The sequence below is a fragment of the Cetorhinus maximus genome, chromosome 4 (assembly GCF_964194155.1).
Source record: "Cetorhinus maximus chromosome 4, sCetMax3.hap1.1, whole genome shotgun sequence".
Taxonomy (NCBI): domain Eukaryota; kingdom Metazoa; phylum Chordata; class Chondrichthyes; order Lamniformes; family Cetorhinidae; genus Cetorhinus; species Cetorhinus maximus.
This window is the reverse complement of record NC_135882.1, coordinates 91,044,602-91,166,497: the sequence shown is the minus strand read 5'-3', so window position 1 is coordinate 91,166,497 and position 121,896 is coordinate 91,044,602. Positions and strand designations below refer to the sequence as shown.

At 42.7% G+C, this 121,896-nt stretch overlaps 1 protein-coding gene across 3 annotated transcripts; it reads left to right on the top strand.

Moving 5' to 3' along the window:
* Window positions 1-2,420: 2,420 nt before the first annotated feature.
* lyn (LYN proto-oncogene, Src family tyrosine kinase) lies at window positions 2,421-107,037 on the top strand. 3 transcript variants are annotated; one of them, XM_078540491.1, is made up of 14 exons: window positions 2,421-2,829; window positions 26,289-26,372; window positions 40,368-40,491; window positions 43,530-43,584; window positions 43,674-43,773; window positions 49,791-49,889; window positions 49,981-50,084; window positions 54,670-54,819; window positions 58,136-58,288; window positions 78,823-79,005; window positions 80,843-80,919; window positions 101,884-102,037; window positions 105,052-105,183; window positions 105,940-107,037. In XM_078540491.1, the coding sequence occupies exons 3-14, from the start codon at window positions 40,372-40,374 to the stop codon at window positions 106,140-106,142; spliced, it is 1,530 nt and encodes a 509-aa protein (XP_078396617.1). In that variant the 5' UTR covers window positions 2,421-2,829; window positions 26,289-26,372; window positions 40,368-40,371; the 3' UTR covers window positions 106,143-107,037. The 3 variants fall into 3 exon arrangements, with proteins under 3 accessions (XP_078396617.1, XP_078396618.1, XP_078396616.1); XM_078540492.1 differs by lacking the exon at window positions 26,289-26,372 and having other exon boundaries at window positions 40,367-40,431; XM_078540490.1 differs by lacking the exon at window positions 26,289-26,372 and having other exon boundaries at window positions 2,423-2,829; window positions 40,367-40,491.
* Window positions 107,038-121,896: the final 14,859 nt, after the last annotated feature.

Sequence of the window (121,896 nt, the reverse complement as noted above, 5' to 3'; positions counted from 1 at the left end):
GTTCCCATTGAGTCTCAGGCCTTTTTCACATGGCACCAGATGGGAAATGGCTGCACCTGTGCAATTTGGGGTTTTCACGCCTTCAGGCTGGGGACCGGCCCCAAGCACCTGCGCAGAAGAAAAGTAAACATGGCATGAAATGCTGGTCAGGTGACCTGAACCGAAGCGCCATTACAGAGAAGGTGTCCCAAGGAGCATGACATAGGAAGGGGACAGGAAGAGGTCCCATAAGAAAGTCCCAGGCAGGGTCAAAGACAGGGATCAGGAAAAGGTCTCAGAAGTCAAGTTGAAACAAAGGAGCAGAGCAATAGGCAATGTGTTAAAGAGAGAGCTGCAAAGAGCAGACAGGCTTGATAGAAGCCCTGAAGATCTGGTGATGCAGCCAAAGGTTGTTGACTCCTTACTGCGGGCCTTTTGGAGCGGTGGTGTTCTGCTTGGCACAGCCAAGGATCTGAAATTCTGCTTGGAAGGTGATGTTTGAGTGTACTTGGAGGTTCAGGGAAAGGAGTCTCGGAAAGCAAGATCGAAACCCTGCGAGGTGGGCCATTGTTGCAACCATTCAAGTCGGAGCAACATTTGGAGAGAATTCCAAGGCGAGATCTTCAAATGTGGAGATTGTCTTTCTCATGAAGGTTTCCAAAGTTTCAGTGAGACTGGTTGGCTCACAATGTGACAAACATCTGAGTGGGTTGTTGAGAAATCCAAGGAATCTGCTTTGGCTGCCTCTGTCATTTACTTTGGAATGTGGTGTGTCTGACCACAGTTTGCCTATTAATTCACATGGTATCTAGTACTTGCCCTGAATATTGGATACATTTTGTAAATTGTTTTATCTTTCTGAATTTGTATGTTTCTGTAAGTATATTGCTGGGGTAAAGGAATAGTGAATATTTGAATCATCTCCTTGTGTTTGTATTGAGATCTCGCTAACCTTTTTGTTTGGTGTAATGTAGTTCATTTTTTTTCTTGTGCAATAAATGTTTTATTCTTTGTGGTAAAAGTTCATCAGCAGACTCCTGTGAATTTGTCCAGTAACTTTCCTCCATGGTTTCTAAAAAGTCAGGTTTCACTCTGGGATCTGACTTGTCCAGTATTGTCCATCAGCTGGGATTGTAACAATACTGAAGCTGGGAGCCTCACATTTAATCCGTTTTACAGCTTTGAACTTGGCAGGCTGGATTTCTCAGGCCTCAGGAAAGATGGCAGCTCAAGGAAGGTGACAGGACCTTGACAAAAATGTGCCCTTCCAGCACTGTTAAAAGGTGAGGAGGAACAGGTGTGCTTGACCTGGATTCCCAGCCCATCATTTTACCTGTCATTGGAGCTTTCCACCCAATCCAAAGACACTGATCGGGATTTATCTGGCTCCACCCCCATGCTCATGGTAATGCAGCAGCCTTCACCTGCTCCAGAATCTGCGGCCTCCTCCAGAGCATTCCCCACCCAGACAGGGAGCCAACCCTGTCAATCGGGCCCCTGTTCGAATCATCATGTTTCTGCTAAATGAGCCTGTTTGAAGATCTTCCAGGAGGCTCTTGAAATGGAGTATTTTATGCATTAAAAGCTTTTAAATATATATTTAATATGGTGTTAAGACTTACTACTGTATAGCAAAAATAATTAAAGTCTCCTGTATTTTTAAGTCCTTGTTAGTTAAAGTCGGATTGTTCACAGGTGGTGATCAAGAATACTTGTATTTTTGTCATAAATCCATTTTTAGGCTAAATTAATACACTTTAAAATATATCAAGTTTTTTTTTCAAAAGCAAGAGGGGGTGGAATTACATTTTGAAACGCTGCTTGATTGCACTGGTTCATGGAAGATTTTACACTTAGTGACATGCAAATAAGTTTGAGCAGAAACTGGATCAAAAAGTTGTACTTATTAAAAGTAGCTCAATTTTAAGAAAAAATTACGCCCGAATTGCTAATTGCACTCAAAGCGGAAACTGCCCAAAAGTATTTTAAGAATACTGTAAACTTGCTTTTCCTGCTTTTGTCACTGTTTCCATGGTGGTAATGTTGTCCAAACGAGTACTGAGCATTTTGCATATTTACAGAACATATAGAATTCTATTGTACCCCTTAGAAGGATACAATTTTTAGCAGTTTTGAGATTTAGAAAGACATGATCAAAAGTATCAATGTGGAGCCTTTCACATGCTTAAATAATCCTCGAAGGGCATGGGTTTTTTTTAATTGTCCTATTGAGTTTAATTTAGAGAAGCATGGGTAACTTCTATCTTTTTTGATTTGAAATCACATGGGAGTGAATCTTCAGCTTTATTTCCAGATATAAAGTTTGGCATTTGAACCATGTGATGGGTTACTGTTAACAATTGCCCTTTTGAGTCTGTGTTGGAAGTTCACTTGTGCCAAGAAGATACGCTTTAAATTGAACTCTCTCACTCTCAACTGCTTTATTAGTTTCTCAGCCAAGTAACAATTAGATTACAATCCTTTTATTGCATCTCAGCCAATACTGTCAGTGTTTGTATCACAGTAAATAGTGGGTTTGGAAATTATTGTACGAATATGCAAATTGCGTGCTTGTTTGGGCTGGGAAGTCATTTGATTTAGATAAACACCAGGAAGTAAACGTAGAAAAAAAAACTCGCTAGTTGGTTCCTCAATTTTATTTGTGCTGCAGGGAGTGGATACGGCAGCTGTAAATTTTCTCTGAACTGCTTTCTATTCAATGTGCAAAAACTTCGGTGTGTGTTTTAAACGTTCAGGAATCCACATGTAGAATATTTCCCTTGGATTGATAAAACCTCAGTACAACTAAAAGACCAATTCTATCCGATTCCCATTTGGTCACTGCGAGAGGTAAGTAATTTTCAGTCCCTGTGCTGCTTTTGAGTGAATGAAATAGACGTGGTGTGGAACTTTAATCTTTTTTGCAAGCTGTTCCGTGCTTTTATCTTAAGGAATTAATAGCTGTTTTAACATAGTACAAAAGCAGTTCGGAATGTGTTTACCAGCACACTACCAGAGGCAATAAAATCCCTTGGTATTTGACTTGGTGCTTGTTGATATGGATAAGTCGTCTTGGATACAAAAACCTTCAAGGTTACAAAGTGTTTCCCCTGCCAGTGACCAAATTATTTTTTAATTAATGGATTTTCCTTTAAAATGTGGATCACTATGTAAATATTTGCCAGCATGTAGCACTCGGAACTTTGAGGGAGAGAAAAGATACAGAAGCTAAAATTGGGCTTTCAGCAAGAAATGCGAAGCTTTATTGAACTAAAAGGGTTTGTGGAACTGCAAATTGAATTCCATTTTCTATGTTAAAGAATGAAGATGGGATCAATTTTCCAAATGTATACCTAGTTTTATCTAATTTAATGTAATTTATATCTTATGTTACAGTAAAGTGCATTGGGACATTTTGCCATGTTAACAATGCTATTTAAATGCAGAGTTACATGGGATTTCCTTTGGTAATGACCAGGTGCTGCATTTTTTGTAAATCAGTGGACTTCACTTCACGATGAAAATGCAACTGTGTAACTGTTGATTTTGCTTTTCCTATTTACTCTCTTCTAGGTTCATCTTTTGTTTCTTGTCCTATTATCATCTCCCTTTGCTTTGCACCATCATTCCTTTGGTCATTTAATCTTTCCTGCTTTTCACCCTAAAGACCTTCCTTTTTGTCCTTCCCTCTTTCCTCGCTTCTATACTTGCTTAAAACCTGTTACATCTCTAACTTTTTCCAGTTCTGGTAAAGGGTCATCAACCTGAAATATTAACTCTGTTCCTCTCTCAAATGCTGCCAGACCTGCTCAGAAGTTCTAGCATTTTCTATTTTTATTTTAGATTTCCAACATATGTACAATTTTGCTTTTTTATTACTTGTACATGGGATGTGGGCATTGTTGGCTGAGCTAGCATTTATTACCCAGCCCTAATTGCCCTTGAGAAGGTGGTGGTGAGCTGTCTTCTTGAACCGCTGCAATCCACTTAGTGTTGGTACACCCACGGTGCTATTAGAAAGGGAGTTCCAGAATTTTGACCCAGTGATGTTGAAAGAACGACGATATATTTCCAAGTAAGGATGGTATGTGCTTGGAGGGCAACTTGCAGGTGGTGGTGTTCTCACGCATCTGCTGCCCTTTTCCTTCTACATGGTAGAGATTGCAGGTTTGGAAGGTGCTGTTGAAGGAACCTTGCTGAGTTGCTGGAGGGCATCATGTAGATGGTACACACTGCTGGCACAGTGTGTTGGAGGTGGAGGGAGCGAATGTTTAAGGTGGCATATGGGGTGCTAATCCAGTGGGCTGTTTTGTCCTGGATGCTGTCAAACTTCTTGAGTGTTGTTGGAGCTACACTCGTCCAGGCAATTGGAGAGTATTACATCACTTTCCTGACTTGTGCCTTGTAGGTGGTGAACAGGCTTTGGGGAGTCAGGAGGTGAGTTATCATCCGCAGAATTTCCAGCCTCTGCCCTGCTCTAGCAGCCACAGCATTTATATGGATGGTCCATTCAGTTTCTGGTTAATAGTAATCCCCAGGATGTTATTAGTGGGGGATTCAGCAATGTGATGCCATTGAATGTTAAGGGGAGATGGTCAGATTCTATCTTGTTGGAGATGATCATTGCCTGGCATGAATGTTACTTGCCACTTATCAGCCCAAGCCTGAATATTGTCTAGGTCTTGCTGCATATGGACACGGATGGATGCAGTATCTGAGGAGTTGCGAGTGGTGCTGAACATTGTCCGCTGATGATTGCACATCCCCACTTCTGACCATATGATGGAGGGAAGGTCATTGATGAAGCAGCTGAAGCTGATTGGGTCCAGGACACTACCCTGAGGAAATCTTTCGGTGATGTCCCAGGACTGAAATAATTGACCTTCAACAAACATAACCATCTTCCTTTGTACTAAGTATGACTCCAACCAGTGGAGTGCTTTTCCCCCAATTCCAATTGCCTTCAATTTTGCTAGGTCTCCTTAATGCCACATTTGGCCAAATGTTTTCTATATAAATGCAAGTTGTTCCTCGTACAGATCAGGTTAATTAATCATGAAACACTTGCTCTGTGTTAACTTTCAAACATTTGAATTGCCCCTCTTAAAGCTGTTATCGGTGAGATTGTCCAAATGCAGTAACTTTAAAATTTGGGATTAAAGTGAAGGTAGCACACCATTTAGTTTTACTGTTATCTTAAATCAACATTTTCAACACTCCCATCTTGAACTAGCAACTGTGAAAATGCCCGCTTTCATTTAAATTTAAATTAGGGATTAAAGTGAAGGCAGGACACCATTTAGTTTTACTGTTATCTTAAAACAACATTTTCAATACTATGCTATCTTGAATGTTCATTTAAATTATTTTATTTCCCGAATTAACAGTAAACCATATTGATCTGTATCCTTGGTTGGGGAGGGATGAATATGTCAGCTCCAGATATGGCCATGGATGCCTTCAATGCTGTTCTTGGGTGGCACAGGAAGGAATCTCTTGACTAGCATTCCAACCCTTGATGGGCAGTTCGAGATTGGCAAATATTTTCTCAAGAGAAACATGTGAAAAGCTGTCAATTGAAGCTGGATTTTTGCATTGAATGTGTAAGGCTGCCTTTAAGATTTGAGACTGCTAAAATGTGAGGAGGCTGAAGAAAGCAAAATAGAGGTAGTCTGCTCAGAATTACAGATTATTTTGAATTGAAGTTAAGCAACAACAAAAACATCTCAATTTTTATTTGTTAAAATTGCTTAATATGACATTTCATTTGTGGGAAGTGTTTGAATAATGATTTAAAATCAATAGGAATAAACAATATTTTAGTCTTGATAGCAAAAGAATAAATTATTACATCCATGAAAAGCTGTTGCTATAACTAATAGTAATCTTTTGTTATGATATCACAGAACTGATCTCACAGTGGGTCTAATAAGTTTCTAACACTTGTATTCGGTCTTGACCCAAAGAAACTGTTAAATATTGGTGTGCATAACTATTTGGATGTCTTTGTGCATGAAACGAAAAGTTAACATGCAGGTAAAAGAGTGCGAGAGGAGGACCCATAGACAGGCAGCAGCAGCACCGAAGGGAGTTATCCAGTCCAGTCCAGTCTGCTGCTCCAGAGCAGACTGATCACGTTCTGAGAAAAATAAAAGTGTAATGTCACAGGAAAACAGGTAGTTGATTGGTGAGTATTTTTTCTTTCAAAACTCCGGTAACTTTAGTACTTGTAAGGTTTTATTAGTTGTAGTATTGTTTACTAATAGTAAAGCTTATTAGATTGGCTGGTGAGTATTTCCTATTTACCTGAACTAGGGAATTTCAAAAATGGGATAAGTAGAACATTTATTGAAATAATTAAAATATAAGCACAAGCAGGCTAGAGACAGTAATTAAAATGTAATTAAACACTATAAAGATGGTAGGGTGGGTGATATGTGACAGCAGCAGAATATGGGCGCTCCACCTGTGACATCCAAGGCAAACATGTTTACAGTAAGTGTCTGTGGTTGGGTGAACTGCTGAGGCCGAGCTGCAGACACTGTGACACATCAGGGAGGGGGAAAGTTACCTGGACACTTTGTTCCAGGAGGTAGTCACACCCCTTAGGATAGGGTTGTCTGATTTGGCTCAGGTACAGGACACTGTGACTGCAAGTGAGGCGTGTATGGGGATCTCGGCGTGGAGGAGCCTCAGCCTTTGCAATTGGTGAACAAGTTTGAGGTTCTTGCAGCTTGTATGGAGGAAAGTGGGGGCTACAAGGTGCATGAGCAAACTGATCATGGCATCATGATACAGGAAGCCATCCAAACTGAAGGGAGATCATAGGAATGTAGTGGTAGTAGGGGACATTATAGCCAGGGGGATTAACACAGTTCTGCACAATTGAGAGCGAGGGTCCAGAAGGCTGAGTTGCCTAGGACAGAGGTTCTGCTTGGAGAGTGTGAGCAGCTAGGGTCTAAATTAAAAAGCAGAATCTCAAAGGTCGTAATCTCGGGATTATTGCCTGAGCTGCAAGCATGTTGGCACGGTGTAAATAAGATTAGAGAGACAAATGTATGGCTCAAAGACTGATGTGGGAGAAGTGGGATTTCGATTCATGGGGCACTGACACCTGTACTGGGGAAAGTGGGAGCTGTACCATTGGAGTAGTCTTCACCTGAACTGTGCTGGGACCAGTGTTTTGGCAAGTTGTATCACTGGGGCGGTAGAGACGACTTTAAATTAAATAGTACGGGCTGGGGATCAAGTGAGCGAAGACATGACAAAGAGGGAACACAAAAGCAAGGTCGCAATAAGGGTAATGATAATCACTATGTGGCAGGAAGGGACAGAATGTACAAATGTGAGTCAGCTGATAAGGCTAGAGAGGTTGTTAAGATAATAAAAAGACAGAATTAAAGGCACTCTGAATGCACACATTCTCAACAAAGTAGATGAATTGACAGCACAGATAAAAGTAAATAGGTGTGGTCAATTGCCATTACAGAGATGTGGCTGCAGGGTGACCAAGGCTGGAAACTGAATGTCCAGGGGTATTCGACATATAGGAAGGATAGGCAAAAAGGGGTAGCTGTTAATAGACAATGAGAGCAGTACGTTAGTGAGAGAGGATCTTAGATTGAAAGATCAAGATGTAGAATCAGTTTGGGTAGAGCTAAGAAACAGAAAGGGGCAACAAACATTGGTAGGAGTCATTTATAGGCCACCAAACAGTATTAGTAATGTAGGGCATGGTATAAATCAAGAAATTAGAGGTGCATGTAACAAGGGTAATGCAGTAATCATAGGGGTTTTCAATCTTTATATAGATCGAATAAACCTAATTAGCACTAATGCTGTGGAGCTCAAAGTCCTGGACTTTGTACAAGATGGTTTTCTTGAACAGTATGTTGAGTAATTAACTAGAGAATGGGCTATTTTAGATTTAGTATTCATACTAAATGTATGGCTAATTAATCTTATGAAAAGGAGCCTTTAGGGAAGAGCGGACTATAAAATGATAGAATTTTACATTAAGTTTGAAAGTGATGTCGTTCAATCTGAAACTAGGGTCTTAACTTCATAGTTTCCTTTTAGATTTATCAGGGGTCAGTTAGCTGTGGTAGATTGGGAAACAACATTATAAGGTATGATAATAGCCAGACAATGACTAGCATTCAAAGAATTAACACAGTTTACAACAAATTTACATCCCTTTTAGGCACTAAAACCCAGCAGGAAAAGTGATTCAACCATCTCTAACAAGAGAACTTAGATTGTATTAGATCAAAGGAAAAGGCCTATAAAGTTGCCAGAAAAGCAGTAAACCAGAGGATTGGGAGCATTTTAGAATCCAGCAAAGGAGGACCAAGAAACTGAAGGAGGAAGAGAAAATAGAATATGCAAGTAAACAGACAAGAAACATAAAAATGGACTGTAAAAGCTTCTCTAGTTGCGTAAAATGGAAACGATTAGCAAAGACAAATGTAGGCCCATTACACAGATACAGAGGAATCTATAGTGGGGAAATAAGGAAACGGCAGACAAACTAAACAAATATTTTGTCTGTATTCATGGAGGAAGATACAAAAAACCTCCTAGAAATACTAAAGAACCAAGGAACCAGTGAGAATGCGGGAAAGAAATCAGAGTGAAAGTTAATAAATCCCCTGGATCTGATGATCTCTATCCCAGAATGTTGAAAGAGGTGGCTGGTTGCAAATGGTTAATGGACAGAAAACTGAGAGTATGAATAAACGGGTCATTCTCAGATTGGCAAGCTGTGATTAGTGGGGTACCACAAGGATCATTGTTTGGGTCCCAACTATTCACAATCTATATCAATGATTTGGATGTGGGGACAAAATGTAATATTTCTAAGTTTCCTGGTGACACAAAACTAGGTGAGAATGTGAGTTGTGAGGAGGTTGCAAAGAGCTCCAAGGGGATTTAGACAGACTTAGTGAGTGGGCAAGAACGTGGCAGATGGATCATAATGTGGAAAAAATGTGAAGTTATTGCCTTTGGTAGGAAAAACAGAAATGCGGAGTATTTCTTAGCTGGTAAGAGATTGGGAAGTGTTGCGTCTGTGAATCTTTAAAAGGTGTTTTCCCAAAGTCGCCCGTGAACAATGTCTTTGTATATATGTTTGTGCGCCTGCATGTGTGTACATTTTCTTACCCGTGGAGTGGGAAATTCAATTTAAAATAGCAGCAAAGCCTTTTTACTGAAAAGGAAAGGGTTAGTTTATCTCACTCTATTACTCTGGAAGTTACCTAAGAAAAAATAAAGTTACTAACACATAAACACAAAGATTAGTTACAGAAGAAGATAAAAACAATACTTGCAAAAATTGGATCAGTTTGGTGTGCTTGAAGTCGAGATGTTGCGTTCTCTGAAGTGAAGGTCTTGCGGTTACAGAATTGTCTCTGCAACTGCGATGGCTTTTCCGCTCGAATTTCTAGAGGTTGCTTTAATAGGTACCTTAGTAGATGGAATCGGATTTACAGGGAGGAGAGGTTCTGTTCTGCAGGCACGGCACTTTTAAATGCCTAGTTACTTTACAGTGGATCAGTAGCTGTTTTGGATGCCTTTCTTTATCTGTCCCTGGGTTGAAGTGTTTTCCAGGATCTGCATTTTTCCTACTCTTTTTGATGCTTTTTGCAGGTAAGGCAAAGTGGTCATCATTATCGTGTGACCTTTACAACAATGCCGAGTCACTTTCCAACCAAGTAATGTGATGGTAAAGTCACAGAATCCAAGGCCTGAATTTTTACGGGGACAGAGAGGGTCTCTGGCTTAGCCAAAATGGTATCAGAGCCCTGATTCTGGAAGTCCCAACCCGACAGCCACCATTTCCACGAATGGAGGGGGGAAACGGGGCAGGTTGTAGTTTGCACATTCATGGTTCATGGAGACTGCTGCACATATAAAAGTGCAGCTGCCTTCAAAAAGTCCAATTTTTGTTTGTGTGATGTCCAAAACATGACTTGTGGGCTTTACATTTCTCAGGAAAAGATCTAAACTTGCTGGAGTTCTTAGGAGAGGTAAGATGCCCTTTTGGAGAGGTAAGGGATCCTGTTGGATGGGCCCAGGGTCACTTTGGACAGGTCAAGTGCCCTTTGGGATTGTTAACAGTAGACATGGGATTGTGTAAAAGGTGGTAATCCCATTGGAGCTGTCAAAGCATCTAAATCTCCTGTCCTTTACGTTTTAAAAAGTTGACAGTTTTTTTTTTAAATCAGTACTTGCTATTCCACTCTCTGACATAAACTTGATGGTTATCCTTATAGGATTTGTGCTGCATGACTGATTTTAGGACCTATCATTATCACAGTAGAGTGCCCGACTGTTCACGTTTTGATTAAAAGCTCCAAATGGTTATAGCCTTTGTAGAGCTATGAATACAAATGTTTGTTTTTATAAGGGATTAAGTAATTTCAAGGTACTGAATGAGTTTTTATCAGTTTTTTAAAAAGTGAAGTCATCAATAGACACTTAGAAATTTATTTCATCTCGGCATGGCTCTTGAGGTCTGCTCATGGTGGATGCTTGGTGAGTTGGCATGGAGGGTGTAAGGGCAAAAGGTGAGTGGGGGGCATGGGTTACCATGAGTTGGCACTAGGTTGGCATGGGGCTATAAAGGGCCATGGGTGGGTAGAGGGGCATAGATTGACATGGAGAGTATGAGGGCCCATAGGGGTTGGGTGGGAGACATTAGGTGGCATGAGGTTAGCATGGATGGAGAATGGGGTGTGTGTAGGGATTGAGGGCTGTTTTTTGTTTTCTTTTGCTTGAAAATCCCAGAGCATCAAGGCCAGCCTTTTTTTACACAGCCTGCCTCTGCACCTGTCAGTCCCTGCCTCCTTTGGCTGCCTCCAAACTGTTTCTGGGGGCAGTGGACCCGACTCCTGTTAACACCCTGGCCCTTAGAAAGAAAGCTAGAACATCCAGGGCACTTTCTCCCAAGTCGTCAATTTTTCCAACTCTGGAGCAAAAATCCAGGCCCAAACGTCAGTTTGAGAAACTGAAGATGATGAAAAGGCAATAGTAGATATCTCAGATGAAAAGCCTCTAATACAGTCAGTCAAGTTTAGAGGCACTTTGGCAGTGCTAATATGCCAATGTTTACATGTCAGCAATGTACAAAAAGCTTGATAATCTTTAACCAATTTGTATTTTGAATTTCCCCTAAAACAAAATGTGGCACTTACAGTGAAATTTTTAAGTCTGTATACTTCAAATGTTAGCTTGGCTCCACGGTCATCTCTGACTCTGAAAATTGTAGGTTCGTGTGTAATACTGAAAATGTGATACATTGTCAGATATGGTGTATTTTGGAAGAGATGCTAAAGAAGTGCTCATGTACCTGATAAAATATCCCATCTTACTTGCAAAGGGACATCTTCTGCTATCCTGCCAGTAGCCATTCTTCCAACATGCAGCACCACATAACAGGTTATCTTGCCTTCATCGCATTGTTATTTGTGGGATCTTGTGCTGTACAAATTGGCTGTTTTCCTACAAACAATTCATAATATCATAGGATGATGCAGCTCAGAAGGTGGTCACTTGGCCCATTGCATCTCTGCTGGATCTTCGGTAGAGCCAGCCAGCTAATCCCTGCCTTCTGCCTCTCAAAATCCTTCCTAAAGTATGGCGCCTGAATTGAACACAATACTCTAGTTCAAGCTTAACCCGTTTTTTAATAGAGGTTGAATATCACTTCCTTGCTTCTGTATCCAATGCCTCTATTAATATAACGAAGGATCTTATACTTATCCTGCCACATTCGAGAATTATCTGCATATAACCCCAGGTCTTTTTATTCCTGCACCTTGTTTAGAATTGAGCCTTTAGTTTTTATGGCCTTTCCTCATAATTCCTACCCAAATCCATCATATCACAACTTCTATCAAGTTCAATCTGCCATGTTTCTGACCATTTCACCAATCTATCTATGCACTTGGAGGTCTATTACTATCCTCATTGTTTACTCAGTTTTTTTGTCATCTGCAATCTTTGAAATTGTCCTGTAAACCCAAGTCCAGATAAATAATATACATCAAAAAGAGGAGTGATTGTGGGGAATAGCACTGTATATATACTTCTCTCCAATTTGGAAAACAACCATTCATCACTACTCTCCGCTTTCTATCCCTAAACCAAATTTGTACCCATTGTGCTGCTGTTCCTTTACTCCAAAGGGCTCTAATTGTGTGAACAAGTTTATTACGTGATACTCTATCAATTGCCTTTTGAAAGTTCATATACACAACATCAAGCAGTGTTCCCTCATCAACACTGTCTGTGACTTCATCATACAACATCATGTTACTCAGACAGAACTTACGGGGAGAAGGCGGGAGAATGGGGTTGAGAAACTTATCAGCCATGATTGAATGGCGGAGCAGACTCGATGGGCCAAATGGCCTAATTTCTGCTCCTATGTCTTATTATGGTCTTAACTTGCCTTTAACAAATCTATGCTGACATTCCTAACCCATACGTTTTCAAGTTTCAGTTTTGTCCAGGACTATTATCAATAAAAGTTTCTCCAATGCCTGTAATTGCCAAGTTTACTCCTCCCTATTTTTTTGTAACATTTGCATTGCTCCAGTCCACTGGCACTACCCCCATATCTAAAGCGGAAGTTCTGACCACTACTTTCTAATCCTCAATTTCCACCCTTGTCCCTGTAACCTAGAATGTAGGATGACTTTTCTACTGCAAGCACCGACAGCCTTTGAATTACAACCTATTTGCCGTGGGAGGAAAGTCTGTGACAGGCTGGAAGGCTTGTTTTCAGTCAATTTATTTCTCCATTCTCGCTCTGACCTCTGCCCTCAGCTTCCTGCACTATTCCAATGAAAAACAACCTAAGTTTGAGGAACAGCACTTCATCTTTTGATTAGGCACTTTACAGCCTTCTGAACTCAACATTGATTCAATGGTTTCTGTTAACAAGCACTTCAATTCTATGGGCATGTTTTTGTCAATAAAGCTTTTCCCATTTATGCCTTCTCATAACATATTTTCTTTACTGGTTACATTACCATCCCCTTTTGCCTTGCACCATCATCCATTGTATTATTTAATCTTTCCTGTCTTTCACTTTTCAAATTCCTTTCTTCATGTTCACCCCCTGCCTTTCTTTGTCACTGTACTTGCTTAAAACCTTGTAACCACCTCTAGCTGTTTCAAGTTCTGATGAAAGGTGATCAACTTGAGGCATTGACCAGAAATTGATACTCACCGCGCACCCCCCCACCATTCCCACATCTCCCCGGGGCAAGTTGGGTTGGCAGGCAGGGGGATGATATAAAATTGGGCACCAGGGCAGCAGTACCGTGCTGACTGTCTATCTCCCCGCCCCCCCCACCTCCCAAAACGGGTATTTTACCTGTGGAGACATCGGGTGGACTGCTTACCCATGTGCCAATTGAAGCACTTAAGAGGCCACTTAAGGGACACCTCATGCTAGTATCTTACCCAAGATGGCGGAGGCTGTCGCCAAGTGTCCAGGCTGCCCAGTGTTGTGGCTAGGCTGGCAGGGGGAGGGGGTGCCTTCTGGTTGGGCATACTGTGCACATTGGAACCCTCCTCCCCCACACTGTTGATCTTGGTCTCCCACCACTCATTGGGGCCTACCAGCTTGGCCCAGGAGAAACCCTGAACTTGCCTGTAATTCTGGGGTGGTGGGGGAGGGGAGGGGGGGCAGGCACCCCATAAAATTCAGTCCGTTAATTCTGTTTCACACACTCAGATGCTGTCTAACTTGTTGAGTATTTCCAACAGTTTCTGTTTTTATTTCCGATTTCCAGCATCTATAGTCTTTTGCTTCTCCATCTTAATCTTTAGTTATTTCTAAAACTCATTTGCTTTGTCTTATTTAACATTGTCTTTGTTACACAATGATACAGATGTTTTCCAAACTTGTAGGTTGTTTGAGTACGTCTGTCAATTGATATCTTGCTGTGCAAAATTTTGTGTTGCCAGTTAGTGCCTACTATTGGGCGAAACTGATTGGGAGAAAGGATTGAGAATGAGACGGTACAGATTTAAAGTAATTTTCAAAATAAGCGAAAACAATATGAGGAAGAACTTTTTCATACAGCGAGTGGTTGGAATGCTTGGCCTGAGTGTGTGGTGGAGGCAGGATCAATCAAGGCAATCAAAAAGGAATTAGATGGTTATTTGAATAGGAAAAATGTTCAGGGTTACAGGGAGAAGACAGCAGAATGGCAGTAAGCCAATTGTTCATTTGGAGAGCCAGTGCAGACACAATGGGCCAAATGGCCTCCTGCACTACGACTATTTTGTGAGTGTGTTTAAAACTACCCAAGCGTATTTTGCACAGGATCTATCATAGCCAGGTGAGAGTGTTCAACATCTGCCTGTGCTGGATTCCGTAGAGAAAGAGATTAGTTTTGCTTGGAAATAGACTTTCTTATTTGAGACTTAACTTTGGATTTCTGCAGGGATCATCATAGATGAGAACAACTGGACTAAGCTGATCTGTTGGTTTGCTTAACCGAAAGAAGGATCTCTATTTTAGGTGGGACCCAATGAGAGATCCCTGTGATGTGAGAACGCTTCGTTTCCGCTTAGACTTTCATTTCTCCATTTTAGCGCTATTTAAAGATCGAATGCTCTGTACACTGCTTCTCTGGAGATTAAATTGTATCATCTATTTGGCATCCTTTTAATTTGCTTGATAAAACAAATGGCCTGTTCACTTGGATTTGAATTTTCTTAACAGTAGATCAACACTGTATATTTAAATTGTATTACATTTCTGCTTTTCTAATATGATTCATTGTTTATATTGAATCACTAGTGGCTCTTTTTCTAAAAATTCTCCTTTTTCCCTTTTTTTAAAAGAAAAAAGGCTTTCTTTCAGTGCCATACAGGTGGTTTTGGCTGAGGAGGTAGGAGGCAAGCTGCTCTCATGACTTTGAGGCGGGTCGTGGTGTCTGCTCTTTCACCCACCTCCCCCATGTGGCTCTGCTAAATAATGTGAAAGACCAACAAGGATCTAATTGACCACTTCTCTTTTTGTGTTTCTTCTTGTCATGCAAGGAGCTGTAATAGCTTCCTATCACTCTGGGAAAAGCACCCCTTAATAGCTGAGTGGTTTGTCAGTTTCCCAACTGATCCAGTTCAGCAAGTGCGTTTTCATTTTTAAATAAACACACACAGGCCAGGAATTTCCTCAGAGCTACTCCTCCTTCATCATGGTACTTTTATTGACTAATTTATGGCAGTAGAGTAGAAATAGTTCTGAGCCATACAGTCCTGATAAAATTTGGATGAAGAAAGCCCTTCAGACCATTTGATCTCTATTCTACCAATACCAATCTTCCTGCCTTCCTATTGTAGTATTCAGCTCTTTCTTAAATAGGTCGCAAGTCTGGTCAAAACCATAAGTTATACTTGTTGATGTTTATCCTCTATTAACTCTTTACACCCCCTTGTCCTCATCCTGTTTTGATTAACTATACTTTTACTTTTTATATGTTAGAGAAAAGCGAGTTGCTCAGGGATGGAGATAATGCAGAGTTATTAAACAAATATTTTGTATTGTTCCTTTTAGAGATGGTGGAAGAAAGAATGTAGATATACTTCAGGAGAATATAGAATCTTTGTTAGCAATACCATCAAAACATTTTTTAAAAACTGTCTTAAAACAAAGCAGCACACACCTTGGGGTGTTAGAACAAAATTAGAGAGATGGGAGAGGCTCTGGCCACAATTTTCAATTTGCCATAAATATGCAAATTACGCAGTGGGAGGAGAACAGCCATTTTAAGTCAAATGCTCTAGGAGAGAGAAGAATAAACAGACTAACTACAAACCAGTTAATGTAATATCAGTTATAGGCCAACTCTGAAGGAGCAATTTTTAAGCTGAACTACAAAAATCGAATTAGAAAACTGCTATGATCCCACCATTCATTATTTTAACTGCTGAACAGGGAAATGTCCAAATTGGCTAGGGTCCTTCTTTACGTATGCATGTTGGATCCTGTTTATGTCATCAAGACTCCGCAACAATTTGAATTGTGGCCTTGGTGAGGAAACCATTGACCTTTCCTTCAAGGTGCAGATTTTGGGAAGATGGTCTAGACCACAAGAGCACCAAGTAGGTACATTTGTTTTTCTTTTAATTTTTTGTCCTTGTGGGGTCTGGAGGATCACTGCTCCACTTCTGGACCACAAAGGGAAAACTTAGTCTTTTGCTGCCCCATCTTCCCAAATGTGAGATTTCCATGATTTAGACCAGGAAAACAATCCAGCCACCTACCTGTCAGTGGGTGGCTTCAGTACCATATGGTTTTTTAGATGCTTTCCACCCATTACTGGATGGAAGCCAGCTGATGGGATTTAAATGAAGCCAGGGAGTTAAAATAGCCCAGGCCACATCTCTGGAGCAGTGGATGAATTCCCAACTTTTCTTGCTATGCACCTACATAAGAGTTAAAATCCAGAGCCTTGGGGGGGATGAATTTTACACATTCCTCCCTGCCGCCAGCAAATTTGCAGAGTGGGAGTGGGGGGGAAGTGGGGGCAAGTAAAATAAAACGGGTGGCTAGCACCTCATCTTCCCACCCAGACCTGAGCTGTCCCCCATATTATGATGGGCGGGTAATATGTCAGCCCACCTGCCCTTAGGCTTACTGAGGCCCTTAAGTTGCCAATTAAAGGTTACTTAGGGGTTTTGTTTCATTGCTGCTGTCATCACATGGTGAGTGGGAGAAGGCAGAAGGAAAGTGACCAGCCTGCTACTTTAGCAACTCTGGGTAAAAGCTAGGAACCTTCTCTGGGGTTTCTGCTGTGCCAGTCGGGGGGGCATTCTGCCCTGGGGACACAGCCTCCAGAACTGGAAAGTCTCTTTCCACCCCCACCCCCTTGCTAGGGGCCTCAAAACCTCCCTGACCAAAAACCCTGCAATTAACTTGAAGTCCAGCATCCATGATCATCTTCTAGAGACTCCCTTGCAGTCCCAACACTGCCGCTACTGCATTCTGGTGCTGCTGGGACTAAACTACCAACCAGATTGGCTGGCAGCTCTCGAAGGCAGGACTTACTATCCCTGAAGGGCGGAAGCCCCACTCTCACCTTGTTAAGGCTGTCCCCCGTGTATTGTTGTTGTGGGGCAGCCTTTTTTAAAGTTGTCAAGCTGCTGAATGGAGCCCACCCTGGAAAACTCACCCCTTACAATCCATAATTTGAATGGCCTTGCTATTTGTTGGCAAGATAGGTAGTATGAATGAAAAGTTTGTGTGCTGAGGCCTGGAAAGATTTTGACTCCTGAACATTGTTTGCATATTTAGGCTCCTGCTCCCACCCAAACCTGGCAGGGATCACTGCCTGGCCAGTGGGCTGGAACTAAAATTCGGACAGCAGAAGGCCATGGCCTGACTACTGTAGGAAATGTCCCTACCGGATGGGAAATGGTTGGGCGAAGGAAGGACATCCAGAGGCGATCACAATCTGAGGGAAGTGTTGCCAGGGTGAAGGTGGCCCAAGGTTTGTGGGGCCCAAAGGCACACTGCTGCTCTTCCTGGCCTATAAGGAAACTCAAACAGACTTAAAATGTACAATGCTGGGCCTGTTCCAGCACTTGACCCAGAAGTGCAGAAGCCACCACTGGTCCTTGCTCAGGCCTCAGATTAAAACAGCAGATTAGGACTTCATGACATTACCGAAACCCAACCTGCATATTTAAAGAGATGCCCATTGACTTGAGGTGACAGTCTTTGCCATCTGGAAAGTAGCGAGTAACTCTTTCGTTTCATTTTAACAGGTTTCTGCTTTTCATAGGGAGTTACAATCAAAACCAATAAGTGAATATTTAGAAATACATCAGCTAATAGGGACCACAAGCATGGATTTATTGAGAGCAAGCGGTTACTATCTGGATACATAAAAGTTATCTATCATGTGGTGGATTTTTCAGAAGGAATTCAATAAAATGTCTTGAGTTTTGTTAGAAAAATTTGAGTGTATGATAGACAAGGATATGTAACAGTCCAGATCAGAAGATGGTTGTTAAACAGGATATGGAGAGTTAGTGTAAATGATTATTCCTTGATGATTTGGGCTTGGATGTGGTGGGACATGTGTTTAAAATTTGGTGATGAAACAAAAGGATTCAGTAAAATTAAGACTATAAAAGTCTTCCGGAAAACCTAAGGAACTTTTAGTGTTTCTGAAACAAGCAGAGAATACTAAAGTAATTAAGTAATGATGAATCTGTAGAAAGCATTGGTTAAGCTACGATTGCACTGTGTGCAGATTTGACTGCTCCATTATGAAAAGGCCATTAAAGACTTAGGGCAGCACTTAACCTGAAAAGGGGAAACAGATTCAGGTACTATATGAGCAGAGGATTAAAGTAGCACCTTGTCAGAACCCAACATGGTCCCTCCCACTTCTGAGTTGAACCCAGATGGGTTTGCAGGCAAGAGGAGAACCCCTGCGGAGCTGTTGGATAAGTAATTAAAATATTCAAAGAAGCAATTAACTGAGTATTTAACCCAGGATTTTTGCCTTTGAAAGCCCATGCACTGTTTGTTAAAGCTGTGTGGAATTCACCAGGTGAGAGCACAGCAGGGAGTGCTTCTTCAGTGAAACTGACAAGCTGGAAAGCCTTCAATTAGTGAAACTAAACAGTTGCAGCCATGCCTAGGTGAAAGGTTGGTACTCTTCTCCTGAAAGTGTGTTCTTACTGCTTGGCTGGTTCTTTGCAAATTCCTGTTCACTTGTTTTGGAGTTCTGTAATGTCGTGCTGTGCTTCCCTGATACCAGCCTTCAATGCAGCATGAGAGTGGCTAATGCAGGTCTACCTTGGACATCTGATGTGGAACAAGAGAAGCAGCAAGAAGAACAGCTGCCTCCTCCTTGACCATTTGCTGCTCACAGGACAAAGGAGTTGGACATGGAGAGAGACGTGACACTCGACATGGGGTTTATAGCAGAGGATCAGCTTCCTTGACCTGTGTGAACACCAATACCTCAGGAGGCTCGAGTTCGATAACAAGTCGCTACTAACATCTGCAGCCTTCTGGAAACAATCCTCCTTGCCAGTCGACCAGGTGGGGCATGCATTGCAGGTAGCCGTCAAGGTGGCTATCACTAGAGGCCCTGGTTCACTGTCTTGCTCACTCTTCTGTAAGGAGAGAAACAGAGTTGTGAGAAAGGGATTGTGCAGAAGGAAGGGTGCATGTGTGTGTTGGCTGTCCAGATGGCCATGTGAGGTGCCTGGCAAGAGAGGAATGAGCAGAGATGGTGTGTTCTGTGGAGTGCTGTGCAGGAGAATGCTGGGAATATCAGAGACCCTAGAAAGTGTTTTGTCATTAACCTTTCCTGCACTCTGAGTTCCTTAAAGCTCTTTGGGCATTGGCTCTTGGCTAGAGGGACCACACTCCTGCTCATTATCTCAGCCACTTCCGTCCACACCTGATTGGTTGGAGAGGCTGGTTTCTTCTCCCATCCTTGGCAAACAACACCTCATTCCGCTCTCCTGGATCCCACAGCAAGACCACCAAGTAAGAGTCAGAGCCTCCTCGGGGGGCGCTTATTCCTGTGGTTGCTGAAGCCACAAGAATCAATGGATCAGTAAGCCATTCTGAACCCCGCTGGGGTCCCTTTGAAATCCTTCCAGGGCATTATTCTTTCCACTCTCTCTGGCCGAGAAACCCGGAAGCAGGATGCTAATGCTGTGGCTGAGTTAACAAGCCATGACAAAGCCCACTGCCAAAACAGATGGGTTCCTGATCCGCCACCAGCCTTCTCACTGCATGCAAGTCTGTCAAGATAAGATTTTGCCCACAGAGAGCATAACAAGAATGAACAACAGAAGTTAAGAGCGAAGACTCAAGATTTTGGGACTATTTTTTTGAGGATTAAATTTAATAGAGGAGTTTTTTGTCCCAATTGAGTTCTGTTAGTGAATAGGGAAAGGCTATTTCCTCTGGTTGAGATGTGAGTGATAATGGGTCATCAATTTACAATTGACCCCCAGTGCAAGGCTGGTTGAACTCTCATTTAAAATCTTATTTATGTTCTCCATCTTCAATGCACTTCCTCCATTCTCTCAGAACGCTTGGTGCCATTTGGGAATTTCTGTGTTAATTCAAGTTAAAATCAAAGTAATTTATGCATATCAGGAAAAAGAAATTTCTGGATCACCCCACCAAAATCCTTTCCCTCCTTTTCTCTTGCATAGATGTTAGGACAGGAAAGGTCCCATATGACCTTGCTCCCCTGTCAGACCTTGTCCTACTGTTTCCTTTCCCCTAGCTATTTATTAAACTGTATTAGTGTGTTGATTTCCACAGGCCTTAATTTGTAACTGAGTCTTTCATATAGTCTTTTCAGAAGCCTTTTGAATATACTATCTTGTCATAAGCCTTCACTAGGCCTAATTGGGACATTGTTTCCTCAAAAAAATAAATCCATGATTGGTCAGACGAGCTGAAGATTTTTTTTACACCAATGTTATTAGAATATAGATAACATTACCAAAATGCCATTGAGACAGATTATGGCTGGAATTTTTCAAAACGGTAAGTAGTCCTACTGCAAGCAAAAACAGGTCCCTACTCACCCCCACAGGTGGGTGGGGGGACCCTGTGTGTCGCAATTTATGGGTGGCAGCCATTTGAGGCAGCTGCCAGGACAGCCGTCCAGTTGAGGACAACCGCCCATCTCCTGAAGCTGCCAGTCCAATCAGTGATGAGCAGTTCAATTGCATGACCAATATAGGTTGCCACTGCAGGAAGAAGAGGGGTCTCCATGCTGAGGTGTCCTCAAAGGCAAGGTGAGTTTTTTTTCATAATGTGTTGGGGTGGGAGCTGTGCACCTTCCAATGGCAGGAGCATAGCTGTAGGAGGCAACAGTGCCATCCAGGTGGGTCATGAAGTGGCCAGAAAGAAGGGCCTGTCCTTCAGGAGTCAGCTTGGAGGCTTCCAGGGTTTACCTAATGGTCTCTATGTGGCAGTGGCCCTTCCTGATGCTAGTAAAATGCTGGTGGGGGCAGGAAATGGCTTTTAATTGGCCACTTAATTGGTCTTCCACCTCCAGTCAGCAGGTAGCCACCTAGCTGAGGTTCCCACCCTTGAGAATGTCCAAGGTGACAGGAAGATGTCTGGCTCCCCTCCAGAAACCTTCCCCCACTGTTTTGAGGCCTCCTGGTCTCCCAAACCATCTCTAGATGGCTGGTAAAATCCAGCTCGATAACTTCATTTAAAATGTATCTGGTTTATTAATTGGAAAGGAAGAAGACACAGGATAGAAGGAAAGGGAATGGCTATAAAATGACTGTCTTATTAGAACTATACAAGGTGCTAGTTAGACCACGCCAAGGATACTGTGAACAGTTTTAGTCCCCTAATCTAGGGAAAGATATACTGGCATTGGAGGCAGCCCAGAGAAGGTTCACTAGGTTGATCCTGGGTATGAAGGGATTTTCTTATGAGGAGAAGTTGAGTAGGCTGGGCCTGTATTCATTGGAGTTTAGAAGAATGAGAGGTGACATTATTGAAACACATAAGAATCTTAGGGGACTTGACAGGGTACATACTGAGAGGTTAGTTCCCCTTGTGGGAGAGTCTAGGACCAGAAGACATAATCTCAGAGTAAGGGGTTGCCCATTTAAGACAGAGATGAGGAGGAATTTCTTCTGAGGGTAGTGAATCCGTGGAATTCTTTACCACAGAGGATTGCAGTGGTTGGGTCCTTAAGTATATTCAAGGCTGAGTATACTATCGGCTTCATGGCAGATTTTTAATCAGTAAGGGAATCAGGGTTATGGGGAAAAGGCAGGAAAGTGGAGTTGAGGATTATCAGATCAGCCATGATCTCATTGAATGGCAGAGCAGACTCAATGGGCTGAACGGCCTACTTCTGCTCCTATGTCTTATGGTCTTAACGGGCTTATTTGTGTCATTGGTACAAGTGCAACTGGTTGTATGGTTTTAGTCTTGCGATTCCTGGTGGCCTTCATGTTTTATTGGTCCAGAGGTTCTAAATCTAAATTGGCTCTGCATATTCTGAAGCCAGTCTGTTTTTCATCAAATGATTGATAGAAAGATGCAAAGTGTCTGCCTTAAGTCTCTCCATTCTTCCTTTACATCTTTGTTACAGATCTAGTCAGTTGCAACTTAAAATGATTTGGCACTATCGGCTTCATGATAACAATTTGCATTTTATATAGCATCTGGCAGGGGGATGGGAACTTGAGCGGGGAGACACAAGAGGGAAACAAGAATGAAAGGCAAAAGTGGAAGGCAGAAGAAATGAGGACTAGCAGCAAATAGGGCCATTGTGCAAAAACAATGTTTAAAAGCTAAGTCTAAAGGCACCGTATTTGAATGCACGGAACATTCGCAATAAGTTAGATGAATTAACAGCGCAAATAAATGTAAACTGGTACGATCTGATTGCGATTACAGAGACATGGCTGCAGAGTACCAAGGCTGGGAACTGAATATCAAAGGTACTTGATATTTAGGAAGGACGGGCAAAAAGGAAAAGAAGGTGGGATGGCGTTGTTAGTTAAGGATGAAATCAACATGAAGTGAGAGAGGATATTGGCTCAGAAAATCTAGGCATAGAATCAGTCTGGGTGGAGCTAAGAAGCAACAAGGGGCAGAACACATTAGTTATCTATAGGCCACTAAACAGTAGTGATAAGGTAAGGGATGGCATTAAACAGGAAATGAGATGCATGTAACAAGGGTGCTACAGCAACCATGAGTAACTTTAATCTACCTATAGACAGGGAAAACCAAACTAGCAATAATACTGTGGCAGATGAATTCCTGGAATGCATACGAGATGGTATTTTAGACCAGTATGTTAAGGAACCGACTAGGGAACAGCCTAACCTAGATTTGGCATTGTGCAATGAGAAGGGGTTAATTACTAATCTTGTTGTGTGAGGTTCTTTAGGGAACAGTGACCATAACATGATAGAATCCTCCATTAGGATGGAAAGCGAAGTAGTCCATCTGAAATTAGGATCTTAAATCTAAACAAAGGAATATATGAAGGTATGAGGCATGAGTTGGCTAAGATATACTGGGGGACTTCATTAAAAGGCATGACAGTAGATAGGCAATGGATAATATTTAAGGAATGAATGTAGGCATTGTAACAGTTATACGTTCCTTTCTGGCACAAAAATACAACAGGAAAAGCGGCCCAGCCATGTCTAACAGAAGAAATTAAGGATAGTATTAGATCCAAAGAGGAGCCATATAAAGTTGCTAGAAAAAGTAGCAAACCTGAGAATTGGGAACATTTGGAATTCAGCAAAGGAAGGCCAAGAGATTGATTTAAGAGGGGAAAAATAGAGTATGAGAGTAAACTTGCAAGGAGTATAAAAGTAAAAGCTCCTATAAGTATGTAAAAAGAAAAGATTTGGTGAAGACAAATGTTGGTCCCTTACAGTCTGAAGCAGGAGAATTTATAATAGAGAGGAAGCAAATGGTAGAGCAATTAAACAATTATTTTAGTTCTGTCTTCACAAAGGAAGACACAAATAACTTCCCAGAAATGCTAGGGAATCAATGATCTAGTGAGAAGGAGGAATTGAAGGAAATTAGTATTACTAAAACAATAGTGCTGGAGAAATTAATGGGACTGAAAGCCGATAAATCCCCAGGGCCTGAATCTACATCCCAGGGTACTAAAGGAAGTGACCATCGAAATAACGGATGCGTTGGCTGTCATCTTCCAAAAATTCTGTAGATTCTGTAACAGTACCGGCAAATGTAACCCCATTATTTCTTTTTTAAAAAAGACGGAGAAAACCAGGAATTATAGACTGGTTAGCCTCACATCAGTAGTAGGGAAAATGCTGCAGTCTATTATAAAGGATGTGATAACAGGACACTTAGAAAATATCAACACGATTAGACAAAGTCAACATAGATTTATGAAAGGGAAATCATGTTTGAAAAACTTACTGGAATTTTTGAGGACCTGACTGGCAGAATAGATAAGGGAGAAGCTTTGGATGTGGTGTATTTGGATTTTCAAAGCTTTTGATAAAGTCCCACATAAGAGGCTAGTGTGTAAAATGAAAGCACATGGGATTGGGGGTAATATATTGGCATGGATTGAGAATTGGTTAGTAGGAGACAGGAAACAGAAGGAATAAATGAGTCTTTTTCAAAGTGGCAGGCAGTGACTAGTGGAGTCAGGGATCAGTGCTTACTCACTTATTCACAATATATATCAATGATTTGGATGAGGGAACCAAATGTAATATTTCCAAGTTTGCTGATGAGGCTAAACTTGGTGGGAAAGTGAACAGCGAGGAGGATGTTAAGAGGCTTCAAGGCGATTTAGACAAGTTGAGTGGGCAAATACATGGCATATACAGTATAACATGAATAAGCGTGAGGTAGAAAAACAAAATGGCAGAGTATTATTTTAACTGGTGATAGACTGGGAAATGCTAATGTACAAAGAGACCTGGGAGCCCTTCTATATCACTGAAAGCAAGCATGCAGATGCAGCAAGCAGTTAAGAAGGCAAAAGGTGTGTTGGCCTTCATTGCGAGAGGACTTGAGTACAGGAGCAAGAATGTTTTATCACAGCTGTACAGGGCCTTGGTGAGACCACACCTGGAGCATTGCATGCAGTTTTGGACTCGTTACCAAAGAAAGGATATACTTGCCATAGAAAGAGTACAGCGAAGGTTCACCAGACTGATTCTTGGGATGACAGGATTGTTTTTTGAGGAGAGATTGGGCCGACTAGGCCTGTATTCACTGGAGTTTAGAAGAATGAGAGGAGATCTCATTGAAACATATAAAATTCTGACTGGGATTGACAGACTGGATGCAGGAGTGATGTTTCCTCTGGCTGAGGGAGTCTAGAACAGGGTTTCACAGTCTCAGGATACGGGGTAGACCATTTAAGACTGAGGTGAGGAGAAACTTCTTCACCCAGGGTGGTAAGCCTATGGAATTCTCTACCACAAAAGGCTGTGGAGGCCAAGTCACTAAATATATTTAAGAAGAAAGTAGATTTCTAGACTCAAGGCATCAAGGGTATAGGGAGAGAGTGAGAGTATGGCTTTTGAGATAGAGGATCAGCCATAATCATATTGAATAGTGGAGCAGGCTCAAAGGACTAAATGACCTACTCCTGCTCCTATTTTCTATGTTTCTATGTAACATAACTTCCCAGGACAGGAATATTATCAGACGAAGTTTGACACTGAGCCACATAAGGAAGTATTAGAAAAGGTGACCAGCAGCTTGGCCAAATATGTAGGTTTTGAACAGGATGTTAAAGGATCAGAGTAGTTTCAATGTGGAGAGGTTTTAGGGAGTGAATTCCAACACCTAGGGCCTAGACAACTGAAGACTTGGCCACTTATGCCGCGGTGAAATAAGTTGGTGACACCACAAACCAGAATTAGTGGAATGTAGAGTTGTCAGAGGATTGAGTGCAGGAGGTTAGAGATAAGGGGGCTGGATTTTCATGAATGGGACAAGCATTGGGAAAGTTTCAGACTACAAATCCATCTCCATTAAGGAGGCCCCCACCCACCATTTTTTCATTCCAGGGAGGTGGGGATGGGATGGAGTCAGACCCGCCACCTCCGGAGGATGGCCCAAAGTAGCAATGGAGGCAAGCAGATGGCGAGGCTGGCAGACTGTTTACTGGGACATTGGCCCGGTTGTAATAAATGCTAGGCATTTATAAACCCTCACTGCCCGCCCAATGAACCCTTCTGCTCTCTTATCCCCTATGCCCCATTAGGCATGGGAAACAAATGTTGGCTTAGCCAGAGATGCCCACATCCTGTTAAAGGATAAATAAAGTAAATGCTTCCTCCATGCATGCTCCATACTCACTCCCCCAGCATTCACTATGTACAGAACTAATGGGCCATTGACAAGTCTTTGAAATTTTGTTAGTCTTTGGGAATCACTTTCCCAGGGAGCAGTGGAGGCTGGGTCATTGAATATGTTCAAGGATGAGTTACATTTTTGATCAACAAGGGTTATGGGGGGCAGGCAGGAAAGTGGAGTTGATGCCACAATCAGGTTAGACATGATCTTAGCGAATGGCAAAGCAGGCTCAAGGGGCCAAATGGCCCACTCGTGCTCCTAATTCTTGTGTTCTTGTGGACTGATCCTGAAACACACAATAAGCAGAGGCTTTGCGGGAGGAGAAATAATGTCCCAGCTGTAGAGAGGAGGGGTGTTTTGTTTGACATCTCTATTAACCTTGTAATAAGCTGCAGTGTCTTTGAAGAGTTTTTTAAAAAAAATTTTCACTGCTTGTGTGTTTATTCAGACAAGACTAAGAGGTCTGATGTAGATAAAAGCTTCTGAGATTAAGTATGAATGGCTGTGGTTGATGAACAGCCTTATGTGAAGAGTCTTATGTGAAGGTAAGAGGCCCAATGTATTTCAATGGGAATGTGGAATGGCTGTGTTATTTGGTTACCCCACTGGGGGCTAGGGGCCCCCTGTGGTTCACAACTCCTCTGAGAGACTGTGAACCATATCTATGTATGGAAGAGCTTGACTCTATATTAATATTGTGGGGGCCTTTGAACAGCTCGCCCCCACAATGGAGCGGCAAGGGCAGGATTGTGTGTGGGCTCATTCCCCAAATCCTTATACCCCGCTGGTGAAAATTAGAAAAGGGAATGAGGGTGGGAATCCGGAATCGGGTCTCACCTGCCATTTTTAAATGACTCCTGAGTTGGCCCGACTCAGCAAAAATTTGGGCCAGGGAGTGGTGAGGCTATGGAGGGGTTTGTGCGTAAGCATGATAATTTTAAATATGGAGCATTGCTGGTTCAGCATCCAGTAAGTACTGGAGAGCAGAGTTTAGTGCATGGTTGGATACTGGTAATGGATTTTGGATGTCTAACGATTGTGGAGGGTTACAGATGGAAGGTCAACCAGGATTGTGAAGGTAGAAGTAGGACACCTTGGCGACAGAGAGGATAGGGGCTCGGCTCAGGGCCAAATGGAAAACCAAGGTTGTTAAAAGTCTGGCTCAAGAATGTTTACGCAGATGTGGACTTCTCTGGCTTTGAAGCTTTAATTTCTAATTAAGTTCTCACTACATGTTTAACTTAAATGTGATATACAAAATGTTTTCAAACTTCCTTTCCTATGAAGATTAGATGGCTGTTTGCTTGGTGCATATTCATTCAGTACAAATAAACTGATGAAACCAAAATAATTTGGGAGGCACAGTTGTGTACTGTGATTTTACAATTACTGGACTAGTAATCCAGAGGCCAAGGCTAATGTCCTGGGGGTAAGTGTTCAAATCCCACCACGGCAGCTGATGGAATTTGAATTCCAGGAATAATCTGGAATTGAACAGCTGGTCTCTGTAATGATCATGAAACCATTGTTGATTTTTCATTAAAAACCCATCTGGTTCACTAATGCTCTTTTAGGGAAGGAAATCTGCTATACTTACCTGATCTTGTCTACATGTGACTCCAGACCCACAGCAATGTGGTTGACTGCTCTCTGAAATGGTGTGGCAAGCCACTCAGTTCAACGACAATTGGAGATGGGAGGCAATTGGGGATGGGCAACAAATGCTGGCCTTGCCAGTGACATGCATACCCCATGAAATAATAAATAAAGTTTGAAAAATTGCCAGTAAATGTATAGGTTGTCAAAGTAGATGTTCAGATATCCAATTCTTAAAAAGCAAATGCCTGAATCGGCTGGTTCAAACACCATTCCTAGACTTGAGCATATAATGAGTTTAGTGGTGAGATGATGGTGTAATGGTAATGTCACTGGACTAGTAATCCAGATGCCCAGGCAAATGCACTGAGGTCAGGGGTTCAAATCCCACCATGGTAGCTAACGGAATTTAAATTAAATTAATAAAAATAATCTGGAATGTGAAGCTAGTCTCGGTGACGGTGACCATGAAACCACCATCAATTGTTGTAAAAGCCATTTAGTTCCCTAATGTCCTTTAGGGAAGGAAATCTGCCACCTTTACCTGGTGGTGACTTCAGACCCACAGCAATGTGGTTGGCAAGCCACTCAGTTCTAGGGAAATTAGAGATGAGTAACAAGTGCTGGCCTTGCCAGTGATGACCACATCCCATGAAAGAATTTTTAAAAAGACGTTCTGTCATTTGGATGAAAATGTAAAAACCAGGCCTTTTTTTCAATGGTTCAAAGTGAATCCTGTACCATTTGAAGAAGACTAGCCAATTCTCCTAATGACCTGGACCCTATTCTTTAATCTTAGAAGGCTCCTTAAATGAAGCCATGTGGGTAGAACTAAAAAATAAAAAAGGAGCAATCACGTTGCTGGGTGTGTTCTATAGGCCCCCAAACAGTCAGAGAAATAGAAGAGCAGATACATAGGCAAATTTCAGAGAAATGTAAAAATAATAGGGTAGTAATAGTGGGGGATTTCAACTTCCCTAACATTAACTGGGTTAGTCATAGTGCGATTGGTTTAGAGGGAGCTGAATTCTTAAAATGCATTCAGGAGAGCTTTTTAAGCCAGTAGGTAGAAGGTCCAACAAGAAAGGGGGGCAGTCCTGGACTTAATTTTAGGGATTGAAGCCGGGCAAATGGTAGAGGTATCAGTGGGGGAGCATTTTGCAGATAGTGATCATAACTCCATTAAATTCAAGGGTGTTGTGGAAAAGGACAAGGATGAGTCAGAAATCAGAGTTCTAAATTGGGGGAAGACCGATTTTTAATAAGATCAGATATGATTTGGCTAGAGTGGACTGGGAGCAACTCCTTTTAAGTAAATCTGTGTCGAAGCAGTGGGACTCATTCAAGAAGGAAATAGGTAGAGTACAACATATTCCAGTAAAGACAAAGGGTGGGACTAACAAATCCGAGGAACCCTGGATGTCGAGGGATATACAGGATTGGATAAAGAGAAAAAGGGAGGCTTATGGCAGATACCGAGGGCTCAAAACAGCGGAAGCCCTAGAAGAGTATAGAATGTGTAGGGGGGAAACTTAAAAAGGAAATTAGGAGAGCAAAAAGGGGGCGTGAAAAAACATTGGCAGGTAAAATAAAGGAAAATCCAAAGTTATTTTACAAATACATTAAGAGTAAGGGATAACTAAGGAAAGAGTAGGGCCCATTAAGGACCGTAGCAATCATTTGTGTGTGGAGCCGGAAGACGTAGGCAGGGTTCTAAATGAATACTTTGTGTCAGTGTTCACAAGTGAGAGGGACGACGTGGGTATGGAAACTGGGCAGAAGGACTGTGATATAATTAAAGAAATTAACATAGAAAGGGAGGAGGTTCTAAGCGGCCTGGCAGGCTTAAAAATAGATAAATGTCTAGGCCCAGGTGAAATGTATCCCAGGCTGAGTTGAGTGAGACCAGGGAGGAGATAGTGGGGGCACTGGCAATAATTTTCAATACCTCTCTGGCCACAGGAGATTTTCCAGAAGACTAGGGGACAGCCAATGTGGTACCATTATTCAAGAAGGGAGGAAGGGATAAACCAGGGAACTACAAGCCAGTCAGTCTAACCTCAGTGGCGGGGAAACTATTGGAAGCAATTCCATGGGACAGAGTTAACCTACACTTGGAGAGGCAGGGATTAATCAAGGACAATCAGCATATTCTTGTTAAGGGGAAGTCATGTCTGAACAATTTGATTGAATTTTTTGAAGAGGTGACCGGGTGTGTAGATGAGGGCAATGCATTTGACGTAGTCTACTTGGACTTCAGCAAGGGTTTTGATAAGGTCCCACATGGGAGACTGATAACGAAGGTAAGAGTCCATGGGATCCAAGGCAATTTGGCAATTTGGATCCAGAATTGGCTGAGTGGCAGGAAGCAGAGGGTGATGATTGAGGGGTGTTTTGTGACTGGATGCCTGTGCCCACTGGGGTTCCACAGGAATCAGTGTTGGGTCCCTTGCCGTTTGTGGTATATATAAACGATTTAGATTTGAATGTATGGGAGTTGACAGTAAGTTAGTGGAATACACGAAAATTGGTGGGGTGGTGAATAGTGAGGAGGATAGCCTTGGATTACAGGAGGATATAGATGGGCTGATCAGTGGTAAATGGAATTTAATCCGGATAAGTGTGAGGTGATGCACTTGGGCAGGACAAAAGGCACGGGAATACACGATGAATGGTCGGACCCTGGGAAGTACAGAGGATCAGAGGGACCTTTGTGTGCATGTCCACTGGTCCCTTAAGGTAGCAGGACAAGGAGATAAGGTGTTAAGAAGGCATATGGGATACTTGCCTTTATTAGCCAAGGCATAGGATATAAGAGCAGGGAGATTATGCTGGAACTGTTTAAAACACTGGTTCGGACACAGCTAGAGTATTGTGTGCAGCTCTGGAATCTGCATTTTAGGGAGGATGTGCAGAGAGAGAGTGCAGAAGAGATTTACCAGGATGTTGCCTGGGCTGGAGAGTTTCAGCTATGAAGAGAGATTGAATAGACTGGGACTATTTTTCCTGGAGCAGAGGAAATTGAGGGGGGACATGATTGAGGTGTATAAAATTATGAGGGGCATAGATAGGGTAGACAGGAAGGAACTTTTCCCCTTAGTGGAGGGATCAATAACCAGGGGGCATAGATTTAAGGTAAGGGGCAGGAGGGTTAGAGGGGATGGGAGGAAGAATTTTTTTCAGCCAGAGGGTGGTGGGAATCTGGAACTCTCTGCCTGAAAGGGTGGTAGAGGCAGAAACCCTCATAGCATTTAAGATGTATTTGGATGTGCATTCGCGATGCCATGCCATACGAGGCTATGGGCCTAGTGCTGGAAAATGGGATTAGAATAGTTAGGCACTTGTTTGACCGATGCAGACTGGATGGGCCTTTTTCTGTGCTTTAGACCTCTGACTCTATGACTCTTTCATTGACCAACCCCATTGATTAACTGGTCACTCCTTTCTCTACAGTTTATGGGATCTTGTGTGCAAAATATCTGGTGTTGTCCATCATAAATTTGGCTAAGAAGGGAACTGAGAAAATATTCCTTTGCCCAGTCAGGAAAGGTAAATTGAAGTTCTCTTGACAATTTGGGGAAGCATTTTTGCTTGCTAGTCCACTCCCTCAAAAGTGCAGAAATCCAAGGGAAGTGACCTTGGGTGGAATTTTATGTTGGTGATAGGGGTCTCGCCTGTTGACTGGAGAACCAGCAGGAGCCCCGCATTGTCTGCATTGGAGAAGGCCCACCAGAATGAAGTGCCCATGAGGCACTTAACTGGCCAGGATTTAGGACAGCTCTCCATTGTCCCAGAGCCACCAGGAGTGGTGGCTGCTGCCAGTAAGCACACTCACCAAAGCCCTCATATCAATGAGGGACCCAGGCCACAGGTGAGTGAGGGCGTTGAGAGGGGTCGCTGGCTAAGGAGTGAGAGGCGGTCAGAAGAAAGGGACAGGAGGTGGCTCTCTGTGCTTCCCCACTGCACCACCCCCCCCCCCCCTCCCCCCCCCCTGCCCCCCGCACCCCCACCCCAACCAAAAAACCTCCTTCCTAATGCTGGGCCCCTTGATCAGGCTCTGCCTAACAGAGGCACAGCACTACTCCCCACCACAGAAGCCCACAAGCAAACCCAACAGGGTTTGTTTTTTGGGCTTTCTGCGTGGTAATTCCCTTGCCTGCTTCTGGTTGAATATCAGCAGCAGCAGGAAAAGGCCCTTAAGTAGAAATTAATTGCCCACTGAAGAGCCTTATTTAGCATCAGGGCAAAAATCACAGAATTACAAAACTGTTACAGCAAATTCCAACAATTTACCATCCTCTGAGTGAAGAAATCTCCCTTCATCTCAGTCCTAAATGGCCTACCTCTTATTCTGAGACACTGTCCCCTGGTGCTAGACACCTCCTCGCTCCCCCCACCCAGCCAGGGGAGAAATCCTTGCTGCATCTCCCCTGTCAAGCCCTGTAAGAGCTCTGTATGCTTCAATGAGATTGCCTCTCATTCTTCCAAACTCTAGAGAATACAGGCCCAGTCTCATCAACCTCTCCTCATACAGTCCTGTCATCTCAGGAGTCAGTCTGGTGAACCTTTGTTGCACTCCCTCTACGGCAAATATAACCTTCCTAGGATAAGGAGATGCAAAACTACACACTATTCCAAGTGAGGTCTCACCAAGGCTCTATACAATTGCAGCACGACTTCTGTACTCAAATCATTTTGCAATAAAGGCCAACATACCATTAGCCTCCCCAATTGTCTGCTGCACCTGCATGCTAGCTTTCAATGACTCATGAACAAGGAAATACTCTTTTTTCTTATCAAAGTGGATAACTTCATATTTTTCCACATTATATTCCATCTGCTATGCCCTTGACCACTCACTTAGCTTGCCTAAGTCCCCTTGCAGCGTCTTTGCATCCTCCTCACAACTCACATTCCCACTTAGTTTTTTGTCATCAGCAAACTTGAAAATATTACATTTGGTCCCCACTTCAAAATCATTGATATCAATAGTCAATAGTTGAGGCCCAATCACTGATCCTTCGTTATCCCATTAGTCACAGTTTGCCAATCTAAGAATGACTCTTTTATTCATAATCTCTGTTTTCTGTCCGTTAACCAATTCTCAATCCATGCCAGTATATTACCCCAATCACATGCACTCTAATTTTGTTTACTAATCTCTTGTGTAGGACCTTATCGAAAGCCTTCTGAAAATCCAAATACACTACATGCACTAGTTCCCCCTTATCTATTCTGTGAATTACACCCTCAAGAAACCCCAACAGGCTTGTCAAACATGATTTCCCATTCATAAATCCATGTTCACTCTGCCCAATCCTACGATTATTTTCTAAGTGCCCAACTATCACATTCTTTATTATAGACTCCAGCATTTTCCCTACTACCGTTGTCAGGCCATTAGGTCTATAGTTCCTCGTTTTCTCTCTCCACCTTTCTTAAATGGTGGGGTTATATTTGTGAACTTCCAATCTATAGGAGCCATTCCGGAATCTGTAGAATTTTGAAAGATTATCGCCAGTGCATCCACTATCTCTCAAACCACCTCTTTCAACACTCTAGGATGTAGATCATCAGGTCCAGGGACTTATTAACTTTCAGTTCCATTAATTTATCCAGTGCTATTTTTTTCACTAATGCCAATTTCTTTCAGTTCCTCATTCTTGCTAGCCCTTGGTTCTTTAGTATTGCTGGGAGTTTTTTTGTACCTTCCTCCATGAAGATCAACATAAAATATTTTAGTTTCTCTGCCATTTCCTTATTTCCCCATCATAAATTCTCCTCTGTATGTAATGTGCCCATATTTGTCTTTACTAATCTTTTCCATTTTACATACCTTAAGAAACTTTTGCAGTCCATTCATGCGTTTCTTGCTAGTTTACATTCCTATTCTATTCTCTCTTCCTTGTTAAGTTTCATGATCCTCCTTTGCTGAATTCTAAAATGCTCCCAATTCTCAGGCTTACTACTTTTTTGGCAACTTTATAAGCCTCTTCCTTTGATCTAATATAATTTTTAACATCTCTCGTTAGCCATGGTTGGATCACCTTTCCTGCTGGGATTTGTACCTCCAGAGGAATGTAAATTTGTTGTAAACCATGTATTAATTCTTTACATGCTTGCCATTGTCTGTTTAAAGTCATACCTTTTACAGTTGTTTCCCAATCTACCGCAGCCAACTTGCCCCTCATACCTTCATAGTTTCCTTTGTTTATATTTAAGACCCTAGTTTTGGATTGAACTGCATCACTTTCAAACGTAATGTAAAATTCTATCATCATCTTATGATCATTCTTCCCTATAGGCTCCTTTACAGCAAGATTATTAATTTGTCCTTTCTCATTGCACAATACTAAATCTAAAAGTGCTAATTAGGTTTATCCAATCTATATGGAGGTTACTGCAATGATTACTGCATTACCTCTTGTTACATGCACCTTGATTTATACCATGCCCTACATTACTACTACTACTACTGTTTGGTGGCCTATAAATGACTCCTACCAATGGTTGCTGTCCTTGCTGTTTCTTAGCTCCACCCAAACTGATTCTACATCTTGATCTTTCGATCTAAGATCCCCTCACTCAATGTACTGATGTCATCCTTTATTACAGCACTACCTCAGCTTCTTTTCCTTTTTACCTATCCTTCCTATATGTCGAATACCCTTGGACATTCAGTTTCCAGCCTTGGTTACCCTGCAGCCACATCTCCGTAATGGCAATTGATCATACCTATTTACTTCTGTTTGTGCTGTCAATTCATTTACCTTGTTGCAAATGCTGTGTGCGTTCAAGAGTGGCTTTAATTCTGTCTTTTTATTATTTTCACAGCCTCTCTAGCCATCAACTGTTTGTACGCTCTGCCCCTTCCTGCCACACACTAATTATCATACCCTTATTGCTACCTTGCTTTGTGTTCTCTTTATCACATCTTCCCTCACTTGATCCCTAGTCCCCTCTACCACCCCAGTTATACCACTCAACAGAACACTGTCCCAGCACAGTTCAGATGAAGATTGGCACCAGTACTGGGGAAAGTGGGAGCAGTACTGTTGGGACAGTATCCCATGAATAGAAACCCATTTCTCCCACACCAATCTTTGAACCATGCATTTATCTTATTTATCCTACATCAATTTGCTCGTATCACAGCTAATAGTCCACAGATTATTACCTTTTAAGGTTCTGCTTTTTAATTTTTCCCCTAGCTGCTCATACCCTCCCAAGCGGAACCTCTTTCCTAGTCCTGTTCATGTCTTTGGTACCTACATGGATGATGACAACTGGATCCTTCCCTCCTCCCAGTGCAAGTTCCCCTCAGCCCAGAGCGGATGTCCCAAACCTTGGCACTAGCCAGACAACTTGGCTTTCTGGACTTGTGCTCCCTGCTGCAGAGAGCTGTGTTTATCTAACCCCTCCCCCTCTATCCCATCTATACTTTCCCCAACTGCCACTACATTCCTATTAACTGCCCCTGCTTGAATGGCTTCCTGTATCAAGGTGCCACGGTCAAGTTTGCTCATCCACCCTGCAGTCCCCACTTTCGTTCACACAAGCTGCAAGAACCTCGAAACTGTAGGACAATTGCAAAGGCTGAGGCTCCACCACTTCTACCTTCTCGAACCCCATACCTGCCTCACTTGCAGTCCCTGACCAAACTCTGTCGAGGGGGCATTAAATTCAGCCCTTTGTACCTTGAGGAAAAAATCCTGATATAATTCAGGGCTCTCTACAATAAGGCTCTTCAAACTGTTGCTAGATGACTCAAATCTTTGACGAATAACTGTATTTCATTGGCGGATAATGTGCAGTCTGCATACGCTCAGTGAATTCCTTTTGCTGTTCTTGTGGTGCCACAAGGCACCCATTGCACTTTCCTGCCTGCAGGTAAGGATCTGAGGACCTTCAGGCAAAGTTTTTTGGACACTCACATGGAAAATATTTTTGGGATATCTCTTTAGGATCCATTTTTTAAACATTCCTTTCTCCATGCAACTTTAAACTAAATCAAAAAATGCAAAGCCACTTTCCATTTGAAGGAAAAAATACTTATACCTAAGTCTAAGTGATCTAGAACTGAAGCGAGGAGAACTGAAGGAAGGACTTGTCAATTCTCCTTGCCCTCCTGATGCATGTTTAAAATATATTTTAAAAATAATATAGCCAATGAGATGGAAAGATAAACGGATTTTGTATTTTGAAAGTAAGGAAGGTTCTGCACAAAGATATTTTTGCTCAAAGGGCCTTTTTTGGAATTTGGTGAGAGTATTACTGAATAGCGCTTTTAAAAAAAAACTATTCCATTCACCCAAACCAAAGGTCAGAATGTATTCGCTGAAGAATTGAGGTCCTGAGACTGACATTTTTAGCTATTGAGACAATGAGTTTATCTGCAATCTCTACCATTTCAGTGTCCAACAGACCAACTCAAGTCATTAAGAATTGTATATAGATTATGTTAAACTGGAGCAAGGAGCATTTAGGTGAGATTTTGTCAATGATTTCAAGATTTTAATAGCCATTGATAAATTGAACTTTCGTAAATGGTTTGATATAGCTTGAGGTTACAGAGTTCATGGTTCAGAAAAGGGGTGAACAGGTCAATTATATTTAACTTCATACAGAGGTTGATATTCGTATCATGAAGACTGGAGGTAAATACTGTTGGCAAATTCAAGTGATTGATTTTTTTGTGAAAAAAAACAATTGAGTTACATTAGTCAATTGTTAGATGGGCTGCAATTGGTAAGTATATTTATTTCACTAAACTGGCCTGGATGATTGTTGGAGTATGGAATGAATTGAACAAATTTGCTTAGATAATTATTGGCAGCATAGCTCCCTGCAGTTCAATGCATACTGAAACAGTGGTAGTGTAGCAGTTTGTGGTCACATCTGCAAATAAATTGTTCTCATAAGGGACTCCAGTCTAAGTGTCTGAAGGAGTTGTTATTTTTGAACATATCTGGTTGTGGCACCAGTCACTTCTCCCCTGCCTTTCCTCTCTCTCACACCCAACAAAAGCATAGCAAAGTAAATTTTCATTTTGACACTTTGATCACTGAACCACTTGTCTCCCCTCAAGCTCACTCAATAATCAAACATATTTTGTATTGCAACCCAGGCACAGTCCCCTGACAAAGCAGGAAGTCTGAGTCTTGCAGGGAGTTTAACTTTCTACTTCCCCCTTCCACCAAACGTGAAAGATGCCTTGTCCTGCCAAAAAAACTTCTGACAAGCTGCCTTCATCAACTTAACTCCCAACCCCAACCCTGCCCCACTGAGTCACCATTTTCTAGTATGCCATATTTATAGAATTCAGATGTACGCAAGGCTCACTCAAGATTATGCACTGTGATTAATTCATCTTTGCCAGGCTGGTAGGCAATTTCTCAAATTAGTATCCCCCTCAATCTCCTCCAAAGATAGTGTTTTAGCACACTATGCCAACTGTCCCATGGTAAGTGGGTCCATTTAATTATCACTGTGGGAAATACCCTGCACTTGACAAAGTTCTTTCTATATTGTCCTGAGAGGAACTGTTTATTTTTCTTGAAAGTGCAATGAAACTGAAATTTGTCTTGGGGTTGTAACTGAGTTAACATAGCAATAAATTACTTGTAGCCAGCTATATTCTGTTATCGTACTTTAAATGGTGTAATGATGTAAGTGACTGGCAAAATTCCACTACTTGCCGCTATTTCTCTGGGGATGGCATAGAAGAAGATCTCTGCTTGAGAATGTGTTTGGATTTACGGAGCTTTATGTGCCAACTTAAATGGTGCAATGATGTAAGTGACTGGCAAGAATTCCACTACTCATTCTTTATTTCTCTGGGGATGGCATAGGAGAAGTCCTCCGCTTGAAAATCTATTTGGATTTATGGAGCTTTATGTGCCAACTTATAATCAGCAGTGGAATTTTCAACAAGGGGAAGGACCTGGTTGACTGACTATATGTGAGCTTGCCTTTTGATAGCCTCATGACTAATATCACACCACATTTTTCCCCTAAAATTGGGTAACAGTTTGCTAAACAATTGTCCTGTACTTTTGCAGAATATACAATATAACTGGAGCCCAAAAAGAAAAAAACAGTTCGGACCAGTACTCCTATTTCCCAGTTTTTACTGGTGTTCCATTTTAAGGTATACAAAACCAGTTCGGACCAATATTCTTATTTCTCAGTTTTTACTGGTTTTTCCTTCTGGGAGCTTGAGGAGCAAGACTCATTGTCAGAGAGAACAGATGTTAAGAGCAAATCACCAGCTGCTTTATCCATCGATTGCTATTTGTCACTGTAAAATGTTAATACTCCAGCATTGGCTCAAGCAATTCTCAAGTTGAACTGACTAATGTTCCCTGATGCAAGGAGCTGGATTTTTGCGGAGTTGGGTCAATTCCAGAGGCCTTTAAAAATGGCAGGTGAGACCCAAGTTCCACCCCCATTTCCAGCTGCTCCCATTTTTGCCAGTAGAGGGAAGGGGGTTGGGGGTGGGGTGCGGGGCATCAATGGATGAGTGTAGCTCCAACAACACTCGAAGCTCAACACCATCAAGTACAAAGCAGCCTGTTCGGCACCCAGTTCATCACATTAAACATTCACTCCCTCCGCCACCGATGCACAGTAGCAGCAGGGTGTACCATGTACAAGATGCACTGCAGCAACTCACCAAGGCTCTTTCAATAGCAACTTCCAAACCCATAACCTCTACAAGGTAGAAGGACAAGGGCAGAGGATATGTGGGAACACCATCACAGGAGGAGGCTATTTGGCCCATCCACCTGTAATTTCCCCTTCAAACCCTCACGCCATTCTGACTTAGAATTATATAATCATTCCTTCACTGTAGCTGAGTCAAAATCTTGGAATTCCCTTTCAACAGCATGGCGGGTGTACCTACACCACATGGACTGCAGTGGTCCGAAAAGCTGACTGCTCATGGCCCCCTCGAGGACCATTAGGAATAGGCAATAAATGCTGTTCTAGGCAGTGACACCCATATCCCGTGAAAGAATAAATTTAAGAAAAAGTCAGAATTGGAGGGGCATAGTTATTTGAGGGTCATAGGACTGGAGGAGATTAGACAGAGAGGAGTGAGGCCATGGAGGGTTTTTGAAAACAAGGATAAGAATTTTAAAATCATAAGATATTTTTAAAAACCTGGTTAATCAAAGTAGTGTACAATATTGGATGTTCCTTCGCGAAAGACATGGTACAACTGTGTTTTCAAATATATGGAATGGAAATCATTTGAATAATTTTATTACACTTGAAAATCACAAATCTTCATAGCAAGTTTGTCGATCAATAATCGGGATCAATGCTGTATATTGTCTTAGTACATGGATTCTGTATTTTTAATATCTTTTACATTGTATTCTATGATTACATCTGTTTCCCATTTAAAAACTCTGATACACCTCTCCAATCTTGTTGAAGGCAGACAAACAGTTGGTAAGAAGGGAGAAGATTCAAATAATTATTTCACTGACACATACTTGCTAACATTCAAAGCAAGTTTCATTGACTTCACTCAATCTCTCTCTTCCTCCGACATGGAAAAAGAAATAAACCACATGCCCTGTCAAAATTGTGGGCTGACTTGCCAATTTTTGGTATTCTTTCTTTCACACTACTGTTAACTATGTTGAATCATTTGTCTTTGTGCCCCAAGCCCAGGGTTGTTTGCCCTGTCTGTGTTGACCTTTGTGCCTCCAGCAGCAGGAGGAGTGTGATGTTGATTTCCTCCCCGTAACGATTTTCCGGTTGGTCTGTTAATAAAGATCCAACCTCTCCTCCTCCTTCCTTGGGCTGTGCTTTACAAAGTGGCGATCTCCTGTTAAGGGGCCTGGGATGAGACAGTTGACCATTATTGTGTGAATTTAAAGTAGGCAGTGAGCCACAACATTTAGCAAAGTGAAATATATTGAATTTCAATAGACATCTTCAATGCCCTGTGACATACATGTTTTCAAAGTTTGTGCACATTCATTTTCTTTGAAAACGTAATGCTTAAACTCTAATACGTTCTGTGGAGAATACATCATTTGTTCTGTTGGGAAAATAATCAATTCCAAATGTACAAACATACAAAAATAACAGGCAGGAAAGGACCCGCTGAATCACCTAACCTGTTTTGCACAGTTGTGATGCCTTATGCCTTACACACATTTCCCAGCCATCCAGACCATGTTAAAATAAGCTGATATTTTTTTTGAAACCAGCCTATTGGGGGAAGCAAAACCATAAAATTCCTCTGAGCCCCTTAGGCACCTTGAATACCTAATTGTTGAGTAGATTCATTCTTCTTGAGGAGTAAGAGTAGGAGCAATTGCACCGGATTAAAAATGGCTCAAGATCAAGAGGTCAATTCAAATTGAGGGGACAAAAGGCTAATGTGGTGTGAGGGGACACTTATTTTGCAGAATTAAAATTGCCACGTACCCAAGATCTGTTTCTGAGCTAGCTTGAATAATAGCATTCCAATTGTTGTATTTTTAACAGCAGCTTTGAAGTTGGGAAATATAGGGATGTAGTATCTGAATATCAATTTTGTTTTGATATGGTAACAGGCACTCTAAAAATGAGTGCAAAACTTTGAATAATTGTAACTGGTAAACCTTTAGTTCCTCTCACGTTTTGAGTAAAGTGTCTTTATACAAAGACAGTGTAGTTGATCTTGGGCAGTAGCACAAAATCGGCAAAAAGTGAGCCAGTAGCTTATTTAACATCCAATCTGGTTCAGTTTTTGTTTGGAGTTCCATTACTGACCAAGGCTAGTATTACTCCCAAAGTGTTCGTGGAAGAGTGACAATAGGCTTTGAAATAAATATGCACCTTTTAGAATCATTGTTGAATACATAGCAACATGAAGTATGCACAGTAGTTAGTTCTGTAGAATTTAACCACTGTATTGTTTTACAGAAAATATGGGATGTATAAAGTCAAAGAACTTCACTGAAGAACCTAAAGAATTGAAGGAAAAACCAGTACGTAAATCTGAACCAACTATTTATGTGAGAGATCCCACATCCAATACACAAGTGCCAGTAAGTAGTGAAGTGAAGGGAAAAACCTCAGGGCACAAAGCTGGATACATGCATGACTGACCTATTGAAAAATCAGTTGTCCTGATCACAATTCTATGAACTGAAACTTCTGATTTGTCTAATTCACTTTATTTACCAATCATCACTTCATCACCAATAACTAATGTTGTATTTCATTTTAAACAAATGTCATGAACATCACTGAATTAAAACAATCTAGTTGTTAAAATATTCATCTCCCCAAGGGCTCCCTATTGCACTAGACTCAAACTTGCATCTTTCTCGATTCCTCTTCGTACCCCTCCCTGAGCTCAGCTAATCCATAAGACTCACTTCTTGCTCCATTGCTGCTTTGTTGCTGATAGATGTAAAAGGTTCCCTCTCCTTGCATTTTGACACTGCCAATGCATTCTCTGTTCTAAATAATCCAATCTCAAGCAATCTGTTTGCAAATTTACCTCCCCATCTCCAATCTCCCTTTTGTCTACCAAGTGTTTTGTCACCTTCTTAATTTGTGTCTCCATGACTCCATGGCAGGATTTTTCATTGGTCGGGCAGCTCGGCAAGAGCAGTCAGAAACCCGACCGCTGCCTGCGATCGGCTCCACGCCGCCATTTTATGCAGGCAGGCCAATTAAGGCCCAACCAGCATAAAACCGCGAGCGATAGCGCTGGGTGCTCCTTGTGCGGGCGGGGGGAGGAGGGAGAGTCGGGTCTAGTGCTCTTTCGCGCATGCATGCAAAAGAGCACTTCAATCTCTGAGGCACAGAGCTGCCTTGGGGCGATTGAAGCGCTTTTTTAAAAAATAAATAAAAACAATAAACATTTTAATGAAACGTCCCCTCATGTGACTGTGTCACATGCGATGGGACATGGTTTTTTTTTTCCAGAAAATTTTTTTATATAATCATTATTAGCTTTAAGAAACCTCATTCCACTCGTGGTTGAGGTTTCCTAAAAAACGTAAAGGCCTCTTGGCCTTTTCGCCTGCCCGCCAACCGTTGGGTTGGATGGGCAGCATAACATTCATGTTAGTTACCTGTTTAATGGCCTTAATAGGCTTATCAATTATTGGCGAGCACGCAGCCAACTCTGGCGCGTGCCAGCCAAGCGAAATATCGCGAGACAGCGCAATGACGTTAGGATGCACGCCTGATGTCATTGCGTGTCATTTTACATTCCGGCGTGTCGGGCCCAGCCCCACACGCCCAATGGAAAATTTTGCCCCATGTTTGAATTGCTCCAATCTGGTTTTAGCCCCTGCCACTATCATTTTGGTGAATCTGCACCACACCCCTCTAAGACCAATATATCCTTCCTGAGGTGTGTCGTCCAAATAGAATGCAATATTGCAGCTGGGCCCTAACCAAGACTCAATACAACTGTAGCAGGACTACCTCTACTTTGCCATTTATCACAAGGTGGTTGAAATACAATGTGATAACCAAAGCTGAATATAATTAATGTAATGTAGTTTCTTCAACTTGTATTTGCTACTTTGGTTATTTCTCTCAAACTATATTTACTAATGATTCTTCACACTAAAGACTTGTGTAACATCTTGCCTAGGATAAAGGTTTCGATACTCTTCCAGAAAGTTCCCTTCATTATGTAATTTCAGATAATATTTAACAATGTTTTGCTTTATGTTTATAAACATTGAGCATGTATGTGCTAAAATACAATAAAGCATTCTCCTATTTGTTTTAGCTCAGATTTCTAATGGTAATCCTTTGAGCTGACACTGTTGCAGTGAAATGATTACAGCACCAGTTCATTCACTGATGGCTTGATCATTGACCCAGAGTAAACTATGCTGTGAAAAAAATTTCCTTCAGTTTTCTGCACTTCTGTTAAATTTAATATCAACTTATTTTCTCCTAGGCCAGGATTTTTCAGTCAGCATGCAGGGACAGGCCTGACACGCTGATGCGTAAAATGATGCGCGATAACGTGGGGCATGCGTCCCGACGTCATCGGGCTGTGTTCATTCAGTGGGCGCGTGCCGAAGTCGGCTGCGCGCCCGCCAATTAATTTAAAGGCCTATTAAGGCCATTAAAGCAATTGATGTCAAGTTTACACTGCCCGCCCAACCTTACGGTTGGCGGGCAGGCGAAAAGGCCAAGCGGCCTTTACATTTTTTAGGGAACCTCATCCACAAGTGGGATGAGGTTTCCTAAAGCTTTTATGAATTAAATAAAATTTTTCTGAAACATAAAAACATGTCCCATCTCACGTGACAGTTACATGAGGGGATATGTTTCATTCAATTTTTATTGATTTTATTTTATTTTTTTTCAAAAGCGCTCCAATCTCCCTGAGGCAGCTCCATGCCTCGGAGATTGAAGCAGGCGCACGAAAGAGCACTGGCTCCGACTATCCCTCCTCCCCCTGCCCGCACAGGTAGCGCTCCGCTACCACTCACCTTTTACGCTGGGCAGGCCTTAATTGGCCCGCCCGCGTAAAATGGCGGTGTGGAGCCGATCGCAGGCTGCGGTCGGTTCTGCGACCACTCCCGCCAAGCCCGCCCGACGCAGGAAAAATTCAGGCCCTTGTCTGCTGGGAAACTTGCATGAGAAGCTTTTATCAGATCTGTGGCAATTAACACAAAACTGTTGGCTGGTTCTTGGGTGAAGAACAAAATTCATCAATCTGTACCGTGAAAATTATCTTTTCTAAATAATAAAATAAATACATTTACTTTTTTTTTAAAGAGGTATATAAAAACCTACTCTCTTGTGTTCTTTCAATGCACCTATGACACCTCACTTCCAATATTAGACATGGATAAAATGATTGGGCTTGTGCAGCTGTAGAACCATGTACTTAAATGCTTTCTTTTTCATTCTGACTCACTTGAGGGCAGATTGTTACTACTTGTGTCTGTATTGAAACACACAAACGCAATGAACACTTGATTACTTTGCATTATTTCTCTCAAATCAATATATAATATTCATTGTTTTGGATTAGGGAGGCGATCATGTAATGAACTACATGAAATATGTTTTAAGTTCTTGAACACTTATCTTGTTTCAGAATCCAAACCAGGATTCTCATCTTTTACCTGGCCAGAAGTTTCAGAAGTTTGAAGGTAAATTTATAAGCAGCTTTGTATCCGTGTGGAATCATTCTTTCTATTTTGACATTGCAATCAAATTAATATACCTTCTACATGTACAGAAACTGATGGCAAAATAGTTATAGCCTTGTACGCATATGATGGAAATCATACGGATGACCTGAACTTCAAGAAAGGAGAAAGACTGAAAGTGCTTGAAGAGTAAGTACTTAACATTTCTCTCTCTTTTTCACTAAGAATATATGTGCAACATTGGCATTAAATTCAGTGAAATTGCCTTGTATCTACTTTTATCAGCTGATAGTAGGCAGGTGACAGAATTGCCTTTGCCAATGTGAACTCTGCACAAGATACAAACAGGAGCCGTTGTCAGTAGTGATTCGGATCGATCCTTTCCTGGGAAGGGCCTCATGGATGAAGAGTAAGGTAGTTCTTGCCTTTCAATAAATTTGAAGTATCAACATCTCGGCCACTTCAGGATGTTGGTCCTGCCATCCAAAGATACTTCAAAAGATCAGTCATGTGGAATCTGCTCTGCAGACAGTATTGAGGTTGAAACTAAATGTTTATAGCCCAAGGCTATTTGACCAAAGGCAGAGGAGGCCCATGCTTTCCTTCTGGGGCCCAGAGAACTCTCCTAACCCTCTTGGTCCTCAAGGAAACCACCAAAACTTATTATGATCACACTCCTGCTTGTCCCCGTATTTCTCAGGTGAGTTTGGTATTCAGTGTGACACACACAGACGATTTGGGATTAAAATCATATTGGGGTCCTATTTATTTGTAGGACCCTGACATTCACACATTTGAGACCCTCGCCTGACTGGCTATTGTTTCTAATGCCTCCTGAGACCCGACAGCTAAAGCTGGCAGTAGGGGACTGCTCGGGTCAGACTTAGAGGTGAGTACTCTGTCCCCATTTTAATCACTTACCAGCCCTGTTCCCATTAACTCTCCCAGAATATCAGGATTCATGTCTATTTGGCGGTTTCTGGAACTTAGTTGTTTCTTTCACCTGTGAATTCTGACTCTCTTTGCTGCCACTGCAGATGACTATCCCTAGCTCCACTTGTGGATTATCTGTGCCCTGAACTATTCAGCATTGTCCTTTGGCTGACCACATTCTGAATAGTTCTCTTGCCATGACTGAGTTCTGAGTAGAACAGTTGACTTGGGGGTCTGATGTCAGGCATATGATCGACATGTCCTGCCCAGCAGCATTCTGAATAGTACAGTTTGGAAACCCCTGATCTTCTCTGATACCAGGGGCAGAATTTTGCCATCGGAGAGCAGGGGGCGGGGCCCGCTCACCAACGCGTAAAATGATGCGGGATGACATCAGGCGGAACCCCCAATGTCATTCCGGCCCATTTAAATTTTCAGGAAGGCGGGGGCATAGCGAAATCAGCTGCGGGCCCGCCAACGGCCAATTGAGGCCATTGGCAGGATCATTTAAACAATTAAAGGACCTGCCCGTCCAACCTTAAGGTTGGCGGGCAGGTCAGGAGCTCCAGCGGCAAATAGAGAAAACATGAAACCTTATCCACTGGCGGGATGTGGTTTCATGTAGGGCTTTAAAAAGTTTAATAAACTTATGTAAATTATGAACATGTCCCATCTCATGCGACATGGTCACATGTTAGGGAATTTTTTTTTTCTATTTTTCATACTTTTAAAAGTGTAAGCGATCTCCCTGAGGCAGCACTTAGCCTCAGGGAGATGTGCGCGTGCGCGAAAGAGCGCACTCGCTTTTGGGGAATTCCCACCCCCATGCCCACACAGGAAGCTTATAGAGCTTCCTGCCAGATGTCACACTGGGCGGGCCTTAATTGGCCTGCCCACGTAAAATGGCGGTGAGGCCTGCTTCTCCGGCGGGGATCAGCTCCCCGTACGCTGGCAATTGGGTCGGGCCCGCCCGCCCGACAGGCAGAAAACTCTGCCCAGGAGTGTGGCTACTAAAGGAGAGTCATCTTTTTTGGCCCAGAAGTTCAAGTTTCTGAAACAAAACCAGAAAATGCTGGAAAAACTCAGCAGCTCTGGCAGCATCTTTGGAGAGAAAAAGGGAGTTAACATTTTGAGTCTTCAGAACAGGAGAGAGGTAAAAATGTGATGGGTTTTATAATGTGAAAAAGAGAGGGTGGTGCACGTGGAGGAAAATAGAAGTTTAAGGATAGATTAGAGGGAAGGCGAGATTATATAACACAGATGTCATGGAACACAAGACAAAGGGACTGGTGATGATAGTATTAAAGACTAGAGCTTTGGTCCAGAGTAGGTGTTAATAGCAGAATAAAGGTCAGCACTATTTGAAAGTAAAATAGCAGAATGTGTTAACAGCAGAAAAAGGGTCAGTGCTATTTGAAAGTATAAATATGAGAACCGGATACAGATTGGCACTTGGGAGGGGAAAAAAATCAAAATGGAGGACAGAGTACATGGCCTGAAGTTGTTGCACTCAATATTGAATCCATAAGGCTATGAAGTTCCTAACCGAAAGATGAGGTGCCGTTGCTACAGCTTGTGTTGAGCTTCACTGGAACATTGTGGCAAGCCAAGGACAAAAAATGTGAGCGTGAGATCAAGGTGGTGAATTGAAATGGCAGGAAGTTTGGGGTCATGCTTGTGGACTGAGCAAGAAATTTCTGAAACTGGATTGACAAATTCTGTGATGACTCTCATATCTCACTCCATACTCGTATTGAAAATTTCCTCTCCACTGGCTCTAAGATAATATTGTATATAGTGATAACCTGGCTGGGGAGGAGGGGAGAGCTCTGGTACCTCAAGCTCAACTCCCTCAAATGCTCAACTCCACACCTTTCTGGCTTTAATAGCTTGAAATTGAACCTTCTTTACTGTCTTCATTTATACAGCAACCCAACTGTCAACCAGAGAATGGCTAATCAAACTTCATTTGTAGCCAATTAATTATTTATGTTACCTGAAACCAGTTCATCAAGTAAACAACTCTTAAATAGTTAAGTATTGAATGGAATCAAGTTAAATTGAAAGTACAATAAAAAAATAATTGAGACTTGTCCCACTCAATCACACTGAATTGAAGTTCCATAATCATCCAGCATTTCATAGTCCAATGGTGTCTCACTGTTTCATTTAAATATATCAGGTGCCTATATTCATGCTTTCAAGCTAAGCAGTTCTGAGTCAAATTCAGTAATTCCTTTCAGATTTAACTTGAACTTTCAGAGGTTGACATTGCACTATTATTGACTGATGCACATGCAGTTAACTCTGTATTACCCTCAGCTGCTTAAATTTGGATTTGAATTATGCTGCCCACCTTACATGTATAACTGTTCCTGTTTGGTGGCAAGAGTTACAGTTTTCAGTAATCCATAACCTTGTGTGTCCTCCGTACCACCTGACAAACTGCCATAAATTTTGTGCGCTGTTTAATCAGCAAAAGGTATGGTCACTTTTGTTATGTACCACATCACAAAAAGATTGAATAATTGTATTTTACAATTTGATACCACTCATTAGCATAATCTCACCAGCCCTGTTGACTGTATAAATGGAGAAATACTACCTGATTTGAAGTATTTGTGGAAAGCCCAGTAAATTGCTATTTTATTTTCATTGTTGTGTAGAAACCATAGGCTTGATTTTCAGTGTCACTCAGGCTGGAAATGGGCAAATGAATGTTAAAAATAGTGCTGGTTCCTTGATTCCACCCTCTCACCCCAGGCCATTTCCCTAGAGGTGGGTAGGGGGTGTGGTGGGGCTACCTGCCCACAGATGGGGTGTAACCAATTAACGGTCTATAAAGATCTTTTACAGAGACCAACCAGGATTTTCCATTGAACTCCAGTTTCCTGTTTTTAGTGGGGACCAGTTTAGCTGCATGGGAGGTGGTGGACCAAGGTGAGGGGCAAGTACAGAGCTCCAGGCTGGTTTAGAGGTCTTGCTGCCAGTGTTCTGCCTCCACAGTGATGGCCTGGTTGCAAAAGCCATTGGAGAGAGGGCACCTCCATTTTGATGCAACTTCTACCTCAGTTACCTTCCCTGGCTGCCTGCTGCTGCTTTCAAGCTGGAAACTCTGATTGGCTCTCCAGCTTTGAGTGCACACCACTGTCCTTAATTGGATGGTGAGCACACCCTCTGGCCATGAATTGGCCTCTGGGGAAAATCACATTTACTATTTCCCACAGTTCAGGGCTCCGACCAACAGTTAAGAGTGACTGTGGGTTTCAGAAGCCCACAGGGAAAATTCTGCCCCATGTTTGGGTGAGATTACTGTCCTCAAACTCAGCTTTGGGAAAGGGGAATAAAAATTGTTGTTATCTTTCTTCTCACTCAGTTTTACAGAATGCCTTGACCATTGTGTCCTATGGCTGAGCAAAGCCTCACTAGTTAATCAACTCTCCCTAATATAAATATACCTCATCAGTTATAATTCAACACTGCAGCAGATTTTCACTTTAAAACGCTTTCATGGTTTATTTTTGCCTTCAGCTGTATAAACTTTATCAATAAAACCTTAGCCACTTTCCAGTTATTTAATTTTAGGTCTGGTACAACTTTTTTTTAAGAACTCACCTTGTTGAGCCTTATAGACCAAAGAGTTCCTAGACTTGATCACATCATCAGATTCCCCTGGGTCAAATAGAGGTAATGTTCCCAATTCTTAGTCTTGTTTTCAGAAAAGCATTTTGTAATGCCACCCTGCCCCCAACAGAAGGACTACAGTGAGCTAAGGCTTTTGTCTTATCAATCTGGATTGTAAACAGTCTTGTTTTAATGTTAAGAGAGGAAACCCAAGAGGAAATGACTCCCTTCACTGTGCAAGGCCATCTATTCTCTGATACACTAAACTAATTCTGCCACATGGGCTTGAAAGCAGACCAGAAATGTATATTGGTGCACATGGACAACAGTTAATTTAATCACGTAGATTTTCATCGTGTCACCTGTGCTTCAAACTACCACTGCTGATCAACCACCTGTTATTCTTTAAAGCAAAACGCAGCTACTTTAACTTGCATAGAAAATCTACCATTTTGATATTTTGCCATATCGTTTCTGGGAAGCAGGAAGAAAAAAGTTTCAACCCAAGCTATTTTAAGAATGATAGTTTCATTAAAATTGGATTTTTCTACTCCCCTCCCTGCCTTTCAAAAGCCTATAATTCTCACCATAATTCTTTTGTCACTTCTAATTCTCCTGCGAGCAATTGGTCAATGCTGTTCCACATGATGTCCTTTTAGACATAGTATTTTTAGCATAATAAAATGTAAATGGAAACTCTCTATTTTAGGTTTAGCATTTTGACATGTGGTATTTAGTTCATCAGTTACCTCACTCATTCCAGTGTTGAAATGTGCCTATACACACACGCACATTTTTATTTCCTGAGATGTCAGAAACTTCCTGACTAACACAGTTCCTTCGGACACCAGCTGACTTTGGCAGCCATCATTGCACAATGAGGAATTTATGTGCTAGTCATCTGAATTCTGTGCTGAATCGTGCCCTTTTCTAAGCAGTATCAGCATCTTCCTATCACCAGGAATAAATGTTAGATGTTGCACCTTTCCCAAATATCATTATAAAAATTAAATATTACCACTTTATAAATCTATTAACATCAATTCGCTAAGTATTGCAAAGTAAACCAATCAAGCACGGATTTTAACAGAAAACTTACTCAGTTCCAAATTCGGTTTCTGGAAAAACTAAAATTAACATTTGCATTCTTTATTCCAGACCAGCATCAAACATTTGCTTGTTTGAAATGTAAGCTAAATATGGAACGTTGGGAAGCAGATATTAGAGTTTACCACATGCCTGTAGAAAAAGATATCCAAAATGTTTCCTGGCTGAGATGAAGAAATGGGATCTAGCAGGTTCCATTTTCTCCGACAGAACTTCAGCTTTTTATTGTGATTTTTAAATAACTACATAAATGAATTTAGCTGCAATGTGTCTCAGCACTGAAATGATTTTATTGTTACTGAAATGGTTTCATCCCAACAAACTGCAAATAACTGTTTTAAAGCAAAAGATTTTTATGAGGGGTGGTAGTGAGATGCAAACTCAGGGACCTAGACTTTCTGATAGTAGTATCCATGGTAATCTATTCATTTTAAATAGGTTATCAGTTGTCTAAACCAATTGTAATCTGGGTTTTCTCCCCATGGAATATGATTCGCATTATCTCTTAAAACTGTTCTTTTAATGTATTATTTTTCTTGTAGGCATGGTGAATGGTGGAAAGCCAAGTCACTCGTAACTAGAAAAGAGGGGTATATTCCCAGCAATTATGTGGCAAACATCAATACACTGGAAACTGAGGAGTATGTTGCTATTATTTTTATACTTAAAAGAATTTGATTTTTGCTCCATATCATATGCAAATTAAATACTCAAACTTTTGATATTTTTGAGGTGGTTCTTTAAAGATATCAGTCGCAAAGATTCAGAGAGACATCTGTTATCACCTGGAAATAAAACTGGTGCTTTCCTCATTAGGGAGAGTGAAACGTCAAAAGGTGGGACTTTATAACTGCTTTTCTCAATTTTTACATGGTATGATTGATCTGACTGGACTGGATTATTGGGTTATTACTGATTATTTAGATGTTTGCTGTCCTGGATAAATCCTCACAAATATCTATTTAATTCTATGGAGTTATGTTTTCCTCAAATTTTAATTTTATGCACAAATCCTCTCTTTGTTCGAAAACACAAGAAATCTTTAGATTAGGAGGAAATTATGAACATCGTGCTGAGCAAACCACTATCACTAGAATTTTAAGCTATTGTTGGTATGTAGGAAAAATATAAGAATTAAAATGTATATCAAGATGGCAAAATGCCTTTTTAAAATGAGGATTGAATATTTTTTATTGATTTTTGGTTTTTTGAGAGATGAGTTTCTGGAATGCAGAAGAAAAGAGTTCTCTTATTTTGGGCACCCACAGTCCTCATGAAACAGTTCCAGGTTAGGGGTTAAGAATATTATCAGTTCCACTCCCAACATGGTGCCTGAATTCCACCCTCTGAGCAGTACCCGATGGTGCTCTTATGAAATTTTGTGTTCCCCACAGCAGCTGTCCTAGATATAGTTACTATTTATAATGGGCAGTATTGGTAGGATATCACCCGCCCACTGGAGAGTAGGTGAGAGCCCCACGTCGTCACCTTTTTTTTTGGGAAGGCCTGCCAAATGAAATGCCGACCAGGCACTTATTTGGGCAACAGTGGATCGGAAGTCCCACCCACTGGGAGCTGCCAGTCATACAGAGGCTGTCAGCTCTTCATTCCTTGGTAGTGACTGGTGGTGGCTGCAGCCATAAGACCATAAGACATAGGAGCAGAAATTAGGCCATTCGGCCCATCGAGTCTGCTCCGCCATTCAATCATGGCTGATAAGTTTCTCAACCCCATTCTCCCGCCTTCTCCCCGTAACCTTTGATCCCCTTACCAATCAAGAAACTATCTATCTCGGTCTTAAATACACTCAATGACCTGGCCTCCACAGCCTTCTGTGGCAATGAATTCCATAGATTCACCACTCTCTGGCTAAAGAAGTTTCTCCTCATCTCTGTTCTAAAAGGTCTTCCCTTTACTCTGAGGCTGTGCCCTCGGGTCCTAGTCTCTCCTACTAATGGAAACATCTTCCCCACATCCATTCTATCCAGGCCTTTCAGTATTCTTTAAGTTTCAAACAGATCCCCCCTCATCCTTCTAAACTCCATCGAGTATAGACCCAGAGTCCTCAAACGTTCCTCATATGTTAAGCCTTTCATTCCTGGAATCATTCTCGTGAACCACCTCTGGACCCTCTCCAGGGCCAGCACATCCTTCCTGAGATACGGGGCCCAAAATTGCTCACAATATTCTAAATGTGGTCTGACCAGAGCCTTATAAAGCCTCAGCAGCACATCCCTGCTTTTATATTCTAGTCCTCTTGAAATAAATGCCAACATTGCATTTGCCTTCCTAAGTACCGACTCAACCTGCAAGTTAACCTTAAGAGAATCCTGGACTAGGACTCCCAAGTCCCTTTGCAATCCAGATTTCTGAATTCTCTCCCCATTTAGAAAATAGTCTATACCTCTATTCTTCCTATCAAAGTGCATGACCTCACACTTCCCCACGTTATATTCCATCTGCCACTTCTTTGCCCATTCTCCTAACCTGTCCAAATCCTTCTGCAGCCTCCCCGCCTCCTCAATTCTACCTGTCCCTCCACCTATCTTTGTATCATCTGCAAACTTAGCCAGGATGCCCTCAGTTCCTTCATCTAGATCATTAATGTATAAAGTGAAAAGTTGTGGCCCCAACACTGACACCTGCGGAACTCCACTAGTCACTTGCCGCCATCCTGAGAAGGACCCCCTTATCCCCACTCTCTGCCTCCTGCCAGACAGCCAATCTTCTATCCATGCTAGTACCTTGCCTCTAACACCATGGGCTCTTATCTTACTGAGCAGCCTCCAGTGCGGCACCTTATCAAAGGCCTTCTGGAAGTCCAAGTAGGTAACATCCATTGGCTCTCCTTTGTCTAGCCTACTCGTTACCTCCTCAAAGAATTCTAACAGATTTGTCAGGCATGACCTCCCCTTAATGAAACCATGCTGACTTTGCCCGATTTTACCATGCACTTCCAAGTGTTCTGAAATCTCATCCTTAATAATGGACTGTAAAATCTTACCAACGACCGAGGTCAGGCTAATCGGCCTGTAATTTCCTGTCTTTTGCCTCACTCCCTTCTTAAACAGGGGGGTTACATTAGCGATTTTCCAGTCCTCTGGGACCCTCCCTGACTCGAGTGATTCCTGAAAGATCACCACTAACGCCTCCACAATCTCTTCAGCTATCTCTTTCAGAAATCTGGGGTGTAATCCATCTGGCCTAGGTGATTTATCCACCTTCAGACCTTTGTTTTCCTAGCACCTTCTCCTTGGTAATGGCCACCATACTCACCTCTGCCCCCCCGACTCTCTTGAACTTTGGGGATGTTACTCGTGTCTTCCACCGTGAAGACTGACGCAAAGCACTTATTCAGTTCCTCCGCCATTTCTTTGTTCCCCACTACTACTTCTCCAGCGTCATTTTCCAGCGGCCCAATGTCCACTTTTGCCTCTCTCTTACCCTTTTATATATCTAAAAAAACTCTTGCAATCTTCTTTTATATTACTGGCTAGTTTAACCTCATATTTAATCTTCTCCCTCCTTATTTCTTTTTTAGTTGTCCTCTGTTGGTCTTTGTAGGCTTCCCAATCCCCTGGTTTCCCACTGCTCTTCGCCGCATTGTATGCTTTCTCTTTAGCTTTTATGCTGTCCCTGACTTCCCTTGTCAGCCATGGTTGCCTCGTCCTCCCTTTAGTATGCTGCTTCTTCCTAGGGATGAATTTTTGCTGTGTCTCCCAAATTACTCCCAGAAACTCCTGCCATTGCTGTTCTACTGTCTTTCCTGCTAGGCTCATCTCCCAGTCACTTCTGGCCAGCTCCTCCCTCATGCCTCTGTAGTTGTCTTTATTCAACTGTAATACCATTATATCTGATTCCAGCTTTTTCCTCTCAAATTGCAGGGTAAATTCTATCATATTATGGTCACTTCCTCCTAAGGGTTCCTTCACCTTAAGCTCCCTTATCAAATCTGCCTCATTACACATCACTTAATCTAGAATTGCCTGTTCCCTAGTGGGCTCCACCACAAGCTGCTCCAAAAAGCCATCTCGTAGACATTCTACAAATTCCTTTTCTTGGGATCCACTACCAACCTGATTTTCCCAGTCTACCTGCATATTGAAATCCCCCATGATCACTATAACCTTGCCTTTCTTACACACCTTTTCTATCTCCTGGTGTATCTTGTGCCCCACATCCTGACTACTGTTCAGAGGCCTGTACATAACTCCCATTATGGTTTTTTTACCTTTGCGGTTCCTCAACTCTACCCACACAGATTCTACATCATCTGACCCTACATCATTTCTTGCTATCGATTTAATTTCATTTATTACTAACAAAGCGACCCCATCCCCTCTGCCAACCTGCCTATCTTTTCGATAGGATGTATATCCTTGGATATTTAGCTCCCAGTCCTGATCCCCTTGCAGCCATGTCTCCGTGATGCCCACCACATCATACCTGCCAATTTCAATCTGCGCCACAAGCTCATTTACCTTATTTCGTATACTGCCAGTAGTACACATACCCAAGGCCTAAGATCCCCAATGGACCCAGCCACAGGTGAGTGATGGTAGTAGGGGGCTTGTGAGGTGAAGGTCTAGAAGGAGTGGGATCAGCAGCAAGGCAGAGGGGTGGATCTCAGCAGGTCACCTGCTTCCTGATGCCGGGGTGTCTCAATCATGCACTTAATGCCTTTGAACACAAGACCTCCTACAGCTAGACAAACCCTGTTAAGGCCATGCCTGGAGTATTGTGTACAATTCTGGGTATCCTAAAAAGGATATATAAGCCCTGGAGGGGTGAAGTGCAGATTCATTCGAATGTCACCAGGAGTCCAAGGGTTAAATTATGAGGCGCGATTACCATAAACTAGGCTTGTGTTCCCTGGAATAGTTAGTTAAAAAGGATTTGATAGAACTTTTCAGGATTTTGAAAGGAAATTAGTAGATAGGAACTTTATTTTCTGTAGATGGGGGAGTCTGGTACAAGGGAAAATAGCCTGGTTTTGATTTTAAGGTTATCCAGGAGAGAAATTAGAAGACACTTCTTCACACAAAGGGTGGTAAGTATGGACCCTCTCCGAACAAGCTGTAGATTTTAGCATAATTATTCCATTTAATGTTGTATTCAATGGGTTTTTGCTAGCCAAGGTATTAAGGGATATGGAGCCAGGTCAGGAATTAGGATACAGATCAGCCATGATCTCGCTGAATGACAGGACATTCTTGAGGGGTTAAATGACCTACTCCTGTTCTGTCTTTCTCGGTGATTTGGCCGATTTAGACCCAGTCAACACACATTATGGGTGGTTCTGATATATATTAAAGATAAATACTGGAATGTGAAAATTGAAGGAAACACATTTTTATTTTGACAAAAGTCATGCTATTACATAGAGCTCACTTTTAAACCCTGTTACGTTTCTTTTCTCAGGTAGTTACTCGCTGTCGATGAGAGATTTTGATCCTCAGATGGGCGATTTGGTTAAACACTACAAGATTCGATGCTTGGACAGTGGAGGATTTTACATTTCTCCTAGAATTACATTTGTTGACCTAAATGAGCTAATTAATCATTACCAAAGTAAGTACTTGCATTTGCACAATATATCTGAGATGTGGCTTGACATATAGAACTGCATTTTCAGCCTAGAGGCGGGCAGCGAGAGTCAGGAAATTTCCTGGCTTCGTGCCTGCCTTGGGAGAAAATTTCACCAGGGGTGGCAGGTGCAGGTTGGAGTTGGCCTGCTGCCTCCAGAAACAGTTCGGAGGCATCCAGAGGGGCTGCCGAGTGTTGAAGCGGGCTGCTTGAAAGACCTGCCTCGGTGTTCTGAGCCCTCTCCCCTCGCACCCCCTCACTCCCCGTACACACTCACCATTCCCCATCCATGCCAACCTATGGCACTTCTATGCCCATTCACCCAGCATTCTCTCAGTACAAAACAAATGAATTCTATTGTAAAAATGGCACGCGTGGAAAAGCTTTTTTAAAAAAAACTTTAGATCTGCAGGACTGCTCCTGTGAAGCACCGAAAGCCGAGCTGATCTTCAGAAAAACAGTGGTCCGATTGCTCTCAATTCTCTTGGGGAAACTAGTGATAGTGAAAAACTTGGTTTTGCTTAGCTGATAGTTGGTTTTTACAAAACAGCTAAGATGCATGAGTGACAGGCAGTGCTGCATGGCTGCCAATGGGGGTTGAAACGTGCAATTTTGGCAAGCTGAGGCAGCGCAGTAACATCCAAATGTATTTAACTTTCATCTTCTATAGATCTGTTGAAGTTGAGCAATTGAAAGGAATATGGCTAAAAGGAGATATTACAGGAGGTTGGCCATGAGCCTAAGGAATATTAAATGTCCAGATGCTATGTTCAGAAATGGCAGATGACAGAGTATAAGTGAGTCAAGAACCAGAGCACAGAAACCAATATGTACAGATTTCCCTCCTTTTTCCTTTTCCCTCCCCGTAACGTAATATATCAATTCTGATAAAATAAAGACAGTTTACTGTAGAAAAAAAGTTATTTTAATAAATGGGAGAACACTGGCAGAAATGGAACACTTCAGTTAACAGATTGTCACCACGCTTTGAGTGTGCGTACTCCAGGCTTCCTTTGTGGAACATTTGGATTGCAAAACCCTTTTTGAGCTATTCTCCTAGCCCTGGCAGTGAATTTCAGTCTTGATTTGCTGACAGTTTAAAACCTCAAACCTATTTTTAAAAGATTACAGTTTTGTTTATTAATATTGCATATATTTTGCACCATGTGGTGAATATGGAAACCTGACTACCCACAATAACTTTGGCAAGCATCAAAATCCTATTGGACAACATTGCACGAGAATGCTTGGATATGTTCCTTTCTTCACCTTTAATTGTTTCCCTGAAAAGTCTGTATGTTGAGCACAACAATACACTATTCCACATTAAACATCATTTGCCAGTCATGGTCCCAATCCCCCAACACATCAAGATCTGCCTGAAGCAGTAGAGCATCATCTACATTCCAAAAACTTGCACATATTTTAGTAACATCAGCAAATTTACAGATTGTGCATCCCCACACCTACATTTAGGTCCTTAATAAAAATAATAAAGAACAAAGGTGCCTGTGGATACACTGGTGACTGGTTTCCAAGCAGATCCAAATCCAACCCAACTGTAATAAAAACAAAATACTGTGGATACTGGAGATCTGAAATGAAAACAAAGTGCTGGAGAAACTCAGCTGGTCTGTGGCGAGAGAAACAAAGTTAGTTTTGAATCCAATTACTCTCTTCTTCAGAGCTCCTAACACAGAAGTCATATTAGACTCAAAACATTAATTCCATTTCTCTGTCCACAAATGCTGACAGACTCAGTGAGTTTTCCAGCACGTGGTTAGATGGATTTGGAAAAACAGTTTTCTGCCTACGTTTTTCCAGCCAGTTCTCAATTCAGTGGAATATGTTACCACCAATACCAGAGGTTCCAATCTTAAGGAGAAATCTCTTTTTATGTAGCACATCAACAGAAGTTTTTTGGAAGTCTGTGTGATAATGTTTACTGGACATCCTTTAGCCACAATCCAGGTTATACACAAAAAATAATGTGCAAAACATTCTCTTTGGTTGAAATATTGGATGGCCCTCTTGATCCAAGTAATCCCATATTTCCTTCCTACTGATTCCGTCAAGCATCTTTTCTATTATTGATGTCGATACTGGGCCTACAGTTATCCAGGTTCATTGTCATTTTTTTTTAAAAGATAAGGTCTACATTAGCCTCTGTCCAGTCTGAGAAACCGCCCAGAGTGCAAGAATGTGGACTTGCTGATTCCCAAACTCCTTTCCACTATCCACAGGCACAAGTTAAGAGTGTGAAGTTGCCTGCACGAGTGCAAATCCAACAACACTCAAGAAGCTTGACACCAACCAGGGCAAAGCAACTCGCTTGATTGGTGTCCCATCCACCAGCTCCCACATTCACTCCCTCTGTGTGGGAGTGGTTGCAGCTGGATGGAGTGGTGGTTAAATCTGTTATCTCCCCATTCAACACACAAATGATACAATAAATTGCCAAAAGCACCAGCCCATTATGAATTTATATCAGATTTAATACATGAAAGATGTTTTGCATGCATATTCCTTGTGCCTAATATGTTGAATATTTTTGCTTAATCTCTATCCAAAGCATCTGTACAAGTTAAATCTGCCAATACAGCAGGAAATTAGCTATTTATATAGTGGCATGTTTCGCATGTATAAAAATCTGACGCCAGCTATTTCTCCCTTTCCCTGCGCAAGAAAAATGTGACCTGCTGTGGTCAATTCTGAAACATGAAGCACAACTAGAAGGCTATGTATAAATGTATCAGCAAACTCATTACATTAGTGCATGAAACTACAAATAACACAGAAGCAAAACTTGCACTAACAACAACTTGTATTTATATACCGCCTTTAATGTAATGAAACATTCTGAGGTGCTTCACAGGAGCATTATAAAATTAAGTATGACACTGAGCCAAATAAGGAGATACCAGGTTAGATGACCAAAAGCTTGGTCAAAGAGGTAGGTTTTAAGGAGTGCATTAAAGGAAAAAAGTGAGGTAGAGAGGTGGAAAGGTTAGGGAGAGAATCCCAGAGCTTAGGGCCTGGGCAGCTGAAGGCACAGCCATGAATGCTGGAGACTGGGGATGCATAAGGGGCCAGAATTAGAGGGATGCAGTTACTTTGGAGGGTTGTGGGGCTGGAGGAGATTAGAGATGTACCAATATGTAAAATTCAGAAAAAAGAAAAGAATTCCTTTATGTGATGCACTGCAATAAATTTAATGAACTAACCTACTAAAGAATTTCAATATTCAAGAAGATGGATCTGTTGTGCATAGTATTTCAGCATAAATTGTTTCAATCAACAGAACAGCCTGATGGCCTGTGTCGAAAGCTTGGATCCCCCTGTATTAGCCACAAACCACAAAAACCATGGGATAAAGATGCATGGGAAATTCCACGAGAATCTGTGAAGCTGGTTAAGAAACTTGGAGCTGGACAGTTTGGAGAAGTATGGATGGGTATGTGACTGGTAGTTATTTGGCTAATATTATAAATATATAAAGAATAGTTGCATATCCAATTGAAATTAAGTACTGTGTGGGGCCAGGAAATGAGATAGAGGACGATAGTCTATCATTTGTAGTCAAGGGTTGAAAACGTACCCATTAAAAGCCAAGTCATCTTTGAAAGGCTTTTAGGAAATTTGTTTAGGTGAGGGATTATGTCGGCAAGTGTAAAACTTGTACACTGTCGTCATTCTCGTGAAATGATGGGGAGAATTTTCTCCTCGTTTGGAGGGGAGGAGCAAGTGGGCGCGGAGCCGACCGCCACCTGCGATGAGCTGCGCACCACCATTTTACGTGGGCGGGCCAATTAAGGCGCACCCAGCGTGACATGCACCCAGTAGCGCTCGGCGCTACCTGTGCGGGAGGAGGGAGAGTCGGGGCCTGCACTCTTTCGTGCATGCACACGAAAGAGCACAGTAATCTCCCTGAGGCACAGAGCTGCCTCAGGGAGGTTATTTTCTTTATCAAAACTTCAAAAAAAAATTAGATAAAATTATTCAGACATGTCCCCTCATGTGACAGTGTCAATGAATTTTAATTAAAAAATTTATTTGACTTATAAAACCTTCATGAAACCTCATCCTGCCCATGGATGAGGTTTCATGATAAATGTGAGAGCCACCTGGGCTCTTCACCTGCCCACCAAACTTAAGGTTGGACAGGCAGCCCTCTTAATTGTTTCAATTACTTTTTAAATGGCCTTAATAGGCCTTTGACAGTTTGGCGGGTGCGTAGCCAACTCTGGTGCACGGTTGCCAAACTTAAGATCGGAATGATGCATGGTGACGTCGGGACGCACGCCCGACATCACCGCACATCATTTTACGTGTCGGCGAGTGGGGTCTGCTCCCACACGCTGAACAAAGATTCAGCCCAATGTGTTTTAACACAATTCGCAGTATTCTGTTTTTTAAAATTCATTTAAGGATGTGGGAATTGCTGGCTAGGCCAGCAATTATTGCCCATCCCTAATTGCGCTTGAGAAGATGGTGAGCTGCCGCCTTAAACCGCTGCAGTTCCTGTGCTGTAAGTACACCCACAGTGCTGTTAGGGAGGGAGTTCCAAGATTTTGACCCAAGGACAGTGAAGGAACGGTGATATATTTCCAAGTCAGGATGGTGAGTTATGTGGTTGAAAATTCTTTTTGTTTGATTACTTTATCCTGAAGATGGATTCCCTTAAAGAACAGGAACATCACCTGAAATCTGCTACTTGAACATGAAAATCCCACTAATTTTACTGCATAGAGGAGTGCCTTGGATTAGATGATCATAACTTGTTCCTGTGTTTTCCTTTGGAATGTTCAAGTTACAAAGCAACAGACTTTAGTGTCCTCATACATTCCTTTATAAAGAGCTGAGCACCAGTATTTAATTCTCTGGGGAATCCCCAATATTCCACCCTAACTCGAATGGAAGATCACCAGCTTTTTTAATGCTGTTTTTCTGGGGTGGACTGTGGCAAAGGATCTGCCCTTTGAAGGTATGGATACTTGCCTGGAAAGCCTAGTGGTTCTACAACACTCCATCTTGGGATGGCGAAAGCAATAATCAGCCTCCATCTCTTAACATACTGGGGGCTTACCATTGACCGGCAACTGAACTGGACTAGCAATTTAAATACTGTGGCTACAGAACAGGTCAGAGGCTGGAAATTCTGAAGTGGGTAACTCACCACCTGACTCCCCAAAGCCTGTACATCCGACAAGACGCAGGTCAGGAATGTAATGGAATACCCTCCACTTGCCTGGCTGAGTGCAGCTCCAATAACACTCAAGAAGCTCAACACCATCCAGGGCAAAGCATCTCACTTGATTGGCACCCCATTCACCAACTTAAGCATTCACTCCCTCCACCAGCAAAGCATAGTGGCAGCAGTGTGCACCATATACAAGATGCACTGCAGCAACTCACCAAGTCTCCTTCAACAACACCTCCCAAGCCTGCAACCTCTGCTACCTAGAAGGACAAAAGGGCAACAGATGCATGTGAACATCACCTAGCCACACACTATCCTGACTTGGAACTATGGGCAGAAGTTAGCCCTTGGCGGGCGGGCCCCACCGGCTCGGCGGTGGGCGGGCAGCCGAACACCGCCGCTGAAACGGGGACCGCCACCATTTTGAGTGGGCAGGCCAATTAAGGCCCGCCCAGCGGCCTGCCCGACAGGAAGCGCTGTGCACTTCCTGTTCCGGGGGGGGAGGGAATCCCCAACTGTCAAAGAGCACACTGCTCCCTGAGGCAAAGTTCAGTGAAAGGTTAGTAAAGTCAAAATAGAGACATTTTAAAATTATTAACATGTCCCCCTCATGTGACAATGTCACACGAGATGGGACATGTTGATAACAAACTCATAAAATTTATTACATTTTTACAAAACGGTAATGAAACTTCATCCCGCCAGTGGATGAAGTTTAATTAATAATCTACAGGCCGCTGGGGCTCCTGGCCTGTCCGCCAGCCTTAAGGTTGGCCGGGCAGGGCATTTAACTATCTTAATGAGCCTGTCAATGGCCTTAATTGACCATTGACAGGTCGGCAGGCGGACAGCTGATTTCGCTGTCTGCCCGCCTTCCTTAAGATTTAAATGGCCTGGGATGATGTGGGGATTCATCGCCGAGGGGAAAACCCTGGCCTATATCACCATTTCTTCACTGTCACTGGATAAAAATCCTGGAACTCCCTTCCTAACAGCACTATGGGTGTACACAAAAAGCAGGACAAATCCAACCCGGCCAATTACCTCCCCATCAGTCTACTCTCGATCATCAGTAAAGTAATGGAAGGGGTCATCAACAATGCTATCAAGCAGCACTTGCTTAGCAATAACCTGCTTATTGAAACCCAGTTTGGGTTCTGCCAGGGCCATTCAGCTCCTGACCTCATTACAGCCTTGGTTCAAATATGAACAAAAGAGCTGAACTCCTGATGTGAGGTGAGAGTAACTGCCCTTGACATCAAGACAGCATTTAACAGGGCGTGGCATCAAGAAACCCCAGCAAAGCTAGAGTTGATGGGAATTGGAGAGAAAACTCTCTGCTGGTTGGAGCCATACCTAGTACAAAGGAAGATGGTTGTGGTTGTTGGAGGTCAGTCATCTCAGCTCCAGGACATCACTACAGGAGTTCCTCAGGGTAGTGTACTCGGCCCAACCATCTTCAGTTGCTTCATCTATGACCTTCCTTTCATCATAAGGTCAGAAGTGGGGATGTTCACTGATGATTGCACAACGTTCAGCATCATTTGTGACTCCTCAGATACTGACGTAATCTATGTCCAAATGTAGCAAGACCTGGACAATATCCAGGCTTGGGCTGACAAGTGGCAAGTAACATTCACACCACACAAGTGTCAGACAATGACCATCTCCCATAAGAGAGAATCTAACCATTGCCTCTTGATGTTCAATAGCATTACCATCACTGAATCCCCGACTATCAACATCCTGCGGGTTACCATTGACCAGAAGCTGAACTGGATTAGCCATATAAATACTGTGGCTACAAGAGCAGGTCAGAGGCTAGGAATAGTATGAGAAGTAACCCACCTCCTGACTCTCCAAAGCCTGTCCACCATCTACAAGGCACAAGTCAGGAATGTGATGGAACACTCCCCACTTGCCTGTATGAGTGCAGCTACCACAACACTGAAGAAGCTGGACACCGTCCAGGACAAAGCAGCCCGCTTGATTGGAACCACATCCACAAACATTCACTCCTTCCACCACTGATGCACATTAGCAGCAGTGTGTACCATCTACAAGATGCACTGCAGGAATTCACCAAGGATCCTTCGACAGCACATTCCAAACCCATGACCACTACTACCTAGAAGGACAAGGGCAGCAGATAGATGGGAACACCACCACCTGGCAGTTCCCCTCCAAGTCACTCACCATCCTGACTTGGAAATGTTTCGCTGTTCCTTCACTGTCGCTGGGTCAAAATCCTGGAACTCCCTAACAGCAGTGTGGGTGTACCTACACCACATAGACAGCAGTGGTTCAAGAAGACAGCTTACCACTGCCTTCTCAAGGGCAACTAGGGATGGGCAATAAATGCTGGCCCAGCCAGCAAAGCCCACATCCCGTGAATGTATTTTTTTTTAAAAACCTACGCCACATGGACTGCAGCAGGTCATGAAGGTCAATTAGAGATGGGGAACAAATGTTGGCTTTGCCAGTGGCACCCACATCCCATGAAAGAATTTTAAAAAAGAATTGACAGCAACCCTGGAATATATTTGGCCTTTTTGCCTATTGAGGGGTTTGGAGGGTTGAAAGTAGGATTACAAAGGAATGAGGGTGAAGAATAAGCTGAAGTATTGCAGCTTTTTTTTTTTGATAAATGTGTTTATTAGACTTTGGTATTTTTGGACCTGGTTATGGTTTACAGTAATACCTTGTATTGACTGTGTGTTGGCACAATACATGATTGAGTCAAATGCTTTGTGAAAAACCTTCTTTTGCTGTGTTTTAAATCAATGGACAAATGAGACATCAATGTGTAAGCAATATGATTTTTATAGGAATCGATTGGTAATGTTATGAAATTGCATAAGACCACATGGAAATATTGCAGTCTCCTCATTTGGGGGAAAAAAGTGATATAGCTCTGTCTCAATCATTGTATCAGCTGACTGTCCATGAACTTAAAAAAAACTCCCATTCAAGAGGCAACACAGTGGGCATCATCAGGGTACAGCAGTTTTTAGATAAATAAAAACTGTTTAAAGTCCATTGCAGCCATTACAAGTGTTGTAAAGAATGCTCTTTCCTGTTTCATCCTCTGCCCTTTCACTATTTACAATGCTCAGCCTTTTGGTCAACGAAAGGTTGTTTAAAATGCAGGTGAGCTGTGTACTGATTGCTGAATGTGAAATGAACAGCAGTAAAGCCTTGTGATGCCATAAATGATGCAACTATTACATGACTCCTAAATGCTGACATTTGACAGTGTGCTAGGTGAAAATGATAAGGCAAAGACAATGGTAAAACTACCATTTGGTATTCATTTCATTCAATTCAGATTTAAAATTCAAAGTGTAGATTAACCACGTACATGTTTTTAAAAAAATATATATTAAGGTAAATACTACAGATCCCAGACATGCATTGAAGTGGAATATGGATGGAAGAGGTGAGACATTCTGCACATAAAACTTAAAACACAGTAACTTGCCATAGTATTAGTTAGTTTAGCATCTGATAATACAAACCGTACATTCTTTGATTCTATTGTATGTTCTTGTGTGGTTCATTACTGGCATGAAATCATTCAAAGTATGAGGTATAGACTTCATTGCTTTTCACACTGTTGAATGTTTAACCTTTCTTTGGTGAAGAAACTGATATCAATACCAGGAAGTTTGCAGTTCTTCAGAAATAAAATATTCAGGGTGGTCTGAAGTGCAAGATGTTTCCTCTAATTTACGCAGCTAGGCTGACGTGCGCACAGGGTGAAGCTCTTCCTTTCGTCATTGTTACAACTGGCACAGTGTGTAAGACAGCAGTGAACATTTCCTCTTTTGCTGCCTCTGTCAATGATTCCTTTGCCTTGTAAGGTTTCTTACTGTGATTTTCACAGGACAAGTAAAAATCATCAGCTTCTGATGGTTCAAGTCTGGGGACTTCATTTACAGAATGCTTTCTACACAGAAGTATCCCTTTTATACATCAGAGAGCTGCTTTATGGCCACTTGCGACAAACTGCAATTTATAAATAGCTTTGATGTGACAGAAACTTTAATTAATGTCCTTTATCACAGGGGATTGTCTAGTAAAGAACTAGTTTGAGGACATGTAGAGATGGGGAGGAGTTTTTAATCTGTTACCTCATATTGAAATTGTAAATAAATGTAGAGAGGTTGTGCTTGATTTTGTTATGAATAGCAGAGAAGTTCTTTCCTGTAGATGAATAAACTTTGTAAAAACTTGGGCCAGGATTTCCCGGTAGGCAAGCGGGGGTTGGGGCCCGCTCGCCGACCCATAAAATGACGCGGGATGACGTTGGGCGGAACTCCTGACGTCACCCCGCCTCATTTCAATTTTCAGGTTGGCGGGGGCTCAGCTGAATCAGCTGTGCGTCCGCTGACCTGCCAGTGGCCTATTGAGGCCATTGACAAAGTAATTAACGTGATTAGTGGACCTGCCCGTCCAACCTTAAGCTTGGCGGGCAGGCCGGGAACCCTGGTGGGAATTAGAAAAAGCATGAAACCTCATCCACGGGCGGGACGAGGTTTCATGTAGGTTTTTAAAAATTTAATAAAAGTGTATTTAAAAGTGATGGACATGTCCCAACTCCTGTGACAGTGTCACATGACGGAACATGTCAGGGAAATTTTTTTTTCGCTGTTTTTACAAATTTTTATAGTGAAGCCAATCTTCCTGAGGCAGCACTTTTGCCTCAGGGAGATAAGTGTGCTCTTTCACCCTCCCACCGCACCCCCCCCCCCCCCTCCCCCCCAGCCCGCACAGTGCGCATAGCACTTCCTGGCGGACATCACGCTGGGCGGGCCTTAATTGGTCCGCCCACATAAAATGGCAGCATGCCCCCAATTGGGGGCACCGATCGGAGGCGCGCCTCCACAGGCCCGCTCCTGAATCCCACTCTTCCCCCCCCCCCCCCCCCCCCCCCCACCCCACAACCATCAGTGGGGAAATTCTGCCCTTGGTTTCTGTAACGTTGGGACTGTGTAACTATCATCTGTGGGGTGTTGTTGGTCAGGGTAGATTGTAGTGTTAATCTTTGGTCTTCCTTCTGGGGTCACTGAGAAATGTCTGATTACATGATTAACAAATTCTTACAGGGGATAAATAAGGTAGATCTAGCCATTATGGAGTAGATTATACGTAGCCTGTTGTAAAGGAGGGCTCATTTGGTCATCTTCAATTCTTTTCACTTTTTAAAAAATGAATCAGAGCTGTCATGGCCACTATAGTAAGGATCCATATGGGCAATTTCTCATTGAGGTTCAAGACAAATTTAAGCTTGAGCTGAACCAACCATTAGCACTTATGGTTTTAGTCTGAAAAGTATATATTCAGGGCTTTGAGCCGAATTGTAAACTATCTGAATCTGGCGAAAGCCTTTTTAAAAAAATTCCACTGTAGCCATTTTTTAAAATTTTCTGCCGAAAGAGGCACCATAAATTTTGATCTGTTTGGACAGATTTAAAAAGTAGGGAAAAGGGTCGGGACCCCAGTGTTGGTATCAGACGGGGGTTCAACCACCACCACCAACAACAACCGCCCCCCCCACCACAAGCTGCCTGAACCCAGCCTTTACCGAAATGGCTTAGGGTGGGATGGTGCCAGCAAACAGGCGCACCAATTACCAGCATGGAATTGTGTACCCCCTTACATCTCCGTTCTTGTCCTCATCGGCCCAAGAAAATCCTGTCCAAGTTCAGTCTGTAGCTGACCTTCAGCCTCAGAGCTTAGAACTTAACCTTGCATTAGGGACAGTTTCACGATTTTCAAATGCTCTTTTTTTTTAAAAAAAGCGGTGTTGAAAATTCCTTTCTAGAATTTTGTTTTCTAGTTCCTTGAATGGTTAAATTCCAAGTTGTTTGGCAGTGGTAAGACCTGGTGCAGGCTGAGGATGATGGTCCTGTTTTGTTTCAGCTCTAATATATTCTACACACTTGGAGAGTTGAAGGCTTTGTCATTTAACATTTTAAAAAATCAAACAGAGTCATAATGGCACAGGAGGCCATTGGGCCCATCAAGTCCATGCTAGCTCTCTGTAGAGCAGTCCAGTCAGTTCCATTCCCCTGCTCTATCCCTCTAGCCTGGCAAGTTTATTTTCCTCAAGTGCACATCCAATTTCCTTTTAAATCATTGATCGTCTCCATTTCCACCACCCTCATAAGCAGTGACGTCATTACTGGTCATTATCCCTTGCTGTGCTTTTAAAAAAAAAAAAAGTTCTTCCTCACACATTTCCTCACCTCCCCCCCCGACCCGCCCCAGCTTCTCCAGCCCAAAATCTTAAATCTGTGTTCCCTTGTCCTCTAGCCCTTGTACCATCAGCTAATAGAAACAGCTTTTCTTTGTGCACTTTATCTAAATCTGTCTGACTGTTGTACAGCTCTGTCAAATCTCCTCTCAGTCGCTTTTTCTCCAGAGCAAGCTAACCTTGGAGCTAAAGGCTCCTTATCCCTGGAACCATTTGGTAAATCTCCTCTGCACCTTCTCCAGGATCTTCACATCATTCCTAAAGTGTGGTGTCCGGATCTGGATGCAATACCCCAGTTGTGGCCTAACATTTGCCTGAGTTTTGCAGATGGATGTGATTCTAGCTGCTGCTTAATTTAGGTGGGGAATGCTTAGCTGGGGTCCCTTCCATTAGTGCAGGACTTTGTATGAGTAGCCCTGAGGAGGCTGAGACCTGATTCGTGGATTTTTTTTTTTGTCAGCAATTGCTGGCCTTGTCCACAAAATACTTCACTTGTATAACTGATTATTCTTAAGAGGTCGATGGGATTGGATAGAATTTGTCATGCCTACTTAAATTAAAACAAAAAAATTGCCTTCATTTGGTACATAATTAACTTCCACCTTTAGAGCAGTCCAAAAGTTAAAGTTGTTTCTCCCTATCCGAGATACAGTAGGTGGAGGTTATAAAAGTGCTGTAAACTCTACACTGAAGCATCACCCCAAATCGTTATCTCTTTTGCTTACAGAGCGTGTAACTTATACTAGTTAGTATGCAATGTGCACTTCATTTTATTGAAACAAATTTGGAATTAAAAGTTATTAGATTCATTCTTTTCTTCTCTGTTCCATCCCCTCCCCCGCCCCACCTCCCCCAGCTTCCACTGAAGCTAGTAGTCCTGAGCAGTATTAGATCTGTTAAATTACTGCACACTGTCAATTTCCATTATTTTAGATAGTTTTTTATTAATCACCAATGAACTTCATTTATTTCTAAAGTGAGTTCAAGAGCAGAGCGACCTAAGGGTTTATGTGCAAAAATTGTTGAGGGTGGCTGAGCAGGTTGCGAAAGTGGATAAAAAAACATAAGGGACACTTTATAATTAGCAGTATAGAGTACAAAAGCAAGGAAGTTTATGATGAGCCTTTATAAAACTCTGGAATAGTTTTTCCTGGAAAAATTTATTGATTTTTTTGCTTTCAATTTCCACCCCTTTCTCACTTTCATATGGTCCATCTTCGACATTTCCCTCCCCTTCCTTGACCTCTGACTCCATTTCAGGTTATAGACTGTCCACCAATATTTGTCACAAGCCCACTGACTCCCACAGCTACCTCAACTACAGTTCCTCACACCCAGCTTCCTGTAAGGACTCCATCCCATTCTCTCAGATCCCCCGCCTCTGTTGCATCTGTTCCGATGATGCCATTTCCAAAACGGCGCTTCTGATATGTCTTCCATTTTCCTTAACCAGGTGCTTCCCACCCCCCCTCCCGCCACTGTGGTTGACAGGCCCCTCGACTGTGTCCAACCCACCTCTCACACCTCTGCCCTCACCCCTTCCCTCCCAGGCCAGGATAGAGTCCCCTTTGTCCTCGCTTTTCACCCCACCAGCCTCTGCATTCAAAAGATCAATCTCTGCCATTCCTGCCAACTCCAGCATGATGCCACCACCAAACTCATCCTCCCCTCACACCCCCACCTCCCCCGTCAGCATTCTGTAAGGACCGTTCCCTCCATGACACTCTGGTCCACTTCTCCATCACCCCCAATACTTGATTCCCACCCCCTTCCCATGCAATCACAGAAGGTGCAACACCTGCCCCTTTACCTCCCAGCCCCACCCTCCTCACCGTCCAAGGGCCCAAACACTCCTGCAGGTGAAGCAACACTTACAGTAGACCAAATGGTGCAAGTTATCTGCTGCTCCCAATGCAGTCTCCTCTACAATGGAGAGACCAAGTGCAGACTGGATGACCGCTTTGCGGAATACCTTCTCTCAGTCTGCAAGCATGACCCTGACCTTCTGGTTGCTTGCCATTTCAACACACCATCTTGCTCTCGTGCCCACTTGTCCGTCCTTGGCCTGTTGCAATGTTCCAGTGAAACCCAATGTGAACTGGAGGAGCAGCACCTTTATTTTTTAAATGTATTTTTATTTATTCATTTTTTACTTATCCTTTTTCCCCACCACCTGCACCACCTCCCCCCACCCGCCCCCCAACACCACACAGGGCCATCAGTCATTTGTTACTATGTTGTGCCTCTGCTATTAACGCATTCTGCTATCTTACCTTTATGCCACTATCAGCACCTTCGTTAGTCTTTAACACTCTTTGTCCCGTGTCCATAACATCTTTGTCAAATTTCTCCTTTGCTCCTACTTACCCCTGACCTTCTATTTTTCTCCACTCCCTCTTACACTGTATAAAATCCATCACATTTCTATTTCTGTAGCTCTGAAGAGGAGTCATACAGACTCAAAATGTTACCTCTGTTTCTCTCTCCACAGATGCTGCCAGACCTGCTGTGTTCTTCCACTATTTTCTGTTTTTATTTGATTTCCAGCATCTGCAGTATTTCGCTTTTATAAAACTCTGTTTTGGCCTCAATGGGAGAATTATGTCCATTTCTGGGCACCACACTTTAAGAAGAATGTGAACGCTTTAGAGAGCGTGCAGAAAAGATTCATGAGAATGATTCCAGCAATGAGGGACTTAGTGTGTGGTTAAATTGGAGAAGCCTCTCCTTAGAGAAGAGCGGTTGATAGGAGATTTGATGAAGTGCTCAAAATCATCATGGGGGCTCTGGACAGAGTAGATGGGAGGAAACTGCTCCCATTGATGGCAGGGACATTGATTTTTAAGGTGATTGGTTCTTTTGCTAATGACGACTTGAGGAATTTTTTTTATGCAGCAAGAGGTTAAGGTCTGGAATGGGCTACTTAAGAACGTGGTGAAGGCAGAAACAATTGGGGCTTCCAAAGAGGAATTGGGCATAACCTGAAGAGAAAAAAATTGCACAGCTACAGGGAAAGGACAGGGAAGCGGGATTAACTGATTTACTTTTACAAAGAGCCAGCATGGACACGATGGGCTGAATAGCTTCCTCCTGTGGGGTAACCATTCTAATTTAGTTAGACATGATTTGCCTTTACCAAAGCCATGCTGACTCTCCTTAATTAGCCCATGCGTTTTCAAATTTGTTTATTTTGTCCTTGATCATTTTCAATAACCTCTCCACTAGGAATGTTGGGCTGACTGGCCTGTAGTTTCCTGATTTATACCTCTCCCTTTTCTTGTGCAGTGGTTTAACATTAGCAATCCTCCAGTCCTGTGGCACCACTCCTGTATCCAATGAGGATGGAAAGATTGTGATCAATGCCTCTATTTCTAATTTTGTTTCTTTCAACAGCCTAGGATGCATCCCATCTGCAGCAGGTAACTTTACTTTTAGTGATGGTAATCTTTTTAGTACATCATCTCTATCCTGTCCACAAATTCCTTTTTTAGTGTAACCTTCACATCATCCATTTCTTTTGTGAAGGCAGATGCAAAGTTTTGCATTATCTTCTGTCTCTGCATGAAACTTTCCTTGTGGGACCTTAGTAGGTCCAACCTTTGCCCAGCAAACTGCTTACAATTTCTGGGTGCAAAGTTCAGTCGTATAACTTCAAGTAGCACTGAGACTTGCCTCCATTCTTCAGGGACAAGCACCACTGCGGGCCACGATATGCATAGTTTACATGCCGTCCGTCATTGATATGAGAATAGGCAGCTGTGTCCCACCATGAGTGCAGTGTTCTCCTGACGTGAAACAGCCTAACTGGTTGACCTGATGCCAGGATACACAGGTCCTGGCAACCCAGGAGAGGAATAGGTGACCTGCCCACACAGATTGCACCTGTTATGGGATCAGCAGTGATGATGCCTATGGGTCTGGGGCACTACAGGGAGATGGGGCAGAGGCTGTGGAGAGGGCAAGCTCTGCATGATGCGCTCTGCCAAGTTGGAGCCAACTCCTCCATGCTCCTCAATAATGACAAGAGGCTGATTTGGCAGGCTAGCCAATGCACCCAGCATCTCGGTGCACATTCAGCGCACTAATGCTGCCACACTGAAGTCCTCGTAGAAGTTTTCTGCAACAGAACTCATCTGCAACCTCGATTTCCGGGTAGCTGACAAACCAAACATGCCTTACCTCTGGCCTGACTGCAGCCCACTTGTGCTCAGTTGACTTACCATGTAATGATTCCAACTCTACTAAACTCTGAAGTATGTGCAGTGCCAGTACCTGAGCTGGTGACCACAAGTGTCAGAGCAAGTTCATCATCAGTACTGTGCTGTTGCTCTCCCTCTTCCTGACCCTGGATTTGTTCAGGTGTAATGAATCCCATCTTGTGAAGGTACCTGATACCCCAGGAATCTGAAATGCTCCCTTTTGCACCACTTTTCCAGAGTCTACCTATACCGTCTTCCTGTTTCTATATTCATCAGCATGTAATTCTGGAATTAATCCTGTGATACTACCTTTGTGGTCCTGTTTTTAATCTTTTTCCTTCCTGATTCTCTGCCTAAAAGACCTCAATGCCTTTTCTACCTAGGTCATTGGTTCCTTTCCTCCACTTGGAATATCCTGCACCTGCTCAGTGATATACCTTATTTTGGCACCAGGGAGGCAGCATACCACTTGGCAATCACATTTATGGTTACAGAAACGCCTGTCTATGCCCCTAACTATCAAATCTGCTATGACTGCTGCATTTCTACTCTTATTTTTCCCCTGTGTGAAGTCAAATCTCTTGGAGTTTAATTCTTACTGCATTCTTTCAAGGAGAAATCACCCTATTCCATATTCAAAACGGGAAACTGGTTAGTAAGTGCCACTGGCTTGGGGAATTCCTGCATTACCTGTGCCTCTCTCCCATTCCATCTGGTAGTCACCCATTCCCTCACTTCCTCCACCTTCCGTACCTGTAGCTGTGGGGTGACCACATCCTGTAACATATGAAACTTGGAGCTTGAGTTCAAGGAATTGATGTCTTTCCATGCACGCAAGATTATCCAGGACTCGTGAAGTACACTGAAGTTCCCACATGGTTCAAAATGTGCATGCAATAGGTCCCAGTTGGCTTACCATGGTGGTAAATTTGGTGACCTCTAAATCTGAGACCCTGACCACAAAATCAATTAGCATTGAATTATAAATATTGAAGACCACACAGTGAAAGTGTAAATTCATTCTTCCCGCTTTGCTGTGCCGTAAATTACTCTGACAAGGTATGCTGAAGGACTGTGGGGAGAAGGACATGCTGGGGGACTTATTTTGTTAATGTCCTTTCACTTAGCCACTTAGAAGCTCACAAGTTATTAGTCTCTGCATCTTTTTGCTGCTTGAAAATAAGGTGCATTTTCATCAGGTGAAATGTAGCCCCCTCTACAAATGTGTGTCGCAGACTCTGTCCCAAATATGTGAAATTCTTTGTCATATTTTTTTTTTATCATTCACGGGATGTGGGCTTCACTGGTTGGGCCAGTATTTATTGCCCGTCCCTAGTTGCCCTTGAGAAGGTGGTGGTGAGCTGCCTTCTTGAACTGCTGCAGTCCATATGGCATAGGTACACCCACAGTGCTGTTAGGAAGGGAGTTCCAGGATTTTGACCCAGCGACAGTGAAGGAACGGCGATATATTTCCAAGTCAGGATGGTGAGTGGCTTGGAGGGGAACTTCCAGATAGTGGTGTTCCCATTTATCTGCTGCCCTTGTCCTTCTAGAAGGTAGTGGTCATGGGTTTGGAAGGTGCTGTCTAAGGAGCTTTGGTGAATTCCTGCAGTGTATCTTGTAGATGGTACACACTGCTGCTACTGTGCATTGGTGGTGGAGGGAGTGAATGTTTGTAGATGTGGTGCCAATCAAGCAGATTGCTTTGTCCCGGACAGTGTCCAGCGTCTTCAGTGTTGTGGGAGCTGCACTCATCCAGACAAGTGGGGAGTATTCCATCACATTCCTGACTTCTGCCTTGTAGATGGTGGACAGGCTTTGGCGTGTCAGGAGGTGAGTTACTCGTCACATGTCTGACTGAAACCCTTCCTCTTTAAAGCATTGCCCTCCGTCAGTCGTCATCCAACCATAATCACATTTACAAGATCACACAACACTGAAGTAGGAAATATGTAAAAAAGCGTAACCCAACTAAGACTTCAAGTAGGGGTTTTAGCATGCATTGCAATCCATTGGCTTGGCCACTGGGTAGTTCATTTTGTTGGGTTTACAAACTTGATAAACCCCAAAAAAATTTGTAACAAAGTTGGAGACTGCAAAGTACAGGCAGTGTATTTGTCTGTTTATTTCTGAAACTAGCATGATATAACCTTTTTATTTTGCATAGATTTGCCTGGCAAATCTTAGACATTGGTTGGCTCTCAAAGCTTAGGCCTCCTTGTATTTATATTTGTAAATTACTGCATATTCACAAATGCTCACTTCCTTTGCACTGTTGCTTATAATACATTGAGAGTGCTGATGCTACCTATTACATGAATAGGTCATAATGGTCATAAGAACTAGGAGCAGGAGTAGGCAATTCAGCCCCTCGAGCCTGACCTGCCATTCATTACGATCATGGCTGATCTCATTTTGGCCTCAACTCCAATTTCCCGCCCTCTCCCCATAACCTTTCAACCCATTACTAATTAAAAATCTGTCTATCTCATTAAATTTATTCAGCACCCGGCATCCATTACACTCTGGGGTAGTGAATTCCACAGATTCACGACGCTATGAGAAAAGTAATTCCTCCTCATCTCTGATTTAAATCTACCACCCCTTAGCCTAAAACTATGGCCTCTTGTTCTAGAATGCCTCAGAAGGGGAAACATCAGCTCCACGTCTACTTTGTCTATCCCCTTTAGCATCTTTATATACCTCAATTAGATCTCCTCTCATCCTTCTAAACTCTAGCCAGTATAGGCCTAAACTGTTCAATCTCTCCTCATAAGACGAGCCCTGCATCTCTGGAATCAATCTAGTGAACCTCCTCTGAACCACCTCCAGTGCAACTACATCCTTCCTCAAGTAAGGGGACCAAAACTGTGCACAGTACTCCAGGTGTGGTCTCACCAGTGCCTTGTACAGTTGCAACAACACTTCCCTATTTTTATACTCTATTCCTTTAGCAATAAATGCCAAAATTCCATTTACCTTCCTTATTACCTGCTGTACCTGCATACTAGCTTTCAGCGATTTATGCACAAGGACACCCAGATCCCTCTGCACTGAAGCATTCTGAAGTTTCTCTCCATTCAAATAATAAGTCGCCTTTTTATTCTTCCAACCAAAATGGATAACCGCACACTTATTCATGTTAAACTCCATCTGCCAAATTTTGGCCCATTCACTTAACCTGTCCATATCCATTTGTAAATTTCTTATTTCTTCATTGCAACTTACTTTCCCACCTATTTTGGTGTCATCTGCAAATTTAGCTATAGTACCTTCTAACCCTGAATCCAAGTCATTAATATAGATTGTAAATAGTTGGGGCCCAAGGACCGAACCCTGTGGCACCCCACTAGTTACAGCTTGCCATCCAGAAAAAAACCCATTTATCCTGACTCTCTGCTTTCTGTTGGTTAACCAATCCTCTATCCAAGCTAATATATTACTCCTAACTCCATGTGATCTCATCTTGTGTATTAATCTTTAGTCTTTGTTTCCATCGTTTAGAGACCTGAATATGTGTGCATTTCTTGAGGTGAGGATGTGTTGTTTGAATGATAGTGCATTATCATTCTAATGAACCTACATGTGATGTAAGTCAAGGATCCTGCAATGGATCCTAAACAATGAGGAACACTCTTATGTAGCAGGATAGCTTTAGTTTGCGTAGCAATGACACGTGCTCTAATGAGAGCAGTTCATAACGTAATATTTTGGAGTTTTCTTTCCACTTTTTTGAGCTTTCTGTTGTACTGTTAGGTTATGATTGTTGGAGAGATCAAACCAAATTACACTTCAACAGCCTGCTTTCATAGTGCATTTAACTTAATAAAATACAGCTCCCACTTCCCAGGGACAAAACCACAAGGGGAGAAGATAAAAACAAAAAAACTGTGGATGCTGGAAATCCAAAACAGAAACAGAAATACCTGGAAAAACTCAGCAGGTCTGGCAGCATCGGCGGAGAAGAGCACATACTAAAAAGAGCATAATACTAAAAGGGCATCCTCCATCCCCACCCCCTTTCCGTTTCTTCCCCCTCCTTTTTGTTTTTTCCAATAATTTATATAGATTTTTCTTTCCCACCTATTTCCATTATTTTTAAATGTATTTCCACCCATTGTTTATCTCTACCTTTTATGCCCTTTTAGTATTATTTCACCCCATCCCCACTAGAGCTCTGTACCTTGTCCGTCCTGCTCTCTACTTTTAATTAGCACATTCCTTTAGATAATATCACCACCTTCAACACCTCTTTGTTCTTTTGTCTGTGACATCTTTTGGTTATCTCCACCTATTACTGACTGCTTGTCCTAACCAACCACCTTCCCCCCACCCCCCCGCTTATATTTCACCCCTTTCCTATTTTTGCTTAGTTCTGTTGAAGGGTCATGAGGACTCGAAACGTCAACTGTGCTCTTCTCCGCCGATGCTGCCAGACCTGCTAAGTTTTTCCAGGTATTTCCGTTTCTGTTTTACAAAGGGAGAAGAGTTGAGGGAATAATTGTCTAAAGGCAGGGGCTGCATTTTCCCAGCTCTGATGTTGAGCTTGGAAGTGGGGGACCCGTGGGGGAAACGGATCAGCTGCCCATGAGATGGAGCTTCTAAAGAGCCCCCTGCCACGTGCAAAACTTCCTTCTGGCTTGTAGATGCTCAATACCTTGGGCCATGCAGCTTTATTATATGAATTTGGACGTTGCTGAACAAGGATCACATGTTTAGCTGTAAGAGAGGGCCAGCAAAAGTGTCACTTAAAGGGACAGGCACTCAACTTGCAGGTGAAGTAAATTTGAAGAAATCCTGCTATTGTGAAGTTTCTGGAATACTGTAGAGTGCTGTGGTGAGTTCCTGGATTGTTATCCCCATCCTCACAGGGAGGAAATCAGTTTAGGTGACTTGCCTACACAAAGACTGCAACAGATATGGGAGCACCAAGTCTTGTGCTTCTGGGTCTTGGATATGACTGGACGATGGAGCAGAAGCTGTAAAGGGGGGAAAGCTCTGCAATGCCCAATGGCCTATTCCAACTTGGAGCCAGACTCGTTCATGCTTCTTGACGGTAATGGAAGGTTGTCTTGCATGGTCTGCAGGCCAACCAATGCATCCAGCATCTCGGTAAACATGCCCATCAGAGTTCTCCTGTATGCTGCCCATCATGTTGTAATCTGAGCTCCTTGTAGAAGGACTGGTCTGTGACAACACCCTCCAGGGAGTTAAAAGGGAACCATCCTTTACCTCTGATGTGGCTGCAGCCCACTCAGGCCCGGTGTCTCTCAACCTTCTGATCCCATCTCTGTACTAACCCCTAAGTTACATGTAGCGCCAGTATTTGAGCTGGTGGCTGCGAGTGATTGATTGCACATACTGCTTTATCAAAGGTGTGGTGTTGCTTTCTCTCCTCTTCATCTTGGGGCTGCTGTGACTGGGCAAGCGGAAGTTCTTGGGTTTCTGAAAGCAGGAACTCCGAAGGGGTAGGTTGAAGTGAGGGAAGGAGGATGGGGTAGGAGATACGAGACCTGTAGTCACACCAGGAGCTTGTACTTCATGCCAGATAGCCAGATGAGGGTCCTCAATGTTCTCAGCAATGTCGGATGCCATGGGCTCTGGTGCAACCAGTCCCATGATGCTGAGACATGTCCTCCGCATGGCTCAGGAGATGATGGTATCCTTACCCTTGCATCTTTGCTCTGTTCCCTTGAACTTTATGCAACCTTGTCCTTCAAGAGAGATGGCAAAACATTACTGTGTAGCACAGTGTTTGAGTAAAGCTGAATAGTTCCATGTATGTGGAGGCAATGGGAGATGGGTGTGAGGCTGGCATCATTTGAATGTGTGTGAAGGTGAGATGGAGTTTCTGGATTTTAAATGTAAGTCCTGAGTTTCAGGAGCTGCTGCTGGGAGTGATGGGAGTTGTGTGCATTGAACAGCTTGAGAGGCTGGTGGGGCCGTGGATAGGAGATGTCATATGAAGATGCATTCACTGACCTTGACCACCCACATGAGGTCACGAGACTCATTGTGACACTGCAGCCAGGTCCTTAAGTCCAGACTCCAGGAGTTGAACTCCCTGGCCAGCTGCTGCTAATCACTTCAGAGAGTAGTTCTTGTGGGCCTCCTGTCTCCTGAATGTTTCTCCTCCTGCCCACTTCCACTACTTTAAGGCTTCCAGCACCAATTCTGTGACCCTGGAGCCCTGTCTCTGCTCTGGTGTTCCATTTTCCATGTTTGAAATTGCAGCAATCATATTCAGTAGCAGTTTCCTGTCATTCAGTGCATTTTCTCTTCAAGAGGGACAGGCTGCCTTTAAAAACAGAAGTCTGGCTGCACCATGTACCAATGGCACATTGTGCTCAGCAGGGAACCTAGTAGCAAAGGGCCAAGTGGTTATGTTACAATTGTAAAAATCAGGTGGCAGTACCAAATTTGTGTGCTGCCCCTCTTCACTGGAACTAGCACAGCCAAGTCACAAATCATAACCCTATGCCCAGTTAACAGCGCTATTCAATTTTAGCTGACTGCTTAATTATTGATTCACAAGCAATTGAAAAAATACAATTAAAAATTTTAGATAGTTTTTGACTTTGTATAACAATTGCAGCGTTTTAATCTTCATTATAGTTGACTAACGTACTAAAATTTTGTACTCGAACCAACAGTGGAAGTGTGTGGGAAGCGCTAAAATAAATTGACTGCAAGGAGTTATTTATTCACGCATCAGTGGAAGCAGATGGAATGCATTCAAAGGGATACAACCAAAACTGCACAAAAAAATGAATATCCAAGAGTAAAGAGCAAAGAGGGAAATGAAAATGAGTATAGCTTGAAATGTTAAGCACAAGCATGAAATCCTTTCACTGTCATACCAAAGAGGAGCCAGGGAAGAGTAGAGAATGGAGCAGAAATATGTTCTTCCTATCCACTCTGTCTAGGCCCCTGATTTACTTACCTCCAATTAAATTCCCCCCTCAGCTGCCTCTGTTTCAAGAAAAACAACTCCAGCCTATTCGATCTTCCATAGCTAAAGTTCTCCAGTCCTGGCAACATCCTTGTAAATCTCTTCCATGCCCTCTATAGTTCAGTCCTGTGCTTCCTGTAATGTGCTGACTACTAAATAAATATTTCCTTATCAATCATTAGGAGCAAATTTAACTGATATCTGAGAATCTAATAAATAGAAGTTAACATGGTTTTAGTTGGACAGGATCCTCCATTCTACACTCATTGATTTTTCTTGTGGAAGAGACATCCCATTTAGACTATATGACATGGTGTTTACAGATTTCTAAATAGCCTTTAAATTTCCACCTATTTCAGTAACAGCCTTTCCTAAGGAACTTTATTAAAGTATAACCTGGACGAGGATAAAGAATTAGCTGAAGGAAAGAAAACAATTCAAAAATGTTAGGATGTTCTGAAATGACTTCCACTGGGTTTGAGGCTGGGGCCTTTACTGTTCCTAATCTATAATAGATGACTTGGATACAGAAATCCAATGCAAACTCAACTTCACAGGTAATATTTAATTTGGGGGAGGTGAAAAGAATTAAATGACCAGGGCCCTACAAAAGGAGTTGGATAAAATCTGCAACTGTGCAAGTAAAATGCACCAAGTTATCAATTCATAGGAAACTGACGTTGCAAATATATTATGGACTGAAGAAGTAACTAAGGGTGAGGCAGGAAGAGGCTTGGACATGACAACAGATTTGGCACAACTTTAATTACTGTAGAATAGTAATAATCAAAGCATAAACAAGTGAAGAGGGGACTCAATGTATACCTCCACCACACTCTGTTTACTCAACATTATTACAATTACACAGCTTTTCCTTGAGACTTTTCCCTGTTTCGTTGATCCTCTAACTACAAAACTGTAATGAAACTCAAAATACTTGACCTTAATCTGAAGATGGAGGTCGGGAGCTCCTGTTCCCAACGAACTTTGGGCCCTTTTGCTGATGAGCTAGCCAGGAAACGGCCGCACATGCGCAGTTCGTTTATCTTACCATCTTCAGGCTAGGAACCAGCCCTGTGCAGAAGCAAGGAAGTGATATTATGTGAAACTGCAGGCCAGGTAACCTGAACTGCAGAAAGTCAGGTGATTGTAACAGAGGGGAGTCAGATAATGTGCTGGGGAGAATGAAAGACCTTCATCTAGATGAATGAGCTAAATTGATTTGAGATGTCCTCCCTTATTTCTATCATCTATCTTTGTTGTCTTTACTACAGAGAAATAAATTGAAATTGGAACTTGCAGTTTCCCTATCAGAGAAATAATTCATAAATCTTTGTTAACAGCTTTCCTTACTATACTTGTGTTCCATTTTGCTTAGGTTACTATAAAAATTCTACAAAAGTAGCTGTGAAAACTTTGAAACCAGGCACCATGTCTGTGGAAGCCTTCCTTGAAGAAGCCAATCTAATGAAGAAACTCTTACACGACCGATTGGTACGGCTCTACGCAGTAGTGACTAAAGGAGATCCAATTTACATTATTGCTGAATTTATGGCCAATGGTCAGTATAAACACTGGAATTAAGCACAATGTTTTTTATTAAGGGCTGATGAGCAGCATAAAACCTGGGTTACTTAAATGTACAGCTTTAGAAGGCTGTTTACTGTGTGACAATCCAAGCAGGTTTGGTAAATTTGCCCCTGCTTGTGTTTTTGAATCCAGAGTTGAACCTTTTTATATCCATTTTATCCTCAATCCAACTTCAACTTTTTTTATTTCAAAGTTTATAAGGAGCAGTGTGAGTGGTTTGAGTACAAAACAAATAATGGTAGTCAAATTAAACTGAAATGATACATGTTTCTACAACGTCTTCACCTCTAATTCATTGCCAAATATGTATGATAGTATGGTATAAAACATCTCTCTAGAATATATGCTGTGTAACTCATTCGCAAAAATATTGAAAGGAACTTTGAGAAAGAAAATTTCTTTGGACATAAATTGCATCTCCTAATTTGCAATCTAATGGAGTCTCAATATTTTGCCAAGTAAGTTGTTCTGCATTGTACTATTGCAGTATTATCTATAATATAGTTAATGTGTGGTTGAAGCATTCCAAAGGTATTGCACCAATAAGATGGTGGTGTGTGGCTCAGGTTAGGTGGCCCATTAAAAGTGCAGTAGGGCTCAATTAATGTTGTATCACCACTCCATTGTAAATTTCTTATCCAGCCTCACTCTCATCAGTCCAAAGTAGATCGAAGTCAAAATAACTTTTCTATCACCCCTTCACTTGAGTCTTTAATCTCACTTGTCACCTGAATTGTACAGAAAGGATCAGAAATTATAATTGCTTAAGTGTTCTTTTGCCAAATCATTTTGACAAACTGTAATTGGAAGCGCAAATTCTCTTTACAAGGAGAGTTGCACTTAAATGCCCTCAATACATCTGCTATTGAAGTGAAACTAATCTCATAATTTCATGTGGAGCAGTTATGTACACTGTAGCTGATTGACTGGCAACAAAGGTGTGTCCCTCTTAAGTTTCTACATCAGAAAGCATTATGAAAATTAATTACCTCCGCCTCAGCTGAGCTGCATAATGGGAACCTTCCCAATCTTCATGAGTTGGAAAATGGCCCTTTGCCCGGGGTCCCCTTTTTCTGCTGAGAGGACAATCTTTCTTGCATGAAAAACATTGTTTTCTCACCCAATCTATCCACTGCCCTGGTGTGGTAAATCTAGCTAACAGATATGGATGGGGAATAACAGCCCCTGCCCAATGCTGATGAAATTTGGAGCCTGATTGAGGGACCTTCTTGACCTTAGCCACCATCCACTGCTTCCCACCTCCCTGCCAAACATCTACTCTCTAATTCATCTTCCTCCAGTCCCTTCCTCACTAACCAGGTAATAAGGAGGTTGAGGTATTGAAACCCTGGTGTTGCGAAGACATGCCAAAAATTCAAACTAGTAAATGGACAATGAGAAAGTATCGATGAGAAATGGCTACTTGGATTGTGTTATGTGAGCACCATCTGACTCAGGTGAGAGTGCTGATACTGAGCCAAAGCTGACACTGTGACAATATACTAAACACTTTGAGGGCAGCAATTGGAATAACTCAAGTGCCTAGGTTGTAAATTCTATATAGGCTATAAACACATGTTAGAGTACTCTACAGTGATCTCATAATGTATTTCTATAAATCACATTTGAACTCCAAAAAATGCTATTATTTCAGCATCCACTTTTAAAATATCAAAGTTTACAGAAATTGGTTAAATTCCAACAATAAAAAATGTTTAAGAGCTAATTGCAATTTTATCTATAATTGTTTTCTTGTTATTCTTAAATTCCTTATTTATCTAAGTTTTTTTTTAAATTTATAAATACAGGTAGTTTACTAGATTTCCTGAAGACAGATGAAGGGAGGAGGCTTATATTACCAAAAATGATTGACTTCTCGGCACAGGTAAGTTACAAGAAAATAAGTTTTATTTTAAATGGTTTGGCCTGTCTTTGTGTAGAACAAATCTTCAGATTGGTTTTTCTCTCGGTGCCACACTTCCATATGATAAATTCAAATTGGTTTCTGACATTACTACAGTGACCGTATTTCAAATAAAAGTACTTCATTGGTTGCAGAGTGCTTTGGGATGTTCTGAGGTCATGAAAGATGCCAAATAAATCTCTTTCATTATCTAGGTGCTTAGACCAGCATTTTGAGTCTGTTGTTATTCCTTGTTTTATAAAGCAGTAGGGTCAATATTAAAACATCCATCCGATCTCACACTGGGCAGATGAGAGGTGGAGGAGTGTTAACTGTAAAATTGTGAAATGCGACCCAAATGCATTCTGTATGCATTTGCCACCATTTTTACATTGGCTGGTTGTGTGGAGTACCTGTGCCATGATGTGTTGAAGGAGAACACTTCATTAAAATAATTTTTTGTAAAAATCCAGCCGTTGGGAGCCTGATTAAAATTTAACAGCTGCAGATTGGGTTTCCCAGGGTTCAGCTAAATGGAGATGGGAGCTGCTTGCTGCAGAAGATAAGTGTTTTTAAGAGCATTCCTTGTGAGCCAGATAGAGCACAAGTGTTTCCCTGATGCCCTCCAGCAAACCTTCTACTGATTCCAGCCTCCTCCCCTGTGATCTGACTTTTATTTTCTCTTTCCCCTCCCCTTAACATGTGGTCTTTTGATTTTTCTTTCCCTCCCTATCAATCTCTGGCTGAAGCCACTCACTTCCCCACCTAGCCAACCTTCTGCAGCTGGCTTTCCTACCCGTCAGCCTGTCAATGTGGTTGGCTCCTGGACAGGAAACGTAATTATAAAAAATGATTTGGTCCTGTTATCTTTGAGGATAAAGATGTTCGTGAAACCTGCTCCTCCAGTGAATTATTTAATTGTCCACCACCACTCTCGACTAGATGTGGAAGGACTGCAGAGCTTAGATCTGAACCATTGGTTGTGGGATCGTTTAGCGCTCTGCCTATCACATGCTGTTTGGCACGCAGGTAGTCCTGTGTTGAAGCTTCACCAGGTTGAACGTCTTTTTTAGATATGCCTGGTGCTGCCCTGGCATGCCCTCTTGCACTTTTTTCATTGAACCAGGGTTGACCCCAAGCTTGATGGCAATGGTAGAGCAAGAGATATATCAGGCAATGAAGTTACAGATTGTGGTTGTGTACAATTCTGCTGTTGCTGATGGCCCACAGCACCTCATAGATGCCTAGTTTTGAGTTGTTAGATCTGTTCAAAGTCTATCCCAATTAGCACGATGGTAGTGTCACACAGCACGATGGGGAGGGTATGCTCAGTGTGAAGGCGGGATTTTGTCTCTCAAGGACCCTGTGCGCAGTGATCAATCCTCCCAATACTGTCATGGACAGATGCGTCTGCAAAAGATTGATGAGGATGAGGTCAAATAGGTTCGTCCCTCACCCACCTGCAGCAGGCAGAGTCTAACAGCTATGTCCTTTAGGACTAAGCCAGCTCAGTCAGTAGTGGTGCCACTGAACCACTCTTGGTGATGGATTTTTTTAAAAATTCATTTATGGGATGTGGGCTTTGCTGGCTAGGCTAGCATTTATTGCCCATCCCTAATTGACCTTGAGAAGATGGTGATGAGCTGCTTTCTCGAACTGCTGCAGTCCATGTGGTGTAGGTACACGCACAATGCTGTTAGGGAGATCCAGGATTTTGACCCAGCGACAGTGAAGGAACAGCAATGTATTTGCAAGTCGAGATGGTGAAGGGCTTGGAGGGGAACTTCCATTTGGTGGTGTTCCCATGTGTCTGCTGCCCTTGTCCTTCTAGATGATAGTGGTCGTAGGTTTGGAAGGTGCTGCCTAAGGAGCCTTGGTGAGTTCCTGCAGTGCATCTTGTAGATGGTCAATGTTCATCAGCAGTGGAGGGAGTGCATGTTTGTGGATGGGGTGCCAATCAAGTGGGCTGCTTTGTCCTGGATGGTGTCGAGCTTCTTGAACTTTGTTGGAGCTGCACTCATCCAGGCAAGTGGAGAGTATTACATCACATTCCTGACTTGTGACTCGTAGATGGTGGACTGGCTTTGTGGAGTCAGGAGGTGAGTTAACATGCCGCTGGATTCCTGGCCTCTGATGTCTGACCACAGTATTTATATCGCTAGTCCAGTTCAGTTTCTGGTCAATGGTAACACCCAGGATGATGATAGTGGGGGATTCAGTGATGGTAATGCCATTGAATGTCAAGGGGTGATGGTTAGATTCTCTCTTGTTGGAGGTGGTCATTGCCTGGTACTTGTGCGGCACGAATGTTACTTGCCACTTGTCGGCCCAAGCCTCGATATTGTCCAGGTCTTGCTGCATTTGGACATGGATTGCTTCATAGTATCTGAGGAGTCTTGAATAGTGCTGAATATTATGCAATCATCAGTGAATATCCCCACTTCTGACCTTGTGGAAGGAAGGTCATTAATGAAGCAGCTGAAGATGGTTGAACCAAGGACTCTACCCTGAGGAACTCCTGCAGTGATGTCCTGGAACTGACATGATTGACCTCCAACAACTACAGACATCTTCCTTTGCGCTAGGTATGACTCCAATGAGGAATTTTTCCTCTGATCCCTATTGACTCCAGTTTTGCTAGGGCTCCTTGATGGCGCATTCAGTCAAATGCTGTGTAAGGAGCCTTGGTGAGTTCCTGCAGTGCATCTTGTAGACGGTACACACTGGTGCTACTGTGTGTCAGTGGTGGAGGGAGTGAATGTTTGTGAAACGGGTGCCAGTCAAGCGGGCTGCTTTGCCCTGGATGGTGTTGAGCTTCTTGAGTGTTGTTGGAGCTGCACTCATCCAGGCAAATGTATTCCATCACATTCCTGACCTGTGCCTTGTAGGTGGTAGATATTGAAGTCCCCCACCCAGAGTCCATTCTGTGCCCTTGCCACTCTCCGTGCTTCTTCCAATTGGTGTTCAACATGGAGGACTACTGATTCATCAGCTGATGGGGTGTAGATAGTAATCAGCAGGAGGTTTCCTCGCCCATGTTTGACCTGATGCCATGAGGCTTCATGTTGTCCAGAATCAATGTTGAGGGTTCCCAGGACAATGCCTTCCTGACTGCTACTACAGAATGTGTTTGAGATAACTATACTTTGTTCTTTTCCTCTATAGTTCTAATAATTTTGCTTTCTGCTTAGAAAAAATAAGAACACAAGGAAACCCAGGGATTTTGTTAAAAAGGCCATTTGCCACACTGCAGTTAATCCCTCTGGTGCATTACCTCTCCTATTATAACATTTTAATTATATTTTGTGTAATACAAATGGGCAGGAATTTTTGGAAGGTGATGTTTTCCACCCTGCCATAGTTGGCAGAGAGCACATCCCCACTGATCACAATAGCTCCACAGCCATTTAATGCTCAAAGTAGCATTCATTGGCTGGAAACTGGACTTCCATCCCTCACTTGGGCAGAAGTCCCGCCTTAGAGCTGCTGGCCAATCTGATTTGGTTGGCAGCTCTGTACACTAGTCCCTGCAGCACCAATAGCACAATGGCCAGGACTGGGACCACAAGCAATTCCCAGACTCTTAAGTCCCGAAGTTCAAGTCTAGGTAAGTGTGGGTGGTCTCAGTGGGAAGGGGAGGTGAGGCCTGGGAGGTGCCAGGTGGGGAGAGTTTGGGGTCTTGATGGAGCGGCAGAGGAAGTAGCTAGGGGTGGGGGCAAACCTTAAGGGAGTTGCACCTAATATGGAAAGGGGGCCCTTGAGGAAGGCAACACACTACCCCCCTACCCCCACCCCACCACCACTCCCAAATAGCAGCTGCAGCCCAAGCAAGGTGACGTGGTGAGCCCCCTACACCTGAACTCCTCCCACCGGTCTCTTGGGGGAGTGATGGCAAAGTGGTATTCTCTGGACTGGTATTCCAGAGACCCAGGGTAATGCTCTGGGGACCCGGGTTTAAATCCTGCCACGACAGATGATGGAATTTGAATTCAATAAAAATCTGGAATTAAAAGTCTAATGACCATGAAACCATTGTTGATTGTTGTAAAAACCCATCTGGTTCACTAATGTCTTTTTTAAGGAAGGAAATCTGTCGTCCTTATCTGGTCTGGCCTACATGTGACTCCAGACCCACAGCAATGTGGCTGACTCTTAAATTCCATCTGAAATGTCCTAGCAAGCAGCTCCGTTGTAACAAACTGCTACAAAGTCACAAAAAAGGAATGAAACCGAATGGACCACCCAGCATCGACCAAGGCCCCGGAAACGACAACCTCAGCCCTGTCGACACTGCAAAGTCCCCCTTACTAACATATGGGTGCTAATGCCAAAATTGGGAGAGCTGTCTTAGACTAGTCAAGCACCAGCCCGACATAGTCATCCTCACGGAATCACACCTTACCGATAATGTCCCAGACACCATCACCATCCCTGGGTATGTCCTGTCCCACCAGCAGGACAGACCCAGCAGAGGTTGTGGCACAGTGGCATACAGTCGGGAGGGACTTGCCCTGGGAGTCTTCAACATCGACTCCTGACTCCATGAAGTCTCATGGCATCAGGTCAAACATGGGCAAGAAAACCTCCTGCTGATTACCATGTAACGCCCTCCCTCAGCTGATGAATCAGTGTTCCTCCACGTTGAACATCACTTAGAGGAAGCACTGAGGGTGGCAAGGATGCAGAATGTACTCTGGGTGGGGGATTTCAATGACTATCACCAGGAGCGGCTCGGTAGTACCACTACTGACTGAGCTGGCCAAGTCCTAAGTGACATAGTGCTAGAGTGGGTCTGCGGCAGGTGGTGAGGGAACCAACAAGAGGGAAAACCATACTAGACCTCATCCTCACCAACCTGCCTGCCACAGATGCAACTGTCCATGACTGTGCGGTGGCCACTCCCACTGATACTGTCATTGTGGAGACAAAATCCTGATTTCACATTGAGGATACCCTCTATCGTGTTGTGTGGCATTACCACCGTACTAAATAGGATAGATTTCAAACAAATCTAGCAACTAAGACTGGGCATCCATGAGGCGCTGTGGGCCATCAGCAGCAGCAGCAGCAGAATTGTACTCTAACACAATCTGTAACCTCATGGCCTTGCATATCCCCCACTCTACCATTACCATTAAGCCAGGGGATCAACCCTGTTTAAATGAAGAGTGTAAGAAGGCATGCCAGGACCAAGCATACCTAAAAATGAGGTGTCAACCTGGTGAAGCTATAAAACAGGACTACTTGCGTTCCAAACAGCATAAGTAGCAAACGATAGACAGAGCTAAGCGATCCCACAACCAACGAATCAGATCTAACCTCTGCAGTCCTGCCACGTCCAGTTGTCAATGGTGGCGGTCAATTAAACAACTCACTGGAGGAGGAGGCTCCACAAATATCCCCATCCTCAATGATGGAGGAGCTCATCACAGCAGTGCAAAAGATAAGGCTGAAGCATTCGCAACAACCTTCAGCCAGAAGTGCCGAGTGGATGATCCATCTCAGCCTCCTCCGGAGGTCCCCAGCATCACAGATGCCTGTCTTCAGCCAATTTGATTCACTCCACGTGACATCAAGAAACGGCTGAAGGCACTGGATACTGCAAAGGCTATGGGCTCTGATAATATCCTGGCAATAGTACTGAAGACTTGTGCTCCAGAACTTGCTGCACCCCTAGCCAAGCTGTTCCAGTACAGCTACAACATTGGCATCTACCCAGCTACGCGTAAAATTGCCCAGGTATGTCCTGTACACAAAAAGCAAGACAAATCCAACCTGGCCAATTACCACCCCATCAGTCTACTCTCATCAGTAAAGTGATGGAAGGGGTCATTATCAGTGCTATCAAGCAGCACTTGCTTAGCAATAACCTGTTCACTAATGCCCAGTTTGGGTTCCACCAGGGCCACTTAGCTCCTGACCTCATTACAGCCTTGGTTCAAACATGGACAAAAGAGCTGAACTCCCGAGGTGAGGTGAGAGTGACTGCCCTTGACATCAAGGCAGCATTTGACCGAATGTGGCATCAAGGAACCTTAACAAAACTGGAGTCAATGGGAATCAGGGAAAACTCTCACATAACACAATCCTGGAGATGCTATTATCATAATCTGTACTATGTTGAAAGAAGTCAGAAGTTGTTTGGCTGCATCCCACTTCTTTTCTAAATTAAATTCACAAGGTACTTATCGATGGGGAAGGCTACATGGCCCATCATAGTTCATCCATCCAGAATAGTCCTACACTTCCCATTCTCTTTCCCCCTCAACCCCACCTCCCACTCCTTACTCACCTTGCTACACCTAATTATTTCAGTTTTTTTCCTCATGCCATTGTGCTGAGCATTTTACTTATTTGAGAGTTTTACATAGCTAGTATCATCCAGTCACTATTGGTCATAGTTCACTTTCCCTACAAAAAGAGAGCTGCAACATTGTTTTTTCATAAAGTTCAATCTTTGGTTTAGCCTCAAAATCTTAATTGTAATGCAGCTTTACTTAAAAGCTCAATACAGTTTAAACATTCTTTTCAACTCTACTGATAATAGCCAATTGTTACTGCAGTTTGTTTTAAAAACAAAATAAACCATAATTCATAGTTTCAAGAAGAGCCTCAGACTCTGAGTTTTCAGCAATGTACTCCAGCAACACTTCTTCCATTTCCAGACTTTTGCAATTGGTAAAAACAGACAAGAAAACATTCCTCTTGAGTTGACAGATTTGTAATATGTGCAGTGGCCTTGAGTTCCAACATAGGCTCACACAACATTTACAGGAAACTGTTTATATTTTACTGTTCTGCTACAAGCATTTCCTGTTAAACACTAATATATAAAAATAACAGTATAATCCAGTCAAACAAAAGAATTCTGCTTGCCAAATCAAAGTTTTGTGCCTGAAGGCCTATTGCTTTAGGCCAGTGAGTGTTTACTAAAATTATGTTTGCAAACTTACACAATTCTTAGTTTGGATATTGATTTTATTTCTGAACCTGGCATTATAGTTCCCAAACTGATACTATGCATAATCATTGCTAGCAGCGTATTGAACCGTCCTGTGCGGTTTTTGAGCTTCTGGTTACTACAGGGAGGATTTTCCTTTCGAGTTACACTTTCACTGAGTTTTCACCTTTTTTTTGATTCGTAATGATATGCTGGTGTCAGTTCTATCAAATGCTGGAAGCACCTTCACAAGATGGGAAGGGGAATAACAGGCAATCAGTGCAGTCAATGATTGGCAATCCCCTACCAATTTTTTGTGTGGGATCTGGCAGAGACCAGATGCATTTTCTTGGCCTTAAATGCTGCAGACTTTGAATTCTGCTGTAGTCATTTCCTTCCCTCATGGCAATTTCCCAATTGCAAGTGATGAGCTTATTAGAAGCCAGCCAAAAAATATAACTTTAGCTGATCCCAGAAGATTTGCTGAACCATTGGATGGGTGGGATTCTCTTCCTCCCACATTTACACTGGCATAGCTGGTGAAAAATATTAAATACTAGAACAAATGAAGCACTTGCTACACCTTGATTATCAATACTATTTCAGTAAAGTTGAGAATTGGATCAAATGGCAAACATTTATCTAGTCTGAAAGATCTGATACAAAGGCCTGAATTTTCACAACATGGGAAGGGCTCAATGCCTTGGCCAAAATCGCTCCAGATTCCGGAAGTCCTGCTCCCGAACCCAGTACATACCATTTTGGCTGGGGTGGTGTGGGGGGAAGGGGGGGTAGGAAATAGGGGCGGGAAGTAGTTTGCATGCCTGTGGTCCACAAAGGCAGCTGCACATGTAAAAGTGCAGCTGCCTTCAAACAGACCCAACTTTCGATAGTGGAATGCCCAAAACACTACAGGCAGAATTTTATGTCCCGTGGGTGGGCACGCGCCTGACCCGATCGGGTGTAAAATCGTGCAAGAAGACGCCGGGCTAGTGTCCCAACGTCATCGCGCACTCGCACGATATCTGACTCGATGGGCACATGCAGAAGTCGGAAGTGTGCCCACCGACAATTAAGAGGGCAATTAAGCCCATTAATGGTGCAGTTGTCTCCGATTTTTTTTTTATAGCCCGTCCAACCTTATGGTTGGCGGACGGGCGAATCAGCCAGGTGGCCTTTGCATTTTTCATCAAACCTCTCATCCAAGGGTGGGATGAAATTTCTGTTATGAAATAAAATAAAAATAAATATGAGGACAGCATTTTTATCAGCTGTATTTTCAGGTGACTGATGCATGGAAATTTTTTTTGGCGGCTTTTTAAACCTTTTATTTTAACATTTCAGGTCTGTAGTTCCCTGAGGCAGCTGCCTGCCTTTGAGGAGCTTTCTCGCAGCGCTCACCCATGCCCGCGGAAACGTCATTGCCCGCCCTCTTCCCACCCCTCACCCCAGCAGCGCTGAGCATTTCAGTGTGCATGTCATGCTGGTTGGCCATTAATTTGCCAGCCAGCGTGAAATCATGGTCGGGGGCCCATTTCCCAACTGCTCCCCGGCCTGCCGATTGCGCGCACCGCCAAAGATAAAATTCAGGCCTATGTGTGGGTTTTAGACATTTGAGCAAAAGGTCTAAAGCTGCTGGAGTTATTTGGGGGAGATGCCCCTTTGGGGGATGTAAAATTAGACACGAATGTGTGTAAGAAGTAGGTAAACTCAGTGGAACTGTCATGGCATTTAAACCCCAAGTTCTTAAAATTTTTGAAGTAAAGAAAACATCCTGCTGTTAAGCCTGTGGTCTGTAATTATAGGATTAGTGCTGCATAACTGATTCTGTCACAGTGGGAAGTCTGCAAATTCAGTTTGATTTGACAGTTCCAAGTAGTTATAAAATCTTTGAGGTTATGAATACAAATGCTTGTTTTGATAAGAGATTAAGTACTTGAAGGAATTTAAATGTATTGAATGAGTTTTTATGAGCGAGTGTGTTTCTTTAAATATTGAAGTCATCAATAGACTTTTAGAGCTTTATTTTACTTAATCACGCCATGACTCCTAAGGTCTTCCCATGGTGGATACTGTGTGTTGGCATGGGCAAATGGTGGATGGTGGGAGCATGCGTTGGCATAGGGGCTATAAAGGGCCATGGGGATGACTGGGGGTCCATGGGTTGGTGTGACTTATAGGGGTTATAAAGAGCCATGTGGGTGGGTAGAGAGGCATAGATTGACATGGAGGCTGGGTAGAGTGGCATAGGTTGGCATGGAGGGTGTGAGGATCCATAAAGTGGCTGGGGGCATGTGTTGGCATGGATGGGAAATAGTGGTGTGAGTTTTGACCAAACCTTTCTTTACTCTTACTGATATCTTCTCATTTGGCTGTTTTTTTTTAAATTCTGATCATTACCCATGTAAAGAGTGTTGGGATGATTTTCTACGTTAAAATGTTTTTTTAAATAAAAGTTGTTGTAGATTAATTCCATTTTTTTAAAAATAAATAAATAAATCATGGTTCAGTTAATGCCCAGGTTCACTCTGATAAAATATAGAAAATGAAAAATAAATTTCTATTCTCGATCCTTGTTACACTATGGAAGAATTGATTTAAGATCTCAGCGCCTATTGCAATCACATGTTTAAGTTGAGTCAGATGTTTGTCCTGTGTGTGACTAAACTGATCTGGCCAACTTCAGGGGAGTTCCTGGTTGACTTGCAGGCATGTTTCCAATCCACTAATTTTCAGAATGGCTCCGATACTGAAGATGTTAGAGTTTAACATGCAGCCCATTATACCTGTTAAGAAAGCGCAAGTGACCAGCTTAGAAGCTGCAATAGCTGACAACAAGCGGGGAGGAAGCAAGGACTTCAAGATTTTTTTCCAATACAGTTTGAGGAATAATCTTCTATTTGAGTTCTAAAGAGTACTATCATCTGTTATTCAGGAAAACTTACTGGATAGGGGCAAGAAAGTATCACACAAGAGTTAGAATAGGTTTGGAGCACACGAGTCAGTAGAAATGCTATGACGTATTTGTTGATATTTGATGTACATTACATTAGAACACGTGGACCCTTTTAGTTTGTTAGACATCTGCTTTCTAGGAACTTGTCACAGTCCCAGCGTAATAGAAACAGATGGTTCTATCGCAGGAACTTATGAATAATTATGTTGCCGTGCCAACTTTAATCCTGAATAATAATTTTCTATTGATACATTTGTTTCTGTTGTAAACAATGTAAGATGCATTGAGTTCATGTATCCTTTCATTTTTGGGGCATGTTCCAAATTGAAGGTGTGAAGGTTTCCTGATTATAAGAGTTCTACATAAAATATATTGGGCTGCCTGAACTCAGTGCTGGTGTTATGTCTGTAATTTGGAATTTATTTGCAATCTCACTCACCCATAGTGGGTGGTTGACATGATTAAAACTTCACAAAAAAAAAGCCTATTTTTTTTATATCAAAGCATCCTCTCCAGTAATTTCTGCAGAGGTTCTCTGGATGGAATGGAATTTTAGCAAAAAATGGAAGACCTTCAAGATAGCCATAAATGACTGTTAATGTGTTTTTCAAATTTTCTGCGATAATTTATGGCAGGAGATCAGGGAAGTCCTGTGGAAATTCTATTCAACTGTGCCAAGGTTAGGCTTGAAGTGAAGAAAAGATAGAAGGACTAATAGGCAGCTATCTATGAGGAGGGATGATATGTTAGAAGGAGCCCCAAATGAAACTATTTATCTTGAATCAAGGAACAAATAAGACCCCCAAACAGCCAGAGGAGATAGAAGAGCAAATATGTAGGTAAGTTTCTAAGACAAAAAAGACATTTATACAGTACCTTTCATGACCATTGCACGTCTCAAGGCACCTTACAGCAAATGAAGTTCTTCTGATGTGTACTGAGTATTATAATGTAGGAAGCCAAAGTACAAAAAGAAAAGGATTGTAACAGTAGGGAATTTCATCTACCCTAATATTAACTGGGATAAACTCACTGTAAAAGATATACAGGATGCAGAATTCTTATAATGCATTCAGGAGAACTGTTTAGCCAATATGTAGCAAGCCCAACAAAAGAACGGTCAGTTTTGGACTTGGTTTTAGGGAATGAGTCTAGGCAGGTGGAAGGAGTATCAGTGGGAGAGCACTTTAGTGGCAATGATTTATAATTTCATGAAAAAGGATAAAGATAGACCAAGAGTGAAACATTGGAGAAAGGTCAGTTTTACTAAACTGAGGTGATTTGGCAAAAATGGAATGGAAACAACAACCTAAAGGTAACTCCATGTCAGAGCAGTGAGGTGTTCAAGGAGGATATACTGAGTTCAGAGCAAATATGTTCCTGTAAAGAATAGGGTAGGATTCTCGATCTAGACCTTCCGCGATGTCAAATAGCATACAGAACAGTAAAAGACAAAAATTGGGAAGTTTGTCAGATATTGAGATCGCAAGACTGGAGAATTCCTAGAGGAGTAGAAAGACTGCAGAAAATTAAAAAAGGAAGAGAAAGCGCAGTGAGGTCATGAAAAAAATATTGGCAAGTAAAATTCAAGGAAAACCCAAAGATGTTTTATAAATACATAAAAAGCGAGAGGATAACTAAGGAAAGAGTATAGCCAGTTAGCGACCAAAAAGGTAACATGTTTGGAGGTGGAATATGCGGGCATGTTTCTTAATGAACATTTTGCATCTGTTTTCACACAAGAGATAGACAAAGTCGACATGGTAGTCAGGAGGAGGTGAAACATTGGAGCAGATAAACAGTGAGGGATGAAATATTGTGGTGTTTAGCATTGTTGAAGTTGATAAATCACTGGGGTAGGATATTTCGGATGGTGGGATTTCCAGTCCCGCCACCCATATAGGATGTGTTCCCTGCTGAAATTGCCTGTCCTGCAGCCATTTCACACTCCAATGAACATTAATTGGCTGCAAGTGGGATTTCCACCCCTCACTTGAAGTCCCGCCTTAGAGACCTGATTGTCTGGTAGCTTTTTTAAAAATTCATTCACAGGATGTGGGCTTCGCTGGCTGGGCCAGCATTTATTGCCCATCCCTAGTTGCCCTTGAGAATGTGGGGGTGACCTGCCTTCTTGAACCGCTGCAGTCCATGTGGTGTGGGTTACCCTACAGTGCTGTTAGGGAGGGAGTTCCAGGATTTTGACCCAGTCACAGTGAAGGATGGGCAATATATTTCCAAGTCAGGATAGTGAATGACTTGGAAGGGAACTTCCAGGTGGTGGTGTTCCCATCTATCTGCAGCCCTTGTCCTTTAAATGGTAGTGGTCATGGGTTTGGAAGGGACTAAGGAGGTTTGGTGAATCCCTGCAGTGCATCTAGTAGATGGTACACACTGCTGCTACTGTGGAGGGAGTGAATGGTTGTGGATGTGGTGCCAATCAAGTGGGCTGCTTTGTCCTGGATGGTGTCAAGCTTCTAGAATGTTTTGGGAGCTGCACCCATCCAGGCAAGTGAGGAGTATTCTATCACACTTCTGACTTGTGCCTTGTAGATGATGGACAGGGTTTAGGGATTCAGGAGGTGGGCTACTCGTCACAGGATTCCTAGCCTCTGACCTCCTGTAGCAACAGTATTTATATGGCTAGTCCAGTTTAATTCCTGGTCAATGGTAAACCCCAGGATGTTGATAGTGGAAGATTCAGTGATGGTAATGCCATTGAACACCAAGGCTGGAGATGGTCATTGTGTGGCACGAATGTTACTTGCCACTTGTCAGCCCAAGCCTGGATATTGTCCAGGTCTTGCTGCATTTGGACATGTACTGCTTCAGTATCTGAAGAGTTGTGAAAGGTGCTGAACATTGTGCAATCATCAGCGAACATCCCCACTTCTAACCTTACGATGGAAGGGAGGTCATTGGTGAAGCAGCTGAAGATGGTTGGGCTGAGTATACTACCCTGAGGAACTCCTGCAGTGATGTCCTGGAGCTGAGATGACTGACCTCCAACGACCACAACCATCTTCCTTTGTGCTAGGTATGACTCCAACCATTGGAGAATTTGCCCCCTGATTCTCATTGACTCCATTCTTGCTTGGGCTCCTTGATGCCATGCCCTGTTAAAAGCTTCCTTGATGTCAAGGGCAGTCACTCTCCCCTCACCTTGGGAGTTCAGCTGTTTTGTTCATGTTTGAGGTCAGGAGCTGAGTGGCCCTGGTGGAACCCAAACTGGGCGTTAGTGAGCAAGTGCTGCTTGATAGCACTGTTGATGACCCCTTCCATTACTTCATTGATGGAGAGTAGACTGATGGGGCACTAATTGACCAGGTTGGATTTGTCTGGCTTTTTGTGTACAGGACATACCTGGGCAATTTTCCACATGGCCAGGTAGATGCCAGTGTTGTAGCTGTACTGGAACAGCTTGGCTAGGGGCGCGGCAAGTTCTGGAACGCAGGTCTTCAGTACTATTGCCAGAATATTGTCAGGGCCCATAGCCTTTGCAGTATCAGCCATTTCTTGATATCACGTGGAGTGAATCGAATTGGCTGAAGACTGGCATCTGGAATGCTGGGGACTTCCAGTCCCTTCAGTGACAGAAGCTGTTGTGGACAGAAGCAGAAGTTCATGAAGCCCACGGAGCCTAAGTCCTGGGAATGCACGGAAAGGTGAGTTTTCAGGGTCTCTGGGCAAGGTGGGGTGGGGGGGGTGCGGCCACGTAGGAAAAACCTTTGCCGGGTGGATAGTGGGGAATTGGGGGGGATTTGGGCAGCCGGGGAGGGAGATCCAGCAGCCACTGGACCTTTGGGCGTGGCCCCCCACACCCAGGCTTGAAGTTAGAAAGGGCTTCGATTGGAGGTGCATCTCCCCTACTGCCCTTCCCACCCGAGACCTAAACTCGATCATTTTCAGCCTTCCCCCACACCTGGGAAATCCTCCTGCCAGTCTAAACATTTGAGGCTGGGTGGGAAACGGCCTTTAAATGATCAATAATTTAAGAGCCTCCATTTGGGCAAGGGTGAGTGACCCATCTGATGCTTTGCCCAGCCCAGCGTAAAATTACTGAGAGGTCGGGGTGGGTGGGAACCCAGCGGAAAGCCCGTTTTGTGCTATTTCACGCCCCCCTTCCTCCCCCCCCACACACCCCCCCCCCACACCCCCCAAAAAGAAAGCTGCTGGCAGTGGAGTGTGAAATTCAGGCCCAGGCCTAGATGAAATGTATCTCGGCTGTTAAGCAAAGCAAAGGAAAAAGAAGCAGAGACTCTGACCATCATTTTCCAATCCTCTCTGGATTGGCATGGTGCTGGATGACTTCTAATATTGCACTGTTCTTTAAAAAGGAAGAAAGGCAGAGCCCAAGTAATTACAAGTTAATCAGGCTAACCTTGGTGATGGGCCAATTGTTGGAAAACATTCCGAGACCGTGTAAATTCTCATTTAGAGAGGCATGGGTTAATCAAAGAAAATCTGCCAGGATTTGTTGAGGGAAGGTTGCGTTTGATAACCTGATTGAATATTTTTGAGGTAACAAGGACTGTCAATGAGGATAACGCATTTGATGTAGTCTACACGGATTTTGGCAAATCTTTGGTAAGCCCCAAATGGCAGATGAGTCAGAAAACCAGAAGTCCATGGGATACAAGGGAATGTAAAAATTTAGATCCAAAATTGGTTCAGTTCAGTGGCAAGAAACAAAGTTTATGGCCAATGGGTGTTTTTTGTGACTGGAAGGCTGTTTTCAGTGAGGTTCCACAGGGCTCAGTCCCTTGCTTTTTATGGTATATATCAGTGATTTAGACTTGCATGTAGGAAGCATAATTGAGAAGTTTGCAGATAATATGAAAGTTAGTCATGTGGTGAGGAAGAAAGCTATAAATGGCAGGAAGATCAATGGATTGATCAGATGGGAAGAAAAGTGGCAAATGGAGTTCAGCCTGGAGAACTGAGGTAGTACATTTACAGAGCATAAACCAGGCAAGGGAATACACAATAAATGAAAGGATACTGAAGTGCAGAGGAGCAAAGGGACCTTGGAGTGATTTCTACAGATCCCTGAACGTAGCAGGGTAGGTAATTAAGGTGGTCAACAAGGCATAGGGATACTTTCCTTTTATTGGCCGAGGCCTAGAGTATAAGAGCAGGAGGTTTTCTAGAACTGTACAAAACATTATTTAGACCTCAGCTAGAGTACTGCAAACAGTTCTGGTCACCACATTACAGAAAGGATGTGATCACACAAGAGACAATGCAGAAGGGATTTAGGAGGATGTTGCCAGGAATGGAAAATTTTAGCTACAAGGAAAGTTTGGATCAACTGGGGTTGTTCTCTTTGAAACAAAGTAAGCTGAAGGGAGATTTAACTGAGGTGTATAGAATAAGAGGCCTAGATAGAGTGGATAGGATGAACCTATTTCTGTTCGACATGGGCATAGATCTAAATTAATTGGTAGAAGGACTAGAGGGGAGTTGAGTAAATATTTTACTCGAGGGTGAGGTGAATTTGGTACTTCCTGCTTAAAAGAGTGGTAGATGCAGAAGCCTTCATCACTTTAAAAAAAACACCTGGATATACACTTAAGGTGCTATGACACACAAGGCTATGGACCAAGAGCTGGAGGGTAGGAGACTGGATAACTCCTTTACAGCCAGCACAGACACTGTGCTGAGTGGCCTCCTTCTCTGGTGTAAATCTTTCTATGTTCTATGTTTTGCTGTTCCATTTGACTCTTAATTTGTTTCAACATGCTTAACACTGATTTTGGGTAGCAAAAAACAAAATGCTCTATTCTTCAATGGTGATATGCCTGACCTTGAACAGAAATTCACCAAATGACCATGATTTTAGCTATTTAATGTCACGCTCTGAATTGTTTATGAAAATGCAGTGTTTTTCTAAAATTCCATGGGGTTACTTCTTTTGGAGATCAGCAGAAAGCTTGAAAAAAACATTTATGCACTTACTCTGGGGGTGTTGCTATAGTAATGGTAGAAGAATCCCTGTGGAATTTCAGGACTTTCCTGTTCAGTTAGCTTGCTAGATTGTTCATAATTTATAAACCGATGCTTACCTCCTAAAACCCATGGCCTATGCCACCCAGAAGAACAAGGGCAGCAGTACATGGGAACACCATCAGCTCCAAGTTCCACACCATCCTGAATTGGACATATACAGTATCGTCACTCTTTTATTGCTTTTGGGGTCAAAATCTAGCAGTATTGTGGGAGTACCTTCAAATGAACTACAACAATTCAAGTAGAACTACCTTCTCAAGGAAACTAATGATAGACACAACGTCCACCCAGAGGATTTTTTTAAATATAAATGTAGTTTCTGGAATTCTTAACATTTTTTAGAAAGATTTGCGGTCATTGCTGCACTAAATTTTGACTTTCATATACTCAAATGCACCAAATTGGTAACAGTTGTCATACTTCCCGCTAGTACATCAAAAAAGGGAACTGAGAAAATGAACACTTGCTGATCTAAATATTACTGGAGCATAATGTACACGTTTTGGAGACAGATGTGTTTTACCCATTTGTTGCTACCTGATCAGCATAACAAAATGCAAACAGTGTTGAATGTAACTGAAGCGAGCCTACACTTGTCGCTGAGGAACATGGGTCATTGCACTGTCTTCCACCACCCCACCCTGTCCCTTGCCCCCATAAAAGGTTAATGTCAACAAGCTCCTTTACTTCATAGGCTCTGTGATTGCTGTTTTACCCTTCAATTTGAATTTAACTAAAATACTGGGCCTTTTAATGAAAAGTATATATAATTTCCCTCAGTGTTGCTTTTGAGTTTTGCACCTTTATAAATGCTTTTCCACCATTAGTCTGTACAGAGTATATTAGGTATGCTGTTTTAGGTAGATTACTGGGAGAAAGTCAATGATGTATAGCTACAGCTGCCTGCGTTGGCTTGGTTCCAACGATGTTGTTATTGCATGGCTAGATAGCATTCTGGCTTTGACAAGAAAACCGACAGTGGAATCTTGTGGAGGTGACAGGGTGCCGGCCGTTGGCGGCAGGGACAGCGAGACTCGTGCGCCCCCTCCTCCTTCCCCCCCCCCCCCCCCCCCCCGCCCTCAAAGCTGTCTCCTTTCGAGAAGGTCTTCCCCTGGGATTGAGGGGACCCGGTTGGGGGGGTGGGTGTGGAAGTCTCACCTGCCAATTTGACAAGACAGCCTTTAAAGTAAGCACAAGCACCAAGAAGCCTTAACTCTTATATAAATCTTCAAAGTAGCACTCAGACCAAGCAATTCATCTTCCAATTTTTGATTAGCTGACCTGGGGGTGTAAGTATAATGGCTGTAGAAGAAAATGTGATTTAACGAGTTTGGTTTAGATTATAAACAAGTGAGTTAATTGTACTTTTAATATCTTTAACATAACTGACTATTCAAAATATTCATGTTCTTTGATTTTGGTTGAGTAAGGTTCTTTTGTTTTAAACAGTGAACATTGAGGCTTCATTCTTCTATTAAGTACCTGGGTTTTCGGATTCCTAAAAAAATTCGAAACCTATTACTGGTCTCTACTGAGATCATAACATACAATCGTGGTAACTCATTGATCAGCCCCACCTTTCCCCTGAACTGAGTAGTTGGATGATGTTGTATATGAAGAATTTGCAGTTGAATGTGCTAAGGACACTGCCAGTACCTATGGAATTATACCCACGCTTAATTAAGTACCTTCAGGAGTCGAATGGAGAAAGTTAGCAAAGCTAACAAAGCTTGGCAAACAATTTAATGATACCCGTTTTTATATAAATGTAAAAGAAAGGACATTGTAACAGTTTTTAATTAGGTCACGGTACATGCTAAGGCAAATGAGAAAACAATTGGGTGAACATGTTGTCGGCCTTGTTCAGAAAGGGAATATTGCAGCACTTGCACAGTCAAAATGAAATCCTGTTCAAAAGGTCTGTTCGCCAAAGTTCCTTTTTTAAAAAGAAACTAACCCATTGCGTCTAGCATTACAGTGCTCCTGGGTAAGCGTGGTTCACAACTACTCGCCCACAGTGTGCCTGACCACAATAATATGGCTGAAGTAGATAAACTGATGCATGAGTATAATGTTCCACCCCCACTCCCCCCCCCCCCCCCCCCCCCCCGCATTCCACAGAGCAGATTTTTGTTTCTATACCTTCACCTACTCTCGCAAAATTAGTTCTTCACTGTCTTTCATAGTTTTGAGAGATATATATGGGCTCACTCTTCAGTTACCTCAATGACTCACACACATCAACAAATTAATTTCTCTCCGGTTTGTACAACAGAATTATTCATGTCATAGAGGTTCCCATTTTGGATTTAACTGGTTCAGCATAATTTATTTGTATATTAAGATTTAAAGGATGCTGGTTATCTACCCTGTGCACAATCTTCCTCATTCTGTGTACATAAGGTCAAGGCTACATTAAAGTTCCTTCAGTTCTCTTTCTCGAATATTGTGACTGGGAAGTTTCTGTTTTCTGTTTCCTTACCCTACTCCTTATTTACAGTAGGTTTATGAATCAGCACAGTGCATTGAAAAGGACAGACCAGAATTTTATGCCCCCAATCCTCCAACAGAGGAGCATTTAGGGAGGCATCGCCCTTGGGCCAAATTGAGTCCCTTAAATGGCCAATTAATGAGCAAGTATCTCACTCATGGGTGTCCACCAACGATTCTAATGTCAGCTTGTGCCAGATTGATGTACTGCTCTATTTTTGTTTCTTATGGTCTCAACACTGCCTTGGGGATTCACTTCCTCTCTTTACATCAATCCATGAGGTGATGAAATGTGGCAGAAAGAAAATAAATTGTATTTATACACAATCTTTTCACACTCTTGGGACATCCTAAAGTCTTTGAGTTAATTAATTATTTTAAAAATATAGTCAGTATTATAATATATTCAATTGTGGCAGTCAGTTTACACAAGACAAGATTCCACAAATAACAATGAGGTAAGTGACCAGTTAATCTGTTTGTGATGCTGGTTGAGGGATAAAGGTTTGTTTGGGCACAGAAATTCAATAATGGTGTTATCCCTGTGCTGAAGTAGCTAATCTTCTGTAAGTCATTTACAGAATTGACTTCACTGTCTGAAATGGTGGGGTTTGGGGTGGGATCAGTTACAATAAAGCCGTACTTCTAGTCTAAAACAAATTGGTTTTCATGCTTAAGCACCAGAGTGTGCTATTCTATGTGAAGGAGCTTTCAACCACTATCAACTGCAGTGATAACGAGTTGACATTGCGGATGTGGAAAAGATTGCTGGGAAAGAGTTACATGGCAAAATTTATGTTCCCCCACCAGTGGGTTTGTAGGTGGGGGGACGGGGGGGTCTGTAAAATTCCTGGAATGGAGTTCCTGCTACCCAACCTGTCCGCCATTTTACGCGGAGCAGGCGAAGCCTAGGGTGGCCCACCCCTCCTTGCCCTAATTGAGGCCTTTTAAGTAGCCACTAATTGTCCATTTGGCCCCCATTGGCTCCTAGTCCCAGTTGGGCCTAAGAATCATGTCCAACATTTCGGACTGAACCTTTCATCGGAACAGGAATAGGGTAGTGATTAAGTGACTAAAGAGGTGATGGTGCAAGGCAAAAGAGGGTGATATTGGGACAAGTGAAGAAACAAAGGATTGGCCTAGGGGAACTGTAAATAGCAAGAGCAGAATTAATACCAGCAACTGCTGTCTGAAACAATGGGAACAGTAGTTATGATCTGAAATCGTTGAGCATAAAGTTGAGGCTAGAATGCTGTAAAGTAAAACTGGTTATCTGAACAGGACTGCTGTAATGAACATGCCCCACCAGAGTTTGAAACAAGCCATTGTTGCACCTGCTCAAAAAAGGCAATGCAACAAACATGGGTATATATGAATCCAATAATAACTGGCAAAATAATGTATTTGCTTAGTAGGAACAAACTTCAGGAGAACCTATATGAAAGTAATATAGTAAATGGCAATTAATACTGTTTCAGAAGGGGAGAACATCATGGCTGATTGATATTCTTGACATTTGAAGGGCATATGATAGAATGCAGTAGAGTTTGCAGAAAATCATCAATAAAGTGTTAACATGAAAACAAGCTTGGGTAAAATCTGGTAAAAGAGGGGCCAAAGTTGGAGTCTAATAATGAGAGTAATTCTAAGTTAGTAAAATGTACTGAATGTAATTTCTCAGGAATCATGACCGGGGTTCTTACTATGCTTAACGTACATAAGGCCTGGAATCAGAAATGCAATGCTAGCTGACTATAGTCACAGATGATACTGAATTAAAGGGAAAGTTCAGTCTGATGAAATGCCCAGAGAACTACAGAAAGACCTAGACAAAATTTAAGTGGGCAGAAATATAGAAAATTAAATTCAGTACAGATCTGTTCAACATATGGGAATAAAAAAATGCAGGGTGTAGCATATTTACTCTGACAAATGTAGACTTTCAGGAGGGAAACTGAAAGTGATCTGTGTATGAAAGCAGGTTTTGACCCTGCATCACCTAGGTGGTTGTTCCAAATTTCCACACCAGGAGTCCCCACTTCCCTGACTCGGCTGAGACCTGGAATAGAGTTGAACACTGGAACAGCAAGATAGAAAACACACAGTCAGCCGTATGGGTTGGGGCATTACAGTTACACCCGGGCAGACCTATCCTCCATTGTAAGCAGGTGCTGGATTTGCAAGGTGCATGGGACAGGTGGGTACCAGCAATGCACCTACATTGGCAGGAGTACTTAACTGTCCCCTAAAATTTGGTATCTTTTCTATGGTGCCACAAACTTCTGTAGGGTCAGCATTGGAGGACATTGGCATACATGATTCTGACATAACTAGCTGGGCTGTTTTCAAGGGCTTTCAGTGCCTAAAATCTCTCATTCAGTCTTATTAACATTATTGCACACCAGTTCTTCCTATGAGATTTGCACTGGGAATTAAATTTTATTCAATTTCCAGAAACTACATATATAATGCAAAGTTTTATTAGATATTTGTAATATTTGATGCTGCAACATGCAACAATCTAACTCCTAAAATGTATTGTATTCTATTGTAGATTGCAGAGGGAATGGCATTTATTGAAAGAAAAAATTACATCCATCGAGATCTTAGAGCAGCTAATGTTTTGGTATCAGAAAATCTGATGTGTAAAATCGCTGATTTTGGCCTTGCTCGGATAATTGAAGATAATGAGTACACAGCCAAAGAAGGTACATTTCAACAGCCTGAGCTGAAAACTTGATGAGAATTTTACAAATGTTTAATTCCACAAACAGCTATGAACTTTAAATTAAGGTGGTTATTGATAAATGAAGCATAATTTAAGAAAGATGTTTTATTTCCTTGGTTATAATACAAAACTGGGAGATAGCTGACCTTTTGGTCCTTCAGGAATTTGAGGTGACCTTCCTTAACGTTCTCCTCTTCATCTGTTTTTGCCATTTCTGTCAAAATTACAATGTGTATACTACTAGTCCAGGGTTTAATGAGGCTAAAGCCTCCTTTACACTTTCCTGGCTCAGTGGATCTTAAAAGCCACGAGGGGATTTATCGTTCAGTTTATGTACAATCTCCGAGCTGCTATAAATTTCTTGTAATCATTGCTTCCAGACTCTTTCCAACTGATTCCTGTCAGATTCCTAAATGTTCACTGTGCATCATTAATCACAAGATCCAGAAAATCACTGGTAGAAATTGTTATATAATACAAGATAATAAAAACAGCAACTTCTGGAAAAACTCAGCAGGTCTGGCAGCATCTGTGAAGAGAGAAACAGAGTTAACATTTCAAGTCCATATGACTCTTCAGAGCTAAAGGGAATAGAAAAGTGATGAATTTATACTGTTTGAGGGGTTAGAGCAGGTGGAGCAAAACAGAGGGTCAGGGATACGTGGGAGCTCAGGATATTGACAAAGATGTCATGGACACAAGACAAAAGGAGTGTTAATGGCATTTTTAAAGACTAAAGGTGGTCCTGATATTGGCATTCCCTCAGGTGAAGCAGCGCTTCATTCGCACCTTCTTCAATTTGGCTACTGTATTCACTGCTCCCAATGCAGTCCCCTTTACATTGGGGGGACTAAATGCAGACTGGGTGACTGCTTTGCAGAACATCTTTGCTCAGCCTGCAAGCATGACCCAGACCTTCCTGTCGCTTACCAGTTCAACACACCATCTTGCTCTCATGCCCACATGTCTGTCCTTGGCCTGCTGCAATGTTCCCATGAAGCCCAATACAAACTGGAGGAACAGCACCTCACCTTCCGATTAGGCACTTTACAGCCTTCTGGACTTAACATGAGTTCAACAACTTCAGATCATGAACTCTCTCCTCCCTCTTCACCCTTTTTTTGATCCAATTTAAAAAAATTTTTTTTTTAATTTTAATTTTTTTTTTCTATTTATCCTTTTTAAAATCTATTTTCCCCAACCCACAGGGCCATCTGGCACTTGTTTCTTTATTTGGCTTTCACAGAACGCTGACCCTTGTTCTGCCGTTAGCACATTCTGCTATCTTACTATTATGCCTCTATCAGCACCTTCTTTAGTCTTTAACACTACCATTAACACCCCTTTTTATCCTTGTCCTTAACATGTTTGTCAATCTCTCCTGTGATCCCACCTATCCCTGACCTTCTATTTTGCTCCACCGCTCTTAAACAGTATAAAATTCAGCTCATTTCTACTTATCTTTAGCTCTGAAGAGTCATACGAACTCAAAACGTTAACTCTGTTTCTCTCTCTGCAGATGCTGCCAGACCTGCTGAGTTTATCCAACATTTTCTGTTCTTATTTCAGATTTTCAGCTTCTGTAATATTTTGCTTTCATATAAGAACCTTTATTAAACAAGCAACATTTTGTGGTGATGTCAGCTGATTTTAGTTGGTGACAAAACTGTTACAAATCGAGTTTTAGCTTAGTAGACATGGTATAAGGGCCAGGATTGTCTGGCCCTGCTGTGGCGGGACTCGCCTCAGGCAATGCGGCCACCCAGCCAAAGCCAATGGACTTTTGGCAGGACTGGACAATCCCGGCAGTGGGCAGACCAGAAAATCCTGCCCAAGAAAAATCTTTGTCTTGGAGTCATCCCATGAACCCTGGAGTGGTTAAGTATCTAGTGAAGTACTGGTAGCAGTCCATATCAGCACATTGTGATGCATGATGATCATGACTTGTTTTGTTGGAGAAACCATTCAGAGCTATAGAAGATGCCTGTATAGATTGATTCTCAATGAACTTACAAAACTTTGTTTTAGTACTCCAACAAGAATTCTAACTTGCCTTTTGAAAAATTAAGCATGATATTTATGTATCTCTGCTAGTTAAATGAAATATAATAAATGTGGAACAAAATCTCTTAATTTTAGTGGAAAACATGATGGACATGAGCATATGACTGTGCCTAATAGCTTAGAATGTGAGGTTGGAAGGTTGGAAATGCACTAACTCCGTTTGTGATCATTGGACCTATGATCTAATAAGATTTTATCTTTGGTTTTTAACTAGTCTGAAATACTAGAGCTGAGATGATGTTCCGGATGGGATAATTAAAGCTGCCCTGTTACTAAAGCATCGAGTCATATTTTGGACTGCCTCTAGGTTTTCAATGCTGGTGAAAGCATTCATAACATATTGGAAAATTTAACATCAACTTCTCTTGGACAGTATCACTAGCTCAAACATTGACTCTGTACAGAGCAGTTCATATATAGAATAACTTTCACTTAATTTTCTTCAACATGTGCCATTCTATTTATCAAAGGTAGGGAAATTTATCTTCTGTTCAAGAGGTTGGCTCTTATAGCAATAATGACCATGATCCAGGACCTCCTTGCCATAAAGGAAAACCATGGAGCCTAGAAAGAATTGGTTACAAAGTTATGGTAGGATGATAAAGTCGTGACAACATATCAGTAGAAAATTTTAATTTCTATTTAACTTTCACAGGCCCTGCTTGATTCCAACATCATCCTTTGACTATTCTACAGATTTTTTTGTTTTTCTTGTTTGTCAATCTGTTTCTTGGTTTCTTTTCCTGAGCTATATATGGGGAGGGAAGATGTGCTGCAATGTCATCATATTTATGCATAGCTGCTTAATATTTATTATCCTTGTACAATGTCATACTTCCATTTTTAACTATTTCTCACTTAGAAGGAAGTTGAGTTCTAAAAGGCAAACTGAAGTTTAAAAGATTATTTAAGAAATATATTTTGTTTCAGGAGCTAAATTTCCAATTAAATGGACAGCACCTGAAGCTATAAGCTATGGATCTTTCACAATTAAGTCAGACGTTTGGTCCTTTGGGATACTCTTGTATGAAATAGTCACATTTGGAAAAATTCCGTATCCAGGTAAGAACACCCACACCATACAGTTGCTGACCACTGTGGCATATTACAGCAGGCATTATTTGCTCCACATGACTGCCTCAACGGTGATATTAGACTTGGCTCTAAATATTTTCTTCAAAAGATCCTTCACCTTCCATTTTCTGCTTTCCTTTCAACTCTTGCTGCAATGTGACAGGACTCTGGTGCATTGTCCAAGTGGCCATGTAAAAGTCAAGAACAGAGTCTGCCTATTCAGCAGTGGAGGATATCATAGCAACTTCTTATCCTATTTTTGTCTAATATTCATAAATGCACACTTCCAACAGGGATCTGTCAATAGCAATCAGACTCTGATTCTCTTCTGCATTTCATCCTTGCTACTGAGGTTAATTGTAATACCCTAGATAACTCGACAGAGGCTGGGGAATCAAACTTGAGGATTAGCAGTATATCAGGGGGGGCACCTGTGACAAAGTTCTCATTTTAATTTATTTTAATTCTCATTTTAATAAAGTTTCCTCTCCTTCATCCCAATAATATGCCCCAACCTCATCAGAACAGTTGCACTAGATAAGAGTGACATTTAATCATTCATCACAACAGTTACCCTGAGTGAGATGCTACATTGATTTCTGACACAAATGCTGTTTGTTTTTTTATTTGGTGGAGCAATGATCGCTAGGAACATGTCAGAGGATAGTGGTGATTTAATTATTTTAATTGAAATTTTTTTAAAAACTGAGATTATCCAAGAAAACATTTTCTCTCTCTATTTAGGGATGTCTAACACAGAAGTTGTAAATGCTATTGGGCGTGGTTATCGCATGCCACGTCCTGAAGAATGCCCACAAGAGCTGTATGATGTCATGAAAGATTGTTGGAAAAATAAAGCTGAAGAACGGCCAACCTTTGAATATCTTAAAGAGCTGCTTGAGGACTTTTATACAGCAACAGAAGGCCAATACCAACAGCAGCCATAGAGAAATTTAAAGGAAATAAATCCATAACTAGTACAAGCTGTTAAATTGTGTGAAAGAGAGTCTTCCATTTGATTGACACCAGCTGTATATACCATAATTAGTGTGTAGACTAGTTGTTCTTACACTCTTGATTCTTGTTTTTTTTTTAAATTCTTATAACAACACATTTCATTTCTTTAAAAACATCACTTCAGTACCACTTTTTACTGGAATGAAAAAGCTGGTTTTTCACAAATTTTACAGTCATAATAACTGATATTTGACAGCTTTGATGAAGTGTTACTACATGAGATTTTTACTGTGTGTATGTGCAAAATGCAGAAAATTGTATATATAGATAATAGCAAAGTCTGCAATGTACTAACATTATACATAAACAAAATTGCACTGACTATAGTACAAAGGATTAAATGTTAATACATCATATCCTTTGCTTTAAGATATTTTATATTCATTATTTCATTTGGGTTTTGGGATTGATAACAGTACATCAAAATATGTATACAATTTATACACATTCCCACAAGTAATTAAAAAAACTATCTAGCACCACAGCTCCAGATTTAATACACTTCTTTTGAAGATTTGAATGAAACATTGGAATAAAACTCCATGAGCCTGAAATGAGTTGAACTCTAATTATGTTTATGCATTTTTCAACTCAGATTTTCCAGAAGTGGATTAACTTTGTGTAACCAGAAAATATTTCACTCTTCCTTTATTGTAAATGGTATTTTATTCCATGTATTTTGTATAATAAAAATTGATCATCTGTTTTAATGGAACTGTTAATGGATGTATACCCTATTTTGTAAAATGTGCAATAATTTGCTTTGATTTTTCTGTTTTCCCTTTGTGGGACGCAATATACAATAAATTATGAATTTGTAACATGGATGTTGATTTAGAATAAAGGCAATTATTACATTAGTATTTACAATATAATTCCTTGGCAAACTACAATTTTCCAAGGAACTTTGCCATCTAAAAATGGCAACTCAAATTTAGAAAGTCTGAAGTCCAAGGCAGACCAACAAAATTTTATAAAGTTTCCACTTTTCCACAGAGGACGAATAAGGAGGCTCAAATGAGTTGTTCCAGAGGTAAATCCCAAAGAGTTGACCCAGTGACAAACAAAATTCAAATCGCACTCTTTTTGGAGAATATAACAATTGCTGAATCATATACTTCAACAATAAGCAAAAGCAACAACTGCCAGCATACTAAAGTGAATTTGCAAGATAGATGTAGATTGTAAAATTATTTAAAATCTATAGCATTGCTTGCCAAAGGTTTGGAATGGTTAAGAAGAAAACTGACACCGTTCTAGCAGTTACCAAGCAATATGGTTATATTACTAATACAACTGGTACTATGAAAGGGGTTTCATTGTTAAAAGGTGAAGTTGAAAGAGGCTGGTGAGACAGTGAGAATTTGAATTTAGAGTAGCAGCTCAAACATAACAGTTAAAATTCCAGGTTATGACAGTTGTTTGAAGTTTCCCTCTGGGATTTTTAAATAGCCCTGCTTTACCAACTGCATCAGTCATAGCAGTAGAAAGCCCAATAAGGGAGGGGGCTGTTCTGGACCTAATATTCAGAAATGAGCCCAGGCAACAGGAAGGTGCATCAGTAGGGGAGCATTTTGGAGATAGTGACCATAAACTCAGTTACATTTGGGATAGTTACAAAAAAGGATAACATTGGGCCGGGAATAAAAGTTCTAAACTAGGGAAGGGCTAATTTTATTAAGGTGAGATACGATTTGGCCCAGGTGGACTGGGAGCAATTACTTGCAGATAAAACTCTGTCAGAGCAATGGGAGGCATTCATGGAAGAAATAGAGTACAGGGCAAATATGTTCCCATAAAGACAAAGTGGGGGACCAAGTCTGGAGAATCCTAGATGTCAAGGGCCATAAAGGTTAGGATTAAGAAAAAAAGGAGAAGCTTATGGCAGATACCAAGGGTTCAATATGGCAGAGTCTGTAGAGTATAAAAACTGCAGAAGGGAACTCAAAAAGGAAAGCTAAGAGAGTGTATGAGAAAGGTGGATAGGATAAAGGAAAACCCAAAGGAGTTTTTAAAAAAAATAAAGAGCAAGAGAATAACTAGGGAAAGAGTAGTACCAATTAGGGCCCATAGAGGTAATCGGTTTGTGGATCTGGAAGACGTGGGTGCGATCCTCAATGAATACTTTGTGTTGGTCTTCACAATGGAAAAGGACGATGCAAGTATAGACATCAGGGTGGAGGACTGAGATGTATCCCAGGCTGTTGAGGGAGGCAAGGGAAGATATCAGGGGCCCTGGCAGTAATTTTCAAACCCTCTGGCCAGAGGACTGGACGACTGCTAATGTTGTCCCATTATTAAAGAAGGGAGCAAGGGATAGACCAGGAAATTAGAGGCCAGTCTAACCCCAGTAGTAGGGAAGTTACTAGAAAGGATTCTGAGGCACCGAATATATCTGCACTTGGAAAGACATGGATTAATCAGCATGGATTTGTTAAGGAAAGGTTGTGTTTGACAAATTTGATCAAATTTTTTTGAGGAGGTAACCAGGAGTGTTGATGAGGGTAATGTATTTGATGTGGTCTACATGGACTTTAGCAAGGCTTTTGATAAGGTTCCTCATGGCAGACTGGTCAAGAAAGTAAGAGCCCATGGATATCCAAGGCAAAGTGGCATGTTGGATCCAAAATTGGCTGAGATGCAGGAAGCAGAGGGTGAATGTAGAGGGATGTGGGTAGACAGCTGTTTCTGTGATTGGAAGTCTGTTTCCAGTGGGGTGCTGCAGGGCTCAGTGCCGGGGCCCTTGCAGTTTGTAATGTACATAAATGATTTGGACTTAAATGTAAGCGGAACCCACACACCAACACGTAAAATGATGCACAGTGACGTCCCGACGTCACCGTGTGCCATTGCGATATTTTGGTGGGCGGGCACGCGATGATCTCTGATGTGCACCCACCATTAAATAATGGGCCACTTAAGACCCTTGAGACACCAATTGACAGCGATTTTTTAGGTGAGTAGGAGGCATTTGTATAAACGGGCAGGTGAGTAGGAGGCATTTGTATAAACCTCATCCACGGGCGGGATAAGAGTGTGCTCTGTCAAATATTTAGTTTGGAAAGTTACTGATACTTGCCTGTGTGATCTGCAATACTTCAAAACGCATACCGGCTGCTTGGACTGGACTCACAAACTTCAGGTCAGCACTCTGCAGTGAAGAATTGTTTTGGGGCCTGCAGGTTTCAGGAAGCCTTCCCTTAGCCTGGGAATGGGAGTTGAGCTCTTCACTGGAGGCACCGCCTGAGGAGAAAGAGAGGGCTAGAAGAGAGAGGAGGCCAGGACTGCACATTCAGCCTCCAGTGGAACCACCTTTGGGAGGAGTGGCGCAGGCATAAGGGGTGCAGGGGCAAGAGGTAGTCCAAGGCGGAAGGGGCCGCAGAAGACACCACTATCCTGCTGCCAGGGTATACAGACAATGAAGCAGCTACCTCAATATGTCTGAGGTGCAGTGCCAAAGGAAGCTCCATTTCTCAAGGGACATGGTCAACTATATCTGTCAGATGATTGCGCCCGAGATCTCTGTTAACTGTGTGGGTGGACACCCAATGCCAATGGCTCTAAAGGTCACAGCTGCCCTCAACTTCTATGCTTCTAGTTCCTTCCAGGGATCAGTGGGTGATCTTTGCGATGTCTCCCAATCAGCTGTCCACACTTGCGTCTAGCAGGTTACAGGCACTCTGTTCAGGCATGCATTAACCTTCATCCACTACCGTTGGGACCAGGCCAGGCAGACACAGTGAGCCAGAGGCTTCGCGGCCATTGCTGGCTTCCCCCACGTCCAGGGTGCTATAGACTGCACACATGTGGCCATCAAGGTGCCAGGTGAGCCCGGTGCCTTCGTCAACAGGAAGAGCTTCCACTCCATTAACGTGGAGATAGTGTGTGATCACAGGATGCAGATTCTACAAGTGTGTGCAAGGTACCCAGGCAGCTTCCATGACACCTACATCCTCAGACACTCCCAGGTGCCAGGACTCTTCAGTGCTCCAGCCCGGCTTGATGGATGGTTGCTGGGTTACAAGGGCTATCCCCTCAGAAGGTGACTCATGACGCCTCTCCGCCATCCAAGAACAGAAGCTGAGCAGCGGTACAATAGGAGCCACGCCTCCTTAAGAGCTGTGGTGGAAAGAGCTTCCGATGCCTGGACTGTTCAGGGGGTGCGCTCCAGTATCCCCCAGGTCATGTGTCACTGATAGTGGTTGCATGCTGCACTCTCCACAATCTTGCATTGGAAAGGGGGGACGCTGTGGACGAAGATGTAGTAGACACAGTGGCTACGGCTGCACATGATGAGTCCAGCAGTGAGCCCAAGGATGAGCACGCACAGGGAAATGCTGAGGGCGTAGACGCTGACCTGGGCATACTCCAGGGAGGCAGGGACACCTGGGAGGCTTCAATCCAATGAACCTTCAGCTAGCACACCACACATGGACCTCCAGGGCAAGCTTGGGCTACAGGCTCCATACTCAATACCTAAGTGCTAAATCTGCCTGGATAGGAACATTGGCTAAGGGCTTTGTTACTAAAGCTGAATGTTACACAAACCACTCATAACATTATTGGCAACCATCCACCTGCAGAAGGAAAGAGGCATCCTCAGCCATGGAACAGGTATGAATTTAATGGTATAACTAAGAAAACGAAATGACAAAGGTATTAAACACCACATCAACTCAAAGACCTCATTGCGGGCCACCACAAAAGCACCAATGATAAACCCGTGGTGTGCCTAAGGTGCCTTATGTTTACACTTTCAGGTGCTACGTCTTGATGCTGCCCCCTTGCCGGGACTGGCACCTGAGACAGCTGCTCACTCTGCTGTCCTGTTGGCCTCGATGACCTTGGCGGCCGTCCTCTGGCCTGGCCCTGCCTGGAAGGGAGATGCCAGTCCCACAGCTGGCACATCCCCAGTCGTTGCAACCTCATCAGATACAATAGTCACTGGCAGAGGGACGGAGGAGCTGCCACCCTCATCCGGAGTGCCCTGAGAGGAGCCCGCAGAGACGACAGGCAGCTGCTGTGCCAATGTGAGGTTGCTTCGGACCTCCCTGCTCACCATGGATGGATGAACACCGAGCTGGGAAACTTGATGCCCACACCATCTCCCACACTGGCACTGACCAGCTGAGGTCAATGCCAATGTGAGGACTTGCTGGTCCGAACCAATCAGGCAACCTGATTGGTCTCCTGGTGGAGCCTCTCCACGAGAGTCGCCACTCTCTCCATGGAAGATGCATGGCGCTCGGCCATGAGGCTCATTGCCTCAGCGATAGTCCATGTAGACTCCTCCACCACGGACACCAAGACAAGCATAGCCTCATGTATCTCCACCAGATGCTCCCGCACACCCCCTGTCCGCATTTCCTGCATTTGTTTCATCGTGGACGACTCCTGAGGCACATCATCAGCCATCGACTGAGCATGTGTCTGGTCCCCTGCAGTCCTCGGATTCCTGGCGCCATGGGCACTCTCTGTCTTCCCCAGCTCCTCCAGCGACTGTGAAGTGCCCTCACCGCTGTGCCCCGGGACACCAGCCGATGATCTAATTCCCACCGAGGTGCCAGTATCTGCGCTGGTGCCTGCCTGGCAGAGATGGTGTGATGCTGGTGAGTCCGAGACTTCAGTGCCCTCGGGTGTGAGAGGGGCTCCCGCTGCTCCTCCTCCCGGCCCTGCTCCACTGATGCTGAAAGGAAGAACAAGGACATTAGATCAGTTAATGTGGAGACAATGTCAATGTGTATCCATGTACCCCGGATTATTATGCACTCATCCTTCCATAAGCAATGGTCAAGCCATGTTGCAAACTTCAATCACTGAACATTCAGCACTGCCATGGCTATTGGGAGAACAATGGTGACCTCAATGTTGGGCAAACTACCTGCCCTTGGCACCCCAGCCTCACTGACACCAGTGGAACTGGGCGCATGGCGCCTCTCCAAGCGGCTGAGAATCGCCAACTAAGCCGGCCCTTCGCCAGCCCTCACCTGCTCAGCGGCATTATGTGCATTCTTCTCCTGAAAAGGAGAGAAAAACATTGATTAGTGCAACTTGTACCTGGACTCTCTTTGCGGACGGCCCACCCCAACCAGAGTGGGACATTGCAGGCCTCCAGTGCCTCCTCACCCTGCTGCTGCCGAACACTCTCACAGGCCTGTCTCAATACACCCCTGCCCCCCCGCACTTGTCCAAATGCTGCCTACATCACATTTGGCACCACATAGTTTAACCTTCCACAGCAAGGAGGTGCAAGCATGTGGAGCGCAGAGAGCAGCAGATGGTTGGGTGCCTCGTCACCTTGAAGCTCCCCTCCCAGTACGTCATCACCCTGACTTTGACATGTCCTGGAGTTCCAGCACTGGGCCTAGGTGCAGCTCCTCCAGATTGCTCCCAAAACAGTAATGTAGGTCTCAGTGTACCACATGCTGCGGGTGCAGAACCCATCTCTTCACCACCCTCTCAGGGTGACCTTGGCATGGGCAATACCTGCTGGCCCACCCAGCGAAGGACACATGTCGTCAATGATTCAATGCAGTCACTACACTCATACTTGGGGGGGTTGCCAGGGGGGAAAGCCTGCCTGCTGGGTTAAGTGACCAATGCCAACATGGTATTCACCCTTCCCAAGCGCAAGAGGTCATTGAAGCGCTTGCGTCACTGGATCCAGGTGTGCCGCACCACATCGTGGGAGCTCATGCCCTCTGCATCCTCCTCCCAGGCACGTTTGGTCATGTGATGGGGGGGGCCTCCTCCTCCCATCCTGGGGTACGAGGACCTCAAGGCAATCGTCCGAAAACGAGGGGCACAGCGCCCCCAACCTACCCTCCTGCCTGGAGCCCATCCAGTATCCATGTTTGGCAGCCTTTGAAATGCTGCAGCAGCTTTTTTAAACAGGCCGCGGGGTCGCCATTGGACCCAGCAGTCATTGCAGGCCCGCTGCCGCCCACCCACTCCCGCTGTCCTCAGGAGCCGCGGTTCATGCTGGGCGGGCCTTAATTGGCCCACCCATGTAAAATGGCAACGTAGGCCCGATCGTGGGTGGCACCCGCCAGGCAGAAAATTCTGCCCCAGGAGGATGTCAAGGGACTAGTCAGGTGGGCAGAGCAGTGGCAAATGGATTCAACCCAGAAAAATATGAGGTAATGCACTTGGGGAGGACTAACAAAGCAAGGGGTTACACTATGAATGGTAGGACCCTGGAAAGTACTGAAGATCAGAGGGATCTTGGTGTGCATATCCACAGATCCCTGAAGGTGGCAGGGCGGGTGGATAAGATGGTTAAGGTGGCATATGGGATACTTGCCATTATCAGCAGAGGGGTAGAATACAAGAGCAGGGCGGTTATCTGGAACTGTATAAAATGCTGGTTAGACCACAACTGGAGTACTGTGTGCAGCTCTGGTCACCACATTATAGGAAGGATGTGATTGCACTGGAGAGGGTGCAGAAGAGATTTACCAGGATGCTGCCTGGGCTGGAGGGTCTGAGCTATGAGGAAAGATTGGATAGGCTGGGGTTGTTTTCCTTGGAGCAGCGAAGGTAGAGAGGGGACCTGATAGAGGTGTATAAGATTATGAGGGGCATAGATAGGGTGGATAGGAAGGCACTTTTTCCATTAGTAGAGGGGTCAATAACCAGGGGGCAAAGATTTAAGGTAAGACGTAGAAGGCTAAGAGGGGAGTTGAGAAAGTTTTTCACCAAGAACGTGGTGAGAGTCTGGTACTCATTGCCTGAAAGGGTGGTTGAGTCAGAAACTTTCATAACATTTAAGAAGTATTTAGATATTCACTTGCATTTCCATAGCTTCCAGGGCTATTGACCAAGCACTGGAAAATGGGATTAGTGTAGCCAGATCTTTGTTGACCGGCGCAGACATGATGGGCTGAATGGCTTCCTTCTGTGCTGTAAACGTCTGAGTCTATGAGATGATAAACTCATGAAGTGGGGATTTTGAACAACTGCAACACAAAAATTTGGTAATGAGTTTATTTTCATGGGGGGAAAAAAAAGCAAACCCAAGCTCCCCCGTCCTTTTCCAACACAGAACACAGTTCTGCAAAGCAACTAGTGGAGGAGCCTCCCACTTGAAACAGGTGGAATCTGGTCAGAAGTGGGGATGATTGCTGATGATTACACAATGTTCAGTACCATTTGCAACTCCTAAGGTGCTGAAGCAGTCCATGCCCAAATGCAGCAAGACCTAGGCTACATTCAGGCTTGGGCTGATAAGTGGTAAGAAACATTTGCAACACACAAGTACCAGGTACTGACCATCTCCAACAGGAGAAAATCTATACATTTCCCCTTGGCATTACCATCATGGTAACATCATCCTGCAGGTTACCATTAATCAGAAACTGAACTGGATCAGCCATATAAAAACGGTGGCTACAAAAGCAGGTCAGGAGGCTGGGAATTCTGTGGTGAGTAACTCACCTGACTCCCCAAAACATGTCCACCATCTACAAGGCACAAGTCAGGAGTGCAATGGAGTAATCCAATCAGAAACTAGGGACCTCAATCTAAACAAAGGAAACTACTGGCAAATATTTAGGGAATGAATGTCTGCATTGCAACAGTTATACATTCACAGCAAGAAAAGCAGCTCAACCAAAGCTAACAAAAGAAATTAAGGGTAGTATTAGATCCAAAGGGGAGTCATATAGAGTTGCTAGAAATGGTAGCAAGCCTAAGTGTTGGGAGCAGTTTAGAATTCTGCAAAGGAGGATCAAGAGGGGAAAAATAGGAGTATGAGAGTAAACTTGCAAGGAACATAAAAGCAGGCTGTAAAAGTGTCTATAAATATGTAAAATGAAAAACATTAAGGAACCTATGTTTGTCTTCATTACAGTCTGAAACAGGAGAATTTATAATAGAGAACAAGGAAATGGCTGAATAATTAACAATTAACTACTTTAGTTCTGTTTTACAGAGGAAGATACAAATAACTTCCCAGAAATGCTAGGGAACCAAGAGTCTAGTGAGAAGGAGGAATTGAAGGAAATGAGTATTAAAAAAAAGTGCTGGAGAAATTAATGGAACTGAAAGCCGATAAATCCCCAGGGCCTGATAATCTACATCCAAGGGTACCAGAGGAGGCGGCTATGGAAATAGCGGATGTGTTGCTTGTCATCTTCCAAAATTCTGTAGATTTTAGAATAGTCCAGGCAGATTCGAGGGTGGAAAATGTAACCCCACTATTTAAAAAGGGAGGGAAGTAAAAAATAGGGAATTGCAGACTGGTTAGCCTACATCTGTAATAGAGAAAAGGTTGAGTCTATTGTAAAGGATGTGATAACAGGACACTTAGAAAATATCAGTGGGATTAGACAAAGTCAACATGGATTTATGAAAGAGAAATCATGTTTGACAAACCTACTGGAGTTTTTTTCGAAGATGTGACTAGCAGAATAGATAAGGGAGGTAGTTGCAGTGTATTTGGATTTTCAGGAAGCTTTTGATAAAGTCCCACATAAGAGGTTCATGTGTAAGATTAAATCACATGGAATTGGGGTAATATACTGGCATGGATTGAGAATTGGTTAGCAGGCAGGAAACAGAATAGGAATAAATGGGTGTTTTTTTTGGAGTGGCAGGCGGTGACTAGTGGGGTACTGCAGGGATCAGTGCTTGGGCCCCAGCTATTCACAATATATATCAATGATTCGGATGAGGGAACCAAATGTAATATTTCCAAGTTTGCTGAAACACGAACCTTGGTGGGAATGAGAGTGATGAGGTTGATGTTAAGAGGCTTCACGGCGATTTAGACAAGTTGAGTGAGTGGGCAAATACATGGCATATGCAGTATAATGTGGATAAATGTGAAGTTATCTACTTCTGCAGGAAAAACAGAATGGCAGAATATTATTTAAATGGTGATAGATTTGGAAATGTTGATGTACAAAGGAAGCTGGTTGTCCTTGTACACCAATCACTGAAAGCAAGCATGCAGGTGCAGCAAGCAGTTAAAAAGACAAATGGTATGTTGGCCTTTATTGTGAGGGGACTTGAGTACAGGAGCAAGGATGTCTTTCTGCAGCTGTAAAGGGCCTTGGTGAGACCACACCTGGAGTACTGTGTACAGATTTGGTCTCCTTACTCAAGAAAAGATATAATTGCCATAGAGGGAGTGCAGCAAAGGTTCACCAGACTGATTTCTGGGATGGCAGGATTGTTGTATGAGGGGAGATTGGGTCAACTAGGCCTGTATTCACTGGAGTTTAGAAGAATGAGAGGGGATCTCATTGAAACGTATAAAGTTCTGCCAGGGGTGGACAGACTGGATGCAGGGATATTTCCTCCGGCTGGGGGGCCTAGAACAAGGGGTCACAGTCTCAAGATACGGGGTAGACCATTTAGGACTGAGATGAGGAGAAACCTCTTCCCTGAAAGGATGGTGAACCTGTGGAATTCTCTACCACAGAAAGCTGTGGAGGTCAAGTCACTGAATGTACTTCAGGAGGAAATAGATAGATTTCTAGACTCTAAAGGCCTCAAGGGGTATGGGGAGAGAGTGGGACTATGGCGTTAAGATAGAAGATCAGCCATGATCATATTGAAAGGCAGAGCAGGCTTGAAGGGCCGAATGACTTACCCCTGCTCCTGTTTTCTATGTTTCCACTTGTCTACCTGCCCCCATAACCCTCAACTCTCTTGAAGGTCGAAAATCTGTCCCATTCAACCTTGAATACTTTCAATAACTCAGCCTCCACTGCTCTCTGTGGAAAAGAATTCAAAACACCAGCGACCCTCAGAAGGAAATTCCTTCTCACCTTCATCTGTACATAAGTTTAAATTCCTGTAACTGATTTTTTAAACATATGGTGGCAGCCGCAATCTCCAAACTAAGCTACATTTCCAAAAGTCATATTTTTGTCTTGTTTTGCAAGGTTAAAACAGAATTAAAAGTTGAGAGTTCTGTGTCTTCTGTCAATGCAAAGTTTATGCTAATTTTCAATGATGCAGTTGTGTTCAACTGGTCATTTATGTTAAGCAGTTTTAGAGAATACAGAAATGAGGGCACAGGTAGAGGAAAGGCCTGCCACCCAGTGCTTTATAACCAAGAAAATGAGTTTGGCACACAGTTCAAAACTGTCCCTCAACCCTAAACTCTCACATACTGGTTCAAGAGAGAGAAAGGCCTTCAGGTCAAAGGTTCACAACAGTCTGAAAAGGAACTCTTGCCAGCCATTGCCTACAGAGTATTGGGGAAAGGGGAAAACAAATTGTCCATAGCAGGCCTGTCCTGGAATACAAGTGACATCAGAAAGTGGAAAAGGCAAAATAAAAGCTGCACTCTTGTACCTCTGCATGGCGCTCGTGAACTGCCCTGTCTGGACATTGGCTGCCAGCCATCTGAGTTCTTTGCAGTCAGCAGCCATACTCAGGGAGTGTCCTGGCTACCTCGTGCTCCGGGCCATGTGTGACCTTGGAACTGTCCCTGCGCTTTATGATGTTCACACGTCATGTTCGGTTCCTCCCTCCTACCCAGCAGCTCACACACTGGCACCACATTCAACAAATCCACACAGTCAACACATTGCACAGGCAGTCAGTGGCAGGCACACTGCACACACACATCCACTTCTGCCAGAATCAATAGCACGTACATTCCCATTCTGTTGTTGTGTTTGAAAGTGTGATATTTCAAATACACCTTTGTAGTGGCAGCTATCAGAAACAAAATGAAAAGGGCAAAATTTCATAATCCCAAAGTCAGAATTCCGCCAAATGGCAGAAACTTGTCATCCCTGCAGCAGCTACACTGTCGAGGCCCCTCAGGATCATAAATGTTTCAAAAAGATCATCTCTCATTCTTCTAAACTATAATAAGACTCCAGGCCCATAGCTATATGGTTGACTTGTAACTGCCCTCTGAAATGGCCTGGAAGTCACTCTGTTATATTCAAGAATGCAGCTCACCACTATTTTCTCAAGGACAATTATGGATAGATAATATATGCTGGTTTTGTCAGTGATGCTCACATCTCAAATTATTTTTTAAAAAAAGCAATTTGCATTTCCCACACAAATTTTTATTGCTCAACATTTTTACAAAAGTAGCTTTACGGTTACTGTGAACATTGCACCCTCTACTGACACAAGATGAATTGAAAAAGGCTTCCAAAATGAATATGACATTCCTCAATTGAAATAGATTTTACAGAGACTGCTGCCCTCTGATGGCAGGCAGTGTTATATTATTCATAAAGAAATAGAAACTAATTGTTATAAGAATGTACATCCAGACTGCCCCATTTTGCTAAAAGCAAAACACTGCGGATGCTGGAATATGCGAACATGTGAAGTAAGAGTAGGCGGCCATTTGGCCCCTTGAACCTGCTCCACCATTTAATAAGATCATGGCTTATATGTTTGTGTTTCGAATTCCATATTCCCATCTACCCCTGATAACCTTTGATTTCCTTGCCTAAAAAGAATCTACCTACCTACGCCTTAAAAATATCCAAGACCCTGCCTCCACCACCTCCTGAGGCAGAGTGTTCCAAAGTTGTGCAAACCTCTGAGAAAAAATTTCTCCTTATCTCTGACCTAAAAGGGCGACCCCTAATTTTAAAACTGTGCTCCCTAGTTCTGGACTCACCCACAAGAGGAAACATCCTTTCGACGTCCACCTTGTCAAGACCATTCAGGATCTTAAATACTTCAGTCATCACCCCTCACTCTTCTAACTCCAGTGAAAACAAGCCCAGCCTGACTAACCTTCCTTCATAAGACAACCCACTTATTCCAGGTATCAATCTAGTAAACCTCCTCTGAACCACCTCTAAAGCATTTGCATCCTTAAATAAGGAGACCAAAACTTCACACAAAATCCAAGATGTGGTCTCACCAGTGCCCTGTATAATGGAAGCATAGCAGCCTTACTTTTATGTTCAATTCCTCTTCTAATAAAGGTTAGCATTCCATTAGCCATCTTGATTACATGCTGTACCTCCATACTAACTTTCTGTAACTCATGCACCAGAACACCCAGGTCCCTTTGAACCTTGGAATGCTGTTGTTCTCTGCTTAAGTAACACTCTGCTTTTTTGTTCTTCCTGCAAAAGCGAACAACTTTATGTTTTCCCACATTATATTCCAATTGCCAGATCTTTGTCCACTCACTCAACCTATCTATATCCATCTGCAACCTGCTTATGTCCTCTTCTAGTTTCCTACCTACCTTTGTGTCATCTGCAAGTTTAGCTACCATATCTTTGCTCACTTCATCTAAGTCATTGATATAAGCTGTAAAAGGTTTAGGCCCCAGCATAGACCCCTGCAGGACTGCACTCACCACATCCTCCCAATCAGAAAAAGATGCATTTATGCATACTGTCTGTTTTCTGCTAGTCAATCTTCTATCCATGACAATATGTTACTCCCTACACCACGAGTTTTTATTTTCCACAATAACTTTTGATGTGGCACCTTATCAAATGTGTTCTGGAAATCTAAATAGATTTAGAGGCCCCCCTTTATCCACAGCGCATGTGACTCCTTCAAAAAAAAACCTCCAATAAATTGGTTAAACATGATTTCTGTTTCACAAAACCATGCTGAGTCTTCCTGATTACCTTGAATTTCTCAAACTGCCCAGCTATAACTTCCTTAATGATCGATTCTAACACCTTCCCCACGACAGATGTCAGGCTAACTGGCCTATAGTTTCCTGTTCTCTGCTTCCCTCCCTTCTTGATTGGAGGAGTTATATTTGTTCCTTTCCAGTCTGATGGAACCCTCCAGAATCTAGGGAAATTTGGAAAATTAACACTAATGCATCGACGACCTCATTAGCCACCTGAGACCCTAGGATGTAGTCCATCAGGACCCAGAGACTTGCCAGCTTGCAGCTCCATCAATTTGCTCAGTACCACTTCCCAGTGATTGTAATTTCACCAAGTTCCTCTCTCCCCTCCACCTCCTGATTTAAAGCTATTGCTGGAATTTTTTTTTAATCCTCTATAGTGAAGACAGGAGCAAAATATTTGTTCATTTCATCTGCCATTTCCTTATTATCTATTAACTCCCCATTGGTCCTTGAGAGTGACAACACTCACTTCACCTACTCTTGTCCTTTTTAAATATCTGTAGAAACTCTTGTTATCTGTTTTTAGATTTCTCACTAGCTTCCTCTCCTGATTAACCTTTTAGTCATTCTCTGTTCTTTATATCCTGACCAATCATCTGTCCTGCCACTCACCTTTGCACAGTTATGTGCTTTTACTTTAAATTTGATGCTTTCCCTAACTTTAGTTAACCACGGATGGTGGGTCCTCCCCTTAGAATTTTTCTTTATTGTAGGAATGTACTTATTCTGAGTATTCTGAAATATCCCCTTAAATGTCTGCCACTGCTTCTCTATTGATCGATCCTTTAGCCTAATATTCCAGTTCACTTTAACTAGCTCAGCTCTCATGCCCACATAGTTGCCCTTATTTTAAGTTTAAAATAATAGTCTTTTTTTCCCACTCTTCTCCCTTTCAAACTGGATGTAAAGTTCAATCGTATTGTGGTCGCTGCTACCTGGGGGTGCCTTTACTCAGAGGTCATTAATTAATCCTATCACATTACACAATACCAAGTCTAATATAACCTGCTCTCTGGTTGGTTCCAGAACATGCTGCTCTAAGAAACTCTCTCAAAAGTATTCTGTAAACTCCTCATCCAGGGTGCTACTGCCAATCTGATTTTTCCAGTTTATATGTAGATTAAAATCACCCATGATCATTGCTGTCCTTTACAAGCATGCATTATTTCTTCTTGCATACTTTGTTCTACATTGTAGTTACTGTTAGGGGCCCTGTCGACTCCCACTAGTGACTTCTTTCCCCTGCTATTCTTCATTTCCACCCAAACCGATCTTAATCCTGATCTCCTGAACCAAGCGGATGACACAAAGATTGGCCGGGTGGTTAACAGTGAGGTTGAGTGTCTTGGGCTACAGGAAGATATAGACGGGATGGTCAAATGGGTAGATAAGTGGCAGATGGAATTTAACCTTGAAAAGTGTGAGGTGATACACTTTGGAAGGAGTAATTTGACAGGGAACTATTCAATAAACTGCATGACACTAGTAAATTCTGAGGAACAAAGGCACCTTGGCGTGTGTGTCCATAGATCTCTGAAGGCGGAGGGGCATGTTAGTGGGGTGGCGAAAAAGGCATATGGGACACTTGCCTTTATCAATCGAGGCATAGATTACAAAAGTAGGGAGGTCATGTTGGAGTTGTATAGAACCTTGGTGAGGCCACAGCTGGAGTACTGTGTGCAGTTCTGGTCGCCACATTATAGGAAGAATGTGATTGCACTGGAGGGGGTGCAGAGGAGATTCACCAGGATGTTCCCTGGGATGAAACATTTAAGTTATGAAGAGGTTGGATAGACTTGGGTTGTTTTCATCGGAGCAGAGAAGACTGAGGGGCGATCTGATCGAGGTGTATAAGATTATGAGGGGCATGGACAGGGTGAATAGGGAGCAGCTGTTCCCCTTAGTTGAAGAAGGGTCAGTCACAAGGGGGCATAAGTTCAAGGTGAGGGGCAAGAGGTTTAGGGGGGGATGTGAGGAAAAACTTTTTTACCCAGAGGGTGGTGACGGTCTGGAATGCACTGCCTGGGAGGGTGGTGGAGGCGGGTTGCCTCACATCCTTTAAAAAGTACCTGGATGAGCACTTGACA

Coding starts and splice junctions, on each gene's coding strand:
- lyn (XM_078540491.1), top strand. CDS start 40,372: ATGGGATGTATAAAGTCAAAGAACTTCACTGAAGAACCTAAAGAATTG. Junction 43,585..43,673: donor GAAGTTTCAGAAGTTTGAAG/GTAAATTTATAA, acceptor CTACATGTACAG/AAACTGATGGCAAAATAGTT. Junction 54,820..58,135: donor GCTAATTAATCATTACCAAA/GTAAGTACTTGC, acceptor TTCAATCAACAG/AACAGCCTGATGGCCTGTGT.